Source organism: Syngnathoides biaculeatus, chromosome 14 (genome assembly GCF_019802595.1).
Source record: "Syngnathoides biaculeatus isolate LvHL_M chromosome 14, ASM1980259v1, whole genome shotgun sequence".
In the NCBI taxonomy this organism is placed as follows: Eukaryota; Metazoa; Chordata; class Actinopteri; order Syngnathiformes; family Syngnathidae; genus Syngnathoides; species Syngnathoides biaculeatus.
In genome coordinates, this window is record NC_084653.1 from 25749162 (window position 1) to 25859326 (window position 110165).

Sequence of the window (110165 nt, forward strand, 5' to 3'; positions counted from 1 at the left end):
CACGCTGTGGCGGCTACTATGGGACACGGAAGCTCTTTTCAAAGAAGAGAACATCTCACAATCGAGAGAAGTGTCCGGGGCTATGTTACTCTCTTGTTTTGAGCCATATTTAGATGATATGCGGATCACTTCTAACTAACAACAGACTCCCGGACAGTATGTATGAGCCAGCCCGGCCGAAGCCGCGCTCGTCTGCAAGGCACGACGCGGAAGCCGTCACATTTAGCACCCCTGTCATAAGGAAGGCGGATATTTTGTTACGTTATGAGAGACTGATTACGTAGTCCCCGCCAAAATATTGTTTTTTTTTTTTTTTCTTTTTTTTAGTAGCCGTATACACACCTACCTGTCATTTGGAACCCACGAAGTTCTCGTCCTTTGCACCCGTGCAATCCATCTTTCACGACGAAGCGGGTCTTTTGGAAAAGTGTGAAGAGCGAATCCGTCCTCCCGAATATTCGAGCAACGTCCAGCGGTGCAACGAGCCGGCATTTTGGCTAACACGAAGGAAGAACGAGCTAAAACTAATGGAAACAAACGAGTCCGCTTGAGCGTGCTGCTGTACCCACGAAGTTCTCGTCCTTTGCACCCGTGCAATCCATCTTTCACGACGAAGCGGGTCTTTTGGAAAAGTGTGAAGAGCGAATCCGTCCTCCCGAATATTCGAGCAACGTCCAGCGGTGCAACGAGTCGGCATTTTGGCTAACACGAAGGAAGAACGAGCTAAAACTAATGGAAACAAACGAGTCCGCTTGAGCGTGCTGCTGTACTTCGTGCTTCTTGTCGAAAACAAACCCCTCGAGAGGATTTTAACGGCGGGAGTTGCGAAAAGCCATATACGTCAAAATCATGTAGCGAGGCCACCGGATGGTGTAAAGGATTTCTCCTCCCTCCTGACAGCCAATCAGTGTCAAAGACACAGTCCAGAGGTTAATGAGGGGTCAAATAGTTCGGATAAGAAACAGCGTCCCCGCCTCTCTTTTGGTTTTTTTGTTTTTCCCCGCGCCGGCTGCAACCTGCCACGCGGTGATAGCGGCTTTGAGCCGGCTGACCTCTGAACCCGGAGGCCTGAGGCGAGATAGGAAGCGAGCCCAAAGACGGGCGAGCGACCAGTCGATGGGCCCCTAATGGCCGGAAGCCGATTCAATTTGCTCCCGCTGCTGTTTTTGATGCTTGTCGCCTATCAAAGTGTTTTCTTTTGATCCATTTATAATTCCATTGATAACCCGCCCACTATTAGCTATTGAGCTGGATGCACCCTGGCGTTCCCCTTTAATGATTAGATAAATGTTATTACACTGTCAATTTATTTGCGGAGGTGTGCGGACCCCTCAGGTCAGATATCGAGACGCTGTTCAATTCCTCGGCTGTCGCCCTCATTAAATCTTTATGAACTGTCTTGGCGATTTGTAAGAAAACAATTTGAGCAAAATGCTCTTCCAATGAAGAAAAACATAATGCGAGGATTTCACAAAGCAGTTCAACCCTCTCTGGAGCAAATAAAATTTTGCAGAGTGAAAAATCTGATACTTGCAGAAAATGATACACTGGACTTAAAATTTTCGATTATATCAAACCTGTTGCAAATTTTGTACCCCTGCCCGGAAAGAAAGGGTTAAACCATTTATTTAATTCTCACACAAGCGCGAAAAGAAATTCTGGCTCGTCAAGTGTCCAAAAATGAAACTCAGATGTTGAATAAAAGCTGAAAAATATGAAGCGCACCTTTGTGGAGGCATCTTTTCAACCTTAATATCTTACAAACTAAAAAAAACGTACTATTAATATCGTAAAAACGTCCCGAACAAAAATTAGAACCGTTGAGGTAATCAAAAAATGACTCATATTACAGACGCACCTCGCTGTCAGTTTTGAATATTCTCAGTTGTCATGAAAATAGAAAGATAACCACTTTTCAGGGGCGCATTTGATCATCTTCAATGAACCGACCCAGCGTATTTGTGAAACGTGGGAGGAAGCTCGAGTCTTCCCAACCTTGCTCACAGGAAGGCCCGAGCGCAGGTTTGAACCCGCGACCTTAGAACTGAGTGGCAGATGTGCTAGAGCACAAAAATATCAAAATAACTGAGGAATTACTGCATTTACGGGCCAATTTCGTCCTGGCCTCGATGGCGATCTCAAGGCTGAGATGATGCGGGAAGATGTCGGCGTCGTTCTCTCGGGTTTATTAAATTTGGCTCACCTGGCGGTGCAGACAATCCTCGTTACCGCTCGTCTCGGCAGAGGCGTCGACACACTGCAATACGCTAAAAAAAAAAAACAACAACAACAACAACAACGACCGTGTCTCCAAAATCCCCCCCCCATCGCCTCCCCCCGCCTCCGCCTCCGCCTCCGTCATTCCATTTGCATGGAGCCAGCTTCTGGCGCTTAATACTCTTAGTCCCTCTCTTGGCATGTTTTCCAACAACTGGCTGTATTTCCACGTTTGTAAACGCCATCAAAACGCCTGTAATGAATATTCGCGCGGCCCCCGAGTGGATTTGGTGAGCCGCTTGACCTGCTCTGAAGCAGCCCCCCCCACCCCCCACCCCCCCAGCGCCAGACGCGCCGCTTGCGTTTTGTCAGAGGTCGAACCGGTCGGCCGCGGCGGCAAATGTTGACACGCGCCCCCGTACAATCGTCGCGGCAAATTTGACCTTCTGCTCAAACTAAGACGTCGTTATCGTTCACGTTTACGCGACCGCTTTGTCGGAAATTCCTTGTCGTGGAGTCTGACCGCTGACCGGCATTTTAACGACGGCCGGCTGAACTTTCCTGGCCCTTTGGACATTATATTCCAGTTGGATATTTATTTGCACACTGTTTTAACCCTTGAAATAATCGGCTGAATTTGTCAAAGATGATTATTTTGGAGAAGAAAAATATTGTCCACCTCTTGTCATCTTCAATGGCAAAGCTACACATAAACCAATACTTTTGTTCATAGCGACAAATACAGTGGGAAAATGTAAAATTTTGACAATATATAGGATTTTTCCCCTCACTGTCTGACATGAAACCAGGCTAAACCTAAAGCTGTTCTCGGTCAATAAGAATTACCCAAATTAATTTCTATTTGTCAAATACCAGAAAAATTAGAGGATTCTTTTTTTTTAGGCAATTTTAACATGTCTTTTTTTTAAAGTCTGAAATTTACATATATTTAGTATCAGCAGTTTTAGCAGTGGTAGTATTTTAATATTACCGTAATTCCCGGCCTCACCCGGTACATTTGTAAAGGAAATACCATTTGGTACATACAAACGCCGCAGCTGTGTAAAAGCTGCAAGTGCCCACTTTGAAACCAACATTGAAATACGAAATATTTACAAAGAAAGATGGTTCACAGAAAGAGTTTAATGCTAGCGCCGCCGCGCTAACGCTAGCGCCGCCGCGGTAACGGGGCTGGTTAAAAAAACACTAACACGCTAGCGCAGCGCTAACAGGGCCGAACCGGTAAAAGTCACTTCCTCGGTCTCACGCTTACCTTTTCTGCTCGAGTGCCCCCTTGTGGCCGTTAGAGAAAAGTGCACAAATGAGCCGTATCACCGCATAAGACACAGGGTTGTGAAAAAAGTTGCAGTCTATAGGCCGGAAATTGCGGTACTTTTAAACTGTACGACGTGAGTCAAGCATTTTGGATATCCTTCCACAAGGTTCTCACGACAGCAATTTTTGGCCCGCTTACTTCTGACCGGACTGGTAAAATTGAGCCAAGTTTGGAGACCCCCTTGCTCGCAAATCCCTCTTCAAGTCTCCCTCTAAATTTACAACAGGATCCAGATCAGGCCTTTGTGGCGGCCACTTTAGAACATTTACTAATATTTTGGATTTGACAGACATTATGCGCTTTCTTCTCCATATGCTCACTAGATAGAAAAACATTGATCCTGCCTAATGTCCATCCATCCCTTTTCTTAGCCGCTTATCCTCACAAGTGCCGTGGGGAGTGCCGGAGCCTATCCCAGCCGTCAACAGGCAGGAGGCGGGGTACACCCTGAACTGGTCGCCAGCCAATCGCAGGGCACATGAAGACAAACAGACACACTCACAATCACACCTAGGGACAATTTAGAGTGTCCAATTAATGTTGCATGTTTTTGGGACGTGGGAGGAAACCGGAGTACCCAGAGAAAACCCACGCAGGCTCGGCAAAAGTCGTCTTTGCTGAATTTGAAAAAAAAAAAAATGACGTGGAATGTACAGTAATTATTATCCAGTCAATGTATTTGATTAAAGTATGATTAATTAAATGTGCAATGTTCAAACAACGGTGAAAAATATATTATCAAATAGATCATGATCGATAATTTGAATAATTTAAGCAGAAATACATTTACTATTTCTATACGTCTTTTCCTTTGATTTATCAACGCATCGAGTAGAAATTCACCTTGATTCAAAATTTGCCCGCTTTGGACTGAAGCGGACATCTTGATCTTTTGTCTCAATTTGAAATCTGCTCATTCTGTTCCATCCATTTTCTTAGCCGCTTAGCCTCACAAGGGTCGCGGGGAGTGCCGCAGCCTATCCCAGCTGTCAACGGGCAGGAGGCGGGGTACACCCGGAACAGGTTGCCAGCCAATCAATCACAGGGCACGTAGAGCCAAACAACCAATCGCACTCACAATCGCACCTATGGGCAATTTAGAGCGTCCAATTCATGTTGCATGTTTTGGGGATGTGGGAGGAAACCGGAGTGCCCGGAGAAAAGCCACCACGCGGGCACGGGTGAGAACATGCAAACTCCACACTGGCGGGGCCGCGATCGAACCCGGGACCTCAGAACTGCGAGGCCAACGCTTTCCACCGCGCCGCCGTTCTGTTCCACATTTCGAGGTAACGCGAATCTTATTCCAGCACCGTGACACCCTCGGTTTGGCACATCACCTATTCGTAATTTTTTTTTTTTTGAAAAGAGAACACTTCTGAAAAAAAAAAAAAAAGAAAACGATTTAAATTCCAAGGCCCCGAGCGCGCCTTCAATTATTTACTGTCGCCCCAAAGTAATTGATTTTTGCGAGTAGAGAAAGACGAGCGGGGCCGCTAATAACGTGAAAAGCCGACAAATGGACGATTTCCCCTCGCTTCGTGCGGCATTTAGCTTGCCTTGCTCGGGTTCCGTACGAAAGGAATGCAGTCCAAGACGACTATTTTGCTAATGTTCTTTTTTTTTTTTTTTTTTTTTTTTTTGCTCACATACCTCCAGAAATATGAAGTCAGTGTTTAGTTTATGAGATCTGTCTCTTAGAAGAAGTTGCATACTAATTATTCACTTTTGTTGGTCACATTTACTTAAAAATGTCATATTGATGTAACATTGACGTCCATGCAAATGGGTTCTATTAAAAAAAAAATACATAGTTTCATTTAAAAAATGTCATTACAAAAATATTAACTTGGTGTAACATTAAGATTTTTGTTACCATTGATGAGATGATGGCCCGCTTTTATCGTCAAAAATATTTAGTATATACGTCGACTTGCTTATATGCCAACATGCTCCGGGGCGATATAAATCAAGTACTATTTGTAATACTGCAAATTGTACTCAATACACTGTAACCCGCTTCTAAAAATACATAACTACGACATTGAGTTTCTTTATAAAATATTTATTAGCTACAATGTTAACATCATTTCTGTAGGATAAATGATTCAAATACAATAATTCGGCATTTCATCTTTGGTGTCTTATTTTTTTATTCGATAATACCTCGATTTACAAGTGATTACTGTCATGAGCGGGGCTGGAGCCCTGCCGGGAGGGGCGTGGCTTGCTCACCGTTCTGGGCGTTGCCACCTCTGGCACTCGTCACAGCTGTTGCGCATTCGGCATGTTAGTTGACCATATATTTACGTCACTGGCATTTGCCAGTTCATTACGTTTGCACTGTGTTACCGTGTGCAGACACTACTTCTGCAATAAATCCCACTGAACATTATGCCTTTGTCTCGGAGTCCTGCATTTGGGTCCTCCCCCGCGCCGATGGCACATGACAGATTACCACTTGTTGTGGTTCCAGTTGAGTTCAAAAATTTTAGTCACGCGATTGCTGATTGAACTTCAAATTATTATCTTGCGCATTATACATTATTATTTCAAATTATTTTCACCTCGGGCCAACAGCGTAGCTCCGCCCCTTTCCGAATTGACAGAATTTTGTGTGAAACTGCGTTGATGTCTGCGCTCAGTAGGATACGAAAGCAAAATAACAGCGGCAATATTCGGTAACGCAAGCAAAATGTTTTTTGTGGTCGTGTTTATTTTTTTTTAAAGTTCCTGAAAAATCATATATATATATATATATATATATATATATATATATATATATATATATATATATATATTTTTTTTTTTTTTTAGATGTGAGAAATATGCCTTTATTCTCAGATAGAAAAGATCTTATCTTACTGCAGCTCACTCAGCGGTTGTGACCGTCTTCTTTGTTTTTATTCTTATGTACAGTAAATATTAGATTGGCCCCTGGTGGCCTAGGTGCGCACCAGGACGAGCACAATATATGAATCGCATGAAATCCAGACGGACGAGCAGTTTCACCCGTTACATTTCACCTCACGTTGTAATTACTATATATTAGGTAGTAATTATAATGTAATATACAGTGCTATATTACTTATTATAAAAGACATGACTGTTTTTTTTTTTTTTTGGGGGGGGGTGTAATGAATTGGCTTTTCCATTCATTTCAATGGGGCAAGATGACTTTTCATAGCTTTTTATAAAAATTTGCTCCCACGTCTCGTACGTTCCGCGGCGCCGTTCCATTCATTTCCTCCCCGGTCACGATTGACGCCGGCGCTCTGGCGACTCGTTCGCGGGAAAGCCGCGAGTCCGGCCGGGGCGCGTACTCGAGCGGCGTCGCGGGACTAGATAATGAAGCATCTCAGGTGACTACACGCCGGGATTACCAGCGTGTTGGCATGGCGTGGCACAGACGCCCGTTCCCACTTTCCGCGCGCACACACCCACTTGAGAGATCCTCGGTTATCACAGCCTTCCAGATTGTTCTCAACTACTTATGGAAAACACACACATCTCAAGATGCGGCAGCTGGTGCCAATACGGGCCCAGCGTTAAGAACAGTTGTCGTCGTCGTGATGTGATTTTTTTTTTTTTTATATATTTACCCCCCCCCCCTCCTTTTTTTTTCTTTTTTTTTTAGCATCTCTAAATTCCGAGCGTTGCTAAGGTGCTTTGGGAAGGGATTAACAGAGGCTGGCGCCGATGAGCAAGCCTTGCAGATTTCCGAGCAGCGGGAGGAAGGACAAAGAAAGACGGCGTAAGAAAAGGAGGAGGAAGAGACGACGGGCAGGAAAATAATGCAGGGAGCTCGTGTAAACATGAAGACTTGAGAGAGGTAAAGATGCTCGCTTCAGGTTTCCTAAAGAAAAAAAAATGTCAACTTTACGCGCGTTACGCACGATACGAGCAGCGTCTGACGGGTCGCACGCTCAAAACTTCAGAAAAGAGTTTCCGGTCGAAACTCCAAACAGTTGGCAAAGTCCGTCAGTCGCCTTGAGTGTGAATCATTCTTTGTCTGCGTCCGCCCAACGATCGAGCTCAGGCGCGTCTCGCCCTGAATCGGACGGCGTCGGCTCCGGCTGACCCGTGACCCGAACCCGGACCCCCACTAAAGACTCGTACTGCACATCATTTGATGACGGTACTGCAAACGTATTGTCGGTCTGCAAGACTGCAGTGCAAAAATTGATTTCCCAAAAGACGTATTAATCGGTTATTGCCAACTACGAATGTGCCGGGAAATATGAAAATGATTTCTTGACTACAACTGATGCATCTGTGTTTGTCTGTCTATGTCAGCAATGTGCAAGTGACAATTAGAACGACGACAGTGTCATGAACCAACGGTGGACCCAAATGCAGGACACCGAGGCGAGGGCATGATGTTAGGCGTAGTCTTAATCAAAGCCGAGGTCATACGGTCCGATGCAGCAATGAACGATGAGCGATGAAGCAGTCCGAGAAGAAGCAAAACCTAAACATGAAGCGCGATCTGATGACTCGGAGGCAAACGTGTAAACATGAACTAAGACGGGACAAAACTACGGTGGCACAGAGTCGCTGTGACGAGGACACGCTACACTCACACGACACTTTCTCTCGGTGGTGGCGACTCCTGCTGGCGGCGAACGCAACTCACTAACTCAAGGCAACGAACTGGCAAATGCCAAGTTGGCAAAAAAACTCATGCGAGACAGTAGGGTTAACCCTGGACAGGCCACGCCCCTCTTGGCTGTGGTCCATCCTTGCTCATGACAGACAGTTGCCAGATGGTACATAACTTTTCTGCTTCTAATACTTCAAATCACAAAGCCAGACTAGATCCTAAATCAGTGTCTCGCGTATCGCAAGGTGGGGCAGTATCGACACCGAGATGTTTTCCCTCCTGCGTCTCCATTTCTCGCCTTTGACTCGACTCCCCCCCTCGAGGGCAACGCCAGTTTCGCATCCAGATTCTTTTGTCTCCCCTTTTTTTTTTTTTTTTTTTTTTGCAAGCTCGATGGCAACTTCAAGCGGCGCCGGCGTCGGGGTCACGCCTGGAGCGTCAGCGGCGGAAAAAGATAAAGGCCAGGCCGGTGCTGCATTTCAGAAGTCGTTGACCCGCTCTAGAACGCTTTTATTAAGATGAAGCGAAATTACACCTGGACGGGCCACTCGGACTTGGACCGAACCTTTGGTGGATCTGAAATCTCCCGAAAACAGGAGGCGGCGGTCCCGAGCGCTTCTGTCTGAATTCCCTCCTCGGGTGGAGTGCAACCAGATACGAGCCGTTCGCGGGATTCGAGGCACTTGACCGAGGGCCGGCGGCGCGCCCCCCGCCCCCCGCCCCCGGGATCAGGTTACCCTCCATCTTCGCTCACTTTCCTTGGGTTACGGCCGCCGGTGCGGTCTTGGCGTGGATCGTGAGCCGCTATCCGGTCCGCCCTGACTCAAGGGAGCGCCGGTGACAAAAGTGCTCCGGCGGATGCCTTTCACAGGGGCCGTGCTTAGAATTACTCATCTGATCGGGCGGCATTGGTGCACCGCGGCTGCCCGGGCCATACAAGCCGAGCGCCCCGCCCGCCCCGCCCTCACCCCGCGGGTTAGGCAGCCAATTAAAGGCTCTTGTCGCCGATGGACGCCGTCAGCGTGAAAGAAGACGGCGCAGGAGGACATCAGTAGCTCACTCGTGACCATGAAGGCTAACAAAGCTATCGTATTTGGCCTCACAGTTCTGAGGTCCCGGGTTCGATCCCGGCTCTACCTGAGTGGAGTTTGCATGTTCTGTCCCTGCGTGGGTTTTCTCCGGGAACTCCAATTTCCTCCCACATCCCCCCACCCCCCAAAAAAACATGCAACATTAATTGGACACGCTAAATTGCTCATAGGTGTGATTTAGAGTGCGATTGTTTGTTTGGATCTACGTGCCCCTGTGATTGGCTGGCAAGCAGTTCAGGGTGTACCCCACCTCCTGCCTGTTGACAGCTGGGATAGGCTCCAGCACGCCCCATGACCCCCGTGAGGATAAGCGGCTAAGAAAATGGATGGTTGCACTCTCAGCTGGAAACCGTTGGCCTCACAGTTCGATCCCGGCCCCGCCTGTGTGGGTACTCGGGTTTCCTGACGCAACCCAAAAACATGCAACATTAATTGGACACGCTAAATTGCCCATAGGTGTGATTGTGAGTCCTATTAGTTGTTTGGCTCTATGTGCTCTGTCATTTTTCAACCGTTGTTCGTGATATGTGACAATTTGACATTTTGGTACAGAATTCCACAAGAAATTGACGGATGAGCTGCCTTTGCGGGCCACATGAAATCACGTAGCGGGCCGGATCTGGCCCCCGGGCCTCGTGTTTGACACCTGTGCACTCAACAATGTGTGCGTGACAGCGTATCGTGACAACTGCGGGAAATATTTGAGGTTATTTCACCCAAAGAAAGCCTCAACCGGTTATCAAATACGTAATCCTGCACTGTGGTATTTGGCTGTTGTCTTCGGTTTAAAAAACAAAATATGAAAACAATTTCTCGTGTGTTGTCGTCGGCGTCGGTCTACTTTTGTGACTTGGATTAAGATCGGGTCACATTGAGCGCAGAAAGTCAGGTGATTGCGAAGTGTTCATAGTTTTCCTTGCAAGTGTAGTGGAGGCAAATTGTGCGAAATGAATCAGCCGAGCGGCTTTTTAATCACATGCGCGAACAGTCGTGGTCCGGCGCGTAACAATGCCACCTGATTTAAATGGCGTCCTCCAGACCGCGTTAATGATGCCACCCAGGGCCCCGCGAGCTAGCCTCAAACAATAAAGCTCTCAGTGTCAGGCAATTTCCTTTGCGTGGAGTTTGAGCAACCTGCCGGGGGTGGGGGTCTTTTCCAACCATTAGCGGGCGAGACGCGTCCTCACACGCTGACCGCGGAAATTACACCTTTGTTTTTTCTCCGCCAATCGAAAGTTCCGACGGAAACTTTTGCGCTGGATGGAGGGGAAACCGGTCGAAGGGGGAGTGGGCGGCCATCTTTGCTTGGGTAGTTCCATCCATTTTCTCCGGGAACTCCGGTTTCCTTCCACATCCCCAAAACATCCATCCATCCATCCATCCATTTTCTTCGCCGCTTATCCTCACAAGGGTCGCAGCAGTCCTGGAGCCTATCCCAGCTGTCAATGGGCAGGAGGGGGGAGGCACACCCTAAACGGGTTGTCAGCCAATCACAGAGCACGTAGAGCCAAACAACCAATCGCACACACAATCACACCCACGGGCAATTTAGAGTGTCCAATTAATGTAGCATCATTTTGGGATGGCGGCACGGTGGAGCATCTGGTTTAAATGTTGGCCTCACAGTTCCCTGTGTGGAGTTTGCATGTTCTCCCCGTGGGTTTTCTCTGGGTGGGCACTCCGTTTTCCTCCCACATCCCAAAAACATGCAACATTAATTGGACACTCTAAATTGCCCGTAGGTGTGATTGCAAGTGCGGCTGTTTGTCTCCATGTGCCCTGCGATTGGCTTGCAACCAGTTCAGCGTGTACCCCCCCCCCTCCTGCCTGCTGACAGCTGGGATAGGCTCCAGCACTCCCGCGACCCTTGTGAGCATAAGCGGCTATGAAAATGGATGGATGGATGTTTTTGGGATGTGGGAGGAAACCGGAGTTCCCGGAGAAAACCCACACAGGGGCACGGACGGGGTGAACATGCAAACTCAACACAAGGAGGGCTGGGATTGAACCCAGGTCCTCAGAACTGTGAGGCCAACACTTTCCAGTTGAGCCACCGTGCCGCGTTTGTGTAGTTGTTCATCGTTATTTCACGGAACGTGGGACTCGCTCCCTAAAAGTTCTGCACTCTTGTTTTCACAAGCCCAATCGTGCCGGTTGTGAGTCAACTCGCCAAAGTTGACGCGGCGCCGTACGTCTGTCGGTCAACAGCGCTTCCATTTGCGCTGTACTCGTAGCTATGAATGTAGGATTATTTCTTGTATATTTGCGTGTACATAGACTATATACTGTATCCCTAAATATGCTATTCTAAAAATCTGTACCAATACATAAGTAGATGTGCGCAAATGTGAATAAACAGTGTAGATTGTGCATCGCCGTGTGTGTACCGTAATTCCCGACCTACAGAGCGCACCTGATTAAAAGCCTCAGCCAGTACATTTGTACAGGAAATACCATTTGGTACATACATGAGCTGCACCTGTGTATAAGCCGCAAGTGCCCACATTGAAACATAAGATATTTACAAAGAAAGACGGTACACGGAGAGTTTAAATAGCTAACGCTAATGCTGCGCTAAAGCTAATGCTAACGCCATGCTAACAGGGGCCAGTTAAAAAAAAAAAAAAAAAACAACGTACCGGTAAAAATCACTGAGACATGGCAGGAACACGCTAGCGCAGCGCTAAGCGGTAAAAGTCACTTCCTCGGCACATATATTCCACCGGTCTCACGCTTACCTTTTCCCCCCCGAGTGCCCTCTTGCGGCCGTTGGAAAAATTGCGCAAATTAGCCGCATCACCGCATAAACGGCAGGGTTGAAAGCGTGTGAAAAAAGTGGCGACGGAAATTACGGTATACGTGTTACTGTATATACTGTATGTACGTAAACTGATCCTGTTTTTCACTTCAACGCAGGTATCCACTCGACCCGGCGAGCGTCCTCCGTGTACTAATACGTAAGCATTAATAATACACGAGGGTTGCGGCTGATTAAATACACATTCAATCAACATTATGTATGCATGCACAATCTCATGAGATCCTATCCACGAGGTCCACGTTGTCCGTTTTGATTGACGGCGTCAGGGAGGTCTCGCTTATTGCACGGGACATCGCACTGAAGCGGGTCGCTACCGTTCGGCTTTTTCTGTTGTTGCTTTCTTTTACCTTTTATTCACGGGGGCAAAAATAAGCACAAATGTTATGATTTACGACACGAACGCTGGCGCTAATTGCAACAAATTCAGCCTGCACAACGAAGCGTTACGTCGCTGGATTTTGGGACTTTTACAGGAACATTTGCTGTTTTTGCGTCTCTCTCTCTCTCTCTCGGGCTCGGCGCGGATCGCCCGAGCGCGACGCCCCGTTGACCCCCGCGAGTCTGACGGGCAGCTCCGACAGACTCATATCGCGCACGGCAGAGAAACCCAAGATACGGCCTAATTAGCCGGCGGGACGCCGACGACGGCTGAAAATCCAAACTTTGTTCGCATGGCTTCAACCCAACTTATTTATTCATGGGATAATTAAAGGACGTGGGGAGCGGGATGACGTGCCAAGTTCACGACGACAGACCGGCCCGGCTCGCCGTGGCCAAACTCGACACCTCGCCCCGGTCCGGCCCACCTGTCCAGGTATTCCAGTGATCCAGGCCCCAAAAGAAAGTCTATCCAAGGGCAGAGGTGGGAGTAAGTCTGCGGGGGGGAGGTAAAGGTGGAGGATCGTATTCGGGCTCCTGGGGGCAGGCGGCTTGGCGCGGCACCGCGCCGCCCGCCCGACATCAACGCTCTCGGGTTCCCGGGCTCAGATGCGGCTGATAAACACTCGGCAGGGACCGCGCGGCGGCCCGGCCGGGAAGGTCCGCGGGCGCCGCGCGTATTTGATTTCAATTTCAAGCGGGGGCCATTTTGCCCCGGCGCCCCCGCTGGAAACGGCACGTTCACACCAACGAGCCGCAGCATTTTCTTGATTGCGGAGACCCTTAAAAAGGTTTTGGGAAATATGGAAAGCTTTTCTGGTCTGGTCAGGGAGTCAATGTGAGACTTAGATTTGCGCTTGTCCGTGTTTACCATTTTACCCAACTCTGACAGTGTACTAAATATGGAATTCCTTTCGCATTTGAAATTAGCATCTTAGCCAGTGAACGGGATTGGTCGGAGGTGTTTTGTTGATGTTGGTGCAGAACGCAGGGGAGTCCTCGGGTCCTCGACCGAAGACATTTCGACTTTGCAACGTCCGCCGTTTTGTCTGGCGTTTGTACCGTCGCATTTTTCGCGCTCCTTTTTTTCGACATCGTCGCCCCAAAGACGAAGTCGTTTCGCAGCGCTTCTGCAGCCAAAAAGAAAATCCATTACCATGGAAACGAAGCTCAAGATCATGAAAAGATGGGAGGAAGGAGAGAGACCAACACCGCCGAGGCTTCATTCGGTCGACCGTGGTGACGACTATTAAAGACAAAACTCATATTTTAGGGCATGTGAAGGGTTCCGCAACGATGACAAAACAAAGTTCTTTGATACTTGTCGAGATGGAGAGGATTGAGGACCAGGTTCCTTGGCCTCCCCTTCTCCTCCTCCATCCACCTCTCAGCCGCGATGCTCAGTACATCATCTCGTTTATTTCAATTTTTTATACAAAGTACTTTGATGTAAATTCTGATGTAAATTTAATGGTGGAATCCGATTTAAGTCGAAATTCGAGTCGAGTCGAGTCGCTACTGTAGGAACGGATCTCAGTCGTAGACCGAGGACTCCCCGTGCAACTTGAACGATTTATCCATCCATCCATTTTCTTTGCCGCTTATCCCCACAAGGGTCGCAGGGTCACGAGGAGTGCTGGAGCCGATCCCAGCTGTCAACGGGCAGGAGGCAAGGGTACACCCTGAACTGGTCGCCAGACAATCGCAGGGCACACAGAGACAGTCGCACTCACGATCACACCTATGGTCAATTTAGAGTGTACAATTAATGTTGCGTGCTTTTGGGATGTGGGAGGAAAACGGAGTGCCCACCCGGAGAAAAGCCACCACGCAGCCACAGGGAGAACATGCAAACGCCACACAGGTGGGGTTTCCGGGATTGAACGATTTAGATTGAAAATTAGTTTTTGCCCGCCGACGACAATACATTCTTAAATATTGCGCTAATATTCCTGCAGCTGACTGAGCAGTTGTGACCGTGCCTATACGTTTGTATGTTATACTGCCCCCCGGTGGCCGATGCACACACCAGCAGGAGGAGCAAAATGTACGGTCCTATTTCCACGCTGGACATATTATTCTCTGTCTTTCTTTTTAATAATCACGATACGGCAGAGTCCTGCTTTTCTTGTCGTAAAAATACTTTTCTGACATTTGTGTCGGTGTTTTTTTCGGTGGGGCCGTAATAGATTAATGGCCTTTCCGTTCATTTCATCGAGGCGAGAATGATTTAAGCAGAGTGAATATTACTTTGGATTTGCGATACCGTCCACATATGTATTACGGCCTTGATATTTGCAGACACTTCCCGACTCCAAACAAGCCATTTCGCGTGTTCCGCGGAAAGCACTCCCGCGGCAGGATATCGCGCGCTGCTAATGACGCGTCTTGGTGGCGTTAACTGCGGCGCACATCCGTCTCTTTGGCATTAGCGAGATGGATATATTTTGCGCGGCTCCATTAGGGCCCAAACGGCGAGTCGGTTTTATGCTAATGCGCCCTCTCACACCTGCAGCTTGCAATTACCCGCCGAGGAGCCGGCAACCGAGGCCTCAACGCCAATAATATGAATAATGGCAAAATTGCAGCGGTCTATTGAAGAAAATTGAGGAGAGGAAGATGGAGAGCCGGAAGAAATGCGGCGGGGGGCGATGAAGGTCGGGGGTCGAAGAGCGAAGGGGAGAACAACGAAAAGGGCCTCGCTTAATTAACCTTGAAATATCTGTCGTCCTCCCACCCGGCCTCCCGACTTTTACCACTCGGGCCAAAAGCGCCCGAACTTGACCCGGCTTCGCTTTTGCGACGGAACCTTTGAAGCCGCCTCTCGCGTGGCCGCAATAGTGGCGGGCAATTTGCGCGCTTACCGGAGGCGCTCGCACTTTGCACCAAAGTGCCGTAATTCCCGGCCTGGTAGTAAGCCTCGCCCGGTACATTTGGAAAGGAAATTCCCTTTGGTACGTACGTACCCCGCAGCCGTGTAAAAGCCGCAAGCGCCCACGTTGAAACCCACACACGAGATATTTACAAAGAAAGACGGTACACGGAGAGTTTAACTAGCTGACGCTAATGCTGCGCTAAAGCTAATGCTAGCGCCGTGCTAACAGGGCCAGTTAAAAAAAAAAAAAAAAATACTGGTAAAAATCACTGAGACACGGCAGTAACACGCTAGCGCAGCGCTAACAGAGCCGGACCGGTAAAATTTACTTCCTCGGCACATATATTCCACCGGTCTCGCTCTTACCTTTTCCGTTTGAGTGCCCCCTTGTGGCCACTACAAAAAAAATGCACAAATTAGCTGCGTCACCGCGTAAGCCTCAGGGTTGAAAGCATGTGAAAAAAGTTGCGTCTTATGGGCCGGAAATTACGATAGAAGTGCCGGTGTTTGTGTAAATAAATACATAAATAAATAAATATGGAGGCATGGTGGCTCAGCTAGTCAAGTGCTGAGGTCCCGGATTCGATCCCAGACCCGCCTGTGTGGAGTTTGCATGTTCTCCCCGTGCCTGCGTGGGTTTTCTCCGGGCACTCCGCTTTCCTGCCACATCCTAAAACATGCAACTTTAATTGGACACTCTAAATTGCCCATAGGTGTGATCGTGAGTGCGACTGTCTCTGTGTGCCCTGCGACTGCCTGGCAACCAGTTCAGGGTGTACCCTTGCCTCCCGCCCGTTGACAGCTGGGGTCGGCTCCAGCACTCCTCGTGACCCTCGTGAGGATAAGCGGCAAAGACATGGATGGATGGATGGATGAATGTATAAATATGTACTCTGGTAAAAGTACTGATTCAACTGTTTTCCTTCACGTTTCCAGTGGAAAGTAATGAAAATAAATGATGCGCCGCAAAGTAATGAAAATAAATGATGCGCCACAAATGAGCATAACGGCAGTGTCGTGGTACCCGATTGGCCCGTTTTGCGAGGCGGCAAAAATTTCCGCCATGTTGCGCCGGCCGTTCCCCTCGTGTCAAGCGAGGCAAGTCGGTGTGTTTTCTGAAAAACTCTGTGCGTGTGTGTTGAAGTAACAGCTGTTTGAAGCTTGATAATTACAGAAACTTCTGTGCTAATCTTCCTTAGCCTGTCTATGGCACTTCGCTTTTTATGTGGACATTGAGCTAGCGGATGTTTGTTAAATGCAACGATTTGGTTTTGCTGTTCAAATATTCAATGTTTACTTGCCTTTTATGTGCCAGTTTTTCGGTAAACGGCAAGCAGCTTGAAGCAAGCACGCCGGGCCTCTTGATTGGAGAACCGCGCAAACGAACCGGGAAAACAGATTAAAGCAGGCCGTGAAAATGTTTAAGTTTTAGTGTCTCAAATATATACAGTATGGTGTCTCCATGCTGTGGACTTTCACTTATTGCAGCATCATCCGGAACGTATATACATTTTGATAAATATTGTGTGCGTGCATGTTTGTGTGCGTGTGCAGCAGGAGGACCTCCAAGGGGGAGGGGGCTGAGGTTCGAGGCGTTCCTCAGGGCTGCCAGCCTCGATAACTAGCGCCGTAAAAATCAATCACCTCCTTTGACAGCCTTACGAGTGGCCCCGCCTTTTTATTTCCTGTCGCTTTCCGTCTGTGGGCCTGCAGACGCTCCGGACGGCGAATGCGCCGAGGGGAGCCCATCGGGTGGGACATCGAAATCAATCGAATAAGCAAACAGTCAACAGCTAATATCACACACGTTATTGTTTTTTTCTTTTTAAAAAAAAAAAAAAAAAAAATCAAAAATAACATAAACATTCACAGGAGAGCGTTGGCCTCACGGTTCTGACGTCCCGGGTTCGATCCCGAACCCGCCTGCGTGGATTTTGCATGTTCTCCCCGTGTCTGCGTGGTTTCCTCCCACATCCCAAAAAACACGCAATATTAATTGGACACTCTAAATTGCCCCAAGGTGTGACTGTGAGTGCGATTGTTTGTCTCGATGTGCCCTGCGATTGGCCGGCGACCGATTCAGGGTGTACCCCGCCTCCTGCTGGGATAGGCTCCGGCACTCCCCGTGACCCTTGTGAGGATAAGCGGCTAAGTAAATGGACGGATGGAGGTACTAACTGGAGGCTCTCAATTGCCACTAGGTGTGACTGTTGTCGGTCTCTATGTGCCCAGCTGGGATAGGCTCCAGCACTCCCCGCCACCCTCGTGTGGATAAGCGGCTATGAAAAGGGATGGATGGATGGATTCACAGGAGATGGAAGAAAAAAAGTCAGCGAGCCCTCGGATTTAATACCTGGTTGACCCTTGACCTTTTGTCAACAAACTCAACCAGGTCTTTCCCGTAGTTACCGATCAGATGTGCCACGACAAGCAGAATGAATTTTTGTACGGTGAAATATGAATTTCCCGCATGTTCAATTTGAGCGTGGCAAGCGTCGCCAAAAGCAGAAAAGCAAGAGAAAGAAAACTTTGCTAACTAGCCAGCAGGCACGTTTTCCTCCCTTCTTGAAGCGACGTTTGGAACCGGGCGTCGTCGAAATACCGCACGCGGTGACTCGGTTCCCCGGTGCGCAGTTTTGGGTCTGCGGTTTCAGAGGTCGCGCACATTTGCGTAAGTAGGGAGCACCTGCTAAAGTGTTTGCGGGTTTAGCAACTTGTACGAGTCGCTTCCAACATGTTCGGGGTCAGCTCTGTGACAACGCCGTTGTTTCAACACGTCCTTTCGCTTTCCTCTCCCTGCTTGTGTGTTTGTGTGTTACGAGGGGTGACTGGATGAGGATGAGGATGAGGATGAGGAGGAGGAGGAGGAGGACGGGGAAGCAGGGGGCGCGGGGGGGGGGGGGGGCACTAAATCTGCAGAGAGGACTTGGCAGCGGCTCCTCTTTTTCCTCCTCTCGCTTCATCGCTTTGGTCCTCCCCAAATCCTATTTCACGGTGCCAAGTACGCGCTCCCTGGGATCTCCTCGGCTCCCATCTCCAGACGCAGGTTTTAAGCCTCTCCTGGCACCCGCAGAGGTGGAGGCATGTGACGCACATTGAACAGCACCCCCACCGAACCCACCACCGCCACCCCCGAATCTCTAAACCTGGCATCCACGCGCTCACCCGCATTTCCGGCCAAAAAGTCCCCCCCCCCCCCCCCCCCCCCGAAGATGTCGCCGCCACGCTCGGTGACGTTTGACACGAGGTCACGCCCGCAGCCCGTTTGCGTGAGCGCTCGAGTTTCGCTTGTAAACCCCCCCACGCACAAACACGCTGATGCGGGTCTGATCCACCAAGTCGAGCGAGATCCCAATCGTCAGTCTCGCGTCGCTGTTGTGGTTTTCATGAATAATCATACGACGCGCCTCATTTGCTTCCCCTAACTCCTGCATTAACGCGCTTCCAATTACACGCGACCCGAGCAATTAATTAAGTGGCAAATTACCTGAAGACACGCTGGGGCCCACCCGGATGTATTTCGGCGCGGCGGCCACAAGATGGCGCCGTTCGACTATGGTTGCCCGACGCGGGCGTTGCAGCGTTGACGCGCCTGTCGCGTCAGTTGTCGTCAAGCGTTTTGCCCATCGCTCTCTTTTGGTGTGAAAGTGAAAATGATATCATATGAGGCCGTCACGCGTGGAATTGGAATGAATATGGATTATTCATCTGAGGTAAAGGTAAAGGATTTTACAGTGGTTCTTCCTCCACTGATTAAAAATCATTTTCAGATTTATGTTCAATATAAAATGTGGTATAAGCACGGTGGTTCAGCTGGTAAAGCGTTGGCCTCACGGTTCTGAGGTCCAGGGTTCAATCCCGGACTCCCCTGTGTGGAGTGTGCACGTTTTTTCCCTGTGCCTGCGTGGGTTTCCTCCTCCCACATCCCCAAAACATGCAACATTAATTGGACACTCTAAATTGCCCGTAGGTGTGATTGTGACTGTTCGTCTCGATGTGCCCTGCGATTGGCTGGCGACCGGTTCAGGGTGTGCCCCGCCTCCTGCCCGTTGACAGCTGGCATAGGGTCCAGCACTCACCCTTGTGAGGATAATCGGCCAAGAAAATGGATGGATGGATATGGTACAATGATGTGATTTTCACCTCTTACTTCTGTACTCTTAAATATGTGATGAAATATCAACATTTTTGTTTCTTTGTCTTTGTACCGCATGTTTTTGAATTAAACTGTCAATCAATTAATTTGAATTTAATCCTAATATGTTATTATTTTGTGTTAATATTAAGAAAAGGAAAAACCGTGCAAGCATAGGGCAGAATATGCAAACTCCACTGGTGAGCAGGAAGCAAGATTTGGCGACCCCTCGAATATGAGGTTTGAACCCCGACCCTCACGACTGCGAGGCAGACCTGCAAACCACTACCCACCATCCTGAGGTTTTATTGGCCAAGTAGGTTAAAAAAAAAAAACTTAAGGAATGGTGGTTTGGACCACTCGAGTACTACAGCGAACTTCAACGTGACACGATGACAGAACGTCCATTTTGGATGTGAACACGCAGGAACCGACAGTCCAGGACTCGGTGGAGAGACGACGTCTCTCGGCTGGTCTGGGATGGTCTTGAGATCCCCCCCCCCCCCCCCCCCCGGAAGAGCTGCAGTGTCCCTGCTAAAGCTACAGCCCCCGTAACTCCACCTCGGATAAACGTTAGAAAATTGTGTACGTATATCTCTTACGAAGTACAGAATAATTATGTGATATTCTTCCTCATTAATATGTAACAATTCAGTTTTTTTTGGGGGGGGGGCATAGGGTTCAGACTTTAGCAGATATATGCCGTTTTCATGCAGTTATGAGGCTCGGTCGCTGAACAGCTCAAAGTTTTATCTCAAGGCGTCGCTTACATTTCTATTTTTAACTGGATCGCAAAATACATACGGAGGCTATTAAGATTCCCCCCCCAAAGTGCTGACAGTGCAGCGCCGAGTCAGCTCGATGCAGCGCAAAGGAGCTTGAAGCGTCTTCCTCGCTTGACACAAACCCGAAGCCGCGTCCGCCATTTGTGACGTTGAGCCTCGGAGTCACTTTTGAGCTATTATTCAGATCGCAGATATCGATCCATCCATCTATATTTTTCCACATACCTGAGGTCGGGTCGCGAGGACCGAGCAGGGACGTCCGGACTTCCCTCTCCCCAGCCGCTTCATCCGGCATTTGCGAGGGGGATCCCGAGGCGTTCCCAAGCAAGCCGAGGGACACGGTCTGGTGTCGTGAGGCGTCCCCGGGACCTCCTCCCGGTGGGACATCACCGGGGAGGCGTCCGGATCAGATGCCCCAGCCACCTCATCCGACTCCTCTCAATGCGGAGGAGCAGCGGCTCCACTCTGAGCCCCACTCGGATGTCCGAGCTTCTCGCCCGTTCTCTAAGGGAGATCCCGGATAATAAAAAAATAAATGCCATACCTAAAAATTGACCTATCGCTCTGCAATAACTGAAAATACAATGACATGAATCCTCATATATTCTGTTGTCAAAGGTGTGCCACAAGCCTCTATGTTAGGTCCACTTTTATTTACAATTTTGGTGCGTAATTTCAGTCAAAATGCTCCGTCTTTCCTTCTGCCAGCTGTGTAAAGACAAACACTGTACTTCACTCAATGCAGTATTGTTATTGTGTGTCAGTTTTGAATATGAATCACGCGCCACGATTACAAAAGATGACATAAAGCACTTAATGCTCACAGCCCCATCTGTGCACGCAGGACGAGTCGCCGTCGTTCTAATGTGCCCCGAGGGCCCGCATACGGAGGTAAACAACGGCAACGCAGTACATTAGTGGGTCACGGTGTGCTGCGCTATGCATTATTGATCACGTCTGCGCTAATTGAAAGCTGCTCCATCTGGAAATGAAATGACTGGCGCAGACGTCCCGCCCGGCCACCTGACTCACCCCGGAAGGTTCCAAGGTTGCGTATGTCCAACGCGTCACGTGACTCGGCGACACAACGTAATGTTGATTAAGCCCACCGGTACATGGAGTTGCATTATTATTATTTTTTTTTACATTTTTTATTCATTTCCCCCTGATTTCAGAGAAGGGTACATGGTGTGATTTAATGTCCTCCATTTCATAATTAGCATCATGCAATGACAACATGGGATGGAGGAAAATTAACAATGCCCTTGAGTGTATACATACGTGGCCTCGCAGTTATGAGGACCCGGGTTCGATTCCGGACCGGCCTGTTTGGAGTTTGCATGTTCCCCCCGTGCCTGCGTGGGTTTTCTCCGTGCACTCCGGTTTTCTCCCACATCCCCCCACCCAAAAAAAAAACATGCAACATTAATTGGACATTCTAAATTGCCCGTAGGTGTGATTGTGACTGTTGTTTGTTGTTGGCAAAAATGTCCGCCATGTAATTTATTCTGCTCGTCGTGGCACGTCTGATAAATTGCCCGTAGGTGGGATTGTGAGCGCCGCTGTTCGTCTCGATGTGCGCTGCGATTGGCTGGCAACCAGTTCAGTGTGTACCCCTGCCTCCTGCCTGTTGACGGCTGGGATAGGCTCCTCTTGAGGATGAGCGGCAAAGAAAATGTACATCCCTGCGACCCTCGTGATTAAAGGCGGCAAAGAAAATGTACATACTGTATGTGGCCAGCACACAAGTGAACAATATTATTGCACATTTTGCGTTATGTAAACCTCAGGGATATGTACGTAGCCCTTTTTCAAACTGCCAATTGCGTCTATTTACAGTCTACATTATTTTATATTTACAGATGTGTTGGATTATGTGCATATATTTATTTTATATGTGCAGTAGTATATATACATATTGTGTATATATATATATATATATATATACATATATATATATATATATATATATATATATACATACTACAGAAACCTCTATGAGGATAAGTAACCCAGAAAATTGATGGATGGATGGATGTACTGTGTATATATAATATATATAATAGGGTTCATGTAACCATGTAAAATGCACTTTTTCCTTTTTTTTTTTTTTTGCTGCGTAGGTTTTTTTTTAACTTCATCCGTGCGCGCGTGTTCGCGTGCATGCGCACACAACGGGCGAGCACCACTGCGCATGCGCGTCCTCGTCAGCTGACGGCTGAAGCTGGTGCGCGTGTGCGTGCGCGCGCGCGGTGCAGAGCGTGGACTCCATCACCGAGAGGCCGCACGGCTGCAGAACCCTCACGCTCGGTACCGACACAAGAAAACGTGCGTGGAGCGCAAGGACCGGTCCGGTGCGGACCGGCGCTTTCCACGAGGTGCCATATTTGTGTCCGTCCGTCCCCCCAAACGACATGTAGCAGCCCGGCAGCGGGAGAGGGAGGACGCGGGGCGATGCCGTGAAAATCGCGACAGCCCACCGAGGAAGATCACGGACGCGGCGGCGGCGACGGCGGCGGCGACGGCGGTGCGAGACGAGCATGGACCCGAGCGGGGCGATCCGAGGAAGGTAGCGGCCGCGGCGGGAGTCCACGGAGACCGCCCGTCGTCGTTTCGGCGCGGACGATGGATTTCAACCGCCTCAGGAACATCATCAGCAGATACGTAAGAGAACCCCACAACACACACACACGCAACCTACGGCCCGTGGACCAGATAGACCCCACGGGACCTTTTGATGAGGCCCACCAAACAACACAGATGATTATTTATTATTATTGTTATTATTATTTTTGAAGCATTCATTGCAGCATCATAAACTTGTGGCAAACATGTCCACCTCAAAGTTCTGTGGTTTCAAACTCGTGTGGGTTTTGTCCTAGTTGTCCAGTTACCTCCATTGAAATCCGAATTGACCACAGGTGTGAAAGCTGCCGTGAGAGAACATCCAGGGAATGTCAAATTTTACCGAATTGTTCTGGAGATTATTTAATAATCTGTATTACTTGAGTTTCATCTGCTTTGATCGTCCTTTTAGTTGCTCTATTATTGCCAGTAGCATAAACGATGAACCGCTGAACTTTCACCGGAAACTGTACAATATTCCCCGCATATTTGCTGTTCCGAATTTGCAAATTTAGACATTCTTGTGTTTTCTGAGTGGAATCTATCCTCCGTTATTAACACAAAAAAGAAAATATCCCCTCACTTTAAGCATTATCCCCATGTGAGACATCATTGCTTTGATTCAAATAGATAAATGGCGTTTATTCTTTATGATTTCACAATTAGTGGATCAGCTGGTAAAGCGTTGGCCTCACAGTTCTGAGGACCCGGGTTCGATCCCGGACCCGCCTGTGTGAAGTTTGCATGTTCTCCCCGTGCCTGCGTGGCTTTTCTCCGGCCACATTAATTGGACACACTAAATTGCCCCTAGGCGTGATTGTGAGTGCAACTGTTGTCTGTCTCCGTGTACCCTTGTGAGGATAAGCGGCTAAGGAAATGGATGGATGGATTTCACAATTAAAAGTGATTTGAGCTCATTTGAATTTTGTCTCAAACTGGTAGCCCTTCGCATTAATCATTAGCTTTCACTCCAAATTACATTTTTCATAGGCATGAATGGATTGTTTATGTGCATGATGACCCCAATGAGGACTACATTGGCGCCTCTGTTTATGAAATTAATCTGTTCCGGAAGTGGTTTTGTAACGGGAAGTTTTCATAAGTAGAAGCGCATTTTACATGTAACTAGCCTAATCCGTTCCAAGGCCCCGACACCCACCCCCACCCCCACCCCCACGCCCCCGTCTCCTCCACCAAAATAACCATTCAAAGTACATAATGTAAAGAATGAAAAATATGATCCTTTACCTTGGCGTTGGACGACTATGCGAAGAGAAGGGGGAGTGGTGAGCAAAAGGCATCTTGGGGGACGGTGGCGGATGCAAACGTTTGACAGCCAAGAGTAAATATATGTACAAACGTACGCATGCACACAACTTAATTCCCCAAAAGTTTCTTGGGGCCCTATGGTGAAAAAACTTGCAAAAAACACAAACAAAAAAGTTTTTCTTTGCCAGTGTGTGTTCGCTTGTGACAGCGCTAGCACAGCACAGTTGAGTGTCCAAGGGAAATAAAAAGCATCATGGGTAATGATTGAAGTCATTCCTAGCCAACGGGATGCCAGGAAGATGCTGTGGCGATAGCCAATGGGAGAGGAGCTCTATCGCCCCACGCAAACCAAGAGACAGGATGTTTACATTTGATGGAATATTTTTTTTTCCTTTTTCCTTCATAACTAGAGACAATGTTTTTACGAGGAGGGCGTTTCAAAACCTGATTTTTTTCGTCACTAGAGACGTTCGGAAATGTATGTAGAAAAAAATGCATGTACGGGTATTGTATCAAGCATTTCAGCGGTGAAACGGTCCGCAATAGGAACAGGCCACACCCACGCGTGCTTGAACGCATCACCGTGTTGTTTAGCTTCATTAGCGTCAGGCTGCTAAAAACAAAGGCCGAATGTTTGCTCCCCCCCCCCCCCTGCCCCCCGCGTGCGGCCCGTTGACGTCTCCGTGAGGAACGTGCTAGCGCAGCCTCACGTGCCGAACATTGCGCGCTGAATGGACAACCGAGTTGGCCGGCACACTTTTGAAGTCGCCAACTCGGGGAAGCCCGCAACACGCACGCAAAACAAACTCCGACGTTCGGCGGCACCAACGTTGGCCGCGCCTGCACCCGCAAGTGACGTCTCAATAAACCCGGAAAAAGACAAATGAACATTTTCTTTCAATTTCTTCCTTTTTACAGTTTTGTGACAATTCATCTAAAAGAGGCGGCACAGTGAATCAGCTGGTAAAGTGTTGGCCTCACAGTTCGGAGGTCCCGGGTTCAATCCCGGACCCGCCTGTGTGAAGTTTGCATGTTCTCCCCGTGCCTGCGTGGCTTTTCTCCGGGCACTCCGATTTCCTCCCGCATCCCAAAAAACGTGCGACATGAATTGGACACTCTAAATTGCCCCTAGGTGTGATTGTGAGTGCGGGGGACACCCTGGACCGGTCGCCAGCCAATCGCAGGGCACATAGAGACCAACAACAGTTGCACTCACAATCACAACTCGTGGCAATTTAGAGTCTCCAGTTAGTACCTCCATCCATCCATTTACTTAGCCGCTTATCCTCACAAGGGTTGCAGCGAGTGCTGGAGCCTATCCCAGCTGTCAAAGGGCAGGAGGCAGGGGACACCCTGAACCGGTCGCCAGCCAATCGCAGGGGACATAGAGACAACAGTTGCACTCACATTCACACCTAGGGGCAATTTAGAGTGCCCAATTCATCTCGCATGTTTTTCGGGATGTGGGAGGAAACCGGAGTGCCCGCAGAAAACCCACGCAGGTACGGGGAGAACATGCAAACTCCACACAGGCAAGGCCGGGATTCGAACCCCGGTCCTCAGAACTGTGGTTCCACCGCTCCAATCAATTGCACCAACCGATCAATAACTCATTTTCCCTTATTTCCTGTGAGAGAAATTGATTGAAGGCTACAAGCGCAAAACACGACGTCAACAGAAGTGTAGCAGAGCTTCCTTGTTGGCGTTGATTCGAGGTGCAGCTGCTCGCCCGGCGCCGGCCCGCGACGCTTGTCAGCCTCGTCAGGCGACCCACAACCTTTGAACCTGACCCGAAAAGTGCCTCAGGTGCTATTCGCTCGTTTCCCCGGCTGCGCCTGCGTCACGACCACAAGTGCGGCGCTGCAGCGAGATGGGGAGAGCGGTTATTGGTTTGGGGGTCATCGAACGCACATCGCCTCATCGGTCGCATCCCGCCTGCGACATTACGCCATCGATGCCCGATGAATCGTGCATTTCATTATGCAGATATTGACGCAGAGGACGCCCGCCGACGTTCAGCGTTGACAACATTTTATCATTTCATTTCCTGCGGCCGCTTCTTTAACGAGGCTGCGCGGAAGCGTCAACGTTCCAGTGGCACAGCGGGCGAGTTGTAAGTCCTAATGGGTGTCAATTTTCCGGCTGGAGAACAAGATGCCGAAATTGGGTTAAACTTTGTCGACGGCGCTACCAAAAACGACGAGTGGACAAATTGGTTCGACCCCGACTGAAGCGTTAAATGTCGGCTTTACAGTTGCCGTGCGGGCGGAATACTTTATCTTGCGGTAAAAATGTCTACCGTGCGGCACGTGGCGGCATCGGTCGTGGGTCTCTTTTACGTCGAGCTCCCACAAAACGCCATCGTCAGAGCCGTAATAAATGATGCAACATTTATTTTTCACACATAACTCAGCTAAGGCAGACTACAGCTGCAACATTTTGCACTTTCACACGGCAAGACCACATAATTAGATCGCGCCAGTGTCAGCTCGTAAAATATTGTCCCAAATTCACGCCTTATTGTTCAGTTTTTTGTTTTTCCCCACATCATCACCTTCCATATATCTGTTGACTACGTGACGACACATACGGGCGGAATATTGCTGGAAAAATGAAACCGTGGCTGAAAATTTGGCGTTGACACGTGTGACAGTGGTTGTAGCAATAACGAGTTGTTAAAAAGAAAAATGGATGATGTGGCACATTGCGTGTAAAGTAGAATACAATTAAATTAGTCTGAGGTCAAATCACGATTGGGCCATCCTAACCCTCACATGGTCCAAAATCAATAAGTATTGATTATTGCAGACCGGTTGTATTGCTTTGCTGTTTTGGTGGTAGTTGCTGGTCTGAAATTCTCAGCCTTTTGCCAAACAAAGTCACACTTTGGAAGCCTCATTGGGTATCCATCCATCCATCCATCATCCATCCATCCATTTTCTTATCCGCTTATCCTCACAAAGGTCTCGGGGAGTGCTGGAGCCTATCCCAGCTGTCACAGGGCAGGAGGGGAGTCACACCCTGAACTGGTCGCCAGCCAATCGCAGGGCACATGGAGACAAACAGCCGCACTCACAATCACACCTAGGGACAATTTAGTGTCCAATTAATGTTGCATGTTTTTGGGATGCGGGAGGAAAGCGGAGTACCCGGAGAAAACCCACGCAGGCACGGGCAGAACATGCTAATTCCACGCAGCCGGGTCCCGGATTGAACCCCGGACCTCAGAACCGTGAGGCCGACGGTTTTCCATCTGATCCACTGTGCCGCCTCATCGGGTATCATCTGATGATATCCAATACAAACGTTGTGATAGCTTTTAAAAAATGTTCACTCGCTCCGTTTTACCTCATCACGTCAACTCCTACCGTCTTATGAACCATGACTCCAAAAATGTATTTTTCCCATCTTAACGATCCCTCTTTCAATTGATCCGGATCAATCCCTCGTGCTCTGATTTGCCTCGTTGCATTAAAACGTGCGCAGCGCCAGGCCCCGCTAGCGATGTTGTCTCTAATGAGATTTATCAGTCAAGTGACCTCCTGCTCATGTTGGCGTGTTAGTGCAAATGCTCCGTGGGTGCCCTTTTTTTCATATGGTAATAATAGAGGCGGCGCGACGCCCGAGTGGGGGGGTGGGGGGGTGGGCCGCCTTTGAAGACGGCACCAGAGGGTCACGATCGGTATTAGAAGGAGGAGGTGGAGGGCTCGGTCCAAATTTAAAGACATAAATAGGGACGGATCGTACAAGGATCTTTTTCGTCCGGAAACGTGATGACTCCCCCCGACTGTATCGCCTTATGTAACGTGACCCGTCGATCAAATGGGTCCGACAAACAAGCGAGAACAGACGTCGACTTTTTTTTTTAATTTAAGACATCTGAAATATAATAACGCAAATATATCATCCAAGTTGTTCAGTGTTGCAGACGCAGACCCGAAAGGGGAGAAAAACAAATCCTGGGCTAGTTTTAGTTATGGTTTTTGTTTGAGCTCAGGCTGCAACGATGAATTAAATAAAATCAATTTCCGGTACATTTGTCAAGGAAATACCATTTGGTACATACGTACGCCGCAGCTGTGTGAAAGCCGCAAGTGCCCACATTGAAACCCGCGTTGAAACACGAGATGTTTACAAAGAAAGATGGTACACAGGAAGAGTTTAACACGAGCTAACGCTAGTGGTAACGCTAGCGCCGTGCTAAACCTAGTGCTAACGCTAGTGTGGGGCTAGCGCTAATGCTAACAGGGCCTGTTAAAACAAAACTTACCGGTAAATATAAGATCATATCTGAGACACGCCAGTAACACAGCAGCAACACGCTAGCACTAACAGGGCCGGTAAAAGTCACTTCCTTGGCACATATATTCCACCATCCCATTCTCATTGTTACCTTTTCTGCTCGAGTGACCCTTGCAGGCAATGAGAAAAAAATGCACAATTAGCCGCATCGCCGCATAAACCGCAGGGCTGAAAGCGTTTGGAAAAAAGTCACGGCTTGTAGGCCGGAAATTACGGTAGATTAAAATTGCGGGGATTATTTTTCCACACAAACTAATACTACTGCACTAGTACTAGCTGTGTCGGGAAAAAAAGTGGACATGATTGGACCGAGCCGAGAGGAAAAAGTCAATCATTGACAAGGTCTGTGTAAAGTTTGGGATTATTTCACAGTTACAAAAAAGATAAAGTATCATATTTTCCTCACTATAATGCGCACCTTCAATGAATGGCCTTTTTTAAACTTTTTTTTTTTCATATACAAGGCGCTCTGCATTATAAGGCGCATAGAATAGATGCTACAGTAGAGACTGGGGTTATGTTATGGATCCATTAGATGGAGCTGCGCTAAAGGCTCCATATTGATCCATATACAAGACGCACCGGATTATAAGGCGCACCGTCGGCTTTTGAGAAAATTAAAGGCTTTTACGTGCGCCTTATAGTGCGGAAAATACGGTACAACCTCAACAACGTCTCTACAATCGTTTCTATGCTAACTGAATTTTGATCGTCCCATTCCAAGCAGCTAAAAGAATTGGTTGCGGATTGTGGTCACGAAGTGCTTTGTTCCGTAAAGTGGGACAGCGTTTAGCATGCTAGCGAGAAGACCTCGCATTGCTCGTTTTGCGGGTTTCCTCTGTGAATTCTCATCTTTCTTGCGAGGAATAAACATGAAAGAGAAAGAACTCGCGTAGAAAATATCAACACACAGAGATGATAAATGTTTTCATCGTTTGCAAGCACGTTAGCGCGTCAGAGGACCGAGAACCACCGTGGGTCGTGAAATGTGTCCTCCTCTGATCTGGTGGGTGGCAGACAGCTGAAGAACCTGAGAACGGTTCCTCGCACCATCACAGCTCCTCGACCCCCACCCCCCCCCCCCCCTTCGACTGCGCTGGAAAGATAAAAGTGACACATTGGCGTTTCGGCGAGTTCTATTTCTGTTCTTAGCCCTCGCCCTCATCTGATAGACGCTGTCCTGGCATTTGAGAATGACTCCTCGCCGAGTCCCGGCAGGTTGTTAGCGCGTCGGCTGAGTCGAATTGGGATGAAAGGAGGAAGAGGGTCATGGACGCCGCGGATTATGGTGGTGGTTTAAAGCGGGTGGGGGGGGGGGGGAGTGCTGCCAAATGAAAGAGTTACATCACAGTTGGAGTCGAGCACGGGATGAAGCAACAGCATTTACATTTTCATGTTTTTTTTTTTTTTAAATCCTGTGAAGCCACAGGATGTTTGCATCATAAAACGGTTGAGAGCGAGGTTACGGCTGTGGGGACACGTCAACGTAATGTGCTTTAATTGGACTTTCATAACGAGATATTTAAATGTAGTTAACTGAAAAAGAAAAAAAAAAATTCTCTCTCCACACTTTGGGTTACAATTGATCTTTATAGACATTGAAGAATTTAAGGTGGAGGCGGGACAGCATCAGGGGTCCGCGCTGAGCCCCTTCCTGTTTGGGGTAGTAAGGTTAGACTGGAATCCCCTCGGAGCATAATGTTCGCAGAAGATATTCTGATCTGCGGTGGAAGCTGGGAGCAGGCGTAGGAACAATTAGAAAGATGGAGGCACGCACTGGAAAGGAGAGGAATGAAAATTAGCCGAAGTAAAATTGAATATATGTGCGGGAATGAGAAAGGGTGAAGGGGGAAGAGTGAGGCTCCAGGGAGAAGAGATGGCGAGGGTGGACGACTTCAAATACTTGGGGTGAACAATCCAGAGCAAAGGAGAGTGCGGTAAGGAAGTGAAGAAACGGGTCCAAACGGGGTGGAACAGTTGGCGGAAGGTGTCTGGTGTGTTATGTGACAGAAGAGTCTCCGCTAGGATGAACGGCAAAGTTTATAAAACAGTGGTGAGGCCGGCCGGCCATGACGGACGGATTAGAGATGGTGGCGCTGAAGAAACAACAGGAAGTAGAATTGGAGGTGGCAGAAACGAAGATGTTGAGGTTCTCGCTCGGTGCGAGCAGGTTGGACAGGATTAGAAATGAGCTCATTAGAGGGAAGGCCAAAATTGGATGTTTTGGAGACGTGGTTCGAGAGACCAGACTTCGATGGTTTGGACGTATCCAGAGGCGAGAGAGTCTGAGGATGGAGCTGCCAGGCAAAAGAGGGGGAGGAAGAGGAAGACCAAAGAGAAGGTTGATGGATGTTGTGAGGGAAGACATGAGGACAGTGGGTGTTAAAGAGGAAGATTCTCCCACGTCACCAAAACACCCGTGTCAGGTTCATCGAATTCTCTTTGACCAGTTCGGGGTGGACCCCGCCTCTCTCATCTGGGATGGGCTCGAGCCCCCTTGTATTTCCAATGTGGCTACGCGCTATAGAAAACAGATGACTAGATAAGGAGACGACGTTGGCCCAGCCTTTGTCTGCTTAAACATGAGGAGAAAAAAAGAGCTGCTTTAACAGGGTATGCCAGCTCAACACGGCGCACGTCCCTACGACGCAGCGTGTCGGCGACGCGGAGGTCGGACGAATCACGACCATTTAATCAGAGCACTTAATGGTCTGTTACTTTTTATCGCGTCTCTACAGGGAGCTGAAGTGCGGGAACTGATTCGGGTGGGAGGTCGCTCGCATTGGCGCCACCCGAGATCGTCTGACTCAAAGTGCGAGGATAAAGATGTGGATAAAGATAAAAGGGTTTTACGGTGAAGGCAATCCCGCGTCGCTGGAATTAAAGCGCCCCTTCGCCGTTGTGTTGGAGCTAATCAAGAGAAGGCGTTCCGTGTCGGCCGCCGACCGGCCGGGTCGCTTTGTGTGATGAGGCAGAGGGAGGAACGGAACCGGGGACCGGAGGTTGATTGGGGTCAGCAAGGATTCATGATCAGATGAATGCAAATTATGATGTGATCTCTTCCGCTGCACAGCCAGGACCGCAAAGTTCTCAATGCGATGGAAAAGAAGGATGGAACGTTGCGGATTTGAGGAGATGCCGGTAAAATGCCTCTTGGGAATATAGTGGAACCTTTGAGGTCCAGGTTTGTCTGTTCCTGCTGGCTTTATCCTGTTCTGGCTTTAACTCGGCTGTCTTTGGGCGAGAGGCAGGATACGCCCGTCAGTAGCAAGCAACTTAGAAAGACCAGCATTCACGTTCTCTCCTACTGCGGGCAATAAGCTAACTACAGTGAACCGAAATGCACATTTTGCAAGCTGCGAAGAAGCCAGAGGAGCTGGGGTAGAACCACGCAAACACCAGCAATACGTGAAAATTGACACATGGAGGCCGAAGCTGAGATTTGAGACCTGAACCTCAGAGCGGCAAGGCAAGACTTTTGTCATGGGCCGCCAGCCATGTCGTGGTATATCTGCCCCATGTCTAACTTTCAGTCCGAGCTCTGTTCTTGTGACTGGCGCAGATCTAACGCCGCACTTGGCGTGACTAGCACGCTTAGACCCGGTTGCAGTTGCATTTAAAATGGGACACCCCTGCTGGTGCGGTCATTCACGCAACTGACGTCAATCCTGTCAGTAGAAGCGGCTTCTTTTATTTCCTTTAAAACCTTTACCTGTGAACGAGACCACAGCCATCCGTGCGTGACCGGAGCAAACTCCGTTAGCGGTTACGCTGATTGTATTGGCTCGCTTCAGTGTATGACAGCCTTGCGTTCCCTCGTCTCTTTTGCACTCTTTTTCTGTCTGTCTGGGTCATGTTGCGCCCACCCCTCCCAATATTTTGATGGGGTCTCGAGCCATCCGACACTGTTGGCAGCTCGTCTATTTTCGTCCCCTCCGCCTACCCGGCGCCCGTTGATCGCGCTGTATAACTTCAAAATGTGCACCTCACAGCTCCGTTTCTGTTTCCTGTGAAGCTCGTTCGTTTAGAGAGCAAGTGCAAGCTTTTTAGTGTTTTGTTTTTTTCCCCTCCTTTTTTGATGCTAATGCTAATGTTTGATTCAAAGCTGTGCGTGGCCAAATCTATCAACGACAGGACTGACAAGAAGAGTGCGAAAATGCCGCGCAAAACTACCTGGCACGTGTGGCTGAGTCGTGAGCGCTCATTAGAATAACGAAGTGCCAGAAGTTCCAGAAGTTTCCAACGCATGACGCACCGACAATGCACGTTGGGGCCGTGTCAGCCGGCCGGCTCTGCCGACGGATTGTTTTCACCGGGGCCAAAATGTTCGGCACCCGGGCCAGTGCGGCCGTCGACCGAGGACGTGCTGCGCTCCCCTCCCACGATGCACTCTGCTAACCCACGGAGAGAGCCAAAAGTTGACCCAAACCAGCTGTTTATTCATTTTTTTCACACCATATAGTTACAACTTGATCCTGAATGAGCAGCGCGATTGAACCAATTTTCTTTTGTCTCCCTCCACCAGTGTGCGGGGGAGGAGAACTGGGTCGACAGTCGGACGGTCTACATCGGCCATAAACAACCTCCTCCGGGGGCTGAGGCCTACATCCCTCAGCGTTACCCCGACAACCGCATCGTCTCCTCAAAGGTCAGTAGACCACACCCGTGATTTATAACTGCCGAGGGAACATTTCTTCTTCTATTGGGAGCCATTTTTTCCTTTCAAAGGCCAGACTAAAGTTCGAAACAAATTAACCACAATTATAGCTAATAATCAATTGTGAGTTCAATGGTGTAGGGCGGGGGTGCCCAATGTGTGGATTGCGATCTACCGGCCTATTCCCGGCCTACAGAGTGCATCTGGTTGTAAGCCTCGGTACACAGCAAGAGTTTAACGCTAGCGCCGCGCTAGCGTTAAACTCTTTCTGTGTACCAAAGCTTATAACTAGGTGCGCTAACGCTAGCACCACATTAACGCTAGCGCCGTACAAATGCTAGTCGCGCTAACGCATAAACCGCAGGGTTGAAAGCGTGTGAAAAAAGTTTTACGGTAGAGAAAAAAAGACGTCAAACTATCATCCATCTTGTCGCTTGATTCAGGTGTGCCCAATTTGTCAATCACGCGCGTCGATTGCCTTTCGGTTCAACCAATCCTGGCCTCTTCTAATGTGTCCCCGCGCATTCTAGCAAGATGGCTTCCAAGTTACCGTCTGTCTATTCCTTTCTCCACCCAAGCCCCCCCAATTAGACAAAGCAATGGCCTGACTAAATGAAGCTCCTCCCCTCAGTTCAACATAGTTGCTTGGCACTTGAGATGGCACCAGATAGCGCCAAAGCACGGATTTTATATTAGACATGGCTGTGGCCTGAGCACAACAAACATGATTTTCAATGAATAACAGGATAGGTTCTTAAATAAATCTCATTGTCATAAATATTCACTGTATTTTGTTTCAAACTGATTATTATGGATTAAAAAAATATATATATCCATGAGTGATGCTGTTTTTGTTTTTTCCACTTTGCCAGTACACCTTTTGGAACTTCATCCCCAAGAACCTGTTCGAACAGTTCCGAAGAATTGCCAACTTCTACTTTTTGGTCATATTTCTGGTCCAGGTGAGTTGGATCGTAAAACCCGGAATACGGTTCACCCGACCAAAACTTCCCGTCACCTGCAAAAGGTTTTATTTTAACATTTGTGGATGAGCAGTTGTTTGAACAGCTTTACATAAAAAAGCATTTCCCTATTGTGCATAAAGCACCAAAAATGATTTTATACATGAAAAGATATGCAAGTATGCGGCACGGTGGAGCAGCTGGTAAAGTGTTGGCCTCACAGTTCTGAGGACCCGGGTTCAATCCCGGCCAAGCCTGTGTGGAGTTTTCATGTTCTCCCCGTGCCTACGTGGGTTTTCTCCAGGCACTCCGGTTTCCTCCCACCTTCCCAAAACATCCAACATTAATTGGACACTCTAAATTGCCCCTAGGTGTGATTGTGAGTGCAAATGTTTGTCTTTGTGTCCCCTGCGATTGGCTGGCGACCAATTCTCCTAGGATAGGCTCCAGCACTCCCCGCGACCCTCGTGAGGATAAGCGGCTAAGAAGATGGATGGATGGATGGATGGATGCATGCATGCATGCCTGAAATATCTGATTGGTTTCAGCAGATACAATCAAGTGACTCGAATTTTGGTGGGGGGAAAAAAAAATGACATCGGGACATCTCAGTCAGTGATAGAAAGGGATAGGCTCCAGCACTCCCCGCGACTCTCATGAGGATAAGCGGCAAAGAAAATGGATGGTTGGACGGAAGATATGCAAGTATAAAGCAGAAAAATCAGCACAAGTTGTAACTTAAGCCACAATCCCCACTTTGCTGCCCCTCTCGGTCTTCCTGCCGTTCTCAGTCTCCTCTTGGATTACATTCATCGCTTGATGCGGGGGTAAATTCGCGAGACCAAAGACAAATACTTAAGTGCAGTCTGGATTCCTTAGTTCCCGTTTTAGAAACTGAAAACTGAACATGCCAAACGGAGCCGAGTAGTAGCCAGAACTGTGCAGAATGTGTAGAAAAATACAGAATGAGACTCGCAGTGTTCCTTTTGAACGCACGTTTAATAGTCCGCTTGCAAACAAAACGACTGGTCGTAACTCTAAAACTTGTAAATCTCTCCCCCGCCCCCAGCTCATCATCGACACCCCCACCAGCCCAGTCACCAGTGGCCTGCCCCTCTTCTTCGTTATCACGGTGACCGCCATCAAGCAGGTATTTTCCACACTCACACGTGCACTCACACAAAGCTCACTTCCAGAACCACAATTTACAGGCCGGACTCCAATCAGCTATTCTATTATCTGTACATACGCACATTCCTCTCTGGGCGTATTGAATATGTTTGCTGATGTGAGAAATATGGTAATGAATGCGCTCCTCTGTTCATCACTGGAGCCCCCGGGGGAGATTTGCCCCCCACCCCTCCACGCACACACACACACTGCTATCAATGACAGATGGGACGGCGCTGGCTAAAGAGAAGCAAAATTCAGCAGGACATAAATCTTAACACGTGACGGCGTACGCGCTCAAAATCCAGCAAGCAGGTCACCCGCCTGCATGTGCACGACGCTAATTTATCACTTACGCTTCTCCAGTTGCGCCATCACCTTATCCGGCCCCCACCTCCGTTCCTCCGCCTCATCTCGCGCAATCTCGTCCTCCCAGGGCTACGAGGATTGGCTCCGACACAAAGCCGACTGCTCCATCAACGAGTGTCTGGTGGACGTGGTGCGGCGCGGGAAAGCGGCCAGGACGCAGAGTCGCAAGCTGCGGGTGAGAAACCGCTCGGCGGAGGCCAACGGCACCTGTGGTCACCGAGCGGACGTCGCTCTTTCCGCATTTTTTTTGCTGTCGCGTGCATTTTAATTTCTTCTGTGACTTCCGCCATTACTCAAAACACTCAAATCATCTTCGCTGGGGTCTTTAAATAGACCATGCGTGGTTGTTGGTTTTGTTTCAACTCCGACTGGGAATGGGGGGAAAAAAAAATACTTTCAAGCAAAATGGCTGCTCGTCGGCACGGTCGCTGCTGGCATTTAGCGCTCGTGACTTCCGTTTTTACATCCCGCCCAAAAGAAACGCGTGTCGAAAAGTTTATTCAGGGCAACACGAGATGTTTCTTATGGCGCCTTGCGTTTCAAACTGCACTGCGTCACAAATTATGATATTATGATTCCTGTAATTCCTGGCCTACAGAGCGCACCTGGTTCTAAGCGTCAGTACACAGAAAGACTTCAACACTAGCGCTACCTGGTTATAAGGCTCGGTACACAGAGTTTAACGCTAGAGCCGCGCTAGCGTTAGCGTTTAAACTCTTTCTCTGTACTAAGGCTTATAACCAGGTGCGCTCTGTAGGCCAGGAATTTACGGTATATAATTTGTCCCTTTTTACGTGAATAGGGTCACCAAAATGTTAGGGTCACGAGGAATATCTTTGGAAATATGACGCACTGCAGTTTGAAACGGAAGGCGCCATAAGAAACAGCTCTAGCATTAAACTCTTTCTGTGTACTGAGGCTTATAACCAGGTGCGCTAACGCTAGCGCCGCATCACCGCATAAACCGCAGGGTTGAAAAGCCTGTGGGGAAAAAAGTCGCAGCTTGTAGGCTGGAAATTACGGTACTTGTGAAAGAGGTGGATTCGCATAGTGCTTCACGTTTAACGTACTGAATCGCAAACATTTTGCGGTTTCCAGAGCTAGAATAAACGGGAATAAACACTGCGTCACACTTCCAAAGATATTCCTCGTGACCCTAACATTGTGGTAACCCTATTTCGCCACATATAGGATCAATTTCCATACCGTAATTTCCAGCCTACAGAGCGCACCTTGTTATAAGCCTAGCTAGCGCCGCTAGCCTTAAACTCTTTCTGTGTACCAAGGCTTATAACCAGGTGTGCTAACGCTAGCGCCGGGGTAACGATAGCGCCGTGCTAATGCGAGCGCCGGGCTAATGCTAAAGCGTGTGTAAAAAGTCGCGGCTTGTAGGCCGGAAATTACGGTAGTTAAAAAAGCAGCTCTCGAATTATGCACTGCAAATTCCAAGCGGAGTCAAATCCATAACCGACGATCTGTCGGTTAAAAAGTGAGCTTTGTTTCATCTCTTCCTGTTCTGCCTCAACGTATTACCGCCAGTCTAATCTTCAGCGCTTCTAATCGCTCAGGTCCAAAAAAAAAAAAAAAAAAAAAAAAAAAAAGTGTTCATCGGGATAAATTCTACATTCACGTGCAGGGTAATGTGTCCCTTCCCATCTCGTTTTCTATTCTCCGTCTGCCCATACCCACCCCCACGAGCCCCCCCCACCCCCACCCCGTCGTCACGAGTGTCTTCTCTTGTGTTTTGGGGCCGTGTTTCACGGATCAAACGCAGCGGATTAGCGCGGGAGTCGGCAGCGGGAATAATGACGAATACTTTAATCTCGCAGATTCGCAGAGCATGTGTCGTGTGTACGGTCGCCATGACGATGGGAATCTATCTGCGCCGCGTAAGCTGCTGGCTGGGCATTATCTGTTATGCAACTTCACAATCCCTTTATTAAAAAAAAAAAAAAGCAAAACGACCGTGCTCATGTGAGCGAAAGGCCTGTCCGTCATCTATTATGGATGCGGCCGCCATGACGGGGTCTGTGGTGTCGCCGCGGCAGGTGGGCGACATCGTGGTGGTGAAGGAGGACGAGACGTTCCCGTGTGACCTGATCCTGCTCTCGTCCAGCCGACAAGATGGCACCTGCTTCGTCACCACCACCAGCCTGGACGGGGAGTCCAGTCACAAGGTGCCGCCGTAGCGCACGCAGCGCACATTCAGTTCCGAAGCATTTATTTTAATAGTCAAGGCAATTTTTGCTCAATATCATCATCATCATCATCATCATCATATCATCAAATATCATGCTACTTGCTTTAATTTAATTTCTGACAAGAGCTGCAATGCTGCCACCGCTATTATCTGCATTATCTGTCTATATTACCTTCAGTAATAGTCTGGATTTAATTTTTTGGGGGGCATTTCATAAGTTACTTTACTTTACAAAAATTACTGAAAATAGTGTTCTAGATTATTATCCACGTCATTAAAAAAATGTGGTTTTAAAGAAAAATATCCATCATATTCCTGACATTCTAGATGGATAATATTTTCATCAAAAGACATACTGATCAAATTCCGGGTGACATCCCTTGTTTTAGTCCCGTTTATTCTAGTTTTGCAAAATGTTTGCAGGAAAAGCTGTTGCCTTCTTTTTAGTCTAAAATGGTTTACTTTAGCCGGGATCCCTTGCTGCATCGTGGCCATGATCTGTTTTGAACATCTGCTGCGGAAGTAAATATGCGCCACCAGGATTTTGAATTTGAAATGTCAAGTGATCACATTTTCAATATTTCAGTGTAACTTTTCAACGTTAACAATTCAACTGGCTGCAATTCGCTGTCTGAAATTCACCGTCTGTGCCACCAGGCAGGGTTACTTCAGGTCAGAACCGAACAGCCAGCCAATCCAGTTATGCTTTGTTAGCAAGAAAGCGTAACTGGATTGGCTGAGTGTTCGGTTCTGACCTGAAGTAACCCTGCCCGGTGGCACAGACGGTGAATTTCCGACAGCGAAGTGTAGCCGGTTGAATTGTTAACGTTGAAAAGTTACACTGAAATACAACATTTAAAAATGTGATCAAATTCAAATCCTATTTTCTGTGGTATTTCGAATTCAAATCCCGGTGTCACATATTTACTTCCCTAATATGCTTCCCCTAGCAGCTAGCTCGCTGGTACACGTAAGAATGAATCGTGTGATTTTTATCCAATTCGTGCTCGTGAGACTCCCGCTTCCGCGCAATTTATCTTTTCTGGGGGAACGTGAATCTATAATCTATATGTCAAAATGGCGGCGGAGGCAAACAAATCACTGCGGGTATTTTGAGAATTAAGTAGGTACTTTGATTTGATTCTGGATTCCTTTTTTTTTTTTTTCAAGCACACCCAGGTGAGTGAATCTGAATCGGCTCTTTTGCTCGCTGCGCTAGATGCATGAAAACAAAAACTAAAATGCAAATGTCTTTATGCATAATTTTGAGCACTGTATATTTTATGACCATCTGTGCCCCTTTTTGGTGCCACATACTCTTACCCCCACCCCCCAACCCCACTTTCAGACATATTACGCCATACCGGACACTATGGCCTTTCGGACGGAGCAGGAAGTGGATTCGCTCCACGCCACCATCGAATGTGAACAACCGCAGCCTGACCTCTACAAGTGAGTTTGACGGCTTCGGCGTCCGAGTGCAAATTTAAGCTGGCTTTTCCTCCACGGCCACCTTGTCTTGTCTCGTCGTCAGGTTTGTGGGCCGTATCAATATTTACAAGGAGAAAGAAGAGCCTGTGGCCAGGTCGGATTTTATTTCATTAATTCTGTTTTCAATGTGCTTCTAAATGTATGATTTTAGTACATAACTACGATAAAATCGTTTTTTTTTTCCCCTCGTACCCTTATTTTTTTTCCTTTCATTTTAATACTTACGATCATAAAATTCCGACTTTATTTCCACGCATTATTCGTAGCTTTTTCTTGTAAAATTGTGACTTTATTCTCATGGTGATAAAAGTAGTTGTCCTATAAATTACTTTTATTTCTTTCTATTTTTACTATTGTCTCAAAGAATGTAACATTGTAACATCTGTCTTACTTTCCCGCTAATTTGTGGACTGTGTTGTCCTTGTTGTTAGCTTGCTAGCCAGTCGTCGCGGATCTGTCCTTGCTTGTTTTTGATCACTCGGCGCTGAGAATTTACTCCTCAGTGGCGCGTCCTTTTTTTTCTTGAACACGTAAAATTATGAATCAATTGAAATGAAAACTTTATTCCTTTATAATAACTCATTTTGTCTCAACGGATGTAGCATTCTTGTAACATCTGTCTTACTTTTCCGCTAATTTGTGGACTTTTTTTACCTTTGTTGTTAGCTTGCTAGCTAATTGTAACGATCTATCCTTGCTTGTTTTGGACCGCTCGGCGCAGAGAATTTACTCCTCCGAGGCGCATCCTTTTTTCTCTTTAACGTAAAATTATGAATCAAATGAAATGAAAACTTTATTCCTGTATAATAACTCCTTATTTTGTCTCAAAGAATGTAACATTCTTGTAACATCCGGCTTACTTTTCCGCTAATTTGTGGGCTTTATTGTCTTTGTTGTTAGCTTGCTCGGGAGTCGTAACGATCTGTCCTAGCTTGTTTTCGACCGCTCGGCGCTGAGAACTTACTCCTCCGAGGCGCATCCTTTTTTTTCTTTAACGTAAAATTATGAATCAAATGAAATGAAAACTTTATTCCTGTATAATAACTCCTTATTTTGTCTCAAAGAATGTAACATTCTTGTAACATCCGGCTTACTTTTCCGCTAATTTGTGGGCTTTATTGTCTTTGTTGTTGGCTTGCTCGCGAGTCGTAACGATCTGTCCTTGCTTGTTTTAGACCGCTCGGCGCTGAGAACTTACTCCTCCGAGGCGCAACACTGAAGAACACGCAGCATATTTATGGTGATCATTTCTCCTCATTATTAGTGTCCCGTCACGTCGAGTTTTTGTTGCCTTAGTAACCAACGATTTCCTTTTGTGCCGCTTTTTGTCCACCTCTTCCCTCAGCCGTTGCCATCTACACTGGCATGGAGACCAAGATGGCGCTCAATTACCAGTCGAAAACGCAGAAGCGTTCAGCCGTCGAAAAGTGAGATCCGCTCTTCCGAATTAGTTTGGGTGAAACGTTTTTTTAGGCTCACCTCATGGGGGTGGGGGTGTTTTGCGGGGTCTTTGTCTCCCGGACAGGTCCATGAATGCCTTTCTGATGGTCTATCTGTGCATCCTGATCAGCAAAGCGGTCATCAACACGGTTCTGAAGTACGCCTGGCAGTGGTCTCCGGACCGCGACGAGCCCTGGTACAACCACCGAGCGGAAAACGAGCGACAGCGACATGTGGTGCGTTCGGGGAGATTTCTTTCACCTGCACAATCCTTACACCACATTTGTCTCTCGTCTCGTGACTCTTACGTCAAAAGTCAGACATTGTTCTCATTTTCGTAGGTTGTAACTTACAATTTGTTGCTTTTCAATTTTTATTCAGGGTGTCAAACTCAAGGCCCGGGGGCCAGATCTGGCCCACCGCATGATTTTATGTGGCCCGCAAAGCCAGATCTAAAGTGTCAATTTCCATGATTCTTGTAAAAATCTGTACCAAAATTCTAAATTGCCAAATATCATAAATGATCAATTTGAGATATTACAAGCATTTTTGTGTTACCAAATGGGAATTGTTAAAAAAACACATTACGCTTCATTTCTGATTCCAAAACTAGTTCATGAATTGACGATATAAATATTTTGAGATGATTAAATATTTTTCTTCCACAGTCATAACGGCCCTCTGAGGTAAACTGGAACAACAATGTGGCCCGCGAGAAAAATTAGTTTGACACCCCTGACTTAATTTTTTCTTTGTGACATTACAACTTCCTCCTTTTAAAAAAATTCAACCTTTTTCAGTGTTAATAATGATCTTTTGCTTTTAAAGTAGTATTACAAATTATTTTTTTTCCATCGTGATGTCACGTTTATTCTTATGAATTATTTTCGTTTAATCACAATTTAATCACATTCTTCTCATGAAATTACATTTTCTCATAGAAATATTTTGTTCACCTATTACATTAATTCTTTATTCATTCAAAATTATAACATGATTGTGTATTCCATTTTTTTTCTTTAACACGTAAAATTATGAACCAATTGAAATGAAAACTTTATTCCTGTATAATAACGACTTATTTTTCAAATATTGCTTAATTTTTGCAGTATTTTCTCTGTTCTCCAACTTCATCGGTTACAACAACAATTCTCATAAAATTACATATACAGTATACTCATGTGAAATTAGATTTTACATGACATGCAATGCAGATTTTGTTTTTGTAAAAATATGCAACTGTAGACTTTCTGATACTTGTAGCCTTATTAGAGGCTTATTCCTTCCACAATTGACTATTCCAGGACTTCTTTTTTGTTCCAAGCGACCTCACTGCATGTTCCCAGCATCCTTTTAAGACTCGCGCCCCCACCGCCGCCCGCAGGTGATCCGAGCGTTCACGGACTTCCTGGCCTTCACCGTGTTGTTCAATTACATCATCCCCGTGTCCATGTACGTGACGGTGGAGATGCAGAAATTCCTGGGCTCCTATTTCATCACGTGGGACGAGGAGATGTTCGACGAGGAGCTGGGCGAGGGCGCTCAGGTCAACACCTCGGACCTGAACGAGGAGCTGGGTCAGGTACCCGCGGAGCTTTCCCCGCTCGTCGACGCGGCGTCTTACCGCCCTTGTCGCCATTCATCGTCCTCCTTTTCCAGGTGGAGTACGTTTTCACCGACAAGACGGGCACGCTGACGGAGAACAACATGGAGTTCATCGAATGCTGCGTGGACGGAAACGTTTACGTTCCGCACGCCATCTGCAACGGTCAAATCCTCAGCGCCGCCTCCAGCATCGACATGATTGATTCTTCGCCTGGTGGATATCGCAGAGTAAGTGTAAAAACTCCCCCGACCCTCCACCCCCGATTCCCGAGGACGATTCCCCCAAAGAAATATTTGTGCCGTGCTGAAAAAATTGATGTTAAATTGTGGTGAATTAATAATTTGTGTCGTATCTTGTGTAGTACCGCTTTCCTCGTTAAAAAAAAAAAAATTTTGTTTTTTTCTTAAAATTTTGACCTTTCATGTACTATTATCATATTTATGTTATTGTAAACATTTACATTATTCTTGTAGAACTTAAAAAAATGTGTCCAGCTGTTCCAACTTCTTCTACTTTACTTGTGATATCGTGGCGGCTGTACGCTGTTTAATTTACCGTAATTCTCAGCCTACAGAGCCCACCTGGTTATAAGCCTCACCCAGTATATTTGTAAAGGAAATACCATTTGGTACAAACAGACGCTGCAGCTGTGTAAAAGCCGCAAGTGTCCACATTGAAACACGAGATATTTACAAAGAAACACAGGAACACTGTACACAGGAAGAGTTTAACCCTAGCTAATGCTGGCCCCGCGCTAAAGCTAGAGCCATGCTAACGCTAACAGGACCGGTTAAAATTAAACTTACCGGTAAATATCACTGAGACACGGCAGTAACACAGCAGCAACACACTAGCACATCCCTAACGGTAACACAGCGCTAATAGGGCCAGTAAAAGTCACTTCCTCGGCACATATATTCCACCGGTCTCATTCTTAACTCACCACCGGCCGTTACAAAAAATGCACAAATTAGCCGCAGGGTTGAAAGCGTGTGGAAAAAATTCATGGCTGTTACAACTTCTTCTACTTGTGATATCGTGGCAGCTGTACGCTTTTTAAACTACCGTAATTCCCGGCCTCAGCCAGTACATTTGTGAAGGAAATACCATTTGGTACATACATACGCCACAGCTGTGTAAAAGCCGCAAGTACCCACATTGAAACCCACATTGAAACATGAGATATTTACAAAGAAAGACTGTACACAGAAAGAGTTTAACGCTAGCATGGCGCTAACGCTAGCGTGGCGCTGACAGGGCCGGTTAAAAAAAAAAAAAGACTTACCGGTAAAAATCTCTGAGACACGCCGGCAACACAGCTGCAACACGCTAGTACAGTATTAACGATAGCGCAGCACGAACATGGCCGGTAAAAGTCACTTCCTCGGCACATATATTCCAACGATCTCACGCTTAACTTTTCTGCTCGAGTGCCCCCTTGCGGCCATTAGAAAAGATGCACAAATTAGCCGCATCACCGCATAAACCGCATGGTTGAAAGCGTGTGGGGGAAAAAAAGTCGCGGCTTGTAGGCCGGAAATTACGGTACTTTCTTGAATTTATTTATTTATTTTTTTGTCAGAGTTGGTCTTTGTCGTCGACTTTATTGTGATGAAAGTCGATTGATGGATGATTATTTTGTCAGCACATTACAACTGTCCTCTCGTTCGAAAATGACAGTCCATACTTTATTGTGCAATATATAATATGATGCACGTTTGCTTTGACTAAAGCTCCCCCCGGCCCACAGTCATTTTTTGACAACCATGTTCACATTTCCAAATTTGCTGGTCAGCAGTATCCACCGCATAAACGCAAGCCCGCCAAGCCATTCGAGCAAAGAAGTGTGCATAAAAAGTCGAGCAAACGCACGTAAAATGTAATTGCCTCATAGATTGGGAGTAAAATCGCAGCGTTCAATCCGCGTTGAGGTCGCTTGCGTTTCCTTGACTTGATTCGTGCGATTCTGTGGTTGCAGGAGCACGAGGACCTGTTTTTCCGGGCCCTGTGTCTGTGTCACACGGTGCAAGTGAAGGAGGAGGAGACGGTGGACGGCATCAAGAAGGGCATCCGTCAGGGCCGCCCCACCTCCTTCTACATCTCCTCCTCCCCGGACGAGGTGGCTTTGGTGGAGGGGATGAAAAGGTTCGTCTTTCTCAATGACTTTGTAGGGATAGTTGTACCTGAGCGGGTTGATCTGCTGCAGCTTTGTATCGTTGAATTGTCGTGACTCCTCAAAAATACCGGCCCGGTTCCGGTTTAACGCCCGAATGCGTTATTTTTGTGCTTTCCCGTCCGCAGGCTGGGCTACACCTACCTGAGGCTGAAAGACAACTACATGGAGATCCTGAACAAAGACGACGAGATCGAAAGGTTGGTGCGCCGGGCGGTTGCCGTGGTGACGCCGCCGGGGAAGGGATGCCATTGATTAGGGACGTGGGACGGGGAGATGACGCAGGAGCGCAATCAAGTACATCTCGAGAGTCGGTCATTTAACTCTTGCCGATTTGATTAGGCAGGAAAGAAAAAAAAAAATAATAACAAGACGTTCGTAAACATCAGCTTTTAATTTGGAAAACGATGATCCAGATTTTTGCCTGTTTCCTGGCGTGTTAAAGACCAAATCAGTCAGTGGTTCGTGATCAATTTATGTTTATGCATATTCTGCACTGTCAATTTTAAATAGGGTTAGAGATTGGGAGTTAAAAAAAAAAGACAATTCATGAAATACAGAAATTATTTAAATAATCCTCCATTTAATCCCTGTGTATGCAATGTTTTAAGCAACATTCGAAACATTGAAACCCGACCTTCAAAATCTATGAAAGAGGTTAACCGCTATTAAAACAATGAAGCGTTTCCCTCCTGAATATCCTGTATATCGATTCACTCACATTTGAAAAATGTACGGGTGTGGTCAGTCATGCCCGCGGATATAAAGTTGCAGGTGTGTGTTCCGTTTGTAATTATGAGTGTACCCCTTTAAGAGCGGAAGGGGGGGGCGGTGTCGGGTAAACTAGGAAGTAGAAGTAGACGGAGCCACTGATCTGGAAAATAAATAAATAAAATAGACTGGACGGCTCATTGGCCACCAAAACTGAAGTCGCCATCCACCATCTTGATACTCCCAAAACAAGCACGCCGACCTGTGAAGTTTTAATTGCCAGTTTCGTGGCTAAGAGAAAACATTCCACAGGTAAGTTAGAAAGAGTTACTTTAGCACTGTTAAAGTTTGTTCGTAAAGGGTTTTTTTATTTTCTGATGAGCTTAATTCACTTGAACAAAGTTTCGTTTACAGTTGTCGTTGTTCACCGTTCACTGTGTACCGTGTCTTTCCTTTGCACTTCGCCTTTTTTGCCTTTACCAAGTTGAATTAAAAATCCTTCATGTTAACAGAACTGAAAAAATGTCAAGCTCATGCGACCAGTTTTAATTCTACATGCCAAACTTTATTGCGAAAACCCCCGCCATAATCCAACCTGTCAATCATGTCCTCCACACGTTTTGGGAGTACCAAGATGGCGGCCAATGGCTTCAACCAGTCGACATACCGCTCGATGTATATGCGCTATCCGGTCTTTCCTATTTTAGATCAGTGACTGCAGCTCCTTGTTAGAGACCGGGAAAAAAAAAAAAGACGTCAGGGTGTGGTCCACTGCGCCGGATCGGTTTTCAAATCAGAGTGATGATTTACTTTACACGCGATACCAAGGGACGCCGTCTACACTTAATTGGAATGACTGACTGTCGTTCGTCACGTTATAGATTACAACGCACCAGAGGCCTCCAGGAACATCGGTTTGGTTGCATCTATCAAGTCCACGTCACACTAACGAGCCTTTTAGTCGTCAATGAGTATTCGTCAAGAAAAAGTGTTTTGCCCTAAGTGCATTGTAGGCCTCAAAAAAAAAAATTCAATTGTCGTCAAAAGTTCCTTTCATGGCAACGCTTGGATCCCCCTCAGGTTTGAGCTGCTTCACGTGCTCAACTTCGACTCTGTCAGGAGGAGAATGAGCGTCATCGTCAGGCCAAGTTCAGGTAAGCGTGTCGTCGCTGTCGTGTTGTTAAGGTCAAAACAATTGGATGACGTCTTGTTTGCTTTTATAAACATAAAAAAAAAAAACATTTACACGCAACGTGCTGATCCAATGTTTCCCTATACTGATTTAGCCATTTTTACATATTTTACATGAGTAAAGTCTCCCGGCACACCGCCACACAAAACAATATCGGAAAAAAGTATATTTTATATTCCGAAATAATGATATTTTCTCAATTTACTCTCAAATGTGGTCCCTCCCTCCCTCTGTGCCTCATATTCTGTTATTTGAATGGCAACAGGCGAATCCACAAGTTAAGTGTACCTTCTGCCATCTAGCGGACGACCATGTAATCGACATGCTCGTGCTTATAGTAGGCCAATCATTAATTATCCGAGCAACGACGTGAAAATGGATCATTTCTCGCGGCACGCCTGACGATCAATCACACCAAACTAACCGCACGGTGGTTGAGAGGCACTGTAAAAATGTACTCATACGTAATTTGTGTGTTCTCAGGAGAATATTTGCTCTTCTGCAAGGGGGCCGACTCGGCCATTTTCCCCCTGGTGGTGTCTGGCAAGCTGGAGCAGGTGAAGGCTCGGGTGGAGCAAAACGCCGTGGTAAGTCCCACGGAACCGTATTTGGCGGCCCGAAGTCTTAATTGGAGCCCGTACGGTTTGACCGCAATGCAACCAAATCGGGAGATAATGAAAAGGTTCATTTTATTTTTTGCAGCTGCCCGTTTTGAGAGCAATTGGAAAGTATAATTGTAACAGAATATATTGCAAACTGGCCAGTTATGTTATCGATTGTACTCGTACTGCTAGTTTGTTTTGCCAGCACGACACCCAATTTAAAAAGGGGGTTAAGCCATCAGGCCCGGCGAGGCCGTCTCTACTCCCCTAAATTTCAAGCTTAAATCCCAATATTTGTTCCACGAAAACGTCTTGCTGTCATCGTTTTGTAGCGTACGGTGTTTGTTTGTGAAAGGGATTGCGAAGGTGTCAGGTTTAAACCCCAACCGCTTGGACTAAATATGCAAATGAAGGCAGAGAAGAGATCTTCAATTTGGTCCATACCAGGAGAAACGGGTTTGGCTGACCAGCCGCAAGTCCAACACCCGTTCTGAGTCAGCCTTACCCGGTGTCCCTCGTTTTATTAGTTCCTCAGGTCAAACGGTTCCAAATTCAAATGGTGAATCCGATGGCAATATGAATACTAAAGTAAACATTTCTAACAATGGCGTTGAGGAGTATCTGAAGTCAGCAAGGGGGGTGCATCACTCCTCAAGGTGTCGCTGGGTCACACTCCAGGTCACACACCTCCCGATTTAGAACGCGGGTGCCGTCTTGGTTTGGTGAATTCATGCAAACACACGTCACAAACCAGGAATCATTTCAGAAAGGCGCACTGCTATGTTATCGGTTGCTCAAACGAAAGTGGATGTTGTATAGCGTCTTTCTTTCGACCGGCAGCTGCAATCAAGAACCAGTGCGAGAAAACGGAGCAGTTGGCAACCAAACGGCGACAACTGTGGCGGTCTCGTATTAGCAGAGCCGATCGAGCAGCCAAGCACAACACTCGTGCGTGAATGCAATGCATGTCTCCAAAATCTGCATTTTCTGTTTCATTATAATAATTTTGCCCAAAAAAACGAGTTACCGCACCGCTAGCTATTTTGTGAGTTGAGTTAAAAATGTAGCCGTGGAAGTGGAGGAAAAAGGTGCGGGCTCCACTTGGGACTCCTCCCGGTCGAACCTCTCTCTCTCTCGGTAACAAAAATGAAAATAATAATCTACACCTCTTTCGTTGGTATAATCAACATAATTTAACACAACGCTGACTTTAATCGCGTGGTACATATTGAAATTACATTGTGCGGTGCACGAACCTGAGCAGTGTGCTTCCAATGCATGACGAACCCCGCCATTGCTGAATCGGTTGTAGGCCTCCACACCTTTGTAATTCTTTAGTTGGTCCACGGGAGAAGAGAAGAAAGTTGACGTTGTCAGGATAGGATACCGACGCCCACAGTTGTGTGCTCCATTTGTGTTTCTGCCAGGCGTACGGGTCGATATTGTCGATCCAAGCGCACTTCTTGTCGCAACGGATTCTTGAAACAACCTCTAATGAGCACCGATAACTTTCCAAAGTCTTTTTATCCCTCATGCGTCACTTTTAACGGTCGTACGAACGTTTGTGTAACTCCGGTCTGTAAGCAAAAGCGATAGAGTGAACGGCACGTCAGTAGTGAACCCATCCAACATGGCCGCGTTCCCCGATGAGGTCACATGGTCGAAAACAGTCTATAGAAACAAATACATGATCAAGCAATGAATCTCACAGAAGGCAAAGCGGTAAACAAGAGCTAACGAGGGGCTAACGGGCTAATTCATTTATCGCCATGGTAACAGGAGGGCCTGCGGACCCTGTGCGTGGCCTACAAGAAGCTGTCGGAGCGCGAGTACCAGGAGGCGTGTCGGCACCTGACGGACGCCAAGCTGGCCCTGCAGGACAGGGAGCAGAGGCTGGCTCAGGCCTACGACGTCATCGAAAGGGATTTGGTGCTCCTGGGCGCCACGGCGGTGGAGGACAGGTTGGTCGCACGAGCGCCGGGCCAGTTGATGAGGTTATCGTGACTCAGTGGGGGGCGGCGTTGCCGGCTACTCGCTTTGGGGGGGGAAAAGGAAAATTGTTTCGCCTTGTCGGAGGTCTGGCCTTTCCCGAGTGCCGTCCTAGTTTCTTTGTTTTCACGCTGGGACGAGGCAGAGACCATTGATAATCCGGGGGGCTCTCGAGCCGATCTACCCCCTCCCCATCCCACCAGCGGTCTGCCGGTTTGACGTCCTAATGGATAAACTGGAGATGCTGTCCGATCGTGCGGGGGCATACGCGTGTAGACCCTATGACCACTCGGTCCTGGATTCATCCTCCGCACGCGCCCCCACCCCCGCCCTCCGCTCGAGGCTGAAGCGCCGATTGACTTATTGACGCGCAGGCTCCAGGAAAAGGCGGCCGACACCATCGAGTCGCTGCACAAGGCGGGAATCAAAGTTTGGGTGCTGACCGGGGACAAAATGGAGACGGCGGCCGCCACCTGCTACGCCAGCAAGCTGTTCCGCCGCAGCACTCAAATCCTGGAGCTGACCAAGAAGCGCACGGAGGAGCAGAGTCTCCACGACGTCTTGTTCGAGCTGAACAGGACCGTTCTCAGGCAGCGATCCATTTCTGGGTGAGGGCCGCAAATTCTGCCGACAGATATTAATCCTCTGTTTTCATTGACACTGTCCAGGGATGAGAATTTTCCGCCGATCGACCTTTTCAGACCAAAATGACCATTCTTCAATTGTATATAAACTATTCATTGAAATACCAAAAACTTTGAATTGATTAAATTCTTGAAGAGAAATATGGATAAAGCAGCCTACAGCACACATGTGGTAATGTAAATTTTATTCATATTGTTCTAAAAACTTCATCTCTACACTGTACTAATTCTATGAATAACTGACTGCATATCAACAAGAAAATATAATGGTGTATCCGTATTAAACAATGAAAGAGAAGTTTGGCAAATGGGGAAACTCTTATATGTAATGTGCTTCAAATAAGTACAATAATTCAAGCATTGAAGAAAGGAAACTGATATTTCATTTTTCGCTGTACTGGAAGAGCACCAAACAAGGGATATTTTTTTCCAGAAATACAGTTAAATTCAGTGTTGAAATGAATGATTTTGGGGCTAACAAATTGCTAAAATCGCTTTGCTTCGGGGGGCTTCCGGCCCCTAGACCCCCGGCTACTTTTCAGACTTTTTTCTCATTTGGCATTCTCATCCCTGCACTGTCAGATTTTTTTAATATATAAAAACCTATTCAGGGGTGCAGTTTATCTTTATTCAAGGTATTATTAAAAGTGCAGGTATTTTCCAACACTGGAAAAATCAAGATTATAAAAGGTGGGATCAGATCGCAAACGCTGTCCGATGGTAAATGATTCCATAATCCATCCGCTATAGTTTTAATAAAAACTTTCTGACCGTGTCAGTCAAAACGCCTTCTTCCGGTTTTCATTCAGGCTGAATAAATGTTTGCTACTTGGTTGAAGCTCTCGTTCGATTGATTTAAAAAAGGGTTGGTTTCCCCAGGTTGTCCGTCGACTGCCTGGATTTCGGTCTGATCATCGACGGGGCCACGCTGTCGGCCGTCCTCAAGCCCAAGCAGGACGTCGCCGGCCACGGCAGCTACCGCGAGGTCTTCCTGGACATCTGCGGCAACTGCAGCGCCGTCTTGTGCTGCCGGATGGCGCCGCTGCAGAAGGCGCAGGTGGGTGGTGGGGGGGGGGCGGGGGGAACCCCGAACGCGTCGTCACTGAGGCACTGGGATTTCTCCCCCCCCCCCCCCAGATTGTGAAGCTGATCAAGGCCTCCAAGGAGCACCCGATCACCCTCGCCGTCGGCGACGGAGCCAATGACGTCAGCATGATTTTAGAAGCGCACGTGGGCATCGGTGAGCTCATTCTGCTGCTCTAACACTATTAGACCGAACGAAGCCAATAAAAAAAACATGTATTTACATATTTCAAGTATTTTTTTTTTCTTGTTTAAGCAAAAAAAAAAAAGTCTAAACAAAATGGAGAATACCAGCAGTTGTCGACCATTCATTTAGAATTTTTGAAGTTTTTTCATGAGAAAAAGGTTTCTTCTTTAGAACATGACTACATTTATTTATTTTTGGAGCATATATCAATTTTGATAGTCATCATTATTATTTCATCCATCTGCCGCTTATCCTCACGAGGGTCACGGGGAGTGCTGGCGCCTATCCCAGTTGTCAACGGGCAAACGGCGTGTTATACTCTGAACTGGTCGCCAGCCAATCGCAGGGCACATAAGAGACAAACAGCCGCACTCGCAATCACACCCAATCAATGTCGCGTGTTTTTGGGATGTGGGAGGAAACCGGAGTCCCCGGAGAAAAGCCACGCAGGCACGGGGAGAACATGCAAAACCCACATGGGCGGGGCCGGGATCGAACCCGGGTCCTCAGAACTGTGAGGCAAACTCTTTCCCAGATTATCCACCATTCCGCCTTATTATTTCATGTTCACGTGAAATTAGATTCATTGGTTGGCTTTGGCCACAGTAAAGCATTGACATGCATTTATTTTTCCCTGCAATCAAAACAGACATGAGAGTATAAGTAGTATGCATATTCATGTTTCATGTATATTTTGATAAGATTATGTACTAAAATCCAATTGAAATGACAGATTTGGGGCACAAAAGTAGACTTGCACAAGCCAACATGATCCACTACAAGAAATGTCACTAAGATGGTGTACAGTTTTACACAAATGCAAAATACAATTACAATCATGAACGTAAATGTAATTAATACCTCCCTGACAAAAGTGAGCATTTGAGCCTTTTTAGCGGATGTACTCAACATCCATACCGAATGAAATAAACCGTGGATCTGAATCACATTTCCACGTTTGCGTGTGTCTCCATGTAGGGATAATGGGCAAAGAGGGCCGCCAGGCCGCCAGAAACAGCGACTACGCCGTCCCCAAATTCAAAGATCTGAAGAAAATGCTGCTGGTCCACGGCCATTACTACTACATACGCATCGCGGAGCTCGTGCAGTATTTCTTCTACAAGGTAGCCGAGTTTCAAAACGGCTGTGCTGATCGGAGTGGGCGTCTTCCTTTGCGAGCTTTGCGTCCTTTTCGTGTTCACTTCCCACTCGGTCGGCTTTTTAGGACACGGTCGACTTTTTCAATCCTCCCGTTTGCTTAAGCTCCTTCTTTTTCCGCCTTTCCAGAATGTATGCTTCATCTTCCCGCAGTTTCTGTACCAGTTCTTCTGCGGCTTCTCCCAGCAGGTAACTTTTTACTTCTGCAGCTCAGCTCTGTACGTGAAGCGCCGCCACCATTTACCGTAATTTGCGCACCTGGTTATAAGCCTCACCCAGGAAATACCATTTGATACGTACCTATGTTCCCACATTGAATCTGGTATTGAAACACAAGGTATTTACAAAGAAAGACGGTACACAGAGAGTTTAACGCTAGCGGCACTGCGCTAATGCTAATGCTAACGCTAACGCTAGCGCTGCAGTAACAGGGCTGATTTAAAAAAAAAAAAAACAAACAAACAAAAAAAAAAACATACTGGTAAAAATCACTGAGACGCGGCAGTAACACGCAAGCGCAGCACTAACAGTGCCGGACCGGTAAAAGTCACTTCCTCGGCACATGTATTCCATCGGTCTCACTCTTACCTTTTCCGCTCGAGTGCCTCCTTGCGGCTGTTAGACAAAATGCACAAATTAGCCGCATCACCGCAGGGTTGAAAGCGTGCGGAAAAAGTCACGGCTTGTAGGCCGGAAATTAGCCTTTAATGGCACATCATGTAAACGCGCAGATGTTACGTCCAGATGCGTTCCGCCGAGACCGCTTTGGGCTCCCGATTGTGGTCCATTTCCAACGGCGCCTCCTCGTTGCGTTTTCAGACCTTTTGGAGCACTAACCGCTGTTGTGTGTTTGTCCCACGCCAGCCTCTGTACGACACGGCCTATTTGACCCTGTACAACATCAGCTTCACGTCACTGCCCATCCTCCTCTACAGCCTGGTGGAGAAGCACGTCACCATGGAGACGCTTAAACGCGAGCCCACCTTGTACAGGTGGGCGAGATCGATGCAGCGTGTACGCCGGCAGGTTTACTCGCAAGACTAAGCGTATGATTACGTGCAAAAAATAGATGACTGACGCGAAACCAGAATAATAATAAATAAACGGTTGACTGGTTTCGAGCCTTCGTGTGGGTTTTCTCCCACATTCCGAGAAGTTGGCTTCATCGAGGACTCTAAATTAGCGTTGGCCAGTTTTGATGCCACAACTTTCTTTCCTCCAGGGACATCGCCAAGAATTCTCTCCTCCGCTGGCCAGTCTTCTTGTACTGGACGTGCCTGGGCGTGTTTGACGCCGTGGTCTTCTTCTTCGGTGCCTACTTCCTCTTCGACAACACCACCTTCACCAGCAATGGCCAGGTGAGCCTCTCGGAGGGCAAAGATGCTTGCACGAGGGCTCGGAACGCCAACAACCCGCATTTGCTCACGTGACGCCGTCCGACGCAAGAAACGCCTTGCCCGAATGAATCGCTGGCTGCCTTTTGGAGAAATGAACGCGGCTGTTGTTCCCTTTTAATATGATTGATGTGGCCATATCGCATTCATCCCAAATTCTGACACATTTTTGATTGCGACAGCTAAATGATCACAATACAGTGAACCCCACTTTTTGTGTCAAATGGGGACTGAGGCCAAAGTCTGCGAATAACTTGGACCCACCCAAAAATGTTTGTAATTGCTGGTAGGTGCCAGCAAAGCATTACATTTTGTGTGTGTGTGTGTTAGACTGTGTGGATCCTCGTTTTTCCCTCCCACATCCCAAAAACATGGATGAATTGGAGACCCCAAATTGCCCGTAGGTGTGAATGCGAGTGCCAATGTGGTTGTTTGTTTGTACGTGCCCTGTGATTGGCTGGTGTGCCCCGCCTCCTGCACGTACACAGCTGGGGTGGGCTCCAGCACTCCCCGCGACCCTCGTGAGGATAAGCGGTGAAAGAAAATGGATGGATGTGTGGATCCTCCGTTTTCCTCCCACATCCCAAAAACATGGATGAATTGGAGACCCCAAATTGCCCGTAGGTGTGAATGCGAGTGCCAATGTGGTTGTTTGTTTGTACGTGCCCTGTGATTGGCTGGTGTGCCCCGCCTCCTTCCTCAAGATAGCTGGGATTGGCTCCGGCACTCCCGCGGCGCTTGTGAGGTTAAGCGGCTCAGAAAACGGATGCATGGAAAACCAATTCCAGACCAAACGAAGCTCCTCCCCTCGGTCCAGCATAGGTGCTTGTCGCCTAACCCTACTATTAAATATTGTCATAAAAATGGGCCTCCGCTCTAATAAGAACTGTGCTAAATCCCCAGATTTACAGAAATAACATACGATAATCATAACGTGGTGTTCACTGTGGCAAATTCAAGCTGAAAGACGTCATCGTTGGTCTTGATGGATTTCGACATGAGTTGTCCCTTCACCGCGACAGCAGCGTACCTCTTACTTTGTCTTCTCTCTCTTATTATGATTATTATTATTATTGTTGATTTGTATGAATTGTTTTGGTCTGGCTTTGATTTCAGTTGAAACATCATAAAATTGATTTGAGCTTTTTGTCCTGATTCTTTTCCCTCTCTCTCTCTCTCTCTCTCTCTCTTTCTCTCTCTCTTTTTTTTTTCTCTGCTTGCTCTCTTTGTTTTGCTTGTCTTCCTGTGCTGCCTCCTCTAGCTCATGACCACCAACACTCAGATGGTAAGCCTGTCCTCCTCCTCCTCCTCCTCCTCCCTCTCCTCCTCCTCCTCCTCTCCTCCTCCTCCCTCTCCTCCTCCTCTCTATCCCTCCCTTTTTAGTTCGGATCGTCTCATTCACTCCCATCTCCATTCCCGGCGCTCCGTCCCCCCCGCGAAACTCTCGGCCGCTTGCTCACGTGCTCCTCGTGTTCGAATGTGCTAGCGCCTCAGATTGTGTTCTGACACTGACCTGCCTAATCCGTCTTTTTGTATTTGTCTGTTTGTGTCCATTCACTTGCGGAAAGAATGTTTGCGTAGTTCGCGAGGGCGGCACTGATGAGAAATAATGTAAATTTTATAAAGCGGAGTGGAAGACCCACAATGTCACGCACGGTGATGGTTTGACTTTAAAGGGAAATTCTGGTGGTTTGGATCAACAATGTATCAAATAGGTCATGTAATCTGTACTGTATCTTGACAATGTAATGATAATCCTCCCTCATTTAATGGTGTTTTGATAAGATTTTTATCAAGAACTACGAATTTTCAGGGGTGCCGCCATTTTGGCGAGTCACATGATCTGCGTGCGAGGATGTGACGTACGAGGTGCCGCACCAAAGGCTCGATTACATGGGACACCATTTATGGCCAGCGCCGATTTCTCGGATTCATCCTCATCTGATGAAAAAAAAAATAGCAGTAGCGGTTGATCGGGAAGACGGAGGAATACTTCCATACGGATTTGAAGCTGTTGAATATTTGAATAACGGTTCTTCGGGCAGAATGACGTGGAGTCTGACGAGCGAGCGCTCCGAGCTATCCGAACCATCCGACTATTCAACGTTATTTACGGCCACGGGTTCAAATCTGTATGGAAGTATTCCTCCGTCTTCCCGGTCAACCGCTACTGCAATTTCTTCATCAGATGAGGATAAATTTGAGAAATCGGCGCTGGCCATAATTGGTGTCCCATGTAATCGAGCCTTTTGTGCGGCACCTCGTACGTCACATCCGCGCACGGAGGTCATGTGACTCGCCAAAATGGCGGCGCCCATGAAAATTCGTAATTGCCCGATGGGGGGGGGGGGGGGGGGATCTTCTCAAGAGGATTTTGCATCACATTGTCAGGATACAGTACATATTACATGAACTATTGGATACATTCTTCATCCAAACCACCGGAAATTCCCTTGAATGATTTTCATTTCTCGTATTGGGCATCGTGGTGACCTTTTTAATTTTTTAACAAGACCCATCTTAGCTTCTGTTGCCTGCATGGTTCCCTTTCGTGCAGCGCCACAAAACATGCGCATAAACCAAAACAAAACAGAAATATCTCAACGTTGACCAAAGTAAGAAAAAACAATATCTGTAGCTGAATGGTTTGATCCCAACTTCTTTCGGATGCTTTTAGTCACGGCCACTAACATGTTGTCCGAGGCAAACAAATTCTTCACTAATCCATCAGTGTTATTGTCATATTGATCGCTCGCAAAGGCCTTCATCTTCTCTTTCCCTTGGCTTGCAGATGTTCGGCAACTGGACCTTCGGGACGCTCGTCTTCACTGTGCTGGTGTTCACCGTGACGCTCAAGGTATTGCGCGACGTCACGTCGACTTGATTTAGATCTTTACAACGTGCGTGCGTGTGAATAGATTATTTGTTGCGTCGCCTAGCTGGCCTTGGATACGCACTACTGGACTTGGATCAATCATTTTGTCATCTGGGGCTCGCTCCTCTTCTACGTGATCTTCTCCCTCCTCTGGGGTGGCATCATTTGGTAGAGTTCGATGATCATTTTTTTTTTTTTTGTTTCCCGCTGGCGTCCCGGCGACACGCTCGGAGAAAAGTTCTGGTTTGTCTCTTGTGGCCGCGCAGGCCCTTCCTCAACTACCAGAGGATGTATTACGTCTTCATGCAAATGCTGTCCAGCGGGCCGGCCTGGCTGAGCATCATCCTGCTCATCACGGTCAGCCTGCTTCCCGACGTCATCAAGAGGGTCCTGTGCAGGGCGTTGCGGCCCACAGCCACCGAGCGTGCCCAGGTGAGCCCGTCGCGTTGTTTCTCGGATTCTAAAAATCATTTTTCGCAGAAACTAATCCGGCCGTGGGTGACGTACACCCGACCCCCACCCACCCTTCGCTCCATTCTTTAATTCAGCCCACTGAGTATTAAAATTCTCAAGAGTCTTGTAATAGTTCTTCCATTCTTCCAGATTTCTTCCCTTAAATTAATTCATTGAAATTAATTCATTAAATTGCTTTTTTTTTTAATTTATCATATTTGTCCAGTTATATCATCCTAACTAAAATTGTGAAAATGAATGTTTTAAAAATAAATATGACCTTTTAAATGCAAACATTTCCCCACCCCTGCTATCATCCATGTTTACCATTTTTAAAATAAAAATAAAAAAAAGCCTCATCCAACTTAGAGGCGATCGTAAGTGCAGTCACATATCGCCGACGTCTCCCAAAACGATTCACTTTTATTAGGAGACTCAAAAAAATGTCTCGTTTGTTCAGCCGTTAACGTTGCGTCGTGCAAGCCATTTTCACCGCTTCAGATTGGTCAAAAGTTTGTAAAATAACATACCCAAATTCTTCCAGATTTCTTTCCTCAAATTAATTCATTGAAATGAATTCATTATATTGCATTTTTTAAATTGATTTATCGTGTTTGTCCAGTTATATCATCCTTAATAAAATTGTGAAAATTAATGTTTTCAAAATAAATATGACCTTTTAAATGCAAACATTTCCCCACCCCTGCTATCATCCATGTTTACCATTTTTAAAATAAAAATAAAAAAAAGCCTCATCCAATTTAGAGGCGATCGAAAGCGTAGTCACATATTGCCGGCGTGTCCCAAAACGATCTCGTTTGTTGAGCCGTTAACGTTGCATCGTGCAAGACATTTTCACCAACTTGAGATTGGTCAAAAGTTTGTAAAATAATGTACATAAGTGGGCGGGGACTGACCAGTGTGGAGCTTTCCGTGCAAGAGTCTTGATATGGAACAAATCTCAACAATTTCTAGAGATGTCACGGTGACTTTTGTTCAAAGTTGAATGAACGTTTTTTGTAGCTCTTAATAATCAGCCGCTAGGTTCAACATCTTTGATCTAGCCAGCCGCTCGCCAGCTCATCCCGGCGCCGCGCCGTCTCGTCGCTCCCAAGAATTAAAAATGTACATTGCGTGCGGCGCCTTTTCCGCCTCCTACCGAGCACATTTCCTCCCCCGAAGGCGGGATGAGAAACGGCGCGAACTCGGCGACTTTCAATTCCCAATTCGGCGCCTCGCTTTAGCCTGCTGTGAAGCGCGCCGGATGCTGAATGGGGTGAAAATTGAATGGAAGTACTGACAGATTCTTTTTCCTGCTCTTCTTTTTTTCTTTTCATCTCGAATGAACCCGCCATAATCACATATCCGCCCTCCACCGTCTTCCCCCTTCCCCTCCCCCGTTCCGCCCCCCCAACTCCCAATTTCACGACTGTCCTCCTCCCTCCATGTGGTCACCCTCGCCGATCCCGCCCCGCGCACCCGACCCCGCGCTAACCCGACAGTCCGCACCTCGCCCGTGCCTTACCGTGGAGCCCTCCGCCATCTTCATGCTTTCTCAGTCGTCCAGCAGAATGAGTTTCTGATTGAGCCAAACAGACGACGGTGGAGCAGGAAGAGCAGGTGACTCTTTTAAGGCCTCAACGTCTGCGTGCATGTTCAAAAGAAAATTAAATTTAAAAAAAAGACACACGCACTGGAACACTGTCTCCTCGCATCGCTTCGCCTAACCCCGATGCGATAGATGCAACTTTTTCCTCGTCTTAGCCTGCCTGTCATTTTTTAAAGCACTTTCCCAAAATTTGTTTGTTTAAGGACAAAAATACATTTTCATGCTCTTTAAAAACATGACTGAAAAAGCCTTTTGGCAAGAAAATATGAATAGTTCAGACGCAAACCGTTTGTGTTGTTTCTGTAGATTCTTTGATTTACAAATTGAATGCGATCGTACCATTTATATATTCTCAATCTGTCCATTTTCTTAGCCGCTCATCCTCACAAGGGTCGCGGGGACTGCTGGATCTTATCCCAGCTGTCATCTGACGGATTCCGATAGATGAACACACAAGTTTCGATCTTCTGCCATCTGGTGGACGAGCATTTAACTTCTGCTCCTCCGTTATTACGTCATTGGCACAGATCGATAAATTTAGTTCTGCTCGGTTGAAATGGGCGACCCGGTCAAACCTCGCCTCCAGCTTCAGTTTGGGAAACATGACTAAAATGTTACTTTGAGTCCCTTTAGTTTATTTATATGCACACATTTATGTTACCAGTATATTTTTCTGTGAACTTTTAAATGTGCATGAAGGACTTATTTTGTTTTAACTTGTATTACCTCTTAAATTACAGGAAATAGTTTCTCGATGGTCGTTATCATTTAAAAAAAAAAAACAATGAGGCATGAGGTAAACAAAAATATTGTGATTTTTAGAAAAAAAAATTACAATTTCCTAAATTGCACTATTTTTTCATATCCCTTTTGTGGAAGATTTTTTATCGTTCTTTTTAATAATCCCCGTCCAAAAACTATTTTCTAGAAAAATTAGGACCCAAGGGGAAAAAACCCCTTTTTTTTTTCAGCTACATTATTGTTTGACTAAATGAAGTATAATTTTTTTTTTTAAATGCGAGGAACAGTGATGTCACCTGGTGTTGAAAGATGGATTTGCAAGTGTGACTGCATTTTTCAGGAGCATGGAAGATGATTGATCAATTACTGTCTGACAGCTTATCATTATATGCTTGTAATGGTATAATTATTAGTAATTATTAGTAGTTATGTTCTCCTTTGATAAATTACATAAAATGAATTTTATGGATTTTTTTTTTTTTTTACCATGCTTTCCGACATTCGGTGTAGCCTCTAACGATGAACGTCGGCGTAGGTCGTTCCAAGTTGTTTGGGCTTCAAAGCATCGGACAAAATACAAAATGGATTCAATTATTATGTTGAAGTGTGAGCATCATAAAAGCTTCATTAAGCGTACAGGCAATGTTTGCGTTCACATTTTAACGTTCATAAGTGTCATACAAGCACGATGAGTTAACTCTTGTATATGTCTAAACTAAGCTCCAAATTGTCCAGGGTCAAATCGCCACCGTCACAAAAACCGGCACCGCTCGGTCAGTATTTGGTTGGCGTCGGCATTCGATTTGTGTTTTTTTGCAAAGGGGGAGCTAATGTGCTTCTTTTCAGAAAAATCCTTTGACTGTGACCTCCGGCGTTTTTCCCGTCTCCGCAGGACGGCGACGAGTTGGCACGGGACGCCGCGGCCGAGCCGCCCTCCCGCGGCGCCCGCGAGGGCGCGAGCGTCGACCCCTCTCAGCCGCGGCTGGGCGCCGTGGAGACGTTGTCGCTCCGCGTCTCCGACCCCCTGGCCCAAAAACTCTGGGCGCGGCCCCTCGGCCCGCCCGCCCTTCGACTTTCCGGGGCGGGCGTCGCCTTCTACGCTCCGGGGCCAGAAACGTCAGTCTGAAGCCCGACCCGGCCCTCGAGTCTGGAAACTTTTGTGCGGAGCGTGTGGTGTATCCCGGGGGTGGGAGGGGCATCTCCGTCTCCATCTTCATCTTCATCTCAAGGGTGAGAAATCATCCAGCACACAAGCTCACCGTCTGCACTTCTGGGCTAGTCGCAACCTTTTACAGGTTGCGTCGTACCAAACTCGTCACGCTCATTCTTTTTGCTTTCCTGTCTTCTCCAACTTCAAAGAACAATCGAGAAGAGGAGAGTACAGCATATCTGTCCTGTGGCATCTTTATAATATTATTTTGAGTCAAAAATATTGCCTGTTCTCACCTTGTTTATGTCAATAGAGTTTGTTACAAAATAGAAATATAAATATATGGTCACAATGTGGTCTGGCCAACTAAGGGCAGCCCGTCTTCAAGATCAGCCCTTTATGTATGTGCGTGCGTGTGTGCACGTGTGCATGTGGATGCGTGCACTGTACGTTTTTGTACATATATGACACACCTTTGCCTTACAGGTAAACCACACAGCAGCAGGCTAGGAGCCAAAGGTGTTATTTTTTTGTTGTTTTTAAAAAAAAAAAAAATACAAAGTGGTGTATTATACAAAGCCTTACGCGCTAACCGACCCCCCCCCCCCACCTGACACCCACCTCGTCTATTCTTGTAAAAATGGGGAAAAATAAGAGAAAAGGGATGTGCAGTACGGTCGCCACCCTGCCTTAATTCATACATGCCTGCTTCCAGTAGATTTAGGACACTTTGTTGTCACGATTCCATTAGTTTTTTTTTTTGTTTTTTTTTTTTTTTTGTCCTTGCACGTCTCAACTCTTTGCACGGTGATTGATTGAAATTTTCCCCAAATATTTTCTTGAACCGTGTGGTCACTTTGCACGGAGGAGTGTTAGGGCCACGGGTATTGCTTTTAAAAAATAATCATAATCTGAAGTCATACTTTTATAGTTCAAAGGTCTCACTTTCGAGAAGTAAACATAAATCGTGGTCGGAATCTCGAAAGGCTCGTCAGTGACGACGTCCCAGTTTTATTAGCAAAAAAAATTACGGGAGATTAAAATTGATAGAAAATGATCAGCAAGGCGTGAATATTTTGCAAGGAAGTTGCAATTTTACAGTTTTTCTTTTTTTAAATGAGAATGAACTTGAAATTGTCTTCTTTTTTTTACAATGAAAAAAATAGATTAAATTGGATTTTTTTTTTAAAAAAACACTTCGTAATTTAGAAGTGTCACAAGAAAACTATATGAAATGAATTTGTGCCGGAAACAGGCGGTTCCGCTGGTAAAGCGTTGGCCTCACAGTTCTGAGGTTCCGAGTTCGATCCCGGACCCGACTGTGTGGAGTTTGCATGTTCTCCCTGTGCCTGTGTGGGTTTTCTCCAGGTGGCCACTCCGGTTTCCTCCCACATCCCAAAAACACGCAACGTTCATTGGACACTCTAAATTGCCCCAAGGTGTGATTGTGGGTGCGGCTGATTGTCCCGATGTGCCCTTCGATTGCCTGGCAACCAGTTCAGGGTGTACCTCGCCTCCTGCCCGTTGACAGCTGGGATGGGCTCCAGCACTCTCCACAACCCTTGTGAGGATAAGCGGCTAAGAAAATGGATGGACTGATGGAAATTAGTGCCAGAAACAGACATAATATCGTCTCTCTGAAGTAATAACAAAATATTCATTTTTGGGGGGTGATGTTGGGACTTTTTCCCTTGTTCTTTCTTGTAATTGGACATTTCCTCTTTAACATTCTTTCTGACGTTCTGACCTTAAAACTTGACATAACACGATGTAACATTCTGACCTTTTCCCTCGTGAAAAGCGTCATCGTAAAATGACACATTATTCTTGTGACATACATTTTTCCCCCCTATGTAAAAGCAATCCTCACCCTTCTGTCACCACTTGTTTCCACCCCCCAAAAGAAGACTTTTGTAATATTGCAACTTCATTTTCTGCCCTAATACTTTTTCGCCAGCACTTTGATGGTTTTGCATGCTCTAAAATGAATGGTTGCTTGAGTTCCGGAAGATTTTTGGCCTCTGTAAATTATGCAAAAAAAAAAAAACAAAAAAAAAAAAACGAATGTCGGGGTCTGAAATCGGGCCATGTACGTGTTCCTTTTCTGGTGGCAGCGACTTATCAATGAACGGATGTGACTTTCCGCTTGATGGCGTACGTTGTACTCTGCAGAAAGACTTGAATAGGCGACGTCACAATCAATCAATCAATCAATCAATCAATCGAATGTCAAACCAATTTGTCCGTCGTGTCCTCCAGCTGACGATTGTAGCCTCATTCCAGATCAACAACCCCCCCCCCCTCAATAACACTTTATTTTTATACACACCACCATCTACCGACGGGTATACATAGAAGTTATATATTTCAAAATAACAACAAAAAAAGGCTTTTTATTGTACAGATTAGATACGAGCTCAGACACGCGACGTCTGTTTTCGATTTCGGCATTCGACATCCGGACCTCAGCGACGCTCACTGTGCTGTACCCCCCCCCGCCCCCCCGGGGCCAGGTCGACGCCCTCCCCTGCTTGAATTCTTCGTTCTCTCACAATTGTCGTGCACCCCGACTGGATTTAGTCGTACTGCGTGTAGGGCCACAGTTCACGCTTTAATTGCAGCATGTTCACATTTTGTCCATTGTGTTTAAAATTCCATTTTGAGATCTCAACATGTGCCAAAAACTTTTTTTTTTTTTTTTTTAGCTGTATCACATTTTGTTGTTAAAAGAAGGTAGCTGAAACTGTAATGTCATCCACTTATCGATTGGAAAGCGTGAAGAAAATGTCGTCGATGATGCATTTCCATTATTTTCTTTTGATTCAAAGACTGATATTTCTATTTTTGCTTCCAGTTACACTTGCTATTTTTCTGTTTGGAATTGTTAAAAAAAAATCAAAATGAGGTCGAGTTGGATTTGTAATGCTCATCTAGACTATTTGCATTTGAAGAATCATAGTTTTATATTTCAAATCTTTACTCACATCATTGGACTTCCATCCCCCGTGTATGGGAACACACATAGAAGAAATAATAATCATACTAATTCAAATCCATGGTGACATACATCATCCACAATAATTCACATTTGTACTTTATTTTTCACGGCCATTGCATTGTCCTGTCGTCCGTTCGGATCTTTTGTGCACGTTTCCTTCGCTATTTTTGTATATCTTGGCGAGATGATTCTATTTTAACGTGCTTTGAATGTGGGTACAAGTTTACTGAAAGGATCAGAAGAGATTTACCAGTACACACACTGCACTTTGTCGTTCAGATCGATGTTCACCTAAAAACGAAGGTCTGCTGTCCGTCAGCTAAGGGGTGGTCTTACCACTCTTCCTCACAAGTTATTATTATTATTATTTTTTTTTTTGAAGATTGTAGTGGGTGAAGTGACCAAATAACTTGAAAGTGGAACAAAAACAGGCTTCTGTCTCAAATGGTTGTCTCTCACCAGCCTTTTTCTCGAATGTCGACGCCGCTTCTCCGAAGTCCATCAGCACAAGCGCAGCACTCGTCGAAAATGTTGTCGAAAATTTTTTGACATCTCTCTCGAGTGTGTCAAAGGTGCCGGGAGTGTGTCAATGTGTGTTTGTGTGCGCGGTCCCTTCCGTACAGCACTGTTTGTATCACTATTATAAATAACAGGGATTGAGACTTTTTCATTTTCCTTGAGAAATAAATTTTAAGCTCTTTCCCCCCCTGATATTACCCAATTTACAAGCCTGCCTGTAGCCATTGAGGGTGAAAAGCACTGTTGTCATTTTTGCTTGATGAAAACATGGACTTTTAAATTAAAGATTCTGGTGAATTTTGGTTTTGAGTCCTCTCAATTTTGTGAAGGAATTTTAATTTATAAAACATCTAAGGTGAGAGAAAATTTCAGAAAATTATGTGGTCGTTCTTTGTGTTTTTAAATTACTGTGCTGTATTTCACTTTTGGGGGGGGGAGGTGGGCGCTTTACTAGTTTTAAAAGCATATGTATTGTACAATTATTTATTTAGTAACCCATGTAAGGTGGTAGTAATATATTGTATACATTATTTTGACCACCGTGGAAGTCCATGTACTACTATGTGCTTCTCAGGTGCTGTCTTTGTTTTATGACCTGGCAAGGATTTATAAACCTTTTCACTCTTTTGAATTTGATTGCATCCTTAAGTAAAAAAAAAAAAAAAAAATCAATGAATCAATTTCAAGTGCAATCTCATTTTTTCACACTGCAGCTAGCAAAAGTTAGCATTTAGCACCTGCCGGAGAACCGCCATGTTGCGTCTGCTTTGAGGGAAGCTGGAAAAGTGACCAACAAAATATCTAGCTATTTTTTTCATTTCGAAAATTCTTTTGCTCGTTTTGTGGTATGGAGATTTATTTTGATTTTGATGGAAACGTTTCAATTTGAGCAAAGAGTTATAAAAATGTGATTTACGAGTGGATTTTGGACGTGGACAGGAGGAGCTGGGTTGATATTAGTAAGAAAAATCAAACTCTTCGTTTTTGCTAATGTTATTAGGTAGTTTAAAGTTATTGTTTTGAAAGGTTTACTGCATCTGTCCTTAACTAGACGTAATAGTGAGCCCTAGAATTTGTTGCATTTGGAATTAGTGCCTGCTGCTACTTAAACGCTAATACTGCATTTCTTTTGCACGAATGAGCGAGATGGCTCTTAAAAGCATTGTTACACAACCCTGAGCCTCGTGTTATGTTTGCACGTCTGTGTGCAGATGTAAAGAGCACCCAAACACAATGCCGCATTTCTAAACGAAGTTAGCAAGCGCCAACATTTTAGCTAACTGCTCACGTTTGTGCCAGCATTCAAACGTTTACCTGTTTGCATGTTCGAATGAGTCATTGAATCATCGCGAAAGTGTTAAATGAGACTGATTACTTATTTATTACTTATGCAGCGTTTCATTTTTTTTAAATCGAGAGTATGAATAATATCACGTTTTAGCGAAAGTGTTAAATGAGATTGATTATCACTTCTGCGGGGCTTCATTTTTTTTTTTTTTTAATCAAGAGTATGAATAATATCACGTTTTTGCGAGTATGATGGTTTACCAAGCCCTGCCTGCATATTTTTCCCAAGTTATTGGCATTGTACGATGTCATCGCTTCAACTAATCTATGATATGGTGGTCGCATATCGCAGTTGTCGTCAGTGGAGGCTCAATTTTTGGGTCGGTCTCACCATGCACGTGCATGTTTTACACACGAGGTGTCGCTATTGTATCAAATGCGAGCATCCGCTTCTCCTCCCCCGCCTTTGTTGGGTTTCTAGCATCACACACGTCGGTGATGTGTGAGAGTGAAGCTGCATCATCATCGTCGTCATCATCCTACTCCAGCATCCTCCCTTTCCCGACACCCCGCACCCACCCTCCCCGGCCGAGGACGTCTCCTGGGAGCCCGGGGCTGTGTGAGGCGGCGTCCGCATCGCTCAAGCATCCGAGGGGGCACCCGTCATCGCCCGTTACATCCACTCCCGCGCCCTCAGCATCCTTGTTTCTCCCAAGACCGCTACCAGGAACACACCTCTCTCGGGTTGGACCCCTCTGCCTCGCCTGCGTCCCCTCCTCCCTCAATCCCTCCCACCGCCATCTGTCCTCCGCGCCCCTAAACGTCACCCCGCCGCTCTCCGAGTAAGCGCCCGGTAAAAGCAGGCAAGCTGTCTCTTCTCCCCAGGAAAGTGTTTCCCTGCTGGGCCGCCGGTCTCCCGCTGCCCCTCTGGAGGATGATCCTGTGGATGAAAACGGAGGAGATGGACGTCGGGGAGCTGCTCGAGAGGCTGAGGACGGTTAGCAGGAGTATAGGTGGGCCACAGCCACACGCATGCACACACATTAAAAAAAAAAAATCCCGTGAAATTGGATCATGAAAAGGTGAAGGCGTTAAAAAATGAGACCATAAATTGAATCGTCAGCACATGTAAATGACACGATGACCTACATTTTTATGACCTGTAAGAAACCGAAGCTCTCTGTGGATGGAGACGCGAGACGTGTCGATCCCATCTGAAATATCTTGAAGTGTTTTTAATGAATGTCATTATTTATGAGGCAAACGAGTCGAATGTCTGAACGTGTTTCAAGCCTGGAGAGATTCTGGCCTGCTTACCACCCAGCAGTCATAATATTAGGGACACCTGGAAAATGTCATGAGCTCCATCAAAAACGATACCCTAACAAAGCTAACGATGCTTTCTTTTCATTGTCAGGGATTGATATTAATTTTCTGTATTACTTGCCGTTGCTTGTAATGTGACCAGGTAGCGTATATGTTTTGTACCTGAGTTTTGCTTCCAAGTGACGCGAAGCTCGGTATCATAATTGTCTCCTGAAGCGACTGCCGCTGATATCGTTTCCGATGCGTGTCAAAATCCAGTGCGGGGACGCCAGTCCGGTTTGGAGAAACGGGTCAGGCATTAAACAATTAAGAGAAGCCAAGGGTTTAATGAGATCAGTGAAGCAAAAATCCTGATGGTGCACATTTCCAGCAGCGAGCCTCCTCTCCAGCGCCGCACACTCGCAGTGAGCGGCCAGACTCGAATCTTGGGCGGAAGGCAGTTCAATCGTTGTGCTTCAATTGATTGTGTCTGCTCGATGTTTATAACGGGTCCCAAAGGGTTTTATTTGCTTTTGGAAATGGCTTGAATTCTCGTCTAGGGCATGGCTGTATACGGCCCGCGGGCTGTAGGTTGCCCACCCCTGCATCGCTCGCACGCAATCGTCTTTAAAAATTCATGTTGACGGAGATTTGCGGCGGCTCGACGGTGAGCGCGGAAGAAGACAAATCTAACGATGATCTCGTAAGGCAGAAGAGCGAGAACGAGCGCAAAGGGAGATTCGGGAAAGTCGGAAGAGATTATCCGTCTAAACTGAAAAGAGAGTTTAATACAGACACATCCATCCATCCATCCATCCATCCATTTTCCCAGCTATCTTCGGGCCTGAACCGGTTGCCATCCTGTCGCAGGGCACATGGAAACAAACAACCGCCGTTTTGCCAGTGATCCGTATTTTCACCGTAATTGATTTGTAAGAAGTCCACAGCAGCGGGGGTTTCTTTGAATTCATAATCACAAACATCAGCGTCTCCTTTGACTGTTAATGGCCCATTTGACATACATCCGGTCGATTTCGAGCGATACCCAGATCGGTGAGTCACGTACTGCTACCAGGCAGCCGTGTAGTGTCCGTCTTCCAGGCACGTATCCGTGTAGACTAAGGCACTGCTCTTGTTTTTTTTTTTTTTGGGGGGGGGGGGGGGGTGCTGTGTTACAAGAATATCTATGACGAGCTAGCAGGTTGCTCCTTTGGGTGTGTCAAAGACTTGGGAAAATCAAAAATTTCAAGTTTATAATGAAGCACTCCCCAGTTATAAAATCATACAGGGTATGCAGTACCAAGTCCTCATTGGGTATAAGAGGTTTATTTGAAGTAGGCCTTAATTCGTACAATGTGGATAATGACAATAAATGACATCTATTCATAACAACATAGTGCTGATTGTTGGGATGTAGCTCAGTATGTGTTTCACCGTGTAAATTTTCCTGAATTTGGGGGCAGGCCTAAAACATAACCCTGTGACATCACAATACTGGGGCATAAACTTTCAAGCGCAAGTTCCTTCTCCAGCAATATCATTAGAAAGTGACGTCATTCTGTTTAGCTGCTGAGTTGTGAGTTAGCTTAGCTTCGATAACGAGGCCCATTTACCACTCAAGCCTGCAAGCTAGCAAGCTAACGGTGGCTACACCCCCAAAAAGCTTCTCTGGTGGATGAGTCTCGATTAACAGAACAGCTCGGTGATGTTTCTTTAAACTCCCAAAAAATGAGGAAGTAAAAAAACCGACGATGACATGCGGATGGCGAGCTGAACATCGACACCGTCAGCTGACTGTGCAGTGCGCATTTTACGACTGACAGTTCTGTAAACTTTCAACAGAGACAATTTGTCTTTGTGGGTGACTTGATACTAGTGAACGGGCTGTCTCGCTACCCGGGCTTCCTTCTACTCTGCCGTGTTTGGGGTGAATTGACTTTGTGGTAATTTTTATTATTACAGTCCACAATAATTTTGAAGTTGAGCGAGAAACTCTTTGGGCACCACTTGCTGCACACTAAAAAAAACTTTTCTTGTGCAGTTCCCGACTAAACTGGCACGAGATCATGGTACTAAGTAGACTGTTGCCGGACTAGTTTGCTAGCGTTGAGCAAACAACACCGGCGGATTCACACACGACAAACAATGTCCAACTTTGCGTGTTCCTTCCCGCCCCTTGTTGGGCAAATATTTGTTCACACAACAGCACATATGATGCAAACGTCAGTGTGTTCAAATTATGAAGCCGCTGTCTTTCTCCTGGCTGCGCAGTACTGGAAATAAGTTGGAGGTATCCGCACAGACAGGGTGTGGGAAAAGCTGAGGCAGATTAGTCGAAGGGTGGAAAAATATAATTAGCCCGAGCAACAGAAGGGGATTTGTGCTCCACCGCCTGCCGTCTTCTTCCAGCAGGGAAACCAAAGTGACTGTCAATAGTTACACTTGCAATGAGGTACGCGAGTCCGCCGGAGTGACTTTGTGCTCGTGTAGAGCAGAGCAGGGTCTCTTCTTGCTAATAGCGTAAACATTTGCACAACTTTGCGCAGTGGCTCGGCTCTTTAGACTTTAGACTAGCTTTGGATTTAGTCCCCGATGTGGATCCGCGGTGTTGGTCTCGCCGGCGCAGGATGGATTCAGGTCGGTCTGATCCCGTACGATCCCCGGAGTGAACCAAACGGGATCCTCACCCCCGTGCCTGGCCTGCAAGTTTGATACCATAAGCAAGCCGAATGTCTCTGCACGAGTTCTTGCGGGAGGGCGGCGAGGCGTCGTACCGGATCATGAACCGGCTCAGTCTTTTGATCCAGAACTTGGACCTCTCGGGACTGGGCTCTTCTTTCCCTTTCAGTCCGGCCAGCCGTAAGAATTCCTGGAAACAGTGGGATGGTAAGAGGAGAGGATGCTTTTTGTGTACTGGCAATCCCGAGTGGTACTTGTGGTCAGGTCTTCAAAATGTCAGTTACGGCGGTGCTAGTTGTTAGTTTGGATCCTTTTTTTTTCATGTACAGTATTTACTAGTATGCTGCTTTAGCCCGAACTCAGCAGGACAGTAATTCAGCAACAATATTCATTTATGACAGCTGTAGTTGGATCCCCATTTTTATGCGTTACTTACTTTATTTTGTAGGATAATGCCCAAAGTGAAAGACCAGCGATCAGAATCAGCTTTAGTGGCCAAGTGTGTAGAACACACGAGGAATTTTTCTCCATCAGTCAAGAATTTGGCAATCGGATGCCACGAGGTGCAGTCCTTCATGTAGAGAGAGAAGAGTAGAGGGCAGAGGACGCAACCTTGGCGTGCCCCGGTGCTGATAGTGTGATTGTTTTGATCACAATTTGTTTGTAAGTTTGTGCATAAATGTGTGTGAGGATAAGAGGATATGTTTTGATTGCCCTTTGTTAGTTATTACTAAAGGAAGTTAGTATGATTAGAGGGGGGTGAGAGGTGATACTTTGATCGCCAATGCTTGGCTGTCTGGTTTGATTTTCAGCGAGTTCGTGAACCCAAAATCCCGGGTATGACTCTGACCGCTCGTTTGAATCGAATATGCGAGTGAGTGTTTTGCACTCACTCGAATTAGACGGTGCTCTTTGCAAAAGTGTGAGTGTGTTGTAAATACTGGTAGGCCTCACTCCAAGGAATTCTCGCTCTTGAGTTTCTTATTTTGGATTCTTCTCTCTTCAGCCACGATGTCTTTGTATGCACCCGAGTGTGTGTGTGGGCAAGCGCGAGGTCGTGCTGCGTCAACAAACGCTACCAGCATACAAATCTGAGCGGCTGCACAGCACTTAGTGCCGTCATTTGGGTTTTTTTTTTTTTTTTTTTTTTTGCCGCAAGCGCGGCAGCTGCTCGCAAGAGGAGGGGAATCGGCTTGACGTTCTATTGGCTTCAGTCTTTCCACTGCGAGACCTCCTGTGGTCCTTGCAAAAACGTTGGGAGGAAAGAATGGTGAGGAAAGCCAGGAGGAACGCTTCGAAATGGGAAAATGCGATTCCAATGGTCACCCTTGAGCAACGTGAGTGGAAGAATTGCTGACATTTCACTTGTGCTATAATTCTATGAGCTTGTTGTCTATACTGTCGTTTCCAATGCAAGATGACTTTGTAACTGCTTTTTTACGGGCGTCCTTCAATAGTTGAGGTTTGTCTTTCCACGGAAGTAAAAATGCGTCTCCTAATTTAAAAGTAGTGTGTGAGGCAGAATGCAAATTGTATGTTTTTACGTACTTTCGATAGAAAAGCTGACATTTGCTACATTGGAAAACTTTTAGCCAGCTTCTAAAGAGCTAAGTCTTCGTCATATGAATGATGAAAGTGACCCTCGCAACTGGCTCGTTGCAATTCCAATAACAAAAGTGTGACTCCCCCCCCACCCCCCACCCCCCTTTGGATCACTGACAAAGTGTTTTTAACTGCAAATGGATCAAAATGGTGTACTTTACTTCAGCCAATCGTTTACATTAAGGACGTCCACTAGTTACTCGGTTTATTGCACTAACAACTTGATGCGTGCAGTGGGTTCATTGGGCAAAAAAAAAAAAAATGGACACACGCACACATTGAGATGGACGCTTAGAATGTAATAAACAGGCCTTGTTTAAACTTTCCATCCCACTTTGGAGTGCACTGCGTCTTTCAGGACTTCGATTGTCACATTGCAGTCACGTAACAGTGCTTTTCTTTGACTGCGCCTTAAGAATTAGTTCTCTCTCTCTCTCTCTGAGTTAGCGATAATGGACTCTTTTGAGTGGCGTAAACAAAGATGAGGCCTTTAAATGGTCTGTGAATGGTTAAAGGGGGATTCAGACTGCCTTATAAAAACGGGCCTGGCAGAATGGAGGCTTTGTACTTTCGGGTCCGCATCTCCTGAGATAATGCGGCTGAGCGGAACGGTCTACAATCACCACCTGACCGTGTTACTAGGTAAAGGTAGCAGAAACCAGCAAACGAACTTCAGTTACACATTTCAAACATAGACTCACAGGATATAACGAAAGGGAAAACGTGCACAATGTAATCAAATCCTTCACATTTTGTCAAAAGTAAAATCAACTTTATGAGTGCTGTTTCCGGAACTTTAAATAACAAACCCGTTTGATCTGATCTCGAACCAGGTTGCGCATTTGGCAGAAATGTTACTTTCGATTCCAATTTAACGTGGCAGCCTGCTCCAGTCTCAAGAGACCAAGATGGAACTCTTTCTTCATCGCCAAATTCGTTTGACTCCCTTAAATCCCAAGAGATGACGTTCAGTTGTAGAGCTCGTATGATGGCCGGAGAGAGTGTGTGTGACTTGTCGGTATCTTTCTGAGCTGGGCGTGGCCGCTCTTGGGTTCAAGCGTTACAAGGCAGCTTTTGTCTTCTACAGTGGAGGGAACCTGAGGCGGCACAGGGAAGTACACACAGTTAGCGGGCGGAGCTCGCGGCGGCGGGGGTGGGGTGGGGGGGGGCTCTACCTGCCGTGATAACTGGAACAATCGCAGAAGCGGGATGGGAGCAGAGGAGATGTCCGATTCAGGCTCCCTTGCGGATGTTGAGTTGGATTCGGGGTTTTTTTCCACTGCTGTGGAATTAGAGAGGATGGACTTGGTTGAAAAAAGGAAGGAGAATTGTGAAGATGGTCAAATAATGCGGTTTAATTCGGGATTGGTACACGGAGAGGCAGAAGGTCGATCAAAGAATGGCAAAGGGGAACATCGCAGCGTCAGCGGATTCCTGCTTGTGTGTTTGCAGCCCGTAGAGGCCACCTCGGATCACGTCCGCATCTCCTTGGAGGAGGTTGAAAAATACTCCAGGTTTTCCCGCTACTGCCAGTGGTTGTGTGGTAGGTCTCTGACGTATTCTCCTCCTCGAGTTTGTCTTGTCTGTGCGTCACACTGACGACTTCATTCGGTACGCCTACACAATCTGATAACATCCAATACCAGATATGTATCGGTTAAAAAGAAAAAGTGTGAGAATCATCATTTTATGACAGTATTTGTGCGAGTCGATGGTTTGGACATGTTCGGAGGCGGGAGAGTGAGTGTGTTGGTAGATGTTATGTTGCTGAGGAGGGTGCTGCCAGGCAAAAGAGCGAGAGGAAGACCAAGGAAAAGCTTGATGGAGGTCGTGAGGGAGGACATGAGGACATCGGGTGTTAGAGAGGAAGATGCACAAGATAGGCGTAGATGGAAAAAGATGACACGCCCATGCGACCCCTAAAAGGACAAGCAGAAAGAGAAAGAAGTTGTTCACTTTTTTTTTTCATAGGCGTCAATGCTTATGAATTTGCTCCAGGGACAAAATTTTGCCATCATAAAACCTTAATTAACTGTGCATCCGATGCAAGTGTAGAAATAAGCAACCGTCCGTCGACGTTATTGACGGCCACCTTGGCCAATTTGGGACCCTCCAGCTTCGAACGCGATGCCACTTTCTTGACATAACATCCTCAGTTGTGCTTGCTCCTTCTTTTGGGAGAAATATCTCAAATAAATACGACATCCCGAGCTCTGTCTTGAAGGATGCTGACGCGCGACGTCGTGCAAGATGGAAATGCGAACTCGGTGCTACTTATGCAGGCGTATTTTTAACAAAACTGTGAAGCAACTAACTCGAGAAGAACTAGTATGTGTTTGTCACGTATTGGCTTTGTTAAGAAGATAACTTCAATGGCCATGACGGTAATCTCATAATTACAAACATTTTTACAATCATTTTGATTTTACTGCATTTAATTACATTTGGGGTGGCACAGTGGCTCAGACGCAAAGCGTTGGCCTCACAGTTCTGGGGACCCGGGTTCAATCTCGGCTCCGCCAGTGTGGAGTTTGCATGTTCTCCCCGTGCCTGTGTGGGTTTTCTCTGGGGACTCCGGTTTCCACACACCCCCCCCCCAAAAAAAAAAAAAAACACGCATCATTAATCAGACACTCTAAATTAACCTGTCGGTGTGAGTGTGAGTGCGGCTGTTTGTCCCTCTGTGCCGTGCGATTGGCTGGCGACCAGTTCAAGGTGTACCCTGCCTCGTGCCCGTTGACATCCGGGATAGGCTCCAGCACCCCACGCGACCCTTGTGAGGATAACCGGCTAAGAAAATGGATGGATGGACATTTGGTCTACTGAAGAGCCAGCGTGCACTTTGGCATCTGTTGAATGTGTGTCAGTAGTAGCAGGCGGTCCAGGTGTGCGACTGTGACCCACTAACATTTCACCCCCCCCCCCTTCAACAAACCTGAACGGGATGATAATCCCTGCCGTTAAAACCGTTAAAAGAGAATTATCCCTTCAAAGAGCATCTGCTGTGTATGCACGTATCTTAAAGTCTATCAATGAGTGTGAAATCATGCTAGCTTGTTTTATAGCAAGAGGCTACATACTTGTTTTTATCTCATTCCTATTGCTTGTTTTTTGTTCCATATTTATTTATGTAGCAATTTTTGGGGTTTTTTATTTTAAGTGCCCTATATCTAAAGTCTGAATTGTTCTCATTTTAATAGAGCTCCACTCACTGGACACTTTATACGCTTGCATAATCTAATGAAATCCACAACAAAGATTCTGTCCTTAAAAGATAATAACACTGCTTTCGATTGATACATTTCTTGCATTGGTTTCTTTCGGTAATCTTACACGGGACGCACGAGTATTAATGACGAAATGTCGTGTGTGATGTATGAATTGTTTTACGAGGTCTTTTGTGACATCACTGATACTCGGTGAAAGGGAAGAGATTTGAAACTTGACACTCCCCCAATAAGTGGTTTCACTTGTAATGTTGTGTTGTGTTGACTCGCTCCAATTGGATTTCACAAATGATGCCGTTAGGTGCGAACGGGCCGCCCGCAGCAGTGCAAACATCCGAATGGCCACAAAATGATAAATTGGGTCGAGCCCACCTTCACGCAAAGTTGCACCACAGGGCCAGATTTACAGCAGTCACAAAAAATAAAACCCTAAAAATGATTTTTTTTCCCAGCGGACAATTATAATTACTATCATTAAATACGTAAATTAAAGTGAACTGAGCCGTTTTTATTACTTTCCTGTCCATAAATGGTCATTTATCTTCTAAATGTTTCCACATTTCAAAATAATTCTTGAGTTGCACTTTTGATTTTTGTGCAAATGGACAATTAATTTGCAAATATCATTAAAGTGGCAGCATGAAATTGAATAGTGGTTTACTTCAGGCAAATCCATCCCTCCACCTATTTTCTTAGCTGCTTATCCTCACGAGGGTCGCGTGTGTGCTGGAGCCTATCCCTGCTGTCAACGGGCAGGAGGCGCGGTACACCCAGAACCGGTCGCCAGCCAATCGCAGGACACATAGAGACAAACAGACGCACTCACAATCACACCTATGGGCAATTTAGAGTGTCCAATTAATGTTGCATGTTTTTGGGATGTGGGAGGAAACCGGAGTGCCCGGAGAAAACCCACGCAGGAACGGGGAGACCACGCAAACTTCATACAGGCGGGTCCGGGATTGAACCTGGGACCTCAGAACTGTGAGGCCAACGCTTTCCAGCTGCTCCACCGTGCCACCCTCCTTTACAGTTATTAAGTGTAACTGATGTTTTTTTTTTTTTTTTAGAGGTGGCACAGTGGAATAGCTGTCGAGTGTTGGCCTCACAGTTCTGAGGACCAAGGTTCAAATCCCGGCCCCACCTGTGTGGACTTTGGATGTTCTCCCCGTGCTTGCGTGGTTCGACCTTACACTCGTCAAACATTATTTTAACAAAATAAACAAAAAGCGGATCGGGATTGGATGTGTGGGAGACGCCGGGGGCCGAGGCGCGGTCGCCTCGGCTGACTGAGTGCGCCCCACCGACGTCCCATCACCTCGGGCAACCAGTAGGCGGCCATTATCATCTGTGAGGCAGCCCCGCTTTATACCAAGTTTCAAACATCAGAGGCGAGGCCACTTTTCTTCTCCGTCTCTCATTTCCACGCCACGCTGATGCTTTGTTCGCCGGAGGTTACGGCAAAAAAGGAAAGAGGAAATGGAAACTGTTCCTCAAATGTCTTTGTTCCTAGTCAATAACTGTTAGTCTGCAAATAGAATGCAACCGATAACAAGGCGGACTTTCGTTTCATGCGTGGAAGGTACATTTTCGAGTTTTGACCTGGTAGTACAGAATCAAAATCATAGTGATGGTGCACTCACAAAAAAAAGCCTGAAGTCTTTCTGTCATTTATACAGTGACCCCCACACATCACCTACTTTGGTCGTCTAGAACTGGATTTCCCAACCTTTACTGAGCTAAGACACCCATTTTTCACCATGACATCATAAACCACAAATCTCACAAAATCTCTGTGTACTGAAATGATGATCTTGTCGCAATTTACTCACAAATTGACTTCCCCGGGCCTTTTTTTTTTCACTGCGCACAAAACTGATATACTTGCAGGAAGCTGTGACTTATTTTGTTGCATCAATGTTAATACATTTATTGTACCATCTGTCATTTAATGGAAATGTTGGGGTTTTTTTTTCTTAATATATGCTGCTGGCATAGCTATGAGCAAACATTTTAATGAATAAATAATGGGTTTTGGGCCAATTAAGTGGCATGGGATAAGATGTGATGATCTGAGGGTGCTGTTCTGCGGTTGGGAATCATTTGAAGGGCCCACCGAGGGAGTTGTCGGCCTTAGCGTCACTGCTAGCATAACAGTTGAGAGTCGGATGTAACCCTTCACAACATTACTGCATCACATTAAAACGATCAGTGTTTGTTCACATTATTTTAAAGCACACAAACAGTAACTGTCTTGTTATCATAGTGACGCCTATGCAGATCACAGACTTATCTAGATCTTGATACTATGGAGTGACAGTTCTCGTGTCGCGTTAGCAGTCGCATTAGCACTAACGTTTCAGGCCAGGCAATTCAGTGTCTGTGGAAAAAGTGCAGTCTAAAATGATCAAACAATATTTGCATTAGGACATAATGTTGGAAGATATGAGCTTTATTAGCGTAGGGCTTCTGGCTACTTTCTTGCTCAACAAAAATCAACTGTTTGGTGGTGTTTACAATGCTGTTGTTATCTTGGTCGCAACTATGTGGATATTAATTATATGTGGCTGACAATGCTAATTCCAGATTGCTCTAACACTTTTTCTTTTTTTTAAACCTACATGTCACAAGCAACCTCTACGAGTTTTGTGGAAATAAGTTTTGTATTGTTTGATATCTTAAGTGTCTTACAATTGTCCGTTTTCATGTCAAATTAGATGTTGTGGTAAATATGATTAGAATAACAGTGGCTAATGATGTAACTAGTGTATCTATTGTAATTACTGTATGTATGTTGATTTCTGCAGGGTGGAAACAGATCTTTAAAATGTCTTTGAAAATCATACATTTGATTTGAATTCAGGACTCAAATCTTCTTTAAAATAGTACTTATTCATTAAATCCACCTTCCCAGTAATTTAAAAAAGGCAAATTGTGTCCCAAATAACCTGGCAAGTAAAAGAACAATACGATAAGTTTGTTGAGAGCAGATAAGGTTAAGTCAAAGTAGTTTTCGTGAACGCAACATTATTTGCATGAAAAATACCTTAAATGGACTGCTGGCCGGCCACTCCAGTGGCACATTGTTTGTATTCCATTGTCAAAGGGTGATTATGATCATACTCTCATCGTTGACGACAAACATCAGAGTGAATATTGAAGATCTGCTCTAGTAATCAAATATGGTTCCCATCCCGATCAAGAACTACCAGGCTGCGTGTTAAATGAACTTTGACCTTCAAACCCATCGCAGCCAGACCGCGCTTACTCGCGGAATCATCATTTGACAGAACTCCAGCGCCTGAATTTTGTTGTGTAGTTTTTGATGGCAAACTCACAAGTCCAACCAGCTCATCTAGTTTGACATCGGATCGTTAGGCCATCGATCTGTTTGCTTCTTCTCAGTTTCAAGATGAGGCACGCCGGTTTTCAGCCGGCAAACACCGAACAAAAGGTTTTTACGTTGTCTCAGTCAGTGCAAAGTGCAATAAAGCAGCAAGATATTTCATTGAAGCCATAGACAGATAATTAGTGTTTTGTTTTCATTGCATCTTTTTGTGTCTTCCCGCCAGATGAGATCATGCAATTGGACAGCAGCCCCCTCCACGCTGCTGACATCACTCCTGAACTCAGGAGGCAGTTCGCTTTTCTTTCAGGTGACGAATATATTACTCTTTCATTTTTTGTGTGTGGGGACGAACTCCCCGATTGTTGCTGTTGCTTGTTACTTTTTTCATTTCACAGCCCTGAGTAGAGCGTTTAAAAAAAGATCGTCAATCTCATAACCCTTGTAATTATTTACAGTTTATTCATGCAAATACATTGGAAACATAAAAAAAAGAATTACATTGTTTTGTATTTGCTCAAAGTTAAACAAATATTAGATGTTAAGAAAAAAAAAGTATTTTTCTTCCAACATTTGTTATATCAACAGCATTTTTTTTTATGTACTTGAGGTCACTAAGTTTTTATGATATGTGAACATTCTCCCAGTTACATGTTTCCACAGCTTGTCCCTCTTCTTTTTGGTGATGCGGTTGTTTTCCAGTCTAACACACGCGTCAGCTTTATTTTGCATTTGCATACTTCCCTTGACCTATTTTTTTTTTTTTTTTTTTTTTTTTTTGCTCGGCACTTATTTGCTATTCAAATGTGCCAGCTTCGTCTCCTTCCTCCTGTCTCAAAGGACAGCGCAGTACAATATCTTTTTCTAAATTCTGACTAGTTCCAAACGCTTTTCATTCCTGTACTCATATATAGTGCATAACATTTTCTTTTGCATCAAATTATATCAGGTCTTTTTCCTCCATGAACACCCGTTGGTGACCTTGTGGTTGCAGCAGTCTGAATCTGTCTGAATCATTAGCGCAGACATGATTAGAAGCATGACGGTGCAATCGCTGTTACCGTGGCAACGAGAAGAAAGAACGGGCTGGCGATGGATACATATTCCGCTGCATAGGCAGGGAGGGATCATCCATTAAAAAAGATCGGGGCAGGTGTGATTGTCATGGAATAACGGAGTCGAGTAGTCGGAAAGGGAGCTCATGACCATGAAACAAAAGCAAATATAACGCACACTAGTACATAAACAGACATTTATGATTGGACTGGACTGGGCTGCAAACATTTGGAAAGAAACGAACTGACCTGCATTGTGCTGTGTGATATTTAAAATTAAATTTTAATGTGAAAACGCCCCCACCCCCCAAAAAAAAAAGTCAAAAATGTAATCCGTTAGTCAAATCAATCAAAAGCCATTAATGTCATTATATACTGTTTTGTTAATATATATTTGTGTAAAAGCCTACCAGGATTTTTTCATATGAATTATTATTTATTGGCATCATACAACTGGTGATATAAGAACAATAATAATTTGAAGTTTTAGTTTTACAACAATGTTGAGTACGTCGTTAGAAGTAGCTGCAGGCCACGCAAACCACCAAAGGAAAAGACATTTAAAAAAAAAAAAAATAATAACCAACATACTGTTTATGTATCATAACTGGATCTCGATTTGTGCGTCTTTGGTCTCGCTCAGGAGGAAGAGGAGACAACGGCAGCCCCATCATTGTGTTCCCGGAATTCCCGTCCTTCGGCGAGATCACGGACCGGGAGTTTCACAATGTGCTCACGTATTTGACGAGTGTACCCAGGTGAGGCCGGCAGCCATCTTACTGTCTCATCAATAAGATTTTCTTTTTTTTCAATTCAACATAAAACCTTCCCATTAGCTTTAATGATGAGCAATGAAACGCGGTACTAATAATAATGTGATTTATCAAATTACATGAGCGGGACAAAATGTGATGCAGTGCAAAGAAAACATTTATCATACTTATTTGGAGTCAGGTTCACATTTGTCTTTTTTTTTTTTTTTTTTTAAATGTAGGCCAAAGGTTCAGTGCGGCCAATGAGTGTGTATGACTCACTCACTGATCTAAAAAAAAAAAGACTGGATAGCGTGCACATATCTAGCGGTGTGTCGATTGGTTGAAGCGAGTTGGCCGCCATCTTGGTACTGCCAAAACGTGTGGAGGACGTGGTTTACAGGTTGGATTATGGCGGGGTTTTTCCTCAAAGTTTGGCATGTAGAATTAAAACTGGTCGTGTGAGCTTGAGATTTTTTTTCAGTTCTGGTAACATGAAGGATTTTTAATTCGATTTGGTAATCCAGCAAAGGTTAAGTGCAAAGGAAACACATATAACACGGTGACTACCAAAAACCTTGCACATTACCTAGGACGCGATTTCCGTGACATGTTAACGTTTCTCAAAATACGCTGGGAAGCACTATCATCACGACATAGCAAAAAAACTAACCATTTTTTTGTTATAAAAACATTACATTTTAAGTCAATCAGTTATATTTTTGGAAATAAGGACTGGCAATGGGAAAATACATGCTAAACGCATTCTTCATTTGTTGTCTCTGTGATGTCCTATTTCAGACAGAAAATTTAAACTTGTTTCCTCGCATTTGAAAATCAAATTCAATTTGCGGAGTTCCGTATTATGAAATTCATCAAAAACTGTGTTTTCTTGCTTATCCACTGATGAAGTTTGGGAAAATATTTACATCGCTTTTTCACGAAAAACCGTCGGCCTATAAAGGTGAAGCAGAGTGAACAGTGAATAACAACAACCATTAAACAAAATTTTGTTGAAGTAAATTAAGCTCATCAGAAAAAAACAAAACCTTAACAAACAAACTTTAACAGTGTCAAAGTAAATCTTCGTAAGTTACCTGTGGAATGTTTTCTCACAACCACGAAACTGTCGATTAATGCAGTTGCACATGTCGCCGTGGTTGTTTTGGGAGTATCAAGATGGCGGATGGGGACTACAGTTTTGGTGGCCAATGAGCTCTCCAGTCTCTTTTTTTTAGATCAGTTGACTGACTGTGTAAACCTCTTCTTGGCCCACCCCTCCCCCATCATTTTTGTTAGGATTCGCTCTCCGGCTACTACGAGAGCTACTCGGCACTTTTTAGGATTGGCTCACATTTGCAACCTCCCTCAGTCATTGGATGGCTGTTGGATGAAGGGGCGGGGCTTACGCTGAGCACATGAACTGTGTGGACTGTGTTTGCTTGCTGGGATCAGCAGTACTTTTGTGACAGATCCATCTGGACTGCTTTAGTTCGGTTTTCTGGCTGCATTTTTATGAGATATCAGATGTGCCGGAGGACTGCCGTGCCTGTTAGTCCCAATGCATGCTGGGGGAATGCTTGATGGTGTGCAAAGTGCCTGACAGAGAGGCCACCCGTGGTGGCGGGCGGGCGGGCGGGCACGGTGAGGTGCGTCCCTGTCAGAGAGGATAAGGAGAGCCACACAATAAGACTGTGGCGTCATCACTCGTCTCACAAAAGAAAACGACGCACTTTCCGTTTTTTTGTCGGACGTATTTCTACAGTTGGGTTTCTCCCGTTGATGGATTTTTTCCTCGCTCGTGTGTGTGTGCCAGTTTGCCATCAACAGACGTGGGCTTCATCCTGGTCATCGATCGCCGGCAGGACCGATGGGCGGCCGTCAAAGGGACCCTGCTTCGGATCGCGGTGAGTTCAACTCAGCTTCTTTGTTTTTGCAAATGTTTGCATCTGCCCCTGCGTTGGAGGTGAATCACTAATTGCGAGGAGTCCGTTGGTGTCCCTCAGGGTGCAATCTGCTAATGGCAGAGTTCCTGTTTTTTAGTATAGTTTTTACTTATTCCAGTGCAAAAAAAATAATAATAAATGGTTCAGATGTTTTCAAGGTGTGAAAGTGTCAAAGGAACAAAAGCGGTGCCTGTGGCGGTATAATTCAGAATGTGACTAGTACTAAAGTGTGATTTCAGCTCAGTGAACCACTACTGTAAAGGAGGAACTCCACACGGTCGCAGTAGCAGTTTAAAGCTCCACTGTCATGAAATGCATGATTTTTAGTGTGTTATTAATGACAAAAAATGGCAGCCGGAATGAACCCATCCGTTTTTTTCACCACAAAACATGATTTTGACGTATATGGCTTTTTGTCACTCCCGCCATGAAAATCCTCTCGAGGGATTTGTTTTGGAGAAGAAGCAGGAAGTGACGTTAACAGCAGCAGCGCACTCAGGCAGGCTCGTATGTTTCTACTAGTTTTACCTATTGGAAGGTAGCTCGTTGTTCCCTCGTGTTAGCCAAAATGCCGGCTTTGTTTTCCTGGATATTGTTCGAACGCTCGGGAGGATGGATTAGCTCCTCACACTTTTCCAAAAGACCTGGTTCGTCGTGAAAAATGGATTGCACGGGTGAGAAGGACGAGAGCTTTGTGGGTTCCAAATGACAGGTAGGTGTGTATACGGCTACTAAAAAAACGAGAGTTGGGCAGGGGGCGCGGGGCGTAATCCACTCAGAACCTAACAAAGCATCTGCGTACGTAAGTCAGGGGTGCTTAATATGTCGTCGCTTGTGGGTGACTGCGCCATCGTCGGCGGCATTGTTGATCGCTGATGGTGGCGCCGTTCGGCGTTGAACAATAAAACGATAAACAACGCCACCGACGATGGTGCACTCAGCCGCGAGTGAAGACAACGCCGTAAAGCGGCCCGACGCGTCGCACTTGGGCCGCGGGACATTGTCGTCGTGGGACTCAGTTGTTAGATAGAAGTGATCCGAATATCGTCTAAATATGGCTCGAAACAAGAGGGTAATATTGCTGTGCGGTCACTTCACTCGATTGTGAGATGTTCTCTTCTTTGAAATGAGCTTCTGTGTCCCATAACAAGTGCCACTACGTGCTTTAAATGGCGAACGTTGCAGGCAATATGGCTACCACTTGGATGTCGTATGAGACTTCCGCAACTTTGCGCATGGATGACGCGCTCTCCGTACACATTTATTTTTTCGTATAGACATTGAAGTGAATAATGTTATATGTATTTTTCATTAGAATGTTTATAGGCATGACAGTGGAGCTTTAAGTAAAGTAGACCATAAAGTTGGCTGGTTGAATTTTTTTAGTGAAGTGACTCGCCTTCATAATCCCTCGCATTTGTCACTGTCTGGCGCTGGTCATCAGAATTACGACTTATCCAGTCCCTGTGACAGATGCTTTACATTTCTACGATTTCCATACATATCTCATCTGAGAGGTCGAGCGGATTGTGTTCAACTCGCTTGCCGCCCTATGATTTATGATTTCTGATAACGGTGGTGGTTTTGTTCCCTTCCTTTCTCACTTCCACTGTCTTGTTACTGCAGGATGATGAATTGAGTTGCGCCTTTGAAGAGAGATGCTATCAGAAAGTGACATCACCCTAATAATAAGAGCTTTATTAGATCTATCTTGCCTCCCCCCCTGTGGTGGCTCCCACCGCTCTCGTATTCTACCTCTCACCGGCTCAAACATGTTTCTCGTCGTAGTCGTTGTTTCAGGTTGAATCAATCAATATTTTACCGCGGTGGGAGGGTTGCGACGAGGGAAAATGAAACGCGATGTGATTATTTACCGGGCGAGACACCCTCGGGAGACATCGACGGAGGACGCTCGCTCGTTTTAAATGAAGTCGGCTTTATCTGTTCCACATGGCTGCTGATGACGAGCTTCCGGTCTCCATTACTGATAATGTCATGTCTGACGTGTTGCACGCTGGTGGTAATAAATGAAGATTGTTGTAATTCAATCGGGTCTGCTTCCGAGTAAGTGCTTTTTAGGTGCCCCTCAAATCACAACTAAAAATGAACCATTATTGTTTTTGTCAAGGCATATATATGTATATATATATATATATTTTTTTTTTTATGCAGCTTTTTTATTGAATCTTGTCCTCTTTCTCTCACCCCAGGGCTCCTTCCCCGGAAACCTTCAGCTGGTTCTCATCCTGCGGCCCACCACACTCCTCCAGCGCACGCTCTCCGACATCCTATTTAAGTTCAACAAAGATGATTTCAAAATGAAAGTGCCTGTGCGTCCCCACCTTTCACACGCGTTCGGCTGCGTCGTCCCGCGTGCGGCGATAACCTCGCGGCTCTGTTCCAGGTGATCATGCTGAGCTCGGTGAGCGAGCTTCACTCGTACATTGACCACATGCAGCTGAGCCAGGAACTCGGCGGAACGCAGGCATACTGTCACGAGAAGTGGATCGCTCACCGCATCGTACGTACATGCGCCCAAAACACTTTTCATGATGCACAAAAAAACATTTGACTTCTCCATTTTCTTCGTTTTTGTTCAATGCTTTTTTTTTCTGTCATGCTTTATGGATTATTTCCATTTTTAAAGATTTCCCGCACTGCACGCTGTTTTAATCGGTCGTATTTTCATTTTTTTTTCTCTATTTCTTTGTTTTGAAATGCTTTTAATCACGTGAAGCATCACTTGAGTTACGGTGTGCATGAAATGCGCTGTACAAATAAAATTTGCTCTGCTAAAATGGTGTATGATCGAAGAGAGATACTGTAATTTCCTATATTTCTGATATTGAGCAGAAACCTCACAAAACACTTTTCAGGGAACCCAAAGAAGGGCATGTTGAACATCAACAACGAGACCAAGCCATTTTTGTACCATTCTATTGAACAATTATTTTTTCCAGAGATAACATACCCGCGTAAGGACTGACTAACAGTATCAATTTGTAAAAAAAAAAATATGAAATTGAACAAATTTGAACATGGCATGTTTACTTCTGACACCAGCGATATGCTAAATGAAATGTTATTTTATTTATGTTCAATTGAAAATGCCTGCCAAATAAAAATCAAGATACGGCTGATTTTTCTGTCTTTTAAGCGATTATTATGAGAGACTATGATCAATTGTAAAGATTTTTCATGATGTCCTGAATGTGTTCTCAGTGCATGAAAAATGATTTGCATCGTTTAAAATGTTAGTTTATCAAAAAGTGTAGAGTTGAATTTGGATACAGTTCGTCACATCTCCGTTTGAAATGAAATAAAATATTTCACATTTACAAATCTGTAAACAACAGAAAATAAATTCAGCTGAGATTAAAAAGTCGCTTTTTGAAAAGCTCCCCGCTCCAGACCGGAAACGGAACATAGAACGGAGAAATGTGGCGAAGGCTCCGTCTCCTCACGACGGCGAAACTAACCGATCCACGTGGTCGTCTTTTTGTCGCGGCAGGCTATCGAGGGCTTTGCCCTGATGGTGAAGAAGATGGCCCAGGCCCTGCAGTCGTTTGGCGCTGAGCTGGCTGAAAGCGAACTCCCGAGCGAGACCCAGGCCACCGTCGTCCTCCTCAGTGCGCACGGCACCAAGAAAGACCAGATGAAGGTCGGTCGGTCGGTTGTGCGTTGCACGTCACCCCAGATGTTTGCGTGCATATTAATACAAAGACGTGAAATCAGACTAAACTATTCCTGCTTAAGGTCGATTAGGAATCCCAAAATTTCTATTTAATAAATGGCAGACTAATGAGAGAATGATTGTTTGACATTTTTCATTTTACATTCGTTTTGTTACTTGGGTCAAACTTCGCACAAGCTTCTCACGATAGTCGGAAGGGATTGGGTCCCATTCCTCCTGTCGGAACCGGCGTAAATGAGTCACGTTTGCAGCTGGCCTTTTCGATAGGATTGTGAAGCGGGTTTTGCGGTGGCCACTTTGGAAGCAGTTTGGCGGTTTGCTTTGTCCGTTTGTGCCCGAGTGCACGTGAGCGAACGTCTGGTTTCAACTGCACGTAGACCCGTTGATGTGCGCAGTGTAGTTAATTGCTTATTTCTGTTCAGGATGATTTGCTGGTGGCTCTGAAGCAAGGCAGCAGGCTGTTGGAGAGCATCAATGAACCTTTGGTGCGCAACCCCGAGCACAGGATGAACCACGACGAACTGGAGAACCTGGCGACAGTGCAGAGGTGGGAAGATTTCTTTGCCACGGCAGACTTTTTCATTCGCCCTGCGCAGGTCTGACCAAAAGTGTCTCTTGAGGTGAGAGGTGACGTTTCACCGGTGAGGAGATCGAAGATGAAAGTTAGCTTGTTGCTAGCTAGCTTGTCATTTCTCATTGGTGAAGCTGGACTGGTACCAGCGAGCTTTTTGTGGTTAATGAGCGGCACCGAAGGCTTTGAGCGTCGCTCGTTATTTAGCTAAAATTTAAAAAAAGCTGCAAATCAAGATTTCTGAAAGCTTTTTATTTTGACATATGTTTGAGTAGCATATGCGTGTAATTGACCCCTCAGTCACATCACTTCAATGCAATTTGGCATTTATAATTGTTGAATAATACAGAATTTAAAACCACAGGTGTGACAGTTAAATTAAATGACAATCTCATTTTCTTTTTTTAATTATTGTGCTTTTCTGAAATGACTCGTAGTTCAATTTGAATCCTATTCAATAGAAAATGTATTTTTTTTCCCCCTGATCTTTCAGATTTTGCTTTAAGAATGTTAGACATCTTACACATTTTACCTGGGTAATCATCATATTTACTTGGTGTGTAATGTTCTCTCATTTACCAAACGAAATACTGCATTTAAAATCGGAGCAACTACGTAAAAAGTGAAAGTTGTACATGTTCAAATCAAGTGATTCAGAAAAATAAAGGCAAGGTTTGAGTTGTTTAGCGTCTCGATACGACGGTTTCAAACAATTTAAAATATATCAATTGAACTTGCTTCCACGCTGTCGTCTTTTCCGCACCTTTTGTGTTTCTTTGGCTTGCGCTTCAGTCATCGATGACCACCTGAAATGCAGACTTGAATGGCTGAGTGAGGTCACGTGGGACGGCTTAACTCTCGCCCAACTTTAATTTTTCCACATTTTGTCTCACACCGAAGCACTACCGGAAAGCCTTTAATGGAATCGGAATCAGAATGTGAATCAGCTTTAATGGCTAAAAGCACAAGGAATTTTTCTCCGGCAGTCGGGTGTGTTTCTGAATCAAAACTGTTCTATTTTGTTACTGCTTCTGGATCCGCATCCAGGCCACAGTCCACTATTTAGTGACCGGCTGGCTGGCTTAGCGTATTGTGTCGACTGGCATTAGGCTCACTGAACACCTGCTCAGTGTTGAGATTTTTCCAACTTTTCCACCAACTTTTCCCACCTCCTTTTCTGGCCTCAACCAGGCTTCTGTCTCAGCTGGACGAGACGGAACGGGCTTTTGACGAGTTCTGGGGGAAGCACCGGGCCAAACTGGAGCAATGCCTCCAGCTGCGCCACTTTGAGGACGACCACAAGGAGGTTAGGCCATCAGATCGGCTCTCGGCGCTGAGGTACGGCTCACTCGTTTTGAACGCGTTCTGGTCCCTCAGGTCAGGCTTCTGCTGGATCAGCTGTCTGAGAAACTGGCCGCCTTCTCTGAGGTGGGGATAAGCCCCGCTCACGCCGACCATATCCTCGGTGATCTCGCCGCTTATGAGGGGAGAGTCTGCGTAAGTGACGTGAACGTTGAATATGATTGTCTCTTCTGAGGATCACTTAACCTCATTGGACGTACGGTTGCTTGTGAAAGCAAAGACAACAAATAAGAGAACTTAAATTATCGTAGATTTCCATTAATAGACATTTTTGTGTTTCATAAAATGCAATATTAGTATCTTTAATGGTGCTTTTCAAAATATGATATAACTGCAGGTAGAGTTCAGACTATCCACAGCTGCTTATAAAAAAAAAAGGAATAATAACAATATTACAAATCAGCAAAGCTAACTTTATGTTTCAGTTTCTGAACATCAACCTGGAAAGTATTATTTTTTACAAAGCGTAATATCGTTGTGTGGAAGCTGCTTTCAAAGTAGCGTTTTTATAAAAAATTATTTTCCACTTTTCTGATGAGGAGAAATTGCATGGTTGTCCTTCCATCTTGTGACAAATTGTGTGCATAATTTGTTTAGCGTCCTTTTTTCTGCTCAGTGGCTCCTGTCATTTTTCAAAGTGTGACAAAATGTCGGTTTGCGGCCCACAGGAGGTACTGCACAGAGCTATGGCTTTGGCCCACGCAGGTGATGACCTCGTCCAAAAGGCTCACTACGCTCAGGATTCCATCGTGTCGAAAACCAGCGAGCTCCGGACGCTCTGCCAGGAATTGAGCGACAACCTGAAGGCAAAGAAGGAGCTGCTCCTCAAAGCCCAAGAACTGCATCGCCTCTTGGAGAGAGTGAGCGACACGTGTGTGCCTAAAAAACAGCAGTTTTCACGTGTTCATTTTTTTTTTTTTTTTTTTTTTTTTGTTCCACCGCCATCTACAGGCCTCAAAGTGGTGCGACGATGGCATTTTCCTGCTGGCCTCCCAGCCCGTGGACAAGTGTCAATCACACGAGGGGGCGGAGTCAGCCCTGCAGGAGTTGGAGGCCTTCCTGGCGGACGCAGGCGGGGACCGACTGTTGGACCTGACCAGCATAATTTCAAATTATGAAGCAGTCCTGGACCAGCAGCTCAGGGTACCCGTCGCTGTTGGCGACAAAAATTGCCCATTTGGGGGTAGGAGAAGATTTTTTTTTTTTTTTTTATCCTCGTCTCGCTTCTGAACAGGACCAAGTGGAAAAAGTGTTGCAAAAGCAAACATCCATGCAGAAGATGTTTGACAAGAGGAGGGTCAGCCTCAACAAGCTGGCAGCCAAGCAGACCAGGCCAGTGCAGCCGGTCGCTCCCAGACCCGAAGCCTTCATCAAATCTCCTCTCAGCTCACCTGGTCAGTGTCAACGTTGACGCTTTGTTTGGGTTTTGACAGCATTCGACACCTGATCGCTTATTATCAGTTTAAAACACGGGAAACTCGAAGAGCGTGCATTCAAATAGATGCTTTATTAGATGTACCGAACACAATTGACCCCTCCGTGGATATTGCGCAATCCGCGTCACTGACCAATCAGAGGCCAGAGATCTGCATAGCCCAAAGCCCGTTTTTGCTCCCGCCATTTTCTCTGACAACATTGAATGGTCCAGTATAGGTTTAGTTAGCTTTTTATCGCGTATTTGGGTTATTTAACAAAAAATATGGTTAAGAGGTGTAGTCACGGACTTTGTAATAGTGACGACGGGTATCCTGAAAGCCGAGTTGGTGGAGTTCGATTCGTACCCTTTCCAAAACCGAAGACCCGGTACGAAAAATGCCTTCGATGGATCAAACTTTGTGGAAGACCGCATCATCAACTAAATCCATCTAATATCAACCGGAACACATATGTTTGCACGAAGGTATGCCCTATATTTGATTTTTAATACACGTCTCGTATAAATGAATGAGACGTTCTCCGCCGGCATAACGCTGCAGCGTGTGAACGATTGACACACTTATTCTTTGTTGAGCGATATTTAGCGATGATCGGACTGCACAAACGTATCGATTTCTTGCTGGCTCCCGACCGAAGCTTAACCAGACTGTGTTTGCACGAAGATATGCCCTAAATTAGATTTTTTTAATACACGTCTCGTATAATGGAATGAGACGTTCTCCGCTAGCATAACATTGCTCCGTGTGAATGAAATCAGAAGCATGGAGTCTGTCTCAGTTCAGAATGTATTGTATTGTATTTGCCATTTTTACTGTTTGTCTTACGTGAGGCGTGCTTAAGTCCCCTGTACGGAGGGGTCAATTGAGCACCAATGCAGGAGGACATTTTCTTTGCTGCTTGTCCTCATGAGGGTCGCAGAGAGTGCTGGGGCCTATCCCAGCTGTCAACGGGCAGGAGGCGGGGTACGCCCTGAGCTGGTTGCCAGCCAATCGCAGGGCACGTAGAGCCAAACAACCAATCACACTCCCAATCACACCTAGGGGCAATTTAGAGTGTCCAATTAATGTTGCGTGTTTTTGAGATGTGTGGGGGGGGGGGGTGGCTGGAGAAAACCCACGCAGGTACGGGGTGAACATGCAAACTACACACAGGCGGGTCCGGGATTGAACTGGAACCTCAGAACTGTGAGGCAAACGCTTTACCAGCTGCACCACTGTGCCGCCACAAGAGGGCTTAATTGCAACAAAAAATATGTAATCTTCTTGTATGTGCACCGAAATCTATTAAGCACTCTAATAATGACGAGTGGGCAGCACGGTGGATCAGCTGTGAAGTGTTGGCCTCACAGTTCTGAGGTCCCGGGTTCAATCCCGGACAAGCCTTTGTGGAGTTTGCATATTCTCTCCGTGCCTCCGTGGGTTTTCTCCGGGAACTCCGGTTTCCTCCCACATCCCAAAAACATGCAGCATTAATTCGACACTCTAAATTGCCCGTAGGTGTGATTGTGAGTGCGGCTGTTTGTCTCGATGTGCCCTGCGATTGGCTGGCGACCAGTTCAGGGTGTACCCCCTCCCCCCTCCTGCCCGTTCACAGCTGGGATTGGCTCCAGCACTCCCGTGACCCTTGTGAGGATAAGCAGCTAAGAAAATGGATGGATAATCACGAGTGATCCTGTGCAAGTGTACGTAGCAACAGCTGTTGAATATTATTTTTTCCAAGTGGGGACAGGATATTCGCGTTATGATGCGTCCTCATTTCCCGCCACAGCGCACAGAGGTAAACTGGACAGAAGCCAATCCGAGGGGAACAACGCAAGCCATGACAAAGTGGGTGAGGTCAAGATGTGAACTTTTGAAGACCCTGCCCATGTCACTCCGGTGCTTCTGTTTACCGTCCCAAGGGAGACCAGCAGCAGATGGGCGAGGCTAAACGCAGGCACGGTTCTCTGTCGGAAGAAGAGGAGAACTCGGCCGTGCTCAGGAGGTGAGAAGTCCGGATCCGCCAGAGCGGGGCCGGGCCGGGCCGTTTGGCTACAGTTGCATCTCGCGTGACTCAAATGTGCTTCTTCCGATCTTCACTTTCTCACCACCCTCTTGTAGGCACGTCATGAACGAACTGCTGGAAACGGAGCGGGCTTATGTGGAGGAGTTGCTGTGTGTCCTCCAGGTTCTCACTTCACTTTCGCACAGAGCCAACATTCGCGTGCGTCCCGATCACGATTAACGGCAGTTTTTGTTCATTGCAGGGCTACGCCTCCGAGATGGATAACGCTTCAATGGCGCACCTCATCCCTGCCCATTTGCAGAACAAAAAGGAGGTTCTGTTTGGCAACATGCCGGAAATCTACCACTTCCACAAGAGGTGAGGGAGCCCCCTCGAGCGCTTGCCGATGAGACCCCCGTTTTTTGTTTGCGGTTCAGATTCAAGTGTGCCGAAATAACGGATTCCGAGTACTTTGACTGGTACGCTAGCTCGTAATAAGAATTGCTCCCTCTGCCATTGCCGTGGCAACTCTGACTGACTTACCATTATGGTCTGCAATATTGCAAGACTGATGTTACTGGACCTTTCCGATGGCGACCTTAAGCTCCGCCCCCTTAACCATGCTTCCAAAATGGCAATTGAACAGAGCACGTTTGAAGTCGATTCTCTATCGCGTATTCCAGATAATATTGGGCTATGTTTTTTGTCAAAAGCGTCAGACTTGTCCAAGAGGACCGTTTCCTTCGTAACATGAACTTTTCCAAGCGCACGCTACTGACAACCAGCATTGCTCGTGGAACAATACGGCGAGAGGGGCGTGTCAAGACAGGTCGGAAAGGTCCATTGTGGTGGCACCTCAAAAACGCCAAAGACAGAAAAACACGGGAATTCTGGAGAGGTTCATGGCTTGCAACTTCTTCACAGTGTGTTTTCATGCGAGGCTTTGTTTTTCTCCAAATTGGTACAAAAATCATTGAAAAAAAAACCCAAAACAAAACATCTCTTGTCGTCCATCTTTGTTTCCAGGACATTCCTGAGGGAGTTGGAGCTCTACGCAGACTGTCCGGAACTAGTCGGGCGATGTTTCCTGCAAAGGGTGAGCCAACGAAAACTTTCCGCCTGGCTTATTTCACATTTCCTCGCCGCAAACTGACCTTCCTTCGTCCAGATGACGGACCTCCAGATCTACGAGAAGTACTGCCACAACAAGCCGCGCTCGGAAAGCCTCTGGCGGCAGTGCTCCGACTGCGTCTTCTTCCAGGTACCGTCAGCACGCGCGCGTGGTTATCGTCTGCCCGTCCGGGTGTTCTCCTAATCTTGATTTGACGATCTTCACAAGGAGTGTCAGAAAAAGTTGGAGCACAAACTTGGTTTGGATTCCTACTTGCTGAAGCCTGTGCAGAGAATCACCAAATATCAGCTTCTGTTGAAGGTAACGCGCCATCCAGCAGCCACAGCCTGTAATTATTCCGGTCAAAAGATTTTTTTTTTTTTTTTGCTTCCTGCATCTTGTTTTATTTTTTTGATCCACCCCCAGGAAATGCTCAAGTACAGCAAAGGCTGTGAAGGTACAGAAGACCTGCAAGAGGCTCTCACGTCGATCTTGGGCATCCTCAAAGCCGTCAATGACTCCATGCACCTCATCGCCATTACAGGATATGAGGTGACAGTGCCGTGAGATGAAATATATAGATATGATGATTGACGTGTCAAATTCACGACCCGTCTTGCCTTTACCAGGGCAACCTGAGCGATCTGGGCAAGCTGCTCATGCAGGGCTCCTTCAGCGTGTGGACGGAACACAAGAAAGGCCACGCCAAGGTCAAGGACCTGGCCCGCTTCAAGCCCATGCAGAGGCACATCTTCCTGCACGAGAAGGCCCTCCTCTTCTGCAAGCGGCGGGAGGAGAGCGGCGAGGGCTACGAGAAGGCGCCCTCATACAGCTTCAAGCAGTCGCTCAGCGTGAGTGCGTTTCTTTTTCCGTTTGCACAATTGTTTTTTTTTTTTGTTTTTTTCAAATTTCACTGCCCACCTCCGCAGATGAACGCCGTGGGCATTACCGAAAACGCCAAGGGAGACAACAAGAAGTTTGAAATCTGGTGTAACTCCAGAGAAGAGGTCTACATTGTGCAGGTAGGGACGTTTGTTGAAGTCCTAACGATGTGAAATATCGTAATTTCCGGCCTACAGAGCGCACCTGGTTATAACCCTCACCTAGTACATTTGTAAAGGAAATACTATTTGGTACAGACATAAACCTCACCTGTGTGAAAGCCGCAAGTGCCCACATTGAAACATGAGATATTTCCAAAGAAAGGCAGTACACAAAGAGTTTTTAAAGTTTTAATGCCTTATCTTAGTTTAAGATATTAAAAAAAAAAAAAAAAGTACACAGTAGCAACACGGTAGCACAGCACTGTCAGGTTCCGGTTGGTTTATTTAAAAAAAAAAAAAAAAAAAACATAGCTAAATCCCTGAGATGCGGCAGGAACACGCTAGCCCGGCGCTAATGCTAGCGCGGAGCGAACAGGGCTGGTTAAAAATAAAAACATACCGGTAAAAATCACTGAGACGTGGCAGTAGCACAGTAGCTACATGCTAGCACAGCGCTAGCGCAGCGCAAACAGGGCTGGTTAAAAAAACCAAAAAACATACCGGTAAAAGTCACTTCCTAGGCACATATATTCCACCGGTATCACCCTTACCTTTTCCGCTTGAGTGCCCCCTCGCGGCCATTAGAAAAAAAATGTACAAATTAGCCACATCGCCGCAAAACCCGCAGGGTTGAAAGCGTATGAAAAAAGTCGTGTCTTGTAGGCTGGAAATTACGGTAATTTGCTACGTTCTTTTCATGTGACCTTTGACCTTTCAGGCACCAACAGCTGAAGTGAAAACCACCTGGGTGAAGGAGATAAGGAAGGTTTTGACAACTCAGCTGGAAGCATGCCGAGGTATCCATTGTCGGCTCTCGCGAATTTTTGTAACAATTTCAAAAGTCAAACATCAATACAGGTAATACTTGTGTGAAAAGCAATTCTAAGCGATGAAAATACAAGAAAAGTAAAACAATAAGTATGTTGGTTTCGCGGAATTCCCGCATGGCGACGTACACGTGCTCCGCCATGTCATACATCGGGATTCCGAGAGGAGTATTTTCAACTTTTAATAATCCAATGCACCAATTTGACACTTGCAGGAAAATAAATGTCCGTTGCTGGCAGAGAGAGATTGATGAGCATTTTTGGGGGGAGTTAATAAATAACCGTTTTCAGATAAACTGGCTTAAATTGGATCATTTTCACGCCACACAATTTTCCCAAAGCACCCTGGGTGGGAATCACAAGCACAGAAGAAACTGGAGGACGCCTTGTAAAGGTCTCCTTTTCTGTCTTGTTCAGAGGCGAGCCAGCAGAGGGCGCCAGAACAAATTGGCCAATGTCCGCCAGTGCCAGGAGGACCGGAGAATCAAAGGTAATCGTGCGCTCGATGAATTTCGTCGCTCCGCCGAGCGTAATCCTGACGCCACCCCGGCAGCAGTCCGTTGAAGATGGGCCGGAGGAGTTTGAAAAAAGGAGATGAGAGGAAAGCGGAGCACTGCGGCCTCGATGCCAATTCGTCTCCCTCGCCCAAGTCGGCGGTCAGAGGTAACCATTTTGGGACGTTTCAGGCCGTATCCGTCTACGTTAATGACACGGTTATTCCCAGCTCTTGTCTGATTCGTGCCTCTCCGCACTTTTCCTTCCTGTGAGTGTCTCTGAACTTACCTTACGTCTCTTTCCTCTATTTCTGTGTTATCTGCCGGTCCCTCTCGCATTTCCTGCGGCTCGGAAGAGAGAGCCACAAGCCCGACCTCAGACCGAAGCGCCGCCGCTAAAAAACGTTTTACTTTGCAGGGCTTCAGTAACCTCAAAGCTCAGAAAGGTAACTGCAGGTCATCTTGTCCCATCACATCAGATCAATATGAATCGCACGAATTGTGGGAAATATTATTATTAATGGCTGGCTCGGTTAGCTAAAACCACTAGTGGGTTGTTTTGTTTTTTTTTTATTTAAAAAAAAAAAAAAGGGCAAGGCACCGACCACTTTGTGAATAATAAAAATATATTTTATTGATAAGCACCATCACCCAACAAAAATGAATAACATAATTATGGTATAAAAAAAGCGGCACGGTGGTACAGCTGGAAAGCGTTCTAAGGTCCCGGGTTCGATCCCGGGCCCACCTGTGTGGAGTTTGCATGTTCTCCCCGTGGCTGTGTGGCTTTTCTCCGGGCAGTCCGGTTTCCTCCCGCATCCCAAAAACATGAGTCGGACACTCTAAATTGTCCCTAGGTGTGATTGTGGGTGTGGCTTTTTGTCTCTTTGTGCCCTGCGATTGGCTGGCAACCAGTTCAGGGTGTGCCCCGCCTCCTGCCCGTCGACAGCTGGGATAGGCTCCAGCACTCCCTGTGAGGATAAGCGGCCAAGAAAATGGATGGATGGATAGTACAGCAACAAAAAAATCTACACTCCAGAGATATGTAGAGTGATCACAAAAGAGTTATTTTATTAAAACATTTCTCATACATCAAGGAGCAATATGTCTATGTATGCCCAAACATCACAGTGGCATTCCCCACTACCGTCGTGAGGATAAGCAGCAAAGAAAATGGATGGATGGTATTGTATTATGAAAAAAAGAAATCCCTATAATCCCAAAATGCCAACGCAACAGCAGAAGTTTTTCACTTGTGCTTGCAAAATGCTGAACCGCGCAGATAATGCGTGGTTATTATTATTTCTAAAAATTAAGATTATAATTATTGTATTTCATATTAAAACATCAGACAAGACAGCGTCGACCCACTGAATTCAATTTTTTTGTTTTTTAAAATGTCGACAGTGAGCAATAAACAAAAGCTCATAGTTTGCTTTTTAGATTGATTTCTTGGATAGCGACGTAATGTTTCCTTAGCAACAGAGTGCGCGATTGCCTCCATTGCAGAAACACACACACACACACACACTGGTCGCAGAAAGATTTTTGGAGAAAATCGATCAGCGAGTTTACAATTTTTCCTGACATTTGAAGTCCAAAATGTTGTCGATCGAGCGAGCTCACGATCGAGGTCCAACACTGCATGCTTGCCTCCCACAGAACCGCCGAGCGCAGACGATAAAAGTTTCACCTTGCCCATCGCCATTCTGCTGTGTCCAGGTATCGGCGACGCCACGGCAAATATGACACTCTGATGGCAAAATCGCAACGTGAATTTTGATTTGCGCGTGAGCTCTCCTCGCCCCGTGTGCTGCCAGTGCTTAGACCGTAGAAGTAGAACTCCGCACGTAGCCGTCCCGATAGAACGCATCCCAGTTCGACTGGCGTTGACGTTTTGGCATACTCGCCTGTGCTTCACTCTGTAACCACGTAGAAGGAAAGAATTTGGGCAAATTGTCGCTTCACTTGTGGTTCCGTTGCTGGTTTCCTCTTTCGAGTGACGGCGCTCTCTCTTTCTCGCACTAATCCACAAACTGCTTTCGGGCAAATCTTTTAGGATCCCCGACCAGCCCCGATCACAAGACCAAGCGCCAGAGCGACCCGACGCCGTTCGGCTTTCAAGGTACCGTCGGACATCCGCTCGTCCTCGCCGGCTGTCTTTGTTTTTTTTCCGCGCCAAGCCAGTGGCGCTCCTTGCATATGTCCCGTTTTATTTTCCGCAGTCCTTGTGGGCTTCGAATTTATAGAGCTCGTGCAACTACGTCACCGAAGTCACGTGAGCGGCCATATTGACGGTCTAGCTAAGCATTCTTCAACGCTAAGCCGGTTGGAGACGGCACGAAAATACGTCTCCCAGAGTTTTGGCCGATACCGTTAAACGTTCAGAAGGTGATAATAAACGAAGGTACGCGGAAAAATGAGACATGGCACTCGGCATAGAGGACCCACATTTCGTGCCGAAGTCACCGTTAAGAAATTGGAGCGTTAACCCGCTTCCGCTTGTCTCGGAAAACTGGGTCTGCACGTGGATCTGCTGAGTAACTCGTCGAGATTTACACGGAAGAGTTTGAAAGCGTGGAAAAGTCTGGACGCGTACAAATACTTCCTTGCTGGATCTGTTCTCAACAGGGAGACGACTCGTGAACGCGGATGCGTGTTCAGCCACATGTTAACCTTTGCCGAAATCCATCAATCTTATTAGCTAGCTCAATACAAATACCAATATCTAAATAAACGAGCCCTGTTTTTACACAAACTCACATTCATTAACTATGATTGGGGGGGGGGGGGGGGGAAGAGGACAAGCGAGTCGGCTCTTCCATAGCGTTTCCCAAGAAGTATTTATAATGCCAAGTTGGCTCATTTGAGAACAATGCGTTCCAAAAAAAAAAAAAAAATAAGACTGAGTCGTCTCCAACGTACACACGGAGGCATGTTGCGACTTCGGTAAACCTCACCGTGACAGATGTTTTTTTTTTTTTTTTAAATATGCATTGTTGTCGAATTAGTCCAACGCGTATTTAAAAAAGAAAAGAAAAGAAAAGAAACCGCTGGGATAGGCTTCAGCCCCCGTACACAGAAGCGTGTTGCGGCCACACGTTAACCTACATAAACCTCTGTCTGACAGACAGTGACAAGGTGATTGAACCTCACCGTCGCACCGTCGAGCAGCTCTTTTTGACCGGCAATGTGGCGCCGTGCAAACGGCGACGTCACGTGCACGAGCGCTATAGCAAGTCGCGCAATGGGATTAGCCTCCACGGCAACTCAATTTTCTCACGGGTCACATTGTCGCACTGTTTCTCGCCCCAGGCTGGAACAAGGCCTCCCTCTCGATGGACGCGTCGGAGGAACACGAAGGCTACTCCAGCGGCGAGGATCCTCTCAACTCCGACCCAGAGGACGACAGCGGCAGGAAGCTGGTGAGTCTTGTGCGCTTTCATGTCTGGTTTTTTTTTTCACTTAAACATTTAAATTGTCACCTCGTGATCCGAATCTATTCAGAGTCGAGAGCTTCCCTTTAAACAACAACAACAACAAAAATTTAAAAAAGAAGTCAGGCTGTGGTTCACTGCACTGGATCAGTTTTCATATGCACAGAGTGCGACAATTGCGCAGATGCGCAGCTTAGAGGGAACATTGGTCAAGACTAAACAAAATAAGCGACGCCTTTCAAGATCTATGTATTTCTACTCGTAACAAATTTCACGCGATTGATTTTTTTAAAAAAAATTTTTGTGGTCGACACAGTGACTGCACTAGCGGGCCATTTTGGACCCGCGGCACCATAGCTTTGACACCCTTGGTTTTTAAAGTATACCAAGAAATTTAAAAATTGATGAAGAAGCAGAGTTTGTGTCACACATTTTGGACACGGATAACGTCAGAATTGAGGGGGAACCGTTACGGGGCGTCCATTTGTGGCTCGCCGATTGGCGATCAGATCGGAAAATCCCGACACGTTTGAGTCCTCCGACGGCCGCACCCAGAGAAGCTTTTGCCGCCGTTGTCGCTCACTCGGAACGCGCCCGCATATCTTTGTGAACAGTGCGCTGGTAAATACACGGTGACGGGCGACCACGAGAAGGCTTCCCCTGGAGAAGTGGCGGTGAAAGCGGGCGACGCGGTGAAGCTGGTGAAGGAGGGCGAGGACGGACAGTGGTGAGCCGGGTCGGCCGTGGATCGCCGGGCCGGGGGGTGGCGGTTACCGACGGCGAAGGTGTTTGTTTACCGCAGGCTGGTGCGTAACCTGAACACCTCGGCGGAAGGGTGGATGGCCTCGGCTCATTTGCTCAACCTCGTCTCGAAGTCCAAGTCGTGCCAGTCGCTCACCAGCTCAGGTACTCATTTTGAATTGCTTAAGATCCAAATGAGATCCTCATCGGCCTCCTTCCTCCTTTTTTTGCGTCGTCTTGCTTAGCTGACAAACGAACAAAGTCAACAAGAATGACAACACCGTAAAAATAGTTTTTGCCGAAGCCTACAAATTGTGTTTAAGTTGAATGTCACTTTCAAAAAAAAAAATCAAATATTATTATATTATATTTCACAGGCTGTACAAATAAATACCACCACTATGGCCAAAATTTTAGGTTTTATTCTTTAAAAAATATACTGAATATTACTGGAAGGGACTGTAACATTATGCACAATTTGAGCATTGAGATTGTACTTAAATATCTATCCATCCATTTTCTTTTGCCGCTTATCCACACGAGAGTCGCGTGGAGTGCCGGAGCCTTTCCCAGCTGTCAACAGGCAGGAGGCGGGGTACACTCTGAACTGGTCGCCAGCCAATCGCAGACAGACAGCCCCACTGACAATCTCACCTACGGGCAATTTAGGGTGTCCAATTAATGTTGCATGTTTTTGAGGGCGTGGGAGGAAGCTGGAGCGCCCACCCGGAGAAAACCCAAGCAGGCACGGGGGAGAACATGCAAACTCCACATCGGCGGATCGGGGATCGAACCCGAGTCCTCAGAACTGTGAGGCCAACGCTTTGCTAGCCGATCCACCGCGCCGCCTGTACTTAAATTTATGGAAATAAAAAAAACTCGACTTCAAATGTGATGAAATGAAAATGTCCAAAATACAAACCGTCCCAAAACTTGAATCCAAAAGTGTTGTTCTTAAATGTTAAACCCATTACTGTTGTTGTTGCTTATCCTCACGAGGGTCAAGGAACAATGTAATACCACAATGCATCATTTGCAGGTTTAATTCTGCGATTGTCACATTTGACAAGAATGAGCCCCGTTCCACGCTTTTGACTTTTTTTTCCAGAAATTCAATTCATAATGACTTTTACCTGCGTGAACGCTCATGTCACATCTTTATTGTTTTGGAAGCTCAAATTTAACATGTGTTTGTTTGTAACAGAAGGAAGCGGATCAGGACACCTCAGCACATCCTCCAGTTGCAGCGAAACCTGCACGCCTTTCACCGACGCCAAATCTTGAGCCGACGAGGAGCACCACCCACCCCCCGCCCCTCCGTTTTGCTGTACACGTGAATATTCATAATTAGCCGTTAAAACCAGCACATTTGCAGTCATCCGCACAAAAGCATCCTGCGGCCTTTACGGGAGAAGCGTAGTTTATTTTGAATTTACGGTACTGATACTTGATGGTATGTCAGAACCACGTTCGAGACGTAACGGGCCAGCAGGACTGATCTCACCTCGTGTCCATTCGGTGGACCCCGACACGCAGCGGATTTAGCTGCTGTGTTACATATTTATTTCCAAGATGTGCGCGATATACACAAATGTCACTTTTACTTCCAATATCATATTTTTTTACGACTTGTCTGTCCCTCGCTGTCATTAGAATATTTTTCCACCACGTTTGTGTCACGTGTCCACCGCAACACTCTGCGAAATGAAAATGTGTATAATCAGAGGTTGACTTTGTCCAGCGCTAACTTATTCCCCTCGTGCTCTGATTGTAGATATTGTTCATTAACGCCTGTCATGAGATGTTTATTATCGGAGCTGCTATATTGATAAATGGGAGAGATGAATGTTTTGGTCCAAAATGTGCAAATCAACCCCAGATCTAAATCCCTGAATGATCTGAAAAGACGCGTACGAGCGAGCCAACCCACAATACTGACCCAGTTCTACCAGTCCTGTCAGGAGGAATGGGGCCACGATTCCAGCAGAGAACTGACAGAAACTCGTGGGAGGTAACCCAAAACCTTTGACCCGAGTCACGCAGTTCACGGGAAATGCACGTCAACACTTTTGACCTTTAATGATATAAAATTCTCAATGAAATGATCTCATTGTGGCATTTAACAAAATGAAATAATTTGACGGACCTGAAACAGGAAAGCTTTCGTCTGTTTCGACTCCAGACAGACAAAAAAAAAAATATATATATATATATATTATATATATATATATATATATATATATATGAAATGTGTTTTTGCACAGTGGATGTAAATTTCTGGTTTCAACTTGATAAAAGGCTCATGTTTTGGATTTTGTGTGTGTGTGTGTGTGTGTGTGTGTGTGAGAGAGAGCGAGAGAGGATGTTTCAAAATAAAAGAATGAATCAATATGTCAACAATTTAATCTGTTCATCGGGTCGTAGCGTATGCTCACCACTTCTTTCTCCGAGTACTCAAGTTTCTTCCCACTTTACCCAAAAATAAAATGTATTTTCGGTTGCGTTGATTGAAGGGTTAGTCGATCAAATGTGTACATATTGATTATGAATTATAATTTTGCTGCAGGAGGCTGGGAACCGGTCCAACGTGTCAGGTGTGGTTGGCTCCGGCTCGTCGGAAACTACCGAAGATAAGCGCTACAGGAAATGGATGAATTTAAAAATAACTTATTAAATTGCACAAATCTTTTAAATAAATAATATACTCGTTTACAAATACTTTTTTTTTTGTGTAAAAAAAAAAAAAAGCAGGGAGATAAAACCAACTAATATTGTTACCGCATCGCGAGACTTTCGAACATAAACGCCACAGATATAACTAAACCTAGATGACTCAGCGCGCTCTCGTTGGTGACCGTTAATCACTTCTTCGGTGACCGATTATCATGACGTTTCTCCGTTTGTCAAAGCGCGAGCATGTTCTATTAATAAACTGATACAACAGGCAAATATTTTTTTTCCCAACCCATGAAAATGTTTGCCCCCACTAGCTTAGCGTCGCCGTGTGCACTCACCTCACAGGGGAGAGTCACGACTCGCAGTTGTTCATATCTGTGGCGGCCCGCACCGAAGCGCGAGAGTTTCGCTTTCCTGACAAAACCAAAGTTTAATGGAGATGGTCCCCAGTCCCAAATTACGATGCCTGCTTTGCCAAAGGAGCGGAGAGACCGAAGTCACCGGGCCACTGTTGAGCAAAGTCGATGTCACAGCTCACCAGAACTGTTTGGTAAAATTTTTTAATTTTTTTTTTTTTTTTTGGGGGGGGGTTAGACACTCACGTGACTATTTGGGAAATTCAAGTTTGCGAGCGTCGTAGATTCTCCGGATTGACAGCTAAACTGGTACAAATTATCCCCAATATCGTGCGAGTATTTATGCATATTCATAAAGGAATACATTAATAGTGGAGCTCTGCAAAAGCCTTTCTGCAGCTAACAAAAGATGCAGTGTATTTTTTTTTTTTTTTAATTTAAAACTTAATGGATGGGAAGTGAAGACACTCTTTGTTTGCAAGCGATTCTTAATTAAAAAAAAAAAAAAAAATCAGTTTTCCATGACATGTCTCCCTTGGAAGTATTTAGTTGACGTTGTTTCCGCGCGGCAGTTGTTCTCTTCAGGTATTTACTGCACCGACTCCCCCCTCTTTGACGACCTCTTCGGATTTTCCGTGGAGGATGTGATGGACGAGGTGAAACGCGGAAGCAGATTGGTGGTTAAACTACAACTTTTTTTGTTCTCCTCCGACGCTAAGCGATCGTCGCGCATTCTGACGATTCTTTTGTGTCAGGTTTGTGCCAAATGCAAGAAAAGAGGCGCCACGGCCGGCTGCGAGGTGAAGAACTGCAGCAAATGCTACCACTACCCCTGCGCCATTGAGGACGTGGCAGAAACCGTCGTGGACAGCGTCAAAGGCAAATATCAGTGAGTTCCGTCCGCGTCTGCTCCGGTCCGGTCCGGTCCGGCCGGCCGCAAAATTGCAGACAGAATCGAATCCGTACGTGTTTGTGTGCGTACCTGTCAGGCTGTTCTGCTTGAAACACGGGCCAGGGCAACAGCAGAGTAAGTTGTGGCCGTCCTCTCGTCCGCGATGAACTGGATCTGGTGTCGGGACCGTCGTAAGAAGTTGTTTGTGATCAACAGGAAAAGGCCCTTCCTCAAATGAAGGCGACCCCGCCGGGTCCGCGTCAGACGCTAAATCGGGTTCTCAGTCCAAGGTTTGTTGTCAGCTTCACACGTGTTGCTCATTCAGGTTTATCTGCCAACCCTTCCATCCGTCCATTTTCTACCGCTTTTCCGGGTCGGGTCGCGGGGGGGGGGGGGGAGTAGCTTCGGCAGGGATACCCAGACTTCCCTTTCCCCAGCCGCTTCTTCCGGCTCTTCCGGAGGGATCCCGAGGCGTTCCCAGGCCAGCCGACGTGTCCTGGGTCGTCCTCGGGGTCTCTTTCCGGTCGGGACGTGCCCGGAACACCCCACCGGGGAGGCGTCCGAATCAGACGCCCCGGCCGCCTCATCTTGGCTCCTCTCGATGCGGAGGAGCAGCGACTCGACACCGGCAACCCTAAAAGAAAAATAAAATATTTGAGTTGCGCTAAGTAAGGCAGCAAGAACGGACTCGCTGCTGAGCTCGCGTTTTAAAAAAGTACAACATCACAACGACATCCGCAAAGCTGCCCACAGATGACAGTCGCTAAGTGGAAAAGCAACCTTAGTCGTGCAAGAATAGGAAAGTACCGTAATTCCCGGCCTACGGAGCGCACCGGGTTATAAGACTCACCCGGTACATTTGGAAAGAAAATCCCGTTTGGTACTTACATAAGCCGCAAGTGCCTACATTGAAACACGAGATATTTACAGAGACGGTACACAGAAAGAGTTTTCAAAGTTTTAATACCTTAGCGTAGCTTAACATAGCAACAACACGGTAGCACGAATAGGGCTGGTTATAAAAAAAAAAAAAAAACAAACCGAAATCAATCAGACGCGGCACTCGCGTGTTGCCGCTAAGAGGGCTGGTTTTAAAGAAACCTACTGGTAAAAATCACTGAGACACGGCAGTAACACAGCAGCAACAGCTCTGACGGAAACGGTTAATAAAAACTTGCTTAAATCACGGAGACACGGCAGAAACATGCTAGCTCGGCGCTAATGCTAAAACTGTAGGCCTGGGTTAAAAGATGTTCTTCCTATTGACCTGGAAAGGTTTGGAAAACATGGAAGATGAGTTTACAAATGTATTTACAGCTATTGTAGCCTGTCCATAAAATTATTGTACTTTTTTTTGGCTTTTATTTTCATTTGATTTGCTGAGTTTACTGTTTTTACTCTCCTATTTGAAACAGAGAGAACTGATTCTCGCTGACGCGTAAGTCTTTCTTAAAAGCCGTACTCGCTTTTTTGTTTTTGCTGTGCAAGACATCGCAATTCTACGCATGGGCCTGCATGCTCGCTTGTCACCCTTTAGCGCCCCTTTCCGATGTTTGCAAGGTGTGTCTTTTGTGCTTGGGTCGATGTGAACATTTCAGTCCAAATCAGTTTCATATCTGGGACACAAAACCCATCTCCTTCCTGAGCAGAATGATGCCTGGACATTCCAATGGTGTTTATACCTTTTTATATAACTGTTTGAAGAAATGAACATGGCACCTTCAGGCATGTGGAAATTGGACCCAAGGATGGGCCATTTGTACAAGATATCAAAAAAAGTTTCTTTGTTTTTTTTTGATATCTTGGCCGATTTCTTTGGAGTCATCTACAGGTTGTTTTTCAGAAGATTCCTTATTTGGGTATTCTCAAATTGTTTAAAGGCATAGTAATCTTATTCCATGTGAATTTCTGACATTTAAGTTCCATCCCACTGGGACCCGCTTCTTCACTTCCTTACCACAGTCACCATTGCTCTGGATTGTTGATCTCAAGTATTTGAAGTGGTCCAGCTTCGCTATCTCTTCTCCCTGGAGCTTCACTCTTCCCCCCTCCGCCCCTCTCGTTCACGCACATAAATTCTGTTTGACTTTGGCGCTAATCTTCATTCCTCTCCTTTCCAGTGCGTGCCTCCATCTTTCTAATTGTTCCTAAGGCCTGCTCCCTGCTTCCACCGCAGATCACAAAATCATCTGCGAACATCACGGTCCGAGGGGATTTCAGTCCAACCTCGTCTGTCAGCCACAGCAAACAGGAAGGGGCTCAGAGCGGATCCCTGATGCAGTCCCACCTCCACCTTGATTTGTTCTGACACACCTACGGCACAATCTCACCGCTGTTCTGCTGCCCTCATACATGTCCTGTACTATTCTAACATATTTCTCCGTCACGCCAGACCTGCGCATGCAGTACCACAGTTCCTCTCTCGGTACTGTCATGGGCTTTCTCGAGATCCCCAAAGACACAATGTAGCTCCGTCTGGCCTTCTCGGTACTTTTCCACGAGCATCCTCAAGGCAAATACTGCATCTGTGGTACTCTTTCTACTCATGAAACCATACTGTTGGTCGCAGAAACTTACTCCTGACCTGAGTCTAGCCTCCACTACTCTTTCCCATAACTTGGTTGTGTGGCTCATCATCTTTATTCCTCTGTAGTTTTTACAGTTCTGAACATCTCCTTTGTTCTTAAAAATGGGGACTAGTGCACTTTTCCTCCATTCTTCCGGCATCTTCTCTCTGGCTAGTATTCTATTGAGTAACTTGGTGGAAAAACTCCACAGCCACCTCTCCAAATAGCTTCCATACCTCCGCTGGTGTGCCATCGGGACCAGCTGTCTTTCCATTTTTCATCCTGTTCAGTGCCTTTCTAACTTCCCCCTTACTAATCACTGCCACTTCCTGGTCATTCACGCAACTTAGCACACTACTGGCACCAGTCAGCATATTCTTTTCGCCTCGCCTCATAATTTTGGTGGTGCTGAATGAAATAAAGTTTGATCTGATTTCACATCGGTGGGCGGCACAGTTACAGAAACGGCTATTTGAATTTAAAAACAAACCAAAAAATGAATTGTCCTAACATTTGCGTGTTGCAGGGAGACCAACACACCGTCCAAAAAGAAGAAGATTTTGTCTATTTCCTCAAGTTCAGGTTGTGGCTTTTTCAATTTCATAGAGTAAAATGTTTTCAAATACAGTACCAGCAGCTCCATTGTATTTCATGTATTCGTCTGGTGTCCCTCAGGGATGCATGTCGAGTCCCCTTTCCCATTCTTCTCATTGATTGATGTCTTTTTTCCTCTGAAGGCGAGGAGGAGGATCCCGGCAAATCTTTAGCCCCCATTCAGGACTCCGATTTAGACGAAGATTTAAACTTAAAGCCGTGCCCCCCTGTAAGTGGCGCCATTTTCAATGCGACATCATTTGAAGATGACATTTACTAATGAAATGTCCATTTCTCTCCCCCGCCCCCATCCACATTTTTTCCTGCGCTTGTCAGGATGGAAGGTACGATCACGAGTCTTTGTTTGTTTTAATGTTGTTTGGTGCTTAGGTTCAGTTGGTTTAGGGCAAGGGGGCCGTTTAATCCCAACGTTTTCCATCTAAAATAAACATGAACTAGACTGAACTTTTATACCGAGACCATCGCAGTGCCCGAAGCCTCACGTTCACCGATGGGCACCAGCTGCTGTGCCCACTGGGAGCAATTTAGTGTTCGGTGTCTTGCCCGAGGACCCTTCGGTCTACTGCCGCTTTGGCCTAGATTATGTATCATTTTTTAAAAATTTGATATTGGTTAAAATCAATGAGTATATTTCTCATTTTTAAACAGAAAATACCGTAATTCCCGGCGTACAGAGCGCACCTGGTTATAAGCCTCACGCAGTACATTTGGTAAAGAAATACCATTTGGTACATACATAAGCTGTGTAAAAGTCGCAAGTGGCGCTAACACTAGCGCACCGCTGACAGGGCCAGTCCAAAGAAAGAAAAAAAAAAATCACTGAGACACGCCAGTAACACAGCAGCAACATGCCGTAAAAGTCACTTCCTTGGCACATATATTCCCGTTTCACTGTTACCTTTTCCGCTCGAGTGCCCCTTGTGGCGCTGACAGGCCCGGTTAAAAAAAAAAATTACTGGTAAAAATCACTGAGACACGCCAGTAACACAGTAGCAACACGCTAGTACAGTGCTAACGCCGCCGCAGCACTAACATGGCCGGTAAAAGTCACTTCCTTGGCAAAATATAATAAAACCGGTAAATATCAATGAGACATGCCAGTAACACAGCAGCAACACGCTAGCACAGCGCTAACGCTAGTGTGGCACTGACAGGGCCAGTTAAAAAAAAATACTGGTAAGAATCATTGAGACACACCAGTAACACAGCAGCAACACGCTAGCACAGCGCTAACGCTAGTGTGGCACTGACAGGGCCGGTTAAAAAAAAATACTGGTAAGAATCATTGAGACACGCCAGTAACACAGCAGCAACACGCTAGCACAGTGCTAACTCTAGCGCAGCTCTCACTTGACCGGTAAAAGTCACTTCCTCGGCACATATATTCCGGTCTCTCTACCTTTTCTGCTCGGGTGCTGCCTTGCGGCTGTTAAAAAAAAAAAAAAACGCACAAATTAGCCACATCGCCGCATAAACCGCAAGATTGAAAGCGTGTGGAAAAGGTCGCTGCTTGTACGCCGGAAATTACGGTAAACAAAAAATACTCAAATTACTCCATTTTTTCCCCCTTATTCAGTACTGTGCCACACTTGAGTAAATAGTTGGAGTAGTACAATTTCATCAAGTTCATCTTATTGATGGGTTTCTGTCAAAATTGAGCATTTTTACTTTTCTTGAAAAAAAAAAAAAAAAAAGTCATGTTTTGTGTCATAAATGTACCCAACATACGACATGTTGTACCGTCTGCTATTACAGGAGAAATTCAGCAAATTCTACAGTGTCCAGCAAAGGTACTTCATGACACCGAAATACTCACAGTACCGTCAGCGGCGTCTTCTCAATGTGTTTGGCTCCCCCAGGGCAACTGATGACAGACGAAAGCCCCCCCCACCGGGTCAGTCCAGTTCTCGTTCAACGCGTCCACCCGGACGCGGCCTGCTCTAACACGGCTGCCCGCGGTAGGACGGCGAGTCCCCGAGTCTGCTGTCTTCGGAGAAGACCCCCGCCCGGATGTCGCGTGTGAAACGCCGAGGTACTGATGATCCTTTTTGGGGTGGGGGGGCGATCTTCTCCGAGTATCCCCAAAATCCTGGCGGAAACAAAAGTCTTCACAGGCATATTTTTCCAATGTAAAGCGCTTGAAACTTTTTTACGACACAAAATATGTTGAATATGTCAAAAATGCCCAGTGTACCGTGCGGCAGCGCGCGCCCCGGACGCCGCCCTCTTCTGGAACGGCTGCAACACGGCCGGCTGCACGGACGCCATCTTCGCCGAGTACCTGAGCGACATGAAGGACGTCTCCCTGCGGATCCGGCGAGGCCACGCCAGCCCCGAAGGTGAGCGACGCCCTCCGCCCGAGCGCGCCGTCGCTTCGTGCCGGATGCGAAAAGACGGACGTGCCGCCGCGTTTGTGCTCTTTTGTGCAGATCACGAGGTTGCGTTCAAAGTTCTGATGGCTTCCGGGAAAATGACGGAGCTGCTGAGCAAGCAGCACAAAGGTGAGGTCACAAATGCGGACACGGGAACGTTGGGGCGGAAGGGGCGAGCCATGCTGAACCTCTTAAGTACAAAACTCCTGAACTTGACCACTTTTCTTCACTTCACTTCTTTTTTCTAACTTTTTTTTCTCTTTTTTTCGCTATTTTCCTCTTTATTCTTATTCACCCCATCATCACTTTATCCTCATAATATTGCAACTTTTTTTCTCGACATTTTATTTTAGCACTCATTTATTTTTATACCAAATTGTCTTCAGTTTTTTTTTCCCATCTCAATTTAAATTGTGATATTATGACTTTTTCTTCTGAAAAAAGAAAAAAAAACTGTCATATTTTAATTTTATTCTCATAAAAAGATCATGAAAAAATGACAACCTCATCTCGTAACAATTATTTTTTTCAGTGGCTCTGAAGAAGAAAAAAATTAACATTCTTTCCTTTTTTTCTTGTACTTTTATCCTTGCAAATTCAATATATTTGATAAAAGTTTGAAAAAATACAACTTTGTCCTGCCAACTCGTGCAACTGTTGTTTCGTGCACGATCATTTCAGTTTCCCTGAAATTACAACACATTCCTCGTTATTATGAATCTCTTTTGTCATGTTGTATCGTTATTCTCATGGAAAATTGTTACATGACCTCTCTCGACTGTACAAATGAAGTTTGGTAACATTTCTTTTGTTGTAATTGTTTTATGTGAAATATACAGCCCTTTTTGAATAAAATGAACGCATCATTTTCTGCCTTGATGTATGTGGTGCCTTCTTCTTTTTCCTTTCGGCTTGTCCCGTCATCTTTTCCCATCTAAGCCTATCTCGTGCATCCTCCTCTCTGACACCCGATGTCCTCATGTCCTCCCTCACAACATCCATCAACCTTTTTCCTTTGCTCTTCCTCTCGCTCTCTCTTCCCTGACAGCTCCATCCTGACCATCCTTCTACCAATTTACTCACTCTCTGGCCTCTGGACCTGTCCAAACCATCAAAGTCTGCTCTCTCGATCGAACCCTGTCTCCAAAACCTCCAACTTTGGCTGTCCCTCCCTCTAACGAGCTCATTTCTGACCGTATCCAACCTGGAGAACCTCAACATCTTCATTTCTGCCACCTGCAGTTCTGCTTCCTGTTGTTTCTTCAGCGCCACCGTCTCTAATCCGCACATCACGACCTGTTTTGTACACTTTGCCCTTCATCCTCTTCTGTCACATAGAACACCAGACACCTTCCGCCAGCTGTTCGACCCCGCTTGGACCCGTTTCTTCACTTCCATTGCTCTGGACATGCGTCCTTGATGTATGCAGTGTAAAGCGCTAAATGCGACTGTTGTGGTTCTTCTAGAGTTGGAGCAGAAACACAAGGCGATGCAGGAAGTTATGTCTTTGCTGAGGAGATGAGAGAAGCGCTTTCCCGTCCCACGGTAACCACGACCAATCTAATTGTTTTTTTACGTTTTTTTTTCCTTCTTCTTCATTTCTATTGTTATCATCTAAAACGGTCCATTCACTTGTTGCTTCCAGATTTGGACTACCTTACTGATCCCAGTCCAGCAACCCTGCAAATTTCTTAGGACTTGCGGCAAAAAGAACAGACTGGTTTAAGGAAAACGACAAGACACTAACACATCTCTCTCTTCTCTGCCATTGGGGTGGGGGTCAGGTACTCCCAATTTCTGCCTTTTTTCCTTGAAAAGAACTGAATATCTTAAGCATATTTCAATCATAGGCAAGCAACCAATGTACGTATTCGAGTTTACTTCATTCAGGGCACTTTTTGTCAAGTGTCGGCAGGCTCCCAACCACGCGTGGTGTGGTGAACGACCCGCTGAGGCATTTACCGTAATTCCCGGCCTGGTTATAAGCCTCACCCAGTACATTTGTAAAGGAAATACCATTTGGTACGTACGTACGTACGCCGCAGCTGTGTATTAACCGCAAGTGCCCACATTGAAACACGGGATATTTACAAAGGAAGACGGTACACAGTAACACTAACGCGAGCGCAGCGCTAACAGGGCTGGTTGAAAAAAAAAAAACATACTAGTAAAAATCACTGAGACACAGCATTAACAGGCTAGCGCAGCGCTAACAAGGCCGGATCAGAAAAAGTCACTTTCTCGGCACATATATCCCACCGGTCTCACTCTTACCTTTTCCGCTCGAGCGCCCCCCTTGCGGCCGTTAAAGAAAAATGCGCAAATTAGCCACATAACCGCATAAACCGCAGGGTTTAAAGCGTGTGAAAACAGTTGCGGCTTATAGGCCGGAAATTACGGTATATTTCTGTCACATTTGCATGTCTGTGCAAGAATGTGCTCTTTTAATACACAATCATGACGATGTTAACAGAAATAACAATAAAAAAATTGAAGGTGTCATCTTGTATTTGTAGTGCATTCACTTGAATATATGTTGAAAATGATTTGAAAAACATTGTATTCTGTTTTTGTTTGTGTTACACATTGTCCCAATTTCACTGGAATTGGGCTTTGTATTTTTTTCGAGGCACATCCAAGGGTCCAATTGATGCATTTTTTTTAAAGGTAACATAACTATAATTATATTACTTTGAGAAAGTAGTTAGAAGTTACACTAGTCACCTTTTCAACAGGGTAAGTTCCAGCCAATAACATTTCAGCCATTTTGCCAACACTATAATAAAAGTTCCGCAGAATGCTGAAGTTGAATATCAACATACAGCATTTGTATTTCAAAAAATGGTAGAAGGGCCATTGCTCATGGCAACTAACCCCATAGCTCAGTGGTTAGAGCATTGGTTTGGCAAAGCAGGGGTCGTGAGTTCGGATCCCACTGGGGCCTCCGCTCTGTCAGGAAGGGCATCCGGCTGAGATGT

General features: G+C 46.1%; 3 protein-coding genes across 15 annotated transcripts; all 3 read left to right on the forward strand.

Annotated features, from left to right (window-relative positions):
* The first annotated feature begins 22419 nt into the window (after window positions 1-22419).
* Window positions 22420-61197, forward strand: LOC133512296 (phospholipid-transporting ATPase IH-like). 3 transcript variants are annotated; one of them, XM_061841791.1, is made up of 30 exons: window positions 22420-22905; window positions 32963-33085; window positions 33967-34056; window positions 35126-35206; window positions 35663-35770; window positions 37644-37772; window positions 39144-39247; window positions 39330-39380; window positions 40462-40526; window positions 40632-40713; window positions 40812-40962; window positions 42111-42308; window positions 42386-42559; window positions 44311-44477; window positions 44634-44705; window positions 46297-46370; window positions 46892-46995; window positions 48790-48971; window positions 49374-49607; window positions 50523-50700; window positions 50781-50883; window positions 51892-52037; window positions 52201-52260; window positions 52936-53063; window positions 53294-53429; window positions 56257-56322; window positions 56405-56508; window positions 56607-56772; window positions 58296-58413; window positions 60036-60172. In XM_061841791.1, exons 1-29 carry the CDS (start codon window positions 22867-22869, stop codon window positions 58374-58376), a joined length of 3396 nt encoding a protein of 1131 aa, XP_061697775.1. In that variant the 5' UTR covers window positions 22420-22866; the 3' UTR covers window positions 58377-58413; window positions 60036-60172. The 3 variants fall into 3 exon arrangements, with proteins under 3 accessions (XP_061697775.1, XP_061697773.1, XP_061697774.1); XM_061841789.1 differs by lacking the exon at window positions 58296-58413 and having other exon boundaries at window positions 60036-61197; XM_061841790.1 differs by lacking the exons at window positions 52201-52260; window positions 58296-58413 and having other exon boundaries at window positions 60036-61197.
* A 3337-nt stretch (window positions 61198-64534) lies between these two features.
* On the forward strand, window positions 64535-99914 carry LOC133511772 (guanine nucleotide exchange factor DBS-like). Of its 8 annotated transcripts, XM_061840676.1 has the most exons (34): window positions 64535-64769; window positions 65579-65841; window positions 65983-66110; window positions 77483-77566; window positions 78955-79069; window positions 80880-80970; window positions 83220-83339; window positions 83414-83530; window positions 84521-84670; window positions 85126-85250; window positions 86466-86580; window positions 86652-86771; window positions 87305-87496; window positions 87588-87779; window positions 87871-88030; window positions 89841-89899; window positions 89974-90056; window positions 90173-90239; window positions 90319-90434; window positions 91083-91152; window positions 91225-91317; window positions 91396-91488; window positions 91594-91719; window positions 91797-92018; window positions 92097-92189; window positions 92929-93007; window positions 93455-93527; window positions 93591-93700; window positions 93888-93977; window positions 95591-95656; window positions 96847-96956; window positions 97583-97695; window positions 97771-97874; window positions 98914-99914. In XM_061840676.1, the coding sequence occupies exons 3-34, from the start codon at window positions 66032-66034 to the stop codon at window positions 98991-98993; spliced, it is 3507 nt and encodes a 1168-aa protein (XP_061696660.1). In that variant the 5' UTR covers window positions 64535-64769; window positions 65579-65841; window positions 65983-66031; the 3' UTR covers window positions 98994-99914. The 8 variants fall into 8 exon arrangements, with proteins under 8 accessions (XP_061696660.1, XP_061696663.1, XP_061696662.1 ...); XM_061840679.1 differs by having other exon boundaries at window positions 65579-66110; window positions 98917-99914; XM_061840678.1 differs by having other exon boundaries at window positions 65579-66110; window positions 93594-93700.
* Window positions 99915-100478: 564 nt separating this feature from the next.
* phf11 (PHD finger protein 11) lies at window positions 100479-105105 on the forward strand. 4 transcript variants are annotated; one of them, XR_009798031.1, is made up of 9 exons: window positions 100483-100935; window positions 101314-101418; window positions 101497-101630; window positions 101731-101768; window positions 101850-101923; window positions 103049-103071; window positions 103810-104120; window positions 104727-104782; window positions 104938-105019. XR_009798031.1 is itself a non-coding variant. In XM_061840688.1 (8 exons), the coding sequence occupies exons 1-8, from the start codon at window positions 100819-100821 to the stop codon at window positions 105072-105074; spliced, it is 663 nt and encodes a 220-aa protein (XP_061696672.1). In that variant the 5' UTR covers window positions 100479-100818; the 3' UTR covers window positions 105075-105105. The 4 variants fall into 4 exon arrangements, 2 of the variants coding, with proteins under 2 accessions (XP_061696672.1, XP_061696671.1); XR_009798030.1 differs by having other exon boundaries at window positions 103810-104163; window positions 104938-104988; XM_061840688.1 differs by lacking the exon at window positions 103810-104120 and having other exon boundaries at window positions 100479-100935; window positions 101314-101397; window positions 104938-105105.
* The last annotated feature ends 5060 nt before the right edge of the window (window positions 105106-110165 follow it).

Bases quoted from the DNA above. Each gene is read 5' to 3' on its own strand.
- LOC133512296 (XM_061841789.1), top strand. From the start codon at position 22,867: ATGGATTTCAACCGCCTCAGGAACATCATCAGCAGATAC. The intron at 42,560-44,310 runs GTAAGTGTAAAA...CTGTGGTTGCAG, and splicing joins CGCCTGGTGGATATCGCAGA to GAGCACGAGGACCTGTTTTT. The intron at 52,261-52,935 runs GTAACTTTTTAC...GTCCCACGCCAG, and splicing joins TCTGCGGCTTCTCCCAGCAG to CCTCTGTACGACACGGCCTA.
- LOC133511772 (XM_061840684.1), top strand. From the start codon at position 69,132: ATGTCTCTGCACGAGTTCTTGCGGGAGGGCGGCGAGGCGTCGTACCGG. The intron at 86,581-86,651 runs GTTAGGCCATCA...CTGGTCCCTCAG, and splicing joins TTGAGGACGACCACAAGGAG to GTCAGGCTTCTGCTGGATCA. The intron at 93,978-95,590 runs GTAACTGCAGGT...CAAATCTTTTAG, and splicing joins TAACCTCAAAGCTCAGAAAG to GATCCCCGACCAGCCCCGAT.
- phf11 (XM_061840687.1), top strand. From the start codon at position 100,819: ATGGAGATGGTCCCCAGTCCCAAATTACGATGCCTGCTTTGCCAAAGG. The intron at 101,419-101,496 runs GTGGTTAAACTA...CTTTTGTGTCAG, and splicing joins TGAAACGCGGAAGCAGATTG to GTTTGTGCCAAATGCAAGAA. The intron at 104,783-104,937 runs GTTGTGGCTTTT...TTTCCTCTGAAG, and splicing joins GTCTATTTCCTCAAGTTCAG to GCGAGGAGGAGGATCCCGGC.